The 144,179-nt window shown below is 41.4% G+C and overlaps 1 protein-coding gene across 3 annotated transcripts; it reads left to right on the top strand.

The window, feature by feature from the left end:
* Positions 1–42,503: 42,503 nt before the first annotated feature.
* Positions 42,504–112,642, top strand: TUNAR (transmembrane neural differentiation associated intracellular calcium regulator). Of its 3 annotated transcripts, none has more exons than XM_072986626.2 (3): positions 42,504–48,286; positions 62,268–62,562; positions 111,751–112,642. In XM_072986626.2, the coding sequence occupies exons 2-3, from the start codon at positions 62,446–62,448 to the stop codon at positions 111,934–111,936; spliced, it is 303 nt and encodes a 100-aa protein (XP_072842727.2). In that variant the 5' UTR covers positions 42,504–48,286; positions 62,268–62,445; the 3' UTR covers positions 111,937–112,642. The 3 variants fall into 3 exon arrangements, with proteins under 3 accessions (XP_072842727.2, XP_078239883.1, XP_078239882.1); XM_078383757.1 differs by lacking the exon at positions 42,504–48,286 and adding an exon at positions 59,954–61,720; XM_078383756.1 differs by lacking the exon at positions 42,504–48,286 and adding an exon at positions 61,868–61,955.
* The last annotated feature ends 31,537 nt before the right edge of the window (positions 112,643–144,179 follow it).

Here is a 144,179-nt window from a genome sequence, read left to right on the forward strand (position 1 = left end):
CAAATCCTGTTGTACAGTTACACAAAAGGCGTAACTTTGAGAGCAAGATTGTTTCAAGTTAAGACATCTCCATAAACTGGGTATTTGCAGCTTTTTTTTAAGCTTTTAGATTAATGGGATGACAAAATTTAGAGGGGGTGCCTCTTCTGAAGCAAGGGGGATTAAGAAGACTGAGAGGAGATAGGATAGCACTTTTCAAATACTTGAGAGGCAGTCATACAGAGGAGGGGCAGGATCCCTTCTCAATCATCTCAGAGTACAGGACACCCAACGATGGGCTCAAGCTACAGGAAGCCAGATTTTGGTTGAGTATCAGGAAAAACGTCCTAACTGTTAGCGTATTAGGACAATGAAACCAACTACCTTGGGAAGTGGTAAGCACTCCAATGCTAGAGGCATTCAAAGGAAAATTTATTTATTTATTTTTATTTATTTATTTTATTTATATCCCGCCCATCTGGTCTTACGACCACTCTAGGCGGCTTCTGAAAACCTTCTGTCAAATCTCGTTTGAGTTGGATTCCTGCATTGAGCAGGGGTTTCAATTCCATGACCTTATAGACCCCTTCCGACGACATGATTCTATGATTCTGTAATTTAGCCCCCAGTCCTCTAGAAGTTGCCCATCCCTGCTAGACTTGTTGGGTAGAGATGTAGCCTTTCAATAGACTTAGGCTTCAGTGCCTTGCTACTTGCTTATGATCCAGCCATTCAAGAAACCACAGGACAGAGCATCAACCTGCATTTCTGCTTTCCTCCAGGTGTCGACACCTTTAAAACAAACAAACCTGAAAGTGTAAATGAAGTAGTTGGGGGAATCCATATTATTTTTCCAGCATAATTTTTACAAAAATTGGGTAAAAAATTAATTATACTGTACTGTTGCAATGAAGGCAAGGTGCAAGATTTAATTGTTCAATGGAAATTCAGTCTGGTTCACTAACCATTACGCATTGTGCTACTCGTACAAATTTAAATCTCTGCTGACATGAATCATTTATGTCCTGCAATGTGCGTTGAAATACTTGGATAAGTTATATAGCAAAGGCACATTCTAATTAGACTTGTGAAGGATCAAGAATTCCTGAGCACACACGATGTTTGCAAGTTTATACCTCCATTTGGTATGGCTGAAGCCCCAATCCAAACAAATTATATATGAATACGGGTTTGGACATGATGCAAACTTTGTCATTGAAAAGTGGGACTTGTCTACTTTCAGCCTGCTGTAGAACTGGTGAAGAGGCAGTACACTGAACTAAGTTAAAGATAACAGGCCTAAAACTAGCAAAGTCACCATACAGAACTCACTTGCATTGTATGTTTGTATTTGTTTGTTCATGATTTGCTCAAGATCTGTTAGCTCAAGTGATGCTCAAGATTTTATAGTAAAGGCTTACTATATAGCAGGGATGTTGGTAAGACTTTCGATCTGAGTCCCAGGGCTGAGTTTGAATCTTTGATACTAAATCCCGAATCCCAAGCCCCAAGTCCAAGTTGCTATTAAAAACAAGTTTTTTTCCTTAGAAGAAAGGGAGGGGTGAGTGGGTCCCCGACTCACAAGTTGAATCTGAGTCATTGGAAAAACAACGCTGACTTAAGTCTGACTTGACAGCAAGTCCTGTGACTCAAGTCCCCATCCCTGATATATAGACAGGAAGAAATGCCAGATGTTGAAGACAGATTCAGAAGAGGATATCACTAGAGATCATGCTATTTATTTATTTGTTGATTTATTATTTGAATTTATATCCCGCACCATCTGGCAACCAGGCCACTCTGGGAGGCGAACAACAATATAAGGAGAGAGAAAAATTAAAAACACGATAAATATAATTCAATACATAACAAATCAGGAAATTAAAACAGATGGCAGTAAGGAAAGGGTAATGGAGAGGATAGCAAAAAGAATGGTAAAAACAGAAGGCAAGATCCTAGTGCTCAGGGAAAGCCTGGTGGAAGATCCAGGTCTTCAATGCTCTTTTGAATCCATCCAGCAAGGATGCTAGATAAATATCAGTCGGCAGGTTGTTCCATAGGCGGGAGGCAACCACTGAAAAGGCCCTCAACCACCCTGGCTGTGAGAAATAGGTATTACAGACAGATCTGGCTGGGAGCAGGCATTCTGATAGGTACCTAGGTCCTAAACTGTTTAGGGCTTTAAATGTTATCGTCATAACCTTGAGGTTGATGCAGAAATGAACCAGTAGCCAATGAAAGGCGGCCAGAATGGGGGAGATGTGCTGGAATTTCTTCACCCCAGTTATCAATCTGGCCGCTGAATTCTGGACCAGTTGAAGTCTCCGCATCAGCCTCAAGGGTAGCCCCATGTAGAGAGCACTGCAGTAGTCTGTCCTTGAGATTACAAGGGCATGAATCAGCATCATGAGTGCCCCATGTCTAGATAGGGCAATCCTCCAGAGATGGAAATGGTCTGCCCAGACCACAGATGCCACCTGGGTTTCCACGGTGAGATCCGGGTCCAGGCAGATGCCCAAGCTGCAAACCTCACTCTTCATGGGAAAAGTCACTCCCCCAAAGGAGAGGGAGTTTCCCAACCCACTGATGCTGGGGCCACCCACACACAATATTTCCATCTTGTCCAGATTCAACCTCAGTCCATTTGCCCTCATCCACCCCAGAACATTAGCTAATGGAGCATATCAACGACTTTCAGAGGATGATCCGTTTGTGCTTTATAGATTACAATAAAGCTTATGACTGTGTCTCTCATGACAAGATATGGATTGTTCTAAAAGAAATGGGTGTGGCAGAACAATTGATTGTCCTGATGCATCATCTATATTCTTGGCAAGAGGCTACTGTTAGGAAAACAACATAGAGAAATAGAATGTTTCCCACTGGCAAAAGAGGACAGTCACGAAGTTTGGTTTGTATTTGTTTAATTGATATGCAGAACATTATATGGAAAGCTGCAATAGATTCAGACAGAGGAAATTGGTGGAAGGAACTTCAGCCCTTTCAGATCTTCAGATGACATCATATTACTGGCAGAAAGAAAAATGATTTGAAATGACTGCTGAGGAACATTGAAGAAGCAAGTGCAAAAGGAAGATTACAGCTGAATGTTAAGAAGATAAAAACCATGACTATAGAGGACTTACACAACTTTAATGTCTACAGTGAAGAACTTGAAATTTGGTACAGTGATCAGTCTAAGTGGGGACTACGTAATGCCAAAATATCAGAAGGATACTGAGATGTGGAAGGGAAGCTGCAAAGGAACTGCAGAAGATCCTTTAGTATAAGGATGTGCTGCTGGTGAAAGTAAAGACCATCCATATCACAGGATTCCTGGTTATAAGATGCTGATGTGAAAGGTAGACAATGAAGAAAGATGAGAGAGCGAAAATTGATTCATTTGAAATGTGGTGTTGAACGATTGCGGTGTGTCCCTGCTAGGATTCCAAAGCACCAGGCAGTAGGAGCATGTAACTCTGAGAATCTCAAAGGAAATTGGTTCATTGTCAGCTGGAAATGGCTACATGCTATGCCGTTGGCCTTCCACCTATATAACAAAGCAACAGGATTTTGGCCACTGTTTATCTGCTTGGACTCTTCCAGCCAGGCTGTGTTCTGGACTCTTGCTGTGATTACTCTGCCACCTTTGAACTTGGACTGTATTCTGCGAAGGGTTTCTCTTTGTTTTTTCCCCCCATCATTCTGCTCTTCCACCTTATTGATTCTGGACTGCTTTGACTGTGGTTGTGGAACTCCTTGTTTCAAACTGATGCAGTGTCTGATAGGACATGGCTTTGATTTCTGCAGTATCTTTGACTCTGCTTTTTGGACTGGAGATGGAGTTCTTGATCCAGCCTTTCTGACCATGGAGTGGACTACTATGCTATTGAGGATTCACCTGACCTGGAAAAGGGCAGGCTGAGAATCTGTGCTTGGCTCAAAGTTGTTGTGACTAAATGTAGTCCTAAATTCAGGTCATGGAAGTGAGAGCTGGGCCATAAAGAAGGCTGACCACCAAAGAATTGATGCTTTTGAATTGTGGTGCTGGAGGAGACTCTTGAGAGTCCCCTGGACTGCAAGGAGAACAAACCTATCCGTTCTGAAGGAAATCAACCCTGAGTGTTCACTGGAAGGACAGATCCTGAAGCTGAGGCTTCAATCCTTTGGCCATTTCATGAGAAGAGAAGACTCCCTGGAAAAGACCCTGATGCTGGGAAGGCAAGAGAAGAAGGGGATGACAGAGGATGAGATGGTTGGACAGTGTCATTAAAGCTAGCAACATGAATTTGACCCAACTCCGGGAGGCAGTGGAGGACAGGAGGGCCTGACATGCTCTGGTCCATGGGGTCACGAAGAGTCGGACACGACTTAATGACTAAACAACGACAAAATTCAGCTCTCTCCAATACTAGTCTATCAATGTAATCACTACCCCTCCCAGTACAAATTTACAATCCTCAAGATGTTTAGAACCACAAATCCCATAATCCATTATCATTAGCCATGCCAGTTGTGGCTTATGGGAGTTATAGTGTGGAAAACATCCTACACTTTATTATGGTACTTCCCTGTCAAAGAGAATTGTGAAAACAGCTCTTGATAATAGTTTGAGGAAATGTTACACAGCAGGAAACAGAGAGACAGTGACAACTTTCACATGTCAGTTTCTATCAGTATCTCTGTCATTTATGATATTGCTATCAGGACATAATTTCTCAACTTCTCTGCTGTGACTGTCCATTTGGCACGTCTTTCTTTGCTTGGAACACTGCATTTTTTTTGCCTCTTAACAATTCACAAAGTAGCTCACAGCTCCAAAAATAATGTTATCGGAATGAGATCCTGAAAGGGTTATCAAATACGACATTGCACTATAGAATCAGCTGTCAGGTCAGGGATTCTGAAGCCTGAGCATCCTCCCAAGGGCCCTACAAAAAAATTACAGACCTCCAGAGAAAAACCAGAAACCTGTGTTCATCACAACTGCCATTGATTCCAATTATGGGTTAATTCCAGAATGAAATCAGACAGTCCCTCCTAAGAATTTGTTTATCGATGTAAAATTTCTTCTTTAACTTGTTATATTTATATGTTGTTGTTGTTTTTTTATTTGTTTGGAAGCCGCCTAGAGTGTTCTCAAGACCAGATAGGCAGGATATAAATAAAATAAAATAAATCATATCAAAATGCATCTGAGAATCAAGGTGTAATTCTTTTCATGTTTGCAATAATTCCAGGCAACATCGGCTTGTGTATTTCTATAAGCTTTATTTATCTACATTGCTTCTATGTTTCATATGCACAAAACTCCTTGGATCCTTTAGGAGAAAGGCAGCATTAAATAAATAAATAAATAAATAAATAAATAAATAAATAAATAAATAAATAAATAAATAAATAAATATCCAAAAGTCTTACCACTATGAAAAGCCATTTTGTTGTTTGTTGCTGTTTAGTCATTAAGTCCTGTCTGACTCTTCGTGACCCCATGGACCAAAGCACGCCAGGCCCTCCTGTCTTCCACTGCCTCCCGGAGTTTGGTCAAATTCATGTTGGCAGCTTCAATGACACTGTCCAACCATCTCGTCCTCTGTCGTCCCCTTCTCCTCTTGCCCTCACACTTTCCCAACATCAGGGTCTTTTCCAGGGAGTCTTCTCTTCTCACGAGATGGCCAAAGTATTGGAGCCTCAGCTTCAGGATCTGTCCTTTCAGTGAGCACTCAGGGTTGATTTCCTTCAAGGATTTGTTCTCTTTGCAGTCCAGGGGACTCTCAAGAGTTAAAAAACCGCTATATACGTGCAAATGATTAAAAATATATGAAATCTAAACTTAAGTTACAGTCAGTTTCTTAAGTCATGAAAATTAAATTTCAGTTGTAAGTTTTTTGTTATAAAAGTCACAGACAAAGATTTAAATCATACTCATACTTGAATCCAAAATTTAAGGAGCTTATAGCCTAAAAGAAACATATTCAAAAACAAAAGACAGAGAATACATCTGTTAAACACATCATTAAAAAGTAAAAACATAGTAATTTTAATCTTAAGCATTTAAGCATATTACAGTATCATCTCCATATCCATTGGGGATTGGTTCTAAGCCCCCTGCAGATACTGAAAACCATGGATAATAGAGAGTGCTATATGTGGATCCTCAGATTTCAGGAACAGGAGGTGGGTCCTTATGACATCACAGAGGCAAGACAGGTAAAGTAAGGGAGGTAAGTAAGCAGAGCACATATTTGAATACCTTCATACTGAGGCAAAGAAACACGGCATCAGCTGCAAATGGGTGGTGAAACAGGCGCCCAGGGTTTAAAGATATCTCTCTCACACAATTCAAAATTCCTCCTCCAGTGACAATTCTCCTCTACTTGAGAGATGATGGCAGCCTTAGCAGCTTGCTGTTTCCCTCTGATGCTTCAGAGAAGGGTCTTCCTATTGACATATATTTGTTGTGTTGGAATTCAAGAGAAAAGGCAATCGCCAAGCTGGTCTTAAATATTACAGGATATTAGTAGAAGAATATAACAACTTGGAAGTTGTTGCCTAGCAACAAGTGCCCAACAAATCAACTGAAGGAACTCATCAGCACCACAAAGCAGGGTCTTCTAATTATCGCACCTCTAGCATACCTGACAATATATGCATTGTGCGGCTTAGATGTAAATCCACCCCCCCCAAAAAAAAGTTACATTTAAGGCACGTTTGTATGTTAGCAGAGCATACGAAGTACTGCTTCATTTCATGCAGCTGGGACACTGATCCACTTTAGTAAAATTTGGATAATTGAAGGCTGCTGGGAATAGGGGCAGGTGAATGAGTCTGTTTTCCAGTTCATGTATTTTAGATTTGCATTTAAATGCATCTTTTAAAATTATTTCCACACAAAGTGTGGATTTATAACCATCATCATCATCATCATCATCATCATCATCATCATCATCATCATCATTATTATTATTATTATTATTATTATTATTATTATTATTATTATTATTATTATTATTATTATTAAACATTAGGCACAGTCAAAATTATAAAAAAAATGACTGGTATTATATTACAGATACAAGTTTTAATTAAAAACCTAGGTAAAGGGAGGGATGTGGTGGCGCTGCGGGCTAAACCGCAGAAGCCTGTGCTGCAGGGTCAGAAGACTAGCAGTCGTAAGATCGAATCCACGCGACGGAGTGAGTGCCCGTCGCTTGTCCCTTGTTCTTGTTCTTGTTCTAGTTCTTAAGCTGAGAAGAATTATGTGCATTGAAACATTTAGGAAGCTTGAAAACCGGCAGATAACTAAGGTGCATTCTGCATAGTAATCTGAGAACTGGAAAACTGGATCAGTTCATACTGGAGTTTGTGAAGATAGACATATTTATGAAATAGAAGCAATGGCTCCTAGTCTTGCAGATCCTGGAACCTCAAGGATTATAGGATCTGGAACCCCTAGATGGAGGCAACTCTGCTCCAGAGTAATTCCTTCCCGGACCACGAAAAAGATGGAGACAGAAGGATTTAGCTGTGCTTGAGGTTCCCAAGAGAAAGTGCTGAGCTGCAAAGAAGAGTTCCTCATAATTATAAGCTAATTAGATACGTTCTCTTTCTGGGTGGGAAGTTCCCAGTAGGAACAAACTGCACCACAAATAGATAAGCCAGAGAGATAAAACCCAAAGAACACAATCAAAGTTAAGGACAATAACTCAATCCTAACATAGGTTAATGTAACAAAATGAGAAGCAGCTAAAATCAAAATCAAAGAATATTTCCCATCTAACAAGTCCAACTGTAAACAGAAAGCAATCAGGGATATTCTAAAAGAGGCTAAATACAGTCAGCCCAAGGTCAGACAAGTATGGAACCCACAGCAAAGATCAGGATATTAGAATCCAACCAGGCCTGATCTGACACCCAGTAAAGATTTTTGTTTGGTTGGATTTTTTTTTGTACCTTACCTGGTTGAGTCCTCTTCAGAGGATGAAGACAAGAATGCTCTTCCTGAGCAGAAGGAAATCAGGGCCAGGAAAGATCTTGAGGCTGCAGCTAGTCAGCCTCTCCTAGAAGCACAGGAGATTAAGCAAGAACCTGGTTCTGCCAGAGAGCAGCCTACCTCTTCAAGAGGTAACGAGAACTTGATGGATGAAGTGGTTCCTGACTGTATAGAATGCTGGCAATGAGAAAACAATAAAGTTTGCATGGGCATTCTCAGTGCTGGACATCTGCAGTCGATAACTAAGTAGAAGAAGGCAGGGTACCCATGCCAAGATGTATAAATACCACCATCTAATTCTCTTTGGCGTACATTGTTTTGAAGTGCTGCTTGTTATTTGTCTCCATCTGTTTGCTCCTTCTTGGCCCTGTCAGTTTGGTAAATACATGATTTACACCTTGAATCTTGCCTCTGATTTCCACTTTTGCGTTTCCCCCCAAAATTTAGCATGGACTCAATACTCAGTGTTTGACCTGGACTTGTTGTCAGATTTCTTTCACTCCTATTTAGGGATCTTAGCTACTGCAGGCATTGGGAGAGCTAGTGTCCTTGAAGCAGAAGATTTCCATCAAGGTAGCCTCCTAGTGGGACCTCCACTCACACATCACTAGATCTCTTGGAAGAAGCAGAGGATAAATGAGTGGTTCAATGCAAGAGTCCTTTCTCGGGAGATTTTATTCATTCATTAATACTAGGGCTGTGCATTAGCTTTAGCCAAATCTCAAATTCGGAACTGAATTTCATTGATTTGGCCTGATTTTTATCAGGCCTGGAACCAAGTGGAAACACCAGATTCTGTTCCAGATGAATGTGAAAGGGTCCAGAACACTTTGAACATGATTGAAAAGGGAGCTGACTTTATTTATTGACAGTTTTAACATGACAATCTGAAGCAACAGCCTCATGCCCTGTCCCATTCACAGAGCTTGCAGGCTGGGATTGTGTGTGGTCATTAGAATTATATATTCAACGGTCTCACACAGTGTTTCATCAGTATTTTGGCAGTCTTAGAACTTTTTGTAGTAGCCAGTGCAGAAGGCATCTGAAAACAAGTCTGTGTTCTCCTTGTTAATGTGACTCCAGTAGCCTTTTGCTTAATCCTGTCTTTGCCCCTCTATATTATTTATTTGAGTCTCTTGTGTAATTTACACTGTAGTGAAATTTATTTATTCCACCTCCCCTTCTGACTCATTTGCCTTGATAGCTGTTATATGTCTGGTTTTCTCTCCCTGAAGATTACATTTTAAACTCACCCCCGTTAATTGCATGTGTGCACATATGTATGTGAGCACTCATATACTTATGTATTCATCCGAATTCTGTCAGGAAGCATATTTATTGTATTCATAAAGAAAAATATATGACGATTTCATTGCTTATTTAACTCATATTGGAATGTGAATTACAACAGCAAGGCAATTATTTTTAATTTTTATTGCCCATTTCATTGATATTTATGTGAGCAAAGAACTACATTCAGTTTAACAATCCATTATATTACCAAATCATTTTAACTCACAGGTACAGAGAGGCATGTACATGCACAAGCACATACTTACCCACCAGCTCTTGATTTGCATGACCTCAGCAGAGTCCTAATTAAAGGACCGTAATAAAAAATATGTCTGTCCTTCTGTCTACCTAATGTGTGTGTATAGTTCCATTGTAAGAATCACTATTATATTACTGTTGCATCTTATAATTAGTTTAACGTGATCAAGCATGAGATATCTCCATAGCAGTTACAGAAATATATACCGTATTTTTCTTTGTATAAGTCGCCCCCCACTTTTCTAATACAAAATTAATAAATCTAAGTGGGGCTTAGCAAGTGTAGGGGGAAAGGATTCAAAGTGCTGCAGGATCACTTTGATCCCTGCTTTCCCCTCCATTTGTTTTTGTTCTCTCCTCAGCTTACTTCCAAGTATAAGATGACCCTCAATTTTTAGTCTAAAGATTTTAGAAAAAAGTATAGTCTTATACACAGAAAAATACGGTATATTACTCCTAGGACTGGAGAGAATCAGACCAATTTGCCCTGTGGTATTGTGGTCAGTTTAGAAGTGCAGGTGAGAGTCCAAATCTTGCAGGAATATGACCAGACACTCCAGATACAACTGTAAGGAAAGAAGAGACGCTGGTCCCAAGATGTTAAAATTATAGTGTGTACTTTATTCAAAAGGAAATGCTCAATGCATTTCGGCTTAGCTTTTTCAGCCTTCTTCAGGGGCTATATCATATGAAATGGAATAAATTATCTCAACAGGTGGTGAGGGCTCCAACACTAGAGGCATTCAAGAGAAATTTAGACCACCACCTGGCAGATATCCTTTGCTTTGCACTGAGCAGGGGGTTCAACTCAATGCCCTTATAGTCCCCTTCCAACGTCATGACTCTATGAAATAAAACAAAAAATTGCACAATAATATAATTTAACTGTATAAAATGTTTAAGATAGTGTCCCTTGAAAAATGATGTTATAATTTTTTTCCTGTTTTATTTATTGTAGTGTAGCCTTTGAAGAAAGCTAAAAGGGCTAAGCAGAAACTCATTGGGCTTTTAATTTGGAATAAAGTGGACGCTATAATTTTGATGTCCTGGGACCAAAATCTCTTCTTGCCTTACAGTTTTGGTGGTTGTACGAGTTTCTTTTTGTTATTAATCCAGATACCACTACTTGACTGAGGTGCAGGGCAACATTCCCTTGTGAATTATGCTCATCAGATCCTTTCTGATAAGCTGCTGCTGAATGTTGACGAGTGCTTCTGATCTGCTTCAAAGTATTCCGTGGAATTCATAGAGACATGAGCGCTTTCAGAATTGAGATCAAAACTTTGGTGGATGAAGAGGTGTGCTTTGTCATTGTCGCAATGTATTCTGCTAAACTTGCAAAATGAGGTCACTTGGCCAAAGAAAAATACCCTTTAACCAGCTGAAGTTGGTAAAGTTGTAATTCTCAGGTACACATTTATTTTTTTAAAAAAAAACAACAACACACACCACAGTATTTCCAAATAAATGTTGTCTGTGTCTATATGCATTGCTGAATAAAAGCTAAATGTAGAAGGGCAAAAGAAAGAAAACAACAACCCCAAAGATGAGACAGAGTTTGAATTTACAATGCTTTTGTTCAATATTACTGATATGAAAATAAAGCCTGCAACAAAATGTTGTAGTACGGAGCATCCCTGTTCACTGTTCTAGTAAGCCAACCACGTCTTAGTCTCCACCACTACATTCCATTGTGAGTCCTTAATAAATTGTTTCATTCCCCCAGTCAGATGTTGTTATACTTCACCAAGTTCTTTCCTTACCATTTCTGCATTGATCTTCCATTTTTTACATTCTCATGAAACTTCATGCACATTTTTGTACACCAGTAAAGTACCAGGACACATCATACTGTAGATGACTAGGATATGAGTGGGAAGGTAAAGGGCAAGCGGGGTTCATAACAACCAGTTTTTTTTTCAAGATTTAGTCTTATTTTTTTCAGTACATCAACCACAAACCCTTTTTATATATAATGTTGACTTTCAACTAATTAACATTGACTCCTTCCATCAACTCTTGTGTGATGAAAGCATCCGTTTACTTCTGGTTGATTGACAGCAATGTCTTTTCAGGCTTTGTTTTACTTATTTATGTATTCAAAATATTTTACCCCACTTTTCTCCTTGAAAAAGGACCCAAGGTGGCTTACATCATTGAAATACAATATTTCAAGTTGAAAACAATGAATATACAACAGCTGTTAACAACATTAGAAAACAATATTTAAAACTAAGAACAATGAGTATAAAGAGGTATCTTATATCATTAAAAGGCAATATTAAAGCTAAGAACAATAAGTATACAAATATATATACAGTATTTAAAAAAATAGCAAATGGCACTCTGAGATTTGTGAAATACATTTCCTGTCACAAAAAGAACTATGTTGAAAAGGTAGTACAAAATCCCTAATGGAAACCTCCCACAATCCCCTGATAGGAAAAGTGAAAAGTAGACTGGATTTTCGTTGGAACACAAAATGGCAATAATTTGCATAGGTTGCGCAGGCAAAGAGCTATGGCTCTCGACTTATCTTCATCACATTCTTTCATTCCAAACAGAGCAGAGCAGACTATTTGTTTCTCGGTAATATCGTGAAGGCTTTAGCCACCTAAAATCCCCAGTACTTTTGCCATGCTTTGTTATTATGATGAATCACTGTGTATTTTTCTACTGCACTTGTTAATCTCCCTCTGCAGTCCAGGATCTGTATGTGCACTAAGAGATAAATTGGACAGTGACCCGCACAGAGTGATGTCAACGCCAACTGTCTACATGCGTACTTGAAACATATTGCTTTCAAGTCACGTGGTTCCTTTGCTTTGCGCGACGTTGGATTTGCCAATTCGGGAAGGAAGTGCTTATGGCTACAGCTGAATCAAAAATCCAATAATAACTGGGACATTCATAATAAAACAGCCGTCTCCATTTTGATGGCTGCTTAGAAAAACATGAAGACCAATCTTGGAACAAAACAAAGGCATGTTTCCTGTCTTGACTGAGGACAATAAACAATTTAAGAAGAGATGATTTAAAATAAAACAAAAAAGCACCCTATTTAGCTGAGGGAAATCATGAATAAGCAAGATAACAATAAGGCAGTGCAATCTACTGAGAGGAGAGCCAACCTTTTATTTCAGTCTCTGGTTTCCTTAACATTTAGAAAGCCAAATGCTCCTGCCAAACAAGAAAATGAGTGAACCCAAGCCTTCTGAGGGTCTCTGTCGAAGGTCCAGCCTCTGTGAGGCGTAACACCAGTAGGGACAGATATGGAAAGAAGGAAATGGAGGAGGAAACAAAGGATTGGTGCATGGTCCTCTACCACGGGAGGTAGGAAAAATTGTCGTGCCCTGGTGTACATATGGTGAAAGCTGGTGACATGACAAAAATGTGTCCTATGGTGAGACAATATTTTATGGATGCCTGTAAATGAGATCAAGAGACTTTTGGAATGGTGTGAATCAGAGGAGTGCAAAAAATGACATTCCAGATGCTGGACTGTTAATTCCCAGCATTCCTCACTACAGGATACACTGGCTAAGGCTGAAGCAGTAGCCTGGCAGCATCTGAGGGCCACACTGTGAGGAAAAGAAGGGGAAATTTTGTAAGTAATAGGAACAATTTGAAGAGACACTTGTCCAGCAGGCTGAGGCAAAGAGGCAGTCCTGAAACCAGCAAAATCAGGGAGCTGGACAGGGGACAGATTGTACTTGTCTTCAGTATGGAAGGGATTGTCACTCTCGAATTGGCCTTCTCACCCACACTAAATGCTGTTCCAAGACCTCTATTCAGAGCACATTACCATAGTCTCTCGAGACTGAAGGATGCCTACGGATGTTTCCTCAAGATTTATGAATGGAAAAGAGTAGCTGGGTGGCTACTGTTACATACAGCACTGATGGTACCTGTCTGTCATGGGTTTGGAGGGAAAGTTCCATCCTATGGGGAGTGGAAGGCGGGACATCAGGGAGGAGGAGCTGTACTGTATATATATTTGGAGCTTGTGTGAAGAGTTGAAGAGTGGGAGTCTGTGTGTCAGACTGAGTACAACTGTGTGTCAGTTAGTACATACCTGATAGGTTCAGGTTTCTTTATAGGTAGCCAGAACTGATAGGTTCAGGGTCTGTGCTTTACTTTATAGTGTTCTGTGTGAACCAAACTGTTGTATGTATGATTGAGACTAAGCCACGTTACAGTATCTTATTTACTTGATCTTTTTATTTACCCTGTTTGTTATTTAAATAAACCTTGTTCTTTTGTTTGTTAAAAATCCATTCCTGGTCTGTGTGACTTCTTATAGGGAATGGTTGGTGGCAGCTTAATTAAAGTGTGGCATACTCCGGTAGGTCTAGGGTTGTCACATTGATTGGTGTCCAGCGTGTGGGATACGACTGGTCCAGTTGTCCAGTGGTCCAGCAAAGCCTTGGCAAGTGTGCCCAGAGCAAGGGGGGTCTAGTCAGGGAAAATCTGAGAGCGCGTAGGTAATCTTCTAGGCTTACCTCACGGGGAGGTACGCTAGTGGAAGAACGTGCACACTCAGATTGGGGACTAGATTAGGGAGCTCTGAGGCAACCCGTTTTGGCGGGAAAGAGCTGAGGCAAAGCTGTGTGAAGTAACAGTGATCTAGCCTAGCTGCTGAGAGGCCTAGCAGAGGGGGTGCATTCTGCCTGGCAACAGTTGCAAGTTAGTGCTGAAGGAACAGCAGCAATCTATAGAAGGCTGTTTCTGAGGCAAAAGGAAAAAAGTCGTCGCTTTATTTTGAGGCTTGACTTTTGAAGGCAGCCTGTTCTGGGGGGATTATGCCCTTGACTCGAAGCCAAATGGCAGAAATGGGGGAAGTAAGAGATCCAGAGGTAGACCAAGGTTCTGAGGAAGAATTTGGCTCAGTGCAGGATGAGAGCACGGGAGAACAGAACCCAGAACTCAGAAAAATGCTCCTAGCCCAACAGCATGAACTGAGGGTGAGGGAAATGGAGGCAAGGGAAAGGGAGAGGCAAAGACAATTTGAATTGGAGAGAGAGAAAATGGTGTTTGAGCTGAAGAAGATGGAAATAATGAGTAGAAATAGGAATAACAATAATGGTGAAGGGAAGCCCTCAGACATGAAACCACCTAGACCTCAGATTTTGGAGGGAAAACCAAAACCAGATGAGAAAGACTCCAAGTACAGCAGAAAATGTTATTTCTGTCAGGGAAAGGGCCATCTAATCTCAGAGTGTGAGAAATGGAAGCAGCTAAAGGGAAATTTGCCTCATGATTTGAGTGGAACCAAGCCAAAAGCTGTGTTCTGTGTCCAGAAAGAGCAAAGCTCCTTGCCACTGAGGGAGCCTGTTGCCATGGCTACTCAATCTGGAACAGTTACATCTGCTGATCAGGCTGGGGAAAATGGTCCTCTTGTGGAGGTCAAGCGCTGCTTACTAGTGAGGACAGATTCGCAATTGTTTGAGACCGCAGGGGTGGACGTAGGAATACTTGACCATCAGTATAGGGGGCTAAGGGATACTTGTTCCCAGGTGACCCTGTGCCATCCAGACATTATTTCTAGGGAGTATATAATCCCAAATGAGAGCTTGAAGGTGGCAGGGATTGAGGGGCAGGTGATCTCACTGCCAGTAGCTGAGGTACCTGTGAGCTTTCAAGGCTGGAGGGGAGTTTGGTGGCTAGCGATTTCATTGACTCTGCCAGCAGCCGTGCTCGTGGGAAATGACCTGGCTGAACATGTGAAACGGGTGCTAGTGATTACACGCTCACAAGCTACCACGGGGACAGTTCAGGGGGGTACTGAAGAGCCCGAGACGGAAGCAGATGAGGGTAGTCCCGAAGCTGTGGTAGAAACCTTAACCACAGACAGCAAATTTGGCCAAGAGCAAAAGGCCGACGCCACTCTCCAAAAGTGTTTTGAACAGGTGACAGACACCCAGCTAACACCTGAAACCCCAGTGAGATTTCGTGAGGAAAAGGGAATTTTATATAGAGAGACCCTGAGGAATGTCTCAAAAGGGGGAGATGGGATCAGATGTCAGCTAGTGGTACCTGAAAAGTATCGCCCCATGATCTTACAAAGGGGACACTCTGACATGTTTGCTGCGCACTTAGGGGTGAACAAAACACAGCAGAGAATCACACAGAATTTTTACTGGCCTGAAATAGGGAAGCAGATCAAGGAGTTCTGTAAACAATGTGATGTGTGTCAGAGGCAGGGGAATAACCGTGACAGGACCAAAGCAAAGTTGTGCCCTTTGCCTGTGATTGACACCCTGTTCAAATGTATAGGAGTGGATATTGTGGGACCTTTGCCCAAGGCCACAAAGAGGGGGAACAGGTTCATTCTCACCATTGTGGACCATGCCACGAGGTACCCCGAAGCCATTCCCTTGACTAAGATTGAAACTAACACAGTGGCAGATGCCTTGGTGGGGTATATGTCCAGGATGGGATTTGCCTCAGAAATAATCACAGATTTGGGCACATCATTTACATCAAAGCTCATGAAACGGTTATGGCAAATCTGTGGAATTAGACACAAGGAAACCACTGCCTATCACCCCGAAAGTAATGGGTTAACGGAGAAGTTCAATGGGACTCTGATGCGCATGATTAGGGCTTACTTGGCAGAGAATCCAAACAATTGGGACCAGAAGCTGCAATCCCTTTTGTTTGCTTATCGATCAGTGCCACAAGCCAGTACCTGGTTCAGTCCGTTTGAACTTTTGTTTGGGAGAAGGGTGAAAGGGCCACTTGATTTAATCAAGCAAAATTGGGAGCAGATCACCCAGGATGACCCACAAGACGTTGTGACATATATAGACTCTTTAATGAATGACCTAAAGAGAAACCTAGAGCTAGCAGCAGAGAACCTGCAAGCTCAGAAGGTCAGAAAGAAAACTTGGTATGACCAGCAAGCCAGGGAGAGGCACTTTAACCCAGGGGAGGAAGTGCTTTGGCCTAGGCCCTGCAAAGAGTACAAACTGCAGCTGGGTAGCCCAGAAATAAAATACTTGGGTCACATAGTAGGGGGAGGAGTGATTAAACCCCTAGAGGCCAAGATAGAAGCCGTTCGTGATTGGCCCAGACCCAACACCAAGAAAAAAGTCAAATCATTTCTTGGGTTGGTGGGCTACTACAGGAAGTTCATCCCGAGGTTTAGCGAGATAGCGACTCTGCTGACCGATCTGACGCGGAAGAAGACTGATGACCGCATCCCGTGGACCAGCGACTGTGAGGAGGCGTTCCGGAGGTTGAAGGAGGCGCTCATCCATTATCCAGTGCTGCGTGCTCCAGACTTCGACCGGGAGTTCATCATCTACACCGATGCGTCTAACAGCGGGGTAGGAGCAGTTCTTTGCCAGGAGGATGAAAATGGTGACCAGCATCCAGTGTCCTACCTGAGTAGGAAACTCCAGAAAGGTGAGAGACATTTGGCAACCGTGGAAAAGGAGTGCCTGGCCATAGTCTACGCGATCCAGAAGGCCAAACCTTACATCTGGGGAAGACATTTTGTTCTGTGCACTGACCACTCACCACTGCAGTGGTTAAAGACAATGAAAACCCACAATAGTAAACTTATGAGGTGGGCTTTAAACCTGCAAGATTATGACTTTGAAGTAAAGGTGGTCAGAGGGTCAATGAACTGTGTTGCTGACGCATTGTCAAGAAGACCCGAAGAGTGAAGACGGCGAAGAAACCATGGACTATGTACATATTTTGGTGACCAAAAGTTAATTGTACCTGTTTATTGATCAGTCTTGGTTTGTATTAATAAAGGTAACTTAATGTATTGTAAATATGAATGTTTAAATGCCTAATTGATATGTTTAACCTAGAGTGTAAGTATGGGATTGTGTTATTGTATAACTGTTTTTGTGTGTTTTGATCCTGGTTGTTTGTTGGAGAAAAGCACTTTAGCTTTTCCCCTGCAAAACAACTTATAAAGAGGGGAGGTGTTACATACAGCACTGATGGTACCTGTCTGTCATGGGTTTGGAGGGAAAGTTCCATCCTATGGGGAGTGGAAGGCGGGACATCAGGGAGGAGGAGCTGTACTGTATATATATTTGGAGCTTGTGTGAAGAGTTGAAGAGTGGGAGTCTGTGTGTCAGACTGAGTACAACTGTGTGTCAGTTAGTACATACCTGATAGGTTCAGGTTTCTTTATAGGTAGCCAGAACTGATAGGTTCAGGGTCTGTGCTTTACTTTATAGTGTTCTGTGTGAACCAAACTGTTGTATGTATGATTGAGACTAAGCCACGTTACAGTATCTTATTTACTTGATCTTTTTATTTACCCTGTTTGTTATTTAAATAAACCTTGTTCTTTTGTTTGTTAAAAATCCATTCCTGGTCTGTGTGACTTCTTATAGGGAATGGTTGGTGGCAGCTTAATTAAAGTGTGGCATACTCCGGTAGGTCTAGGGTTGTCACAGCTACTACCACCTTTTCCTGAAATGAGTGTTATTTCCAAGCATTCATGCTCAATTGTTCCCTTATCATTAAGTATCTCCACAGGGCTTGGAGACAGTTCCTTTTTGTCTCCCTCCTCATCTACCCCTGGGCATCTTCACTGTGCCTTCAGACTTCTCACCTCTTCCCGTTTTCTTCCATACCATCTTTTTCTCTTCAGCTGGCTCACTGTGTGAAAGAATACGTCTCCACCATAACCCCCAACATACCTCAATGTCTGACTCCCTTTCTTACTTTTTAGATAGATTCTAGATTTTACATAACTTACTTGAAGACTGAAAATTCTTTAGTTATGAATGTTCAGATACTTTTTTAAAAGTAGTTTTTTAGTTCCTATAATTATCCTGTAGTTGGGCCTTCAATCTACCATGGAAGGCATTACTAAAAGCATTCACAAATACATGATAGATGGAGCAGATTCTCTCTCTCTCTCTCTCTCTCTCTCTCTCTCTCTCATTCTCTGTCATTCCATAGCACTCACAGAAGCTTACTACCACACTGACAGCCTAGAAGACATTCAATTGATTTCAGTTGTACAACAGCATCACAAGGCTTCCCATTTTACTCTGTCCTATATACAGTGGTGCCCCGCATAGCGACGTTAATCCGTTCCAGGATTAACGTCGCTATCTGGATTCGTTGCTATGCGGGGGGGAACCCATGGGAACACATTAAACTCGTTTAATGCGTTCCTATTGGGGAAAAACTCACTGCTATGCGGGGAATCCTCCATCCGGCCGCCATTTTCGCCACCCAGTAAGCAAGGGCTATCTAAAACATTGCAATGCCATCGCTATGCAGATTCGTCGTTAAACGGTGCACTTGTTAAGGAGGCACCACTGTATTGACCATGGCCATATATATAGCTCCATAGCAGTGGTTCCCAACCTTGGGACCTCAGATGGTCTTGGAATAAAGCTCCCAGAAGCCTTTACCACTAACTGTGATTGCCAGGATATCTGAGAGTTGTAGTCCAAGACAAATGAAGAACAACTGCTTATTTTTTCTAAGTTGCACTTTTCATTTAACATACTAAAGTTATGGGCACCATCCTTCATGTGTGTAGTTGCTTAGTTTCATCAAAAGTTTTTGCTCTCTTTTACACTCATTTTAGAAGTGGGAAAACGCTTGAGTTCCTTGAGTAAGCAGGAATGAATTTCCCCTGCAAAGCAATTTTCCTCCCCTTATGAATGATAAGTAATGGTTACCTCTACACATTTTTCTGTTTTGAAATGGAAATAATTTTTTCTCTGTCCAGTATAACCCACTGTTCAGCTTTGGACTATTTACAGCCACAAATGAAGGTGTGTAATGGCTTTCAACAGCTCTTCATCCTAGGTTACTTTCTGCTGCCCAAGGAGTCGAGATGTAATTTTTAAAAAGTAATAAACAGTGTGCTTGGGCATTGCAATCTGGAATTGCTCAGATGTGATCTGTTAGGAGATGGAATAAGAGGAAACATTTGACTGAAAAGAAGCTTTATATATTTATAAGCACCAAAAACAGTAGCTATGAAAGCCAAATGGGCGCAAAATCAGAGGCAACTCCATGCTTTTCTTCGCAAACACCTGGATGATTAACCTGTTAACAATCAAAACTTTATATCAAGAAGGCTTGTATATATGTTTCGCTTTCTGTCTTCTACAAATTTACAACAGTGCCTGGTGTAAAAAAGAATAAAAGATTCTTGAGTTGGAACAACATAGAAAGCTGTCTTATACCAAATCAGATCATCTAGCCTGGTATTGCCGCGTTTAAATCCTCACATGACCTAAATGACCTAATTTCCTAAATGACCTTGACCTAATCACACTCTCTTAGCCTCAGCTACTCTCTATTGCTGCTCCCAGACTCTGGAAGTCCCTCCCACTGGAGGCCAGTCTGGCCCCATGTTTGCTGTCCTTCTGCAAGCAGGCAGACCTTTCTTTTCAGGTAGGCGTTCCTTACTGACTAACTGTCTAGGAGACAATAAATGGGGTGATATATATATTGTTTTTCAGAATGCTTAAACCTAGATAGATAGATAGATAGATAGATAGATAGATAGATAGATAGATAGATAGATAGATAGATAGATAGATAGATAGATAGATAGATAGATAGATAGATAGATAGATAGATAGATAGATAGATAGATAGATAGATAGATAGATAGATAGAGGGAGGGAGGGAGGGAGGGAAGGAGGGAGGGAGGGAAGGAGGGAGGGAAGGAGGGAGTGGGGACGGACAGAAGGATAGAGATAGATAGATAGATAGATAGATAGATAGATAGATAGATAGATAGATAGATAGATAGATAGATAGATAGATAGATAGATAGATAGATAGATAGATAGATAGATAGATAGATGGAGGGAGGGAGGGAGGGAGGGAGGGAGGGAGGGAGGGAGGGAGGGAAGGAGGGAGGGAAGGAGGGAGTGGGGACGGACAGAAGGATAGAGATAGATAGATAGATAGATAGATAGATAGATAGATAGATAGATAGATAGATAGATAGATAGATAGATAGATAGATAGATAGATAGATAGATAGATAGATAGATAGATAGATAGATAGATAGATAGATATGAAATGGAATGAAAACATGAGCCACTCTGTGATTTACTCCCCTTCTCCACCTCACTGTTAAAGCTACCCCATTCTTGTTCTATTGAAATGTATTTTTGAACATATAAGTACAACCCAGCATGTGTGTATGTTAGAGTTGCGTAATTTACATATTGGAACTTATGTAACCAACCAATCAGATTCTGTCTGGTGTTAGCCAATGGATGTTAAGAGGGTTAGCTGCCAGATAGATAGAAAAAGAAGAGCCAGTTATTCAGTTAGGTTTCTAGTAGTCTGATTGTCTGTTAGGAGTATGGTAATTTGTTACTATGTCTGGTAAGAATATGACATGAAACTATTACAAGTCTGTCAAGCACAGGTCTATATCAAATACTGTACAAATGTTTCAAGCACTGTTAGTTTATTCTGCATCTATATTACAATGTAAATGTTCTTACATGAAAAACACGTGGTTGACAGGAGTAGTACTGTAATTCCTACTGGGATATGCCAAGACAAGCAAGAAACTTGTTTTTGCAAACCATTCAGGGTTGAAGAGCTGGTGTTCAGTTCACAGACCTTTGTCTGCTTCCAAATGTCTTGTTCCAACCCTCGCCTCGAAATTCATATAACATTCAGTCTTGGTTTTGAACACATCCTTGTCATAGTCTGCTGACCTCTCTCAGAAAGATCACTGTTCATTTCAGACAAATCTTCCTGCTGCTATTTTCTTTTGAAATATCTCTGTCCGAGAGTGAAAGAAAATCTGAATTATGTGGCTCTTGTTTCTCTTCAAGTATTTTGAAAGGCCAGGTATGGGGAAGTGGTTCCCACCCAAAATGACAAGTCAGTTTCAATTTTTGTTTAAAACAGATGAGAGAGAGTTATATCATTTGGTTGCCTTATGCAGCTTTATAGCTTTATGAGAATATGTCATAAAGTATTAACACAAAAGCCCTACTATGAGCAAATTTTAAAAAAAAGGAGACTGGAGTGAGTGAGGAAAGAACCAGTAAACAGATCTTACGATTGCTACATTATGCAAATACAATTCAGATTCCCAACCTCACCTCTTTGGATTATTAACTCATTTTTCTACAACAGCAACAGCAACAACAAAACTCAGTTGTCATATTGGAGTACTTAAGAGGGCCATTTTGGTCACTATTACAGAACTGCAGGTAAGCATTCTTTTTAAAAAAAATGAATAAAAATCAAATCAACACATCCTCTCTCTGCTTCTATGAATATTTGAAACACTGAACTCCTGTGTTTTTTTTAAAAAAATGCCAAATGAGCTATGAATGGAAGAGAAGATGCTTGGAACAACATTCTGAACACTATATTATGCATGAGAGAGGCTCCCTTTAGTTTCTGTGTAACCATAATAACTGGGAAAGCTCTACAGATTTTGAGAGTTAGAATGTGCTGATCAATGAACCACATTCTCACAGAGCAAACGTACACTTTCAGAGGACAACAACCAGAATCCCTTAGCCAGCATTGCCATGTACTTTTGTAGTCCAAAAAAGTTCATTTTTACAACTTGAACTTTATCAGTCCAAAGCCAGCCCAGGGAAACCATCTGAGCATATTTACACCACAAATATATATGCATTTTGCATTCAGTTTGTTCTTCATCATCGTTTAGTCGTTTAGTTGTGTCTGACTCTTCCTGACCCCATGAACCAGAGCACGCCAGGCCTTCCTATCTTACACTGCCTCCCGTAGTTCTGTCAATTTTATGTTGGTTGCTTCGCAGACACTGTCCAGCCATCTCATCCTCTGTTGTCCCCTTCTCCTCTTGCCATCACACTTTCCTAACATCAAGGTCTTTTCCAAGGAGTCTTCTCTTCTCATGAGATGGCCAAAGTACTGGAGCCTCAGCTTCAGGATCTGTCCTTCCAGTGAGCACTCAGGGTTGATTTCCTTTAGAATTGATAGGTTTGTTCTCCTTGCAGTCCAGGGGACTCTCAAGAGCCTCCTCCAGCACCACAATTCAAAAGCATCAATTCTTTGGCGGTCACCCTTCTTTATGGTCCAGCTCTCACTTCCATACGTCACGACAGGAAAAACCGTAGCTTTGACTATGCGGACGTTTGTTGGCAAGGTGATGTCTCTGCTTTTCAAGATGCTGTCAAGGTTTGTCATCGCTTTCCTCCCAAGAAGCAGGCGTCTTTTAATTTTGTGGCTGCTGTCTCCATCTGCAGTGATCATGGAGCCCAAGAAAGTAAAATCTGTCACTACCTCCATATCTTCCCCTTCAATTTCCCAGGAGGTGATGGGACCAGTGGCCATGATCTTAGTTTTTTTGATGTTGAGTTTCAGGCCATTTTTTGCACTCTCCTCTTTCACCCTCATTAAGAGGTTCTTTAATTCCTCCTCACTTTCTGCCATCAGAGTGGTATCATCTGCATATCGGAGGTTGTTCTTATGTGCCATCAAATCACCTTCAACTTATGATGACCATATGAATGAGTGACCTCCAAAATGTCCTGTCCTCTATAGCAGATTTAGATGTGAATACAAAACATACGAGTGTTGAAATACAGGAATTAATACAGTCAAAAATACAGGAGCATATGTACAGTAGAGCATCTTTATTAAGAGTGCAAACTCTTTCAAGAGTAACACTCTTGAAAGTTTGCACTCTTCTAGCCTAATAAGGCAAATAATACATCTTTATAGTATTTCATTTAAAAGTAAAAAAAAGCGATATAACTCCAAAGGCTTTAAAAGCTTTCTCGAAAATTCATTAAAGAACATCTTATAATAAGAAAATACAAAATAAAAAAAAGCATTCCTTAAGCATGTTATTAACACAGAGAAAAATATTTTCCCTAAAAGGAAAGCTCACCATGGCCTTTATCTATGTTATTCCCATGTTATCTCCTGACTGCTCTCAATCTGTATGGATCTTCCCACTTGTTTGCTTTAAAAAAAACAGGTGGCTGCGGTTCTTGGTGCTTTGAGATGTTACATAAACATGATAAAGGTCTCTATTTAAACCCTTTTGATGTTTTGGTGTAAGTCAAAACATTGTGATGCAGAACTTTAGCTCTCTTGGGATCATGAACCTTCAAAAAGTCGGGTTCCCTTGTGTAAGCAATGTCAGCTTATCCAGACAGCTTTGTGTCGACACAGCTGCCTGTCGAGATACCCCTTAACCTGGAAAAAGGCCCTGACTTGGTGTCATTTCCTTAACTATATTTGTGTAGTGCCTCCCGAATTACTGTTATGTGCTTTTACATTTAATATGTTTCATCCATAAACGCTACAGAATATTATATGAGTTCATACTCCTCATTGTTATCTCACTAAATCAAGGAATTATTCATTACTTATCATGAGGCTAAAGCCTTATAAAATGAATGGTACTTTGATTTTTCTTTTCTACTTGCTTATCAAGAAGCAACCTTAAAATAGCAATCATCATTTTTTTCCCCTCTTATACTGTTCTGCAAGAACTTCTGTTTTAGATTGTTATTCTAAATACAGGTCTCCACATCTATTTTGTGGCATTTCTTTATTAATTACATTTTACAGGCAAACGTAACTTAAGTGGCAAAATAAACAGCACTCTGGAGGATGAGGAAGTCTTTATTTTGGTGTATGAGGTAGTTTAAAATGCAAGGCTGACTGGCTTAGCATGAAGACATTTATCTGTCCAAGTGGCGTGATGGGACCCAAGTGCATGCACCCCACTTCTGTGCTTCCTCCCCTTGCTCTTGGCTTTTAGCACACAACTGCTGAGCCTTTATGGCCGTTTAACAAAAGTCAGGGAATGGAGCATCAGTAATGCAACTCATGAGCCTTCTTGTTACACAAACACTGGCAGCAATAACCAAACTCTGGAAAACCTCCTCCTTTTCAACCTTTGCCTGCTCCACTTCTTGGGCTTTATAAGCACCCCTCCCTACCCAACATCAACAAAAGTCCATCCTCAGTCTCAGGTTTTGGTCCTGAAATTTCAGGAAACAGGATGTCGCTTGCCTGCCAATTCCAATCTGCCCTACTTATACAAGGGGTGTGTGTGTGTGTGTGTGTGTGTGTGTGTGTGTGTGTGTGTGTGTGTGTGTGTGTGTGTGTGTGTGTGTGTGTGTGTGTGTGTGTGTGTGTGTGTGTGTGTGTGTGTGTGTGTGTGTGTGTGTGTGTGTGTGTGTGTGTGTGTGTGTGTGTGTGTGTGTGTGTTTTCTGGGTAACCCCTCAACATTCTTACTCATCCTGGAAACTTCAGTAAAACATAAAGATTCTGAATGCCTTGGGAAAAAGCAGTCTGAATAATAAGAAAAGCCCCTCCTATCAATTAGTGGTTCTAACTCTTTTCAAGATAGGCCAGTTAGGTAACAAAGAGAATTTTGCTTACTGCCTAATTCTTCATAACACCTTTTTGAGGTTGGAACATCACACAGCTTTCAAGTTTTTGATGAGCGCAGGAGCCAGATTTATGCGTCAGGCTGGGCTATTCATAATATCTGCTGCAGGATTTGTCAGATAGACGGGAGAGGGAGTCCTTTTATCTTTTCAAAGAGGCCTTTTCAAAATTTTTGCCTTGATAAAGCATGCTCAAATTATCATTAAAGCCATGCCAGCAGTTTCATTCCCTCCCTGCCCACATACCCTTCTCGACTTCTTTCTGATAGGTATTCTCTTGTGATATAGATCCAGGTCAGACTATTCATTTCAGTTACAGAGGACCAATTCTTTCTATTTCCTAAGGCTTCAAGAAATGGGTAGCCCAATGTTTCTGTCATAATGAATACGAACAGGGTATTAAATAAAATATTAAGAGGACATCAGGGCCGCTTCTTCTAGGAACCACTTTAATTGCCTGTTGTAGCTACTGGGACCATATTCACTATTACACATTTTCCAGCTTCGCATGCTGCCTCTTGTAGATGTGGCTGGGAGGAACCTTTCCGAGCTGGGGTGACTGTCAATTACTAAAGCACTAACCAATAGTTTCTTCCCTGGGGTGACTGTCAATTACTAAAGCACTAACCAATAGTTTCTTCCCTGCCTCTGATTAAAAAAATCCATGCCTTTCTGCTCTTCATTTTTACTTTCTCCTTTGTCTGTTGGAAGCAGGCAAAGAGTCTATTGAGGCCTGTTGTTTAAAGCAGTCATGTTTTTAGCTTGTTGTTATCTGTTCACTGTAAGTCAATGAGATCTTTTATTCTTTCCTACTTATGAGACTGCAAGTGCTAGTTGATGAGAAAAAGGGGTGGATCACTCTGGGGAAGCTTGAAGCTAATTCTGTGTAGAGAGAATTCCTTGCACTTCTGCTGTGCAGCTAGAGGAATTTAACCAGAAATTCAAAACTCTCCAACGAAGCAAATATCAAGGGGTGGCGATCTGGCAGGCTAAGAATGGAAGTTTCACTACTATATAAGGATGGAGATGAGTTTAGATGAGACTATGCAGGCAGGGCTGATCTCCAGATTTAGGAGGGAGTTGCTTTTGGAGTGGAAGGGAAAGTGATATCGCCATTCTGAAATGAGCCGACTTTTAGTGAGCAGCTTAACAGGCATCAGCAGAGGCTGAATTGCCTGAAGGCTTTTTCAGAATGGGTGATATGAAATACTTCGTTTTGTGAACCCTATACTATTTCTTTATGATTTATAACAGCGTTGTTTGCATTGTGTATTCATATATCCAAGGTCCAGGAGACGGTGATGTCCCATCCGTACACAGGATGAAACAGCAACAATTGCTCTTCATGCCCTTCCCCCTTCCCTGTCTTCTTCCTCCACCAGTTTCTGTACTTCGCTTTCTGCCCTTTCCACGCTTCCTCTCATCATGTTGATGACCTTTTCCTTCCCCAACCCCTTCCAACCCTGGTCCCAAAATCTCTCCAGTCTTGAGAACAATCAGTCAGTACTTCTCTTCGTTGTATAACTTGGCTTGTGCCAAGTAATTTTTTACAAAAATAGAGTAAGTCTATAATTAAAATGTTTCATTCTTTGCTGTCTAGCAGGTGAGTGCTAAACCTATTAACAGTGGAGAGCAGCTTTCCCAGTTTGCACCACAAACCAAACCTCATTGCTTTCACTGCATCTGATTGTTACACAAATCTGTTTCCTGATTTGTGGAGGAGATGTCTACCAGTGGCTAGCCGCTGCAGTGCGGTGACCGATCACAATAAACGTTGTCTCTGGCATCACAGGCAATTTGATTCTGTGTATCACTTACCTCCGAAATGAATAGGAGGGTTTTCTTGTATTAACATCCAGCTGTGAGTTTTGTAAAGAGATCTGATTGGCCACTGGGGAAACAGGAGAACAGATGATACAGGTCTTTTGTCCAACCCAGCATAGCTCCTTTTTAAAAATCCTTTACTCTGTAGTTGTCTTTCTCAGCTTAAAAACCCATGTACAATACAAAATGCAATAGTTATACCGCTTGTTAACCACGTGCCATCAAACCAATTCTGACTGATGACCCTTTTCAGGGTTTTCCAGGTAGAGAATACTCGGAAGCAATTTACCATTCCCTTATTCTGGGAGTGCTTGAGTTCTGTGCAGCTTGCTCAAGGCTACACGGGTTGGCTGTACTCACAGAAAGCACAGTGGGGAATCAAACTCCCAACCAGAGATGGGCACAAATAATAATAAAAAAAATGAATCACCAAATTCATTCAGAAATCATTGATTTGGCAATTTGTATTCGTACAAATTAATGTCCCAACAAATACAAAGTAATTAATTTTTAGTGATTTTTAGTTCATAAATTTGATTGGCTATAAAATGTCCCCTCCCCCTGGGCACCTAGAGAGGCCAAAATTGCAGGGAAGCTACCTCTGACTCTACAATCTACCCAAGGCTGGTGAAGACTAGGTTTCAGATGTATGAGCGATATACCCACAAAGAGGGCTTCCCAAGGAAAGTTCCCCCCAAGCGCATTTCATATAGCAGCGTCTATGATCATAGAGAAGTGTCTACTGACTCTCCTCCAAGTTTGGTGAAGATTGGGTTTCCCCAAGCCAGGAGCTAAAGGGGACTTGCCTTGTGGGGGATGCACGTTGTGAGTGTATAACTTGGATGTATGAAACCCAAATTTCACCAGACTGGAGGTATTGTAGAGGTGAGTTGGGAGAAGCCTCTCTGTCATTTTTCTGTCTCTAGGTGTCTGGGTGGAACTTTCTGGGGTGGGGCCCTACTTTTGTGTGTATAACTCAGATGTCCAAAACCCAAACTTTACCAAACTTTCAGGGCTTGTAGGTGAGCATCATGGAAAGCTTTCCTGCAAATTTGGTGTGTCTATGTGCTTGTGGGGCATTTTAGAGGATTTAGAGGATTTTAAAGTTTTAAAAAGTGTTTAACATTGTAAATTTGTAATTAATGATTTGTCGACCTTGACAAAACAAATCACCATTTTTTAAAAATTCATCCCCATCTGTACTCCCAATTTCTGGCTCTGCAGCCAGATACCTAAACCACTGAGCTATTAAGCCAATCATCTGTTAGCACAGCCCAAAACATTGTGCTATAGTATGCTCTTATCACTTCAAAATATAACTCAGGAACTGCAGCATGTGAAATCATAGGCTCTGTACCAACAGTGCAATAAAGCCAGCTAATGGCAAAGTGTTGGGACTTTTTGATTCATATGGCTAATGATGCCACTCAGACCCCCCCCTTCAAGCTTCCCTCTTCCCTCTGAGCTTAGCACTAATTATCACCATAGTTGAAGGGAAGGCAAAGTGTTATATGTAGTTTGACCCTGAGTTTTAACTTCTAGATCTCTGGGGGAGAGTTCTGAACTCTCAAGAATAACAATTTTTAGTACCTCACAGTAACCGTATTTTAGAACACATCTCCATAAAGAAAACAGTGGTTGGAATCCTGTTTGTATAATTTACATCATGCAGGACTGAAATTGATATAGTTGGAGATTTTGTATATTTTGGGTCAATCATCAACCCAAAAGGAGACTGCAGCTAAGAAACCAGAAAAAGATTGAGGCTGGGAAGGGCAGCAATGAAAGAATTAGAAAAGATCATAAAGTCTAAGGAGGTGCCACTGGGGATCAAGACCAAGTTCATCCACAATCTTGCATCTCCAGTTACCATGTACGGGTGTGAAAGCTGGACAGTAAAGAAAGTTGACAGGAAGAACATTGATTAATTTGAAATGTGGTGCTGGAAGAGAGCTTTGTGAATACCTGGGACTGCCAAAAGGACGAACAAGTGGGTCCTAGATCAAATCAAGATGAAACCATCTCTGGAGGCAAAAATGATGAAACTGAGGCTTTCCTACTTTGGGCACATCATCAGAAGGCAGGATTCTCTGGAAAAGACAAAAATTGCTGGGAAAGGTGGAAGGCAGCAGGAAAACGGGAAGACCAGGTTTGAGATAGACCGACTTCCTAGAGCAGTGATGGTGAACCATTTTGAGCCCGAGTGTCCAAACTGCAACACAAAACCAACTTATTTGTTTAAAAGTGCCAAAATACCAATTAAAATCGAATACTGAGGTTTTTGTTTAGAAAAAAACAACTGTCCTTGCACTGCAAGGGTTAAATGCTTGTGTTTTTCCTATGGGCAGTATCAACAAAGAAATACTTACCGGTCCTCTGATCCCCCATTGGGCTAGACCAATAATGGTTGCCATTGCACCCCTCCACTGGACGACTGCACCAGCAGAAGGGAGTGCCAAAATCCAGGATTGGAGGGCAGGTAAGTATTTTTTGATGGCAACTTATGACTCATGTACCCACAGAGAGGGCTCTGCGTGCCAACTGTGGCACGCGCGCCATAGGTTTGCCATCACTGTCCTAAAGGAACCACATATTTGAGTTTATTTATTTAACTTTAACTTATATGCTGCCCACGCTACCCAAAGGCTTCTGGGCGCCTTGCAGGAGCTGAGCAGACCTGTTGAAAACAAGAGCTTGTACAGATCAGGCAAGTAAAAATTCTGGTTTGTTTCCTCATGCATATTCATCCTTTTGGGGTACCTGTGAGAAGGATTAGAAATATCACCAGCACACAAGATTGTCTTTATAAAAATATAGGGTTTGGTTTGCTACAACATGGTCTGCAGATGGGACACTAAAAGGGGCGGCAGCCCACGTCAATTCATCTCAATAGGATGAAAGTATGAGCATACCTTTATAGAAATCTTATCTCATAACAAGCTGAAAGCATAAGACTGAAAGATTGAACTACTTGAACAGTTTGTTCCACAAGCTGTTCTAGGACAACCTTGATAGTATGTTTTCAGTCTTGTGGTGAGCTGTGACACATGTGTACGAACATCAGAAACATACTGGTTACATGCTTACATGGATACAATACAAGATGTTTAGTATTTTTGGAACAAATAATGAAGTTACTATAAAATGCTTCCTCCTATAATCTCACATGCAAAAATGTCAGTTTGCCCACCACAATTAGTCTTTCCGGCTGTTGGGGCTCTGTCCTTACCTCTTCTTTCGAGTCTCCTTGGCTCTCTAGCTGGGGGAGGGAGATGATGTCTTTGTGATGTTTTCAGGCAGGTTTATGAGAAACTGCTGAGGTGCTTATCTGGTAAGAAAGAGATGTTTTGGAGGAGAATTTCTATTGAATGGGCTCCTTTATACTGGACCATATGCAGAGATCTCCTGTATGGAGAATTAGTGCAGGGAAAGTGCCCCAGAGGGAGACCACAGCTGTGATACAAGGATATCTGCAAGCGGGATCTGAAGGCCTTAGGAATGGACCTCAACAGATGGGAAACCTTGACATCTGAGCGTTCAGCCTGGATGCAGGCAGTGCAACATAGCCTCTCCCAATTTGAAGAGACCTTTGTCCAGCAGGCCAAGGCAAAGAGGCAGTCCCGAAACCAGCAAAATCAGGGAGCTGGACAGGGGACAGATTGTATTTGTCTTTAGTGTGGGAGGGATTGTCACTCTTGAATTGGCCTTCTCAGCCACACTAATCGCTGTTCCAAGACCTCCATGCAGATCATGTTACCATAGTCTTTCAAGACTGAAGGATGCCTACAGATGCAGAGATAGTAACATAAATTATTAAAAAGAAAAATCATGGAAAATAATTTTATATTACCATGAGTTAGAGGTGATTTGATGGCACATAACAATAACAATAGCTGATGATGATAAGGTAGGTGACATCATTAACTGGGACAATTAAAAAAGTTTTAAGAAAAAAAACCTTTACAAATTCCTCCAAAATGTCAGTATGCGCCAGTCCCATAGCCTACATGTTATGCAGGCAGGGTGGCTATGGGGACTGTCATGACAGGCAGCTGTACTTCCAAATTTCCTCCTGCTCCAGAGTTATAATTTGTTGGAGAATTCAGACATACAACAAATACCTTTTGGAACATAGTGACCTAAAGAATTGTAAACAGTGTCCTTGAGTTTCAGACACTTTGTGTTCGTTTGAATGACAGACAAAAGATGGCAAGTACATTTTTTCCTAGCCAGTGTAATACGTCTGAGAAAAAAAATGTGCCAGTTTTTGGCAAGCCACTAAACTGTGACTCAGAAGTGACATATTCTACTTGTCCGTAAATGGGCCCCATTTGAGATGGAGAGCACTAGATTCTCGGTAGATTTAAGAAATGCAGTGCCTGTAGTTTTAATCCTAACCTGTACTCTGCTGCTAACTGTCAGTATGCTAGAATTCCCATGACATCTAAAAATGCTTTAGAACTCATTTAGAATTTTTTAAAAATCCTATTGTACATCTCCACCTGTGTAATGGGAATGATGTTATCATTAGTGACAGATTGCCACTAATTAAAGAATTCCTTTTTAAAAAAATTCTAGGGTGTGCTCAACTTTGCCTCATTACACGTGGGTCAAACACACACACACACACACACACACACACACACACACACACACACACACACACAAAACCTCTGTAATTACTAGCAATATACTACTGATGATGATGCCATTCTTGTTGTGCAGGTGGAGATCTACAACCAAATACTGGCTAGTGATTTAATTTTGCTGGATTCTATCCCACAGCTATGAGTTTTTACTATTTATAATTTCTACTATTTACTAGTGAGTGAGTGAGTGAGTGAGTGAGTGAGTGAGTGAGTGAGTGAGTGAGTGAGTGAGTTAGTTAGTTAGTTAGTTAGTAAGTAAGCATACTGCCCCATAGTGCACAAACTACTGTATCTAGGTGGTTTACAATTCATTGAAAACACATTTAAATACAACAGTTACTGAATAATTAATACTTAAAAAATTAAACAGATTAAAACAGATTTGTGCATCTCAGGTACTTAAAAGGCAGCTTTGAACAACATAGTTTTTACTAATTTCTTAAAAACAGAGAGGGAAGGTGACTGATGAGTTTACAGTATATAATTAATTCACAATTAACTAACACATAAGTAATTTATGTATTAGTTTCTTTCATAACCTTTTTTTTCTTCTAGTGAGTTTAAGACAGCATATATGAATCTCCTCTCCCCCGTCGTTTCCTCACAACCATCTTGCTAGGTAGGTCATAATTGGGGGGTGGGGAAAGGGAGCCTTCCTCAAGACAAGTACAGAAAAGATTCACAAACCGGTTCTGGAAATCGGGGTGGCCTGTGTTGAAGCAAATAAAAATCAGTGAGCACAGGCTTACTTTTCGGGAAGGTAATGAAGTGAAATGATTTGTCCCCTGAACTTGCTTTTAACTTTGGAAAGTGCACCTTTCTACTGGATGTAACCATGCAACATTTATTAAACCTGCTTGCAAATCCTTTGGAAGAGAAGTGAGGCTGGGTGGTGTTTATGTTTTGTTTTGTTTTTTTATGAATCTCCGGGATTTCCAAGATGCTTAGCAACGTGTCAGAAGGACAAGGCCATTCAAAGTGATTGGGTGCGACATTTCAAGCTCACCACAGAAGACAGAATAAAGAAGCCATTTCATTAAGAATCATCCTCATGCTGCTTAAGCTCCTGGAACAGCCCTGCATGGGACTAGGTGCCTCGTCAGGCATGGTCACCTTCTTTACTGTGTTGATGCAGAGAGGCAAAGAAGACAAAATATTATTAGGAAACTGGCTGGGAATGTCAAGTCTACATTTTGCTTCTCCTGACCTCCGCCTCCCCCAGTGACGCTGGCTCAACATCACTTGTGGTCAATGTTGGTGGTGCAGCGTTAATCTGTTTATCGTAAACAACTATTTCCTCAGTGACAGTAGTTTAATACAGCATTTCAACCAAAGATTAGCAGTGTGGCTTGCAAAAATTAAAGCAACATATATCAGCTAGAAACAAACCCAAACACAAAACAGCAAAAGCCGCTCCTGAAGGATGTCATTATGGATGTTGTTTTAAAGGAAATTATTCCTAGAGTGTTGGTTGAAACGGTTTTAACTGTATTAATTGTTCGTAGCTTTAATAATTATCACCTATTTACTGGCATTTTAAGACTCATTTTGACAGGAAATAAATGCTGTGCTGCTCACTTATCAATCCTGAACCACACGAGAAATATTCTTTGGTTTGTTCTTCTGAGTACTGTTTCCAAGGCACAATATTAAGAACAAGAAGGCATTTCCCATTGGTAGTGACAAGGTAATAGGTTAATAATGCACAAAGTAACAGGAACAACAATCTGACTACTAGAGAAACAATGAAACTGTGTGCCTGCAGTTGAATGTATTTTTTTTCTTTCTTTCATAAAATGCATTGCAAGTCTGGAAATGTACAGACAACAACATGTGTCTGGATTTGTGTTTAGTCCAAAGACAGGAAACATTGTTTTATGGAACTGCAACTACCAGATTATGTGTCCAGCATAGCCAGCAGCCATGCAAACTGGAGTATTCTAGGAGCTGCAGTCCAAAAAGAGAGAGAAAATAATATTTCCCATCACTGATTCAGTCTGGGAGGTGTTGTATCAGGACAATCAACCAATAACATGCTGGAGTTTTTAGAACCTTGCATGCTGCCTGGAGAACATGTGGCTGCAAGGGACCTTTTTCTGGGCTGAGGTGACTGTCAATCTATCCAACACTAACCAATTATTCCATCCTGCCTCTCTGCTCAGTGCTTTTTCTCTGTTGGATGCAGTAAGTGAGTCTGTTGAAGTCTGCTGCTGAAAGCAGTCGTGTTTGTCAGTTTGCTGTGTGATCTGCTCAACTGTAATTAAAGAAAATGGTTTTTATTCTTTCTCTTACTGATGTCTCAGAGTCAGTTATTAAGATTGTAAGTGCCAATTAACAAGAAAAGAGGTGGACTAATCTGGAGAACTAGAAGTCACTCTGCTCTGTGAATCCCTGCACTTCTGTGGTGCAGCTACACGAATTTAACCAGAAATGCAAAACTTTGCAACAGAGCATTCGGAAAAACAAAATTTCCACATTTATTTCAACTGAATCACTGCACATAGAGCAGCTGTCCTTCGCTGGACCACACTCTGTCTACTCTCTTTCTACTTTAGAAAGCCACATTCTATGGTTGACTCCCTCCCTCCGCCCTTCCCTCAATATACTGTTGTTGATTTAGATGCTACTGGTAAATAGCTAATACTCTTGTTTTCCTCCCTCAGAATGTGCTTTTTTTAAAAAATTGAAAGACCAAGTACTCAGCGGCATTTCACAATGAGTCCCTTTACGTAGCCTGAAAATACTGTATGTTATTTTTGGCTACCATTTATACACAGGCACTTGAGGTTTGTGGTTAATCTGCTAGAAACACATTGACTACCACAATCCTCTCTCTTAAAATAAACCAGGAAAAGGCATATGTAAACTCAAATTGATGCAATTGCTGCCAAGGGGTATTTTGTTATATCCAGAGCCTGCCAGCAGACGTCAAGATTAGCAAAAGGCTGGTCTCACATCAATTGGAGGGGAAAAATATACAGTATTCCTACAGTTACATCTTACCAATGCAACAGTGAGACTTTCCACCAACTTTGCCTATAATGATATAGGTTTTTATTCTCTGGACAACTCAAAGAAAGCACAAGATTCATATTTATTTTATTTATTTAAAATATTTATTTAAAATATTTTCCCCCTTAAAAGGACCTAACGTGGCTTACATCATTAAAAGACAATGTTATAGCGAACATACAGTGAATATACAAATACTTAAAAGGGTCAAATACCATGAATAAACATAAGCAGCACTCAAACACTTTCAAAGCAGTAAGGTGTAATAATCCATTAAAAGAAAAACCCACTCAGGCAGCCTGTCACTGAGGGAAAGCTTGCCTGAAGACAAAGGTCTTCTCCCGCTTGCAGAAGGACAGCAAAGATGGGGTCAGCTTAGCCTCCTGTGGCAGGGAGTTCCAAAGTCTGTGAGGAGCAACCGAGAAGGCCCTCTCATGTGTCCCCACCAAACGCACCTGTGAAGATTGTGGGACTGAGAGAAAGGCCTCTCCTGATTGTCTTAATACTTGAGCAGGTTGATCAAGAAAGATGTGGCCTAAAGAATGGAATAATATTTAGACCACATCTCTCTTGATGAACTTGCTCAAGTGTTAAGATGATCAGGAGAGGCCTTTCTCTAAATATTTTTTCCATTCTTTAGATGAAAAAAGAGAGAGAGAGATGTGGTCCTTGAGATCGCTTGGACCCAAGCCCATTTTGGGCTTTATGACATAGGTGGCATTGCATAGCATTGTGCAACAGCAAATGCAATGTGAGGTAAATAATGTACAGCCCAATCAAGCCTTCATAAAATACAAGTGTAGTTAAAGCAAACTCTGATGCTGAAAACAAATTCCTGGCATCTCAAGTAGAGATGGGGACAAACTGCCAGTTTGGCAGCTGTCCAAACAAGTTTTCCATGGTTCAGTGCCCCACTCCCTTTGGTGGGCGCTCACTCAGAAGCAGCACCCAGAGGAGGTGGGGCAGGAAAAAACAGGATGCTGTTTCTGAAGGAGTGAGTACCGATGGGGATGGTGTGCTGAACTGTGGAGGACCCGTTTCACTGTCTGCTGAACCAGCATGAATTGCCAGTTCAACGGTTCGTGCCCATCTCTAATCTGAATTTTTTAATAGTGCTGGTAGTGGTCACGTCTGAGGGATAGGAGGAGGAGAATTAATTAATTAATTAATTCACCTCAGAAATGATCCAAGGCAGCTCACATCATTAAAACACAATATAAAAGCTGAAAACAGTGAATTTTTCAAATATTAAATGAATTAATAACATTACAGTAGGAATCTAATCTCTGCGGGATCAGTATCCGTGGTTTCGCTTATCCACAGCCTGCAAATATTGTATGAAAAAGAGCCAGAAATATGTATTTCCAAGATGTATTACCTGAACTGTTCACTAAAAGAGACTATGTTTTATATAGAGTTCACTATTATGCATTGTTTCTAGACAATAGACAAATAATTATAATTACCATACTTATAACCCTATTTAGTCATTCAAAAAAGGATTAATTTGAAAAAGGAGTGAATTTTAGCCCTATCATCTGCCTGGCACTGTCTCCTCCTGAAGAAAGATGATCTGAAGAGAAACAGTGTGGCTTACATGATGAAGCCTCACCTCACAATTGCGAACCTAGGATTTTCAGAATCTCCAACAGCATAGAGAGACTTCATGTTTGGCATGAGGTACCAAGATTTGTTGTCCTTTTCTAATACTGTAATAAGATTGGGATTTTCATAGAATAATTGAGTTGGAAGTGGTCTGTAAGGCCATCGAGTCCAATCCTCTACTCAATTATCCTAATTCCAAGATTCCCAGCCCCAGAGGTCACCTGGTCACCCGCTGGACAGACTTGTAGGACTGAGAAAAGAGAAAGAAGAAGGCAAAAGAGAGTTTCACTGCACATGCTTTGGGTGGGAAGCAGAAGGGTGACCCCAGGGTCACACTGCTTGCTATGAGTCACCTCACTGCTTCATGGTAACAGTAGTCTTGCTATCCATTAGACTATATGGGAGAACTCTTAATAAGTCATCCTCCCCTGGAGCAGTGAGGTGACTCCCAGTGCACAATGCAACTGAGGGGGCATTCCTTTTGGCTTCCCAGTCAAAGCTCAAGTAGTGGAGCAGATAATCATAGTAGGAAGACCTTCCTTTTGCCTTCTTCCTTTTCCTCTCCCAGTCCCAGAAGTCCACCTGGATGACTTTGGGCTGGGAGTTCCGGGATTACAAAAATCCCATCCCTCTCAGATAATCCCATTCCCCTTGAAGAAGGCAGCAACAGGCTAAGAGTCAGCCTAGACTTTCCCTACTAACTCTTCAAATGAACCCTCTCTTGAAAGTTCAAAGAGGGCTTATATGAAATAGTGCATACTTTAAAATAGCCACACTCCAGTACTCTGAAGGACGCAAGACTGGTGCTGAACCAGACCATATCTATCTATCATTTTATTCACTGAATGGCCAACCAGATGTCTCTAGAGAGCCCATCAGCAGGACACATATGCAACTGTTCCTTCCATAGCCATCTAACTAGCAGTGATGGATAGCCTTAAGGTCCATGAATTTATCTAATGTCTTCTTAAGAGTTGTCCAAGTAGGAAGCCCTTTCTGCTATTGTTGTGGCACTGAATTCCACCACTTTAACTATACACTCTATGGAAACACTGATCACCTAGTGAAGTGATGGCGAACCTATGGCACGCGTGCCGCAGCTGGCACACGGAGCCCTTTCTGCTGGCACGCAAGCCATAAGTCGCTGGATCGCTACTCCCCCACACACCCAGCCAAACCTGAGCAGGTGACTGCAACCGCGGTGTTGGTGCCCAGACAGACGGTGGGTCAGGATCCGGAGCAGCTGGTGCTGGTGGCAGATCCAGAGTGGGGTCTCAAGGCACTTCCCCCTTCAGCCAACACTTCCAGTTCAGCTGCTTCCACTTCTGGTTCCGCCACCGCCACGGCACACCGCCCCCTGTTTGTTTGTGTTTTTCTCAGTTTGGGCATGCGAGCCCAAAAAGGTTTGCCACCACGACCTAGTGTTTACTGTTATGCAGATGACAGGACATATAGCTTCTCCTAATTAGCTCAGTGGTTTAGGTATCTAGCTGCAGAGCCAGAGGTTGGGAGTTAGATTCCCCACTATGCCTCCTTGACTCAATGATCCCTAGGGTCCCTTCCAGCTCTGCAGTTCTAAGATTAGTCTAATTTGGGGTTTCAAATCTACCATGAGGCCAAAGAGAGAAGAGACAAGCACACGAGCTTCATCTTTTTAAATCAATGCCTTGTTGTCCTTCATCAGCAGTGGGGACATTCTTCTTATGTGAGTTCTCCTCACGATTTAGTATCCTAAAAATCCAGGAGTTTAAATTGGACAGATGCTCTCAAATGTACACAATACTACCTGCTGCAGACTTTAATCCTCAGATAAACCTGGGGATGAGAACACAACAGAGTTGGGGGAGCTAATTTGAGTTTGTGGAAAGTCACATTTTTGGACTGCAACTCCCAGAATTCCTCAGCCAGCACAGCCATTGACATTGGGAGTTGTTGTCCAAAAAAAAAAAAAAAGTCCAGGCTCCAGAGCTAATTAATCCTTGAATCTAGCACAGTTAGTTCTGCTCTGAACTGATATGGCTCAAATCTCATGGGACTTCACAAAGAATGGTCTAGCTTGATGGCACATGCATTTATTCATTTATTTACAATTATATTCCACTTTTCCTCAATTTGGGGCTGCGTATTTGGCTTTTCCTCATTTTGGTTCTCGCAACACCCCACAAGGCGGAGAGTCCAACTGGCCATAAATTTCATGGCTAAGGAGTGAATTGAATCTGGATCTAGAGGTGGGCAGATTTGTGCATTTGGACTAGATTTTGTAGTCCCCCCAAAGAACAAATCTGTCCACCTCTACTTGGATTTCACCAGTCTTAGTCCAATAGTCTAAAAACTTCTCCATGGTTATTTCTAGTCTAATTCTCAGCCACAAGTGATGCTTTATATGCAGACCTAGAAATCTTCAGAAATTTACAGTCTGTCGCACACACCTCAGCAAGGAGAAAGAAAAAAGTATCTTTGCTTTTCTAGTCTCAGAGATTTAACATCTGGTTCGGGCAATTCTTCATTTGCTTATTATGCATTCACACAATACTCTGGCTTTTCTCTCTTTTCTTCCAGGCATAAAATTAGACAAAAATTCAAAAGAGAAACGGAAAGCTAATAAAAATCACATCTGTTCAAATTATTGGAATAGTATTTGGGCAAAATAGGATGGAAGCAAAAATCAAATCCTGAAGGGTTATATTAAAAGAAATTATCAGAGACTTCACATGAGTACTGTATACAGAAATATAAATTAAAAGCAATCAGATTGTTTCTGTAGTTTGAAGCACAGGGACTTCAAATCCTTGGGTCATGTTTCTTTTCTCATCTGACTGGAATAACAGAACAGCATGGAAACTAATATAGTTTATTTGACAAAAGTATTAGATATGAACATAGCACACTTGCATTTAAATTCTTCCTCTATCCAATGGCCCTGGGTGTTCTCTGAGCCAGTGTGGTGTGCTGTAGATAAAATGAGAGATTAGGACTCAAGAGATCTGAGTTCAAATTCCCACTTAGCCATGGAAACTCACTGGGTATGGCACAAGTAAAACCAGCCCTTAAATACTTCACATAGCAATTTATAGGGTTGCTATACATTGGATGTGATTTGATAGCATGTAACATCATACACAAACTTCTCTCTAAGCCAAAATATATGTTAGAGATAACTTATCATTAGACGAGAGGATTTCTTAACTGCTGAAAAACTATGATTGTTACAGCTAGAGCTGTTCTCACCTCCTGCAATTTGCAAATTGGCTCACTTTTTTCTTGGGATTTAGTCCTTGGGAGCTAAATGCAGGCTTTGTCTGCAAGCCTGATTTCTCAGAGACAAAAGTCTGCCTAAATCATATCTATGGAAGATTATCTTTGGGTAGGAGAGGGGTACCACTGCTTCTCACAGTGCTGCATGTGTATAGCAGTCCCTTCCAGAGCAAAAGTCCACGTACACCTCAAGCCTTGTGACAATGTTCGAGACGCTGTCTCGGAATACAGAAATTTGTCCAGTTTAGCAAAAACAGCAACTGGATGGCTTGCATTCTTTAATATGTCCTTGACACCTTTTTTATTTAAGAATTTTGCTGATATCTCTGAAGCAATTTCCATCTGGGAGTCACAGGAGAAAAACTGATAACTAAGCATGTCTATCTCTGCCACTGGTGAAAAGGAAGAGAGGAGAACTTGAGCCCTTTGGGAGGCGAAAAGCCAGTTTTTCTATCTGAAAACACCATAAAGCTGGTGGGCATGAAATTCAATAAGATCCTTAGCAATGTGTTCTTTAGACACAAGGGATTAAAATATCCAAATTACCTTGTGGTCTAAAGGACGTCCTGCACCACAACTTTTGTTGAATGTTAAAAATAAAAAGAAGGAAATCATAAGTTCAATGGGTTGTTTTGTTTCTCCTCATTCGATTTCTTGTTCCCTCCTTCTGAGAGATATATTACTGTGTTTTAGCACTTTGTCAGTTTGATTCCCTCCTGTGCCTACTTGGAGAAAAGCCAGCCTGTGTAGCCATGGGCAAGCTGCACAGTCCCACGGCACCCCCAGAAGAAGGGAATTGTAAGCCACTTCTTTGTATTCTCTCCCTAGAAAACCCTGGAAGGTGTCGCCATAAGTCGGAATCAACTTGATGCCATGTTATTATTAAGTTCTTTACTTGTTTACCTTTTCAAGTGTTTAACAACTATATAGAATAAGTTTTTTTGGGAGGGTGAGGGCTGCTCCACTCAATATGTTGTCTGATTCTTAGAAAATTGACTGAGAAAACATGGAAAAATAGCTGTCAGTATTCTCTCACATTGAAAGAGGAACAGGAATCAGTACTGATAGATATGTATACGTTTATTTGGAAGCTCTGGTGCTCAATGAAAGAGTTATGATTTGCTCCAAACTGAATTTGAACCTACCCTGTTAGGGCCATATTTTTTTTTCTGCACAGTGAACAGCATGGGAGAAAACATAAAATACAAATGTAAGGCGAATCACCCTGAAATGACTCCCACTTCCGTTTTTTGCAATGGGGTACACATCCATGGAAGCTGGGTTACTGTGATTTCATTGGGGTGATGAACCAGGTTGAGGTTTGAGTCAGACTTTACAGGAGGGATCTGAGAAGCTGAATGCTATTTCTAAAAGGGGATCAAAGGAGAATGAATAAATATCAAGAAACTGTAAAACATGTAAGCTGCAGAAAACATATTGAGTGATACAATTGGTGTGCTACTAGGAATTCAATTGGGGACTCATTAAATAAGTAGGTATTTGCCACCTTGCATTAGGCCACTGTGCTTAATGCAAGCATAACTATTCATTTGGATTCTGGCCAATGTCTATTTTCATCCTTCTTTTTGTTGATGTGTAAGTATGAGAGATGTGGAGGGACGTGATGGTGCTGCGGGTTAAACCGCAGTAGCCTCTGTGCTGCAAGGTCAGAAGACCAGCAGTCCTGAGATTGAATCCATGCAATGGAGTGATCTCCCATCGCTTGTCCCAGCTCCTGCCAACCTAGCAGTTCGAAAGCATGCAAATGCAAGTAGATAAATAGGGACCACTTCGGTGGGAAGGTAACAGCGTTCCGTGTCTAAGTCGCACTGGCCATGTGACCACGGAAGATTGTCTTCGGACAAAACCCTGGCTCTATGGCTTGGAAAAGGGGATGAGCACCGCCCCCTAGAGTCGAACACGACTGGACAAAAATTGTCAAGGGGAACCTTTACCTTTAACCTTTACCTTTAAGTATGAGAGAGTCAAACATAATCCTGGTCCTTCAGAGTTCTTTTTAAAGGGAAGAAGTTGCTCAATTCTATTGGTTTAGAATCCATACTGATCTTCTGCTCAAAGAAAACCCTAGACTAGCCATACAAAGTTGAAAGGGTGGAGGGAAAATGACAACATGGTCTTCTATGAGGAGAAAGGTGGCATATAAATAATTTAAATAAATTTAAATAAAATAGACATGTGTCAGCCCTCCTCCCCCTCTCCCACATCCCTATATGGACAGGGATGGCCTGAAGAGACTGTGTAAACATAGTTACTTGCATTCTTTAGATCAGGAGCAGCAACTGTGTTTTAATTGTCTGGAGAACTTTAAACTGTGTCCACTACAATAGAATTACAGTTCCTGTTTAGACCTTTCCACTCAACATGGGGTGATCAAAGTTGGACATGGAGCAGCGAGGCGTATCTCTGTAATCCCACAACTCTTTCAATTTTACAAAATGTTTGTATGTGTCCAGTACAAAAATTCAGAGCCTTATATTTGCTTGGATTCCGGAGGATTCTGACTAAACATTAGGAACACCTTCATTCCAATAAAAAACTTCTTTGGAAGCTTTTAAACAGAGGTTGGACAGTTCTCTCTTTGAGATGCTTTAGCTGTAGATTCCATGCACTGAGAATGGGCTAGAGTAAATGAGCATTGCATCTTCTTCCAGTTCTACAGTTCTATGACTCTGTAGAGACAGAGTGAAAGCAGCTTGCTCCCCATCATCACCTACCCTGGACTTACCCTGTTCTCAAACTAATAGATGAAGTTGGCCCCTTTATTCCCTCCTCTCTTTACCCATATAGGAAAGGAGTGGAAGAGAAACCAGTTCCCTGACTGAAGAACTATCTAGAGAAAGTCTTGTTGGTACAGTGGGGTCTTGACTTGAGAACTTAATCTGTATTGGAAGGCGGTTCTCAAGTCAAAAAGTCTGTAGGTCAAGTCTCCATTGACCTACAGTGCATTGAAAACCGATTAATCCCGTAACAGGCCGTTTTTGTTCCATTTTGGTTTTTTTCTGGTCTGTAAGTCAATTCTCAGGCTGCAAGTCAAACCTAAATTTTGCAGCCAGAGAAGTCTGTAACTCAAAAAGTCTGTAAGTCAAGGGTCCACTGTACTTCAGCAGGGGAACTGGAGATGTAAGAGGGCACAGCAGTGCCCAGATTATAATGACTAGATTATAAAGTTTGAAGGGGTGTAGGAGGTGATCTGGTCCAATCATAAGGCAAAATCTACCATGCAAGATGCAAATACAGTGGGGTCTTGACTTGAGAACTTAATCTGTATTGGAAGGCGGTTCTCAAGTCAAAAAGTTCTCAGGTCAAATCTGCATTTCCCATAGGAATGCATTGAAAACCATTTGATCCGTATCTGCTCTTTTCCGTCCATAGAAACTAATGGGAAGCTGCTATTCTGCCTTCGACCACTAGAGGGGGATATTTTGTTTCTTTTTTTCCTTAGGTCAAGAAAGGTTCAGGGAAGGCAGGGAAAATACAGTCCAGGCAGTCCAGGACCAGGCAGTCCGAAGACTGTCTCCCAATCCACTCTCTAAACGCTGGGAGGAGTGAGGAAGCAGACAGGCACCCTTTTCACTGGCCAACAGTTAACTGAAAGTTCAAATTTTGCACTTTCCCTGCCTCCCACGTGAGTTTTTTCAGTTTGTAACTCAAATCTAAGTATGTAAGTCAAGTCAATATTTTCCTATGAGAGTGGTTCTTAAGTTAAAATGTTCTTAACTCGAGCCGTTCTTAAGTCAAGACCCCACTGTACAGCAGTCCTAAAAGGTGACCATCCAACCTCTGGTTACCTATCTCTAGTGACAGAAAACTACTACCACACCTTCTACTGTTGACAGCACTTACCATTAGGAAGTTTCCCTTTTCATTCCTGAAATCTGTTTCCCTGCCATCTGCTCCCATTTGGTTCTAGTTCAAGATCTACCTTTCATAGCAACGGAGAATAAATCTCCATTGTCCGAGTGACAGCCCTTCAGATATACGATATGCTATCTCATCTCTCTTCTTCTTCTTCTTCAGGCCTATAACAATTAGCTTTTTCACTACTTGTCACCACTCAGAATGGCTCATGTGTTCAGATACAATGCTTCTTTAAAAAAAAACAGGTGCTGGAGGGAATGAAACAGATAAATATGGCTATCCTTCCTACATAGCTTACCTGTCAGTTAACAAAGCTATTTGGTTGGGCAGAATATTAGACAAGATGGACCTTGGCTAGATCCAAGAAAGCAATGGCTTCCTACTTACAGAATGTTGTTACTCTTTCTCTATCTATTCCTCCCCCCAGCCTGAATCAAGTATAATTATATCTTTAAACAAACTAGACAAATTAACACCTCTGAGTCAAGGACTTGAGTTGGAAAACAGTGTTACACTGGATGTTAAGAGCAATGTGTGTGTTTTATGATTGACCTGTTTTTCTTCCCACAGAGAGGTTTCCTCACAGATACAAACCTCATCCAACAGATTTGTAGATTAACCTTCTGTTTACTTTCAGTGACCCAACAAAGCATAGCATGCTAAAGGCAAGATGTGTAGCTGAGGAAAATCAGGTTCTATAAGAGACATTGTTTGATGGACAACCTCTGAATATTCCTATTGTTATTTAGTTTGATCCAGGTTATCCTTTAGATGACATAGTTTTCATAATTCAATAATGGCACTCTCATGAGTACCTCAAAAATTGTATACAAGACTATATTAGGGAAAACTGTATATAAGAAACATTCATATTTGGGAAGGATTTGTCCAGGAAAGATGTACATGAAGCGTGAACACGATTTATTTTGCTTGTTTGATTCTTTTTAGAAAATTGCAGTCGATACAGGAATCAATACTTTGAAGACCGATACTTAGAAAACTGCACATTAATACAGGAATAGACTTAATAAATGAGCATAATATACATGAATAGATTTATAAAGACAAATACACTTATAAACAAATACAAAACCAACATAATACATAGAAAACTGCAGTCAAATAGACTAATTAATCCTCTCCCATCTCTCAGTCACATTGGTAATAATTTCTCACAGCAGAGAATACATTATACTTGTCTCATCTACTTACATGTTCCTATGTATCTAATCTCTGAAGTGCAGTTATTTCCAACCACATAGGTTTATTGCACAGAACAAAAAAATGAGTTTTTTTATGAAAAGTGAATCCAGTTTTTATTTAACCTGAAGTTCATCTCAGGAACTGATTTTTTTAAAAGGAACACAATTCTACTTTCATGTTCAAGGTGAGAAATTACCTTGGAAATGGTTTGACATCTTGACTGAGATCAAGTACTGTTGGGCTGGTTTAGCTAAGCTGAATTGGCTCCTCAAATCAGAACTGTTGTGATTCCTGGTTCTGATCTTCACACTCTAAACACATGTCTCACTTTTAATTATCTTTCTTTCCTCTAATCCCTATGACAAGTTCAGCCTTTTTGGTCAGTGTGTCTCTTGGCTTGTGCACACCATGGAGATGTTCTTCTGGATTTTCCTGCACCGAAGGACAGTCATTACAGATCTGAATTAAGCAAGGAGTTGTCATCTAACCTCATCCCCAGGCAGTTTTAACACCTTGGGTTACTCTTTTAAAGTTCAGAATAAAACCTGGCATGGATTCACTGCCCCAGTGAAAGCAGAGTTTCTACTGCATGACACCCACTCAAAGAATCTTGGAAGTTATCACTCTACAAAAGGGATGGGGCTCTTATCAAAGAATGCCCAACACTATTACCTCTGTCAGAATCATCTTGGGGATTAAAGTGTAACTGTGTAAACTATGATGTCCAGTTGTTGCTAATTAATGAGGTACCAGTTCCATTCCTAATCATGTGCCACTCATGCAACTTGGTACACAACAAAAAATGCAGGCTGCCTCTTGTCAACTAGTGGCAACTCACGGCTGCAATTTATGCAATTACACACAGCATAAATCCCCAAGAGGATCATGACGTTTAATTATTCCTTAACAAAAACTGAATGTGCTGAAATTTGTAGTAGAGAGGAGACCCTTAAATTGCTCTGGATGGATGCTTCTGAAAATGAATTCTGTGTAAGACTTGTATGATGGGCATCCGACACTGGCTGCACATTTTCTACCAGTCCTCAGATGCAAATGGTGGAAACGTAAATCCTTGTTTATTTTGTTCTCACAAGTAAGGATATGGAACCACCACATTCTTCTCCTTACCTACAAGGACTGGCTGACAGTTTTGGTTTATCTCTATTCTCCTTGCAATTATGAGGATCCTTTTTTATTATTATTATTTTGCACAAAACTCAGTGATTTGCCCCAACTGCACGAAACCTGGAGCATGGCTCCTTACGTTTAGAGACATTTGACACTTCATAGCCTTGAACTGTGCTGTCTGCCTCTTCGTTTCAATTAGACAGTCCTCTGCTTACTGTGTGGCCTACTTTTCCCTCAAGGAGAAATGGATTTGACTTAAAATACAAAGACCTTAAACAAAAAAACAAAACAAAACAAAAAAAGCCCCAGCTATCCATTGTCTCTGCCTTCCCAGATGGTGGGGAAACTCACCAGGCTCTTAAATACCTTGTAGAAAAGTCTCATTGAGTTGAAAAAACTAATCTCCATAAGGATGAGAGGAATTTTACAAGCTTTCTTCACATCTCTACGCACTGGTCTTTTTCATACACCTGTTCAGTGACCAGTAGAGGTCAAACCAATCACATTGTCAGGGACTCTCCATAGCCACATGCTTCTTGCCCCGTTCCCCTTCTAAGGTGTAGTTTGTCTCCTCCCACCTGCTGTGATGATCTGCCCTTAACAGGGAAATAGAGACTCAGGGCCAGACTGCTCACTTGTCAGGCTGACGAGACCACCTCAGGTAACACAGTACTGGAGGATGCGATCCTGGTGCCTCTGCTACACACTTGCTGCCAACTGAGCCGGCTGCCTCCACAGACACTTCCACTAATAACCCTTGTCACCAAGGTCCTCAGAGTCGAAATGTTGCTCACAAAGCCTGAGGAGAGGCTGCCACACAAGGGAGGCAAGCAGGTGGTGGCAAGAAGAAAGAAAATGGTGCCGTTGTCACTCGTGCCCTCTTTGATTCTCTTCTCTTATGAACGTTGCCATGGAAGGTGAAGGGACATAGCAGAAGACGGTCGAGCTGTGGGACAACGTGTGCCAGCACTGCAGTTACAGCCTTATGACTAAGTAGATTGGGGCAGCTGTCTCAGGGAGAGATACTCAAGGAAGTGATAGAGCACCCCACCGTTTTTCTTCCTGAACTTGGTCCTTTGCCACTTCCTTTTACTAGAGAATAGAACCAAGCCTTCTACACAGCTTGCCCGGTGTTTCCCTCCTAAACTCCCCTCCTGTCTTGCAAGGTGATGAGGATGGTGTCTGACTGCCACTATCAAAGCATCATTCAATTGCTGATACAACTGAATTCTCCCATGGCAGGAAGGGTTTCCCATCTGTTCTTTAGCTTGGGCAGCAAAATGTCTTGGATTAGCCCAGAAGTGCCATGGTTTTGCCAGTTAAAAACTAAGACAAAGAGGAACAACATCATGTTCTTTGGAGGAGCAGAAAAACTCCAGCAACATCTCACTATTCCATCAGTACTTATGGTTTTATAAACACCACTTCTGGTTTTATAGGGAAAAACCCTTTATTTTTTTAAGGGGTTGTGCAGCTTGTTTTAAGGCAATATTGTTATGGCTGTGGGCCCCTATGACCAGTAATTGCAGTGGGAGGGGTACTACAGCAAGGGTCTAAATTTCATAAAAAGCCTTGGGAAGTATTGTAGGCCCTACACAATTTCTGGTAGAATTATGAGGTTCAGATATTAGGGTGCAACCCAGAATTCAGTTTTGTTCAACAGCTTCTTGGGCTTTGAACCCAATCTCAATTCCATCCAACAGCTTCCTGGGCTTTAAACAGATTCTTATTCACTATTTTGGATCCCCCAATGCAAATATTAGTAGAAGAAGCTTGTGGGCTGAACAGAGTCCCACTGTAGACAGAGTGTGGCCTGGGGACCAGAGGTTTCTCCATCCTTGACATTGGGCACTCTTCTGCTCTTTCACGAGAGTCTCTTTCCAGAAAGTGACACTAGTTTCTTTACTCACTAGCTTTATGATTTCTGCAGATCAGAACAAGAACAATATCTTGTTCATACAGAGAAAAAGATACATCGGCCAATTTAATGGTCTTGTCATTGCACCATAGCTGCAGTGCTTAAAAAATCAGCAGAAATAAATACAGATGTGGGATAACTTTGCCAGAAGAGCTTGGCTGATCTCGCAGATTTTGACTCCATGAGACAGATTTTGCTGGATCTGTAGAGTCGGAAACAACAGCAACACTCCCCTGAGGAGTATTAATTCAAAGCAATCACAAGCCGCCCATCCGATCCTGCTGTTCACTACTCTGCTATATGCTTCCCCCTCATCATTCCGTATTGCTTCTCCGACCAACCAACCAACCAACCGTTTGTATCTTTGCTTGCTTGCCTTGGTTTGTTTGAAGCCAGGGGCTCCCTTCTACTTGGAAAAATGAAAAGCGCTTGACTCGAGAAATGCCTGGGCATGTGAGAGCAATTTTTTAAAAAAAAAATCTTGAAAGAGTTCAGTTTCATTTGCTCTCTTTCTTCTGTTCCAAGTAGGCAGAGCAGAGCACAGTATAAATAGCCAGGGCTTGAATAAATACTGATTGAGAGATCTAGGCATCAAGGAAGGAATACACACACACACACACACACTTAGCAAGGAAAGCATCCGAGCAGTTTGCAAAGACTATTAATGATGTATATTTCTGACTACATCTCTTGAGGACTCTTGGGAAGGTTGGATGGATTACAATAATACTTCATCGGGGCTGCCGACTTCCATAAAGATCTGTCACTTACCGAGCAGGATAAGCGCCGGAGAGAATGTCTTTATTTCCTTGTAAGATAAATGTGAAAGGCTGATACACTGGAAAAGGATGACTCCTGGATATGCTGATGACTTAAACTTTTAAAATCTTCTCCAGCAACAATAGGTGAGTCTTAAGACTTCTTCTTCTTTTTTTTTACCCAATTGTGGTGGTGTTTTTGTTTTTTCCAAGCAGTGGTGGGGATGGAGGAGGGAGGTGTATGATGCCGTTTTTCCATTGTATGCTGTTCAAGTAGCTTGATGATACTTTCAAGGGAGATTTTTTTTTTTCATCACCAGAATATCACATGGATCATCTTAGCTATGCCTGTTTCAAGAACCTGGAAGCAGCAACGCAAACAAACACACTGCAAACCGGGATTGCACTTAGATGCTAATATGAGTAGTAGTCTTAAAATACCCTAGCCCATTTAAACCTGAAATCTTACTGATTTGGCCTAATCCCCATTGCATTTAGTGATGCTTACTTTTGAGTAAATGCCCATAAGATTGTATTGTATGAGTCTTTAAATGTGCCCCTCCATTTACTTCTTCAAAGTATATACTACATGTTGCAATTAACATTTTGCTTCACTGGGTTCACTCCTTAGAATTTTACTTCCTCGTATTCTGGCATTGTTGATAAGCTGAGCCGAGTATCTAAAGATGAAGTTTTCCTAACAGGTGTTACAGCTAATTTGTGTCATTTAAACTTGTGTTGTCATCTGAAGTCTGCAAATTCCAATGCATAAGCAGTGTACTAATGCTTTCACATGAGTTGTTATTTGAATTTAACAATGCTAATTAGCGCTTGCCTTTTAAAATAAAAAGTTCCTTGTGGTAAATAAAGAAAAGAAGTGGATTCATGCAATTCACAATATGAGTTGTACATGACTTTGGTTGTAAGGGGTAAATTTGATTTTTATTTTTTCAAAAGAGTATTTCAGTTATTTAGATGGCTGCAGGGAGCTTTTTTTATCATGAGAAGATTTTAAATGACTCTTAAAGGCTTAAGATGGATCTTTAGGGTCGACTTTAGCAAAATGGCTATTATGCCAGGGGCAGTGCAGAATGAAAGTTATTAATTTTGAATTCATAAAACAAGAAGGAAAACATACTTCTTGTGGAAAGCAAATCGACAAAATGCTGGGTTCTATTTTAGTTATGCAATTAGCACACAAGCATGCTGACAGGGAAAAATAATCTCTAAAATGTATGAATGGCTGCATGCTTAATTAACAGCAGACAGAGCTATTATCCATCCTCCACTGCATAATAATTTAGCATCCTGGCTCATGGAACATTCACATTGCAAAGCAGAACCATAATCAACAGTGGAAAGAAGGTGAGATGTTAAAAGGGTAAGAATTTAATATACCTCTAGAGAGAGTCACAGACAGAAGTCCAGGAGTAAATCTCTCTAGGTACATGTGTGTGTGTGTGCGTGCGCGCACGCACAAAGAAACAGAACAGCAGCATGGATTTGTAATATGTTGCACTCTCTCCATTAAGAAATCAGCCATCAAGAAGTTTCATCGTTTCATTCGTTTAGTCGTTTAGTCGTGTCCGACTCTTCGTGACCCCATGGACCAGAGCACGCCAGGCCCTCCTGTCCTCCACTGCCCCCCGGAGTTGTGTCAAATTCATGTTGGTAGCTTCGCAGACACTGTCCAGCCATCTCATCCTCAGTCGTCCCCTTCTCCTCTTGCCGTCGCACTTTCCTAACATCAAGATTTTTTCCAGGGAGTCCTCTCTTCTCATGAGATGGCCAAAGGATTGAAGCCTCAGCTTCAGGATCTGTCCTTCCAGTGAGCACTCAGGGTTGATTTCCTTCAGAATGGATAGGTTTGTTTTCCTTGCAGTCCAAGTTTCATTCAGCTGGAATTTGCCTGAGCTAGGTTTATTTCTCAATAAATATGAGTTTGGATTTTGAATAAATTCTATGCACTAATTGAATCAGTATATTTACATTGAAGTGTATGATTTTGATGAGAGACATTTTGCTCTAACCACATTTAAATTGACTATAGCTTATGTATTTGCTTACTTTCAAGATTGTGGGCTTGGAAGTCTACACATATATTCACTTAGGTATACTTGTGCAACTCTTTCTAGGCTTAGATTGCCACCTTTACATTACTATACTGGCAAATATCCTTCAATGAGCTGTCCTATATTTGTAACAATTAAAAACGAGACAGAAAAATTTGGTGAAGATGAAAATAGTGGCATACAACTGTTTATCAGAAAGGATGGATCCTTCAACAGGTTGATGAAGAGAGATCCCTTTACACTGTCTTCTAAAAACAATTTCCTAAACTCTGTCTTATAACGTTACCCTGAGAGTAAATATATATTGGAGTGTTTTTTTTCAAGAAACTTTAGGAACCTCAATAATATTATTTGGCACCAGAAGAGAAAGGGCACAGCAATCATTGGTGGTATTTACATAAGTGTCCCAGCTTTTAAAACACACTTTTATTTTGGGGGGGGGGGTGTTGCATGGTTTATGACATACAATAATCTTTTATTTCCTGGAAGCTAACCCAAAAGTGGGGGGAGGCCCCATTTCCTTTTTTTAAAGAAAGTCTACAATATGGAAAATATTGATACAAAGTCACTTTCCTGATCACATTTTAAAGTCAATAATGTCTATTGTTAGATATCGGGCAGCTTAATTTAATAATAACAAATTGAGATTATGTCATTTTTGTCCTTCAGTAAACTGTTGTAATTTCTTTTCTTTTTTTTTTTTACTTTGTCCTTTGGGTGTATATAACCAGTTCAAAACTAATGTAGGTGTATTTATGCAGTAGTTATAACTATTAATTTGCTTAGCTTACTTGAGAGCTTTTCTTATTTCCAGCTCTAAATCTGTTTACTATTAAAGGGATTTCATCCAAATGATCACTCTTGAGATTCAGGGAATTTGCAGGCTGCGTGTTCTGTGTTATTACACAGTTGTATAGGAAGATTATCTTTTCCCAACAAGATTTAACACCAAACAGAGAATTTGTGAATACATCACGATCTTCCATTCTGCAAATTCATTTGCATTATACATGCATATCTATTTGTTCGTTTGGTAACCCCCCCCTTCCCCTATATCTACCTGGAAAAGAAACAAAGGGAGCAATAATTATAAAGTTTAATTTAGCCCTGAAGGCTCATTTTAGCCCATTTATTATCTTATAGCTCCCTCCCACCCTAAGATTATTTTTCTTTTAGCATGGAGTGGGGCTTCCACCAGCAGAAGTCCCGCACATGGAGTGAGATGCACATTAGAAGAAACAGGATGTGACTGAGGATAAAGATGACTAGAACACTATTTCCCAAAATTAGCATTTTTGGACTGATGGAGGTGGAGAGACATCTCTGGAAAAAATCTGAAAAGCTAACCCATCCCCACACTTAACAATTTTGGCCCTGTTTGGGGAGCATCTTGGGATACACCTCTTGGTTTTGTGCATTACTTCAAGGAAGGTGATGGTGCATGAGAGCTGAAAAGCTGGGGCACCCCCTCAACTCCTTGACCCTTTTTGTTAATGTCAGTGAATGTGTGAGGTCTGTGCCAGAGCATTCTCCGGTGTTGCAAGGCAAGGGAATGGAAAGTCGTTCTGTCCAAGTGCCAAGTTTCAAAGAAGTTCACAAGGCCTGCATTCTATTGGAGAGGGGGCAGAGACCAAAGGGTAAAACCAAATGGGCATTTCAACATTCTCCGAATGGAAGAAACAGAGCATCACCCAAAGATGATGGCATGAGGAAAGAGGGCCAGAATAGGATACTGGGAGGGATTTGTTCCCAGGGCCAGAGGTTCCCAATCTCTGGTATAACAAGCCTTGAGCTCATGTTGCTGATGGGGCAGTGCCCTCATAGCAAATTTGTAGCAGATAAACTACTTTTGTGTCGTCAATATAAGGAACCAGATAATATGCTACGTAGCAGGTACACAATATCCACCAAATATAATTCACCAAAAGTATTTCTCAACCCAAAGGCACTATGACTTGTGAAACAAAGAGTCTCGGTTTTATTTCCCCCCCCCATGCCAAAGCAGTTATGTAATAAAGGAAGAAAGGGGGGAGAACCAACTCTTCCCTCTCCTTTAAAATGGATGAATGGCCAAGCCTTGCTTTTTCTGTTAATGGCCATGTGGTCAAGGGAGGGCTCAATACATGTTTAGTTCAAGAGGTATGGAAGCATACATCATCTCCTCCTGAACAACAGCATAGAGCTACATGAATGATATTCAGGAAAACTATAATAAATACCACCCTAGGTTTTTTTAAAGCGCTAAAACCTATGTATGGTATATTTGAACAAGATTAAGAGGCATGGTGCTAGAAGAAGGGTTTTTAAAGTCTTTCTCCTTTTAAATTTGCTTACAGTATTGTTTAATATATTGGCATGCTTTTAAGTATTTGTGTTGAATGGGGTTTTTTTTACAAATGGGTTTAGTTTTATTAGATTATAATGATTCTGTGGTTGAACTTTTTTACTCGTTTTTTTATCATTTTTATGCCCTTTGGGTACTACTTAATATTAAAAAGAAAAAGCAGGGTAAAAATATAACTACTCATGATAATGATCTTCCTGTTATTTTTCTAGTGTAAATCCTACTCTCAGAAAGTATGTGAGACAAAACAGGGAAATGCCATACAGAAATTTTCATTCTGCCTTGTACCCCAGGCAAATAGTGTAACTTTTACAATGAGAGTTTGATAAGGAAAACAGATTATGGGAAGGTTCGGCTGCCCTCCTCCCCATTAGTAATAGCTAGTTTTTGCTTACTTTACACAAATTTTAACTTGATGAGGTTGTGTGTATGGATTGCCTGTATCCTATCTAGTATATCAGCTCACAAAACATTGCAAAAGATGTCCACAACCAGTTCTAGCATCAAAGCAAAAAAGCTAAGTGTGGTGTTTATAAACTGTCCCATAGTGCTTAAAGTTATGTCTGGGTGGTTTATAATTAAATTAAGTAGGCTATACATTGCCATCCTACGCCCAGCAAGTTGAGTGCCAGAATCAAACCAGGTCATGAGCAGAGTTATCCCTGCAGTACTGTAGTTTAACCACTGCACCCTGAGGCTCTTCACCTCCACATCATCTCCTTGTGCAAACATCATGGCGATCCAGTACTCCAGATCATCGTGGAAGTAGCACAGACTGAGTGGACACTTGCTGGGCATGAGCAACTATGAACAGGGCATCAGAACATCACAGAACTAGAAGACTGAGTGTGTAAATTAGGTTGACTGAATCTGGTTTGGCTGGTTGAATGAAACGCATAGCACAATAGATAAATAACTTTATAATATGTACATATACAAGTAACCTTGTTGTACTTTTGCAAATTTTGATCTGCAAAATTACAATGTAAATCAATATTACAGAGTAAATGGAACTTAAAAACAAACCTTTGCTGTACTTAACAGCATGAAAAATAAATCCAATGAATTTCTCATGTTCAGGAAATATTTGTTTTTCTGTGTTTCATGATAGAGTGTTTGATTCTGTCAGTTTCTATAAGATGTCCACAATGATTTGCTTCTTTTCCAGTCTGGCAAGATCCAGTAATAATACAAGATAACAGAATGCAATGGCAGCTAGTGCTTCCAAACACTGGTGCTACTGCATCCTCAAAATCTACCTTCTTTTCCTCTCAGCTTTTTGTCAGCCGAGCCAAACATCTTGGAACCAATTTTCTTCTTTCTTTCCTTTGAACTGACCCCAACTGTTGTATGGCATTCCAAGAACTTACTTAACTTACTGAAAACAGAGACACACGACTCTTTAGAAGCAGCCATGTTCCAAGTAGGAAACTTTTGACTCCTTTGGAAGTTGGTAGAGATTATTCTCAATAAGGTGAATAAGGGCAGGGGAATTTTCTTTAGAATAATAATCTTATAACTGCGGTGCTGGATCAGTGAGTCAACCCCCTGTCAGGGAGGCTCAACGGAGAATCGAATTCCCAGCCTCTGGCCCTGCAGCCCAAGATCTGGCCAATCAGGGCACCAACTGAAGACCAGTTCTTGAACATCATGGACTCTTGACACCAAACAAGCAGTACTGCATGCTAAAGGAAGCATCCACTTGGTAAAACTATTTATTGGGCTTTAATTTGGCTAAGACCACTCCCTTCCCCCTTCCATAGGCTTTTTCAGACTGTACCCATTTCCAGCTAAGAAGCTACCATGGTCTCAACATCAGCCATGTCACTTTGGGACGTTGATAATAGCATTTATATGTGGAACTATCCACATGATTTATCATCGAAAGCTCACTGTTTGTTTTATCGTTTTTGTTTCTTTTATACAATTATATGAATGATCTCCACATCTTTCACTTCAGCTGAGAGGCCAGTGCAGACTCCGACCACATACACACATGTACCCAGCAGTGTCTTCTACATGGTGGAATAGGCACTACAGTTTCATCCAGTTCCCTATTCCTTCTGCAGCCACCTCTAGGCAACCTACATCTTCTCTAGGGTTGAGATGAGATGGGTATTCACAAAATTTCATGGTCTCCCTCACCCAACACCAGTGAGTTTTGTCAGCCTTTCATGTACAGTAGACTCTCTTTGACTTTAGTTGGTTTGTTGCCTGTTATTCCACACATGGAACTGCCACCTTCTGTGCAGCTTAATACCCTTTCTGGTGAATCTCGCACAGGAAAGATGCCACTCTGTGCAAGAATTACTACGGTCCTGTGCATGTTGCCATTTCTCTTCCCCTTTCCATGGAAATCCTGAAGAGGAAAAGGGCCTCTCTGCACAGCCATATTAACAATCCTATGCAGTTCAGCATTTCTTCAGTCACTTTCGGTACAACCCTGAACAGGAAAAATGCCATTCTCTGCAGGAATTGTAATAATCATGCACAGCGTGACTCCCCCACCCCCAGTCAAAACCCCAGAGGACTGCAGAGAAATCTTGCCAGTTTTCCTGTAAGAGTTCCTAGGGAGAAAGGGAAAATGCATGCAGAAAAATCTCATATTAAGAGAAAACCATGGTTAGGAGAAATTCTAGTTGTTCTTCTAGCATGAGATCCCCATACTTACTATAGGAAAGATTTTGAGAAAATATAGTGAGCTGTGGGGTGGGGTGGGGACAGATATCAAAAGGGATATAGACATTATTTTAATCATTTCCTGTGCAAGTATATCTGGCTGCAGATGACTTCCTGAGATTTCTCTTTTTGAACTCTTAAGTCTGGTTCACCTGAACTTGGGCTTTTTTCTTAAATGTTGTTTATTCTGACCTTTCAAAGATCTGTGAGAAATTTTGCACAAAAAGTACAAAAATGTGCATTTTTGCTAATTTCTTCCAATGCATGTTTTGTACACAATTTTACCTTATAGGCACAACTTCTGCAACAAACATGATTTTCTGTGTTCTCCCTTTATTCAAACCTTACGCCCAGCTCATCTGAATCTGAGCATTTCCGAGTCTTACATTTATATTTCACCTCTCAAAGATTTGTGAGAAAATTTGCACAAAAAGCGCAAAATGAGCATTTTTGCTCATTTCTTCCAACGTGTGCATTTTTACATAATTTTGCCTAATATACACAATTTCTGCAACATACATGATTTTAATTGTACAGTGCATAGAAGTGCAATGTATGCATTTTTAAAGAGACAAATGTAAGTACTCAATTTCAAAATTCAGAGGAGTGCAAATTTTACCCATCTAATCTTTCTCCTAGCTAGAGCTGATCAATTAAAAGTAAATGAGACTATACTATCAAGTTGCTGCTAACCTTTGGTAACCCTAATAAGTCTTCCATAATATCTGACATATTTAAGGAATTGCTTTGCCTATGCCAACCCCCTGGAGGGTTTCCATGGCCAACCAGGGTTAAAACCCATATCTCCTGAGTTTTACTCCATCCACTACACCATGCCGCAGCTCAGCAATAATAATAATATTCATAAAATTTATTTAGACCATGATACATTTGTCGCCGTATTATCAATTTTTCTGCTAATTCAGCAGTTGCAACGAGGATACAGTACATCTATAGTCAGTGGAGAACTATAAAAAAGCATCCTGAAAAAACATTCTAGGAATGCAGTAAAATTAATATGGATATTCAATTCAGTGCTTGCATTGTGCTTAATCTACCTACTGTGCTCTGTGGTTTGTTTAAAGGGTTATTTCACTGGGTTTTCAATTGCTTTTTTAAAAAAATTCTCTGGCACTTTAGCGGAAAAGTAGGTAATGATCACTTTAATCAGTCTTTCAATAAACATACAAGCAAATAATGCCACAGAACTATGACAGTAAGAAAAGATGCAGCTGTCACCTCTGTTTTTATCTGTGAAATGTGGAACTGCTCCATGGGCTCATTTTAGGCAGACGTGTGCTGAGGTTTTTTTTCCCTCCAAAATGTTTCCACCACTTGTGGGTCAGGCAACATTCCCCTTGCACTGCCACGGGTCTCAAATGTGGAGTATTTTCTTAAATACTGAAGCAGAGTTATTCATGTGAAGTAATAACATGATTCTTTGTTTAGGCAGAGCGCCTTTTGCTTTGCCAGTGAAAAATGCGAAGTCTTTCCTTCAGGTAATGCATAGAGATGGGCACGAATGAGCGTGCAGCAGTTCCCAGCCTTGCTTCCTCCAGCAAACATCCACTCAGGGGCAATGCCTGGAGGAGGTAGGGCAGGGAAACACTGAACACCTGTTTGGCCAAGAAAGAACCAGCATGAACCACCAGTTTGGCAGTGCATCTCTGGTACTCAGCAATAAGGAACAGGGTAGTACCTCTAAATGGCTTCACTCTCAGGTAGGCCTGGAGTATAATAGCTCTCTTTTTAGAAACACAGAGACCATCCACAATGAGCATTTGTTTAGCTTTTGCTGCGCCCACAATACTGGTATTGTATAACCCGTGGTGGCGCTTTGGGCTAAACCACAGAAGCCTGTGCTGCAGGGTCAGAAGACCAAGCAGTCGTAAGATCGAATCCACGCGACGGAGTGAACGCCCGTTGCTTGTCCCAGCTCCCGCCAACCTAGCGGTTCGAAAGTATGCAAATGCAAGTAGATTAATAAGGACCACCTCGGTGGGAAGGTAACAGCGTTCCATGTCTAAGTCGCACTGCCCACGTGACCACGGAAGATTGTCTTCGGACAAAAATGCTGGCTCTATGGCTTGGAAATGGGGATGAGCACCGCCCCCTAGAGTTGAACACGACTGGACAAAAACTGTCAAGGGGAACCTTTACCTTTACCTATCCTGCTATCCACGCAACATGGAGCTGAAATTAGTGTCAATAGAATCAAAGCAGGACAAAAAACCTACCGTTTTCTGGGGTCCTTTACACCACCACAGGTGTTGGGGTATTTTTGTTTTGCTTTGCTTGGATTTCCTCTTGTGAAGAATCTAATCAGATGGACCATAGTACTGCATAGTTCTATACTGATCTGTGCACTTTGCCAGTAGGGGTCATTTGAGGATGTTTCCTTATAGCCTTTGTTTTCCCCTGAAGATCAGTCTCCACTCCTCTGTGCCGTGTGGATGGGAAAAGCAAGTAGAGAAGGGAGGGGAGAGTGAAGTAGGTGGAGAGAGGGCAGATAAGACAGATCAAAAGTCAAGGCGGTCTGTGTTGGGAATGATAGTAAGGAAGCAATCCCAGGATCGTGTGGACAACATACCAAGACGACTCAGTACATCACAGTACCTCCAGCAACAAATACCCTCCAATTGTGTGGACACCAATACTAGGATGATCTATTCATATGCTGGAATATGAAACAAAACACACAGAACATCCAGAGACAACACTAATGAAAGACAGGTGTTAAGATTTAGCAACTACATGGACTGCAGCTGACTCTGCCATGAGACAAAATGAGAGAGCTGCCAGAGACAGATTATTTAGAGCAGTAGTTCCCGATCTTAGGTAACTCCGGTATTTCTTGACTGCAACTCCCAGAAGCCTTCACCACTTGTGGTGTCAATCAGGATTTCCGGGTGCTACAGTCCAAGAACACCTGGGTTCCCCAAGGTTGAGAATCACTGGTTCAGAATGTAATTGAAGAGTAGCAATTTTGTACATATTTATTTGATTATTGTTGCATTAACTGCTGGTAAGCTCAGTAGTTTAGATATTTAGGCTGCAGAGTCAGAGGTTTGAGAGTTTGATTCTCCAATGTGCCTCCTTGACAGAGTCTGGACTCGAGGATCCATAAGGTTCCTCCCACCTCTGCAGTTCTAAGATTATTATTTAAGATTATGCCAAAAGAGGGAAAGGTACTGAAATAACTGAAATAACTAGATCTACCAGAATATAACACCATCTTGATGTGGAGGAAGAAGGGAGGTCACCATTAGTTCGGGTACATGAGCCATGATGGCTGAGCTACTCTGGCTGCCATGCTTACATTGACGCACCACTGAGCTTCACGTAGTTTGCGCAAATAACGTTTTCCTTTCCTTGTGCTGACAGTAAGTAAGGAAGCATATCTAGATGAGTTCAGCAGGACTTTGTCTTTAACTTGGAATGTTTAGCAATTTGTAATTTTTCCCCCTTGTTTGTATTGTGATTTGATATGCACAGCCGACTGGGGTAGCTCAGTGGTTTAGGTCTCTGGCTGCAGAGTCAGATGTTGGGAGTTCAATTCCCCACTCTGCTTCCTGTCAGAAGAGCCAGCCGGTGTAGCCTCGGGCAAGCTGCACAGCCCCAGGGCACCCCCAGAAGAAGGGAATGATTAACCACCTCTGAGTATTTGGTACTTGGAAAACCCTGAAAAGTGTTGCCGTAAGTCAGAATTGACTTGACAGCACATTATTGATATTTAATGTACAGCCTGTCAAGAGCAAGGTTGAGCATCCTGGGAAATCTAGGAGCCAACTTGGAGGGCAGCTCCACCTTCAAACACCCTCCCACCCAATTTCTTAGAAAAATGGCCTTTTTCTTCTGAAAAAAACAACAATAACAATTCCTTGGCACCCTCTAGTGGCCAGTTTAAAAATATTATTGGGGAAAAGTTTGGGATCATAATATGTACCACCAAGTCAATTCTGACTTATGGTGTCCCTTTCCAGGTTTTTTAAGGTTGAGGATACTCAAGGGTGGTCTACCATTCCCTTCTTCTGGGATTCTGCAACTTGCTCAAGGCTACAGAAGCTCTTCTCCCTCCAGGGTACACAGTGGGGATTCACTTCCAACCTCTGGCTCCATACTCAGTCACATAGGTGAAACACTGAGCTATCCAGCCTAAAAAGTTCTAGGTCCCTCTGAAAACCTGCCAGACTTGTCCTCCATGATTCCAGACATCACAGGGCACTTCTGAACCCTATTTTTTGTTCAGTTTGGGGGCAATATGAGTGTATGTATTTGGAGACATGGGGGGGTGTTTCCTGGATAGCCGAATATGGAACTAATGGCAGCAGGTTTTTCTCTGCTCCTCTAGAGCAGGGGTCCCCAACCCCCGGTCTGCGACCTGGCAGCAGTCCACAGCCTGGGCAGGACTGGGCCATGGACACAGATCTTCTGCCCCCCCCACGAGCGCTCCCCCACAAGCGTGACCTGCACATGCACGTGAGCACATTCTGCTCTCTGAGTGTTACACACACCCCTGCAAGTGCGGCACACCCCCTGCGCATGCACGTGAGCACGACATGCTACTGTGAGCATGACATACACCCCAAGCATGACACGCCCCCATGAGCATGACACACACCCCTGCGTGAGTGTGCCATGCCACCCGGTCCGTGGTTGGTAAAAGTCATGGACTGGTTGGGGGTTAGGGTTCATTCATGGCAGGGGCGGGGTGAACCAGCACCAGGCCACGGACCAGGGGGTTGATGATCCCTGCTCTAGAGGACAGAAAAGTTATGCAGTTCCCACAATCCTCTGGCTGTAATGGAAGGCTGATTCTGGGAGCTATATTAGCAAAAAATAACTTTTTCAAGTTCTGAGTCTCTCTCCTCCCACCCACCTCTGTGCCTGATCATTTTTAAGAACTGGAATAATTCAGAATTGGGCTCCACAGAGAGGAGTATACTTTGTTTTCATGAATGGAGTCAATGGGGGTAGGAAACTTCTAGTCTGGAGCTGACACATTAATACTTTCTCCCATATGATTGGATACCCATTCAACCTTGCACAGTTGCTTTGATGGGCTAGGGAGGTGAGCAACTGCTTGTTTGTGTGTTTGTTTATAGGATTTGTATGTCACCCCACTTAAAAGGAGCCATAATTTGGGTGGTCATTACAATATGATATAAACCCTAACCCTTCAACCACCATTGCCCCAAAAAACATAATAAACAAAGATAACCCTCAAACCGATAAAAGCAAACCAAATGAACACACAGGATAACACACAATGACAGTGACAGCTTTCAGGAGGAACAGGGTCGAAAACTAAATTAACTGAGGGGCAAGATATCCTTAAAGGCTTCCTTTAAAAGTGTGGTCTACAACTGTTTTAAAAAAAAGCTCTGGAGAGAGGAGGCCTGCATGATCTCTAAGGGGAAGCCATGCAGAAGTGTCGGGGCCACAACTGAGAAGGCCTGAGTTCTAGCTGAGGCCTTCTTCACCTTTCTTGGCCCACAACAGTGAGGCCTGAGAAGACTGGGTAAAATGGGCAACATTTCTGTGGGAAGGAGGTGTCCCATAGGTATTTGCACAGAGATGCAATGTAACCTGCCTCTGAGTCCTTGCAGTAGATATAATGTACACACTAAAGTGTACCACCATGAATTTGACCCAACTCCGGGAGGCAGTGGAAGACAGGAGGGCTTGGCGTGCTCTGGTCCATGGGGTCACAAAGAGTCAGACACAACTAAATGACTAAACAACAACAACAAGACATGCACCACATGTCCATCATTATGATAGGCCTCTGGCTCTAATGTCAGATACAAAAATTGTTGAATGCAGAGTGAGAAGAATCATAGAATCAAAGAATAATGAGATTGGAAGGGGCCTAGAAGACCACTGAGTCCAATCTCCTGGCTCAGTGCAAGAATCCAAATCAAAGGATATCTGCCAGGTGGTTGTCTAAATTTCTCTTGACTGCCTCCAGTGTGGGAGCACTCCAACAATCCCGTCGGTATCAGTGCGAGCTCTGCATCACTGTTAGCAGGATCATAAGGGATGCTTCGTGAAGTCCTACCGTGAGAGTAAGAAAGACAGGGCCAGCCGTGGGGGTGGGGAGGGGAGAAGTGTGAACCTTTCCTTGTTCTGTCATCCAAGTGTATGACTTCCTCATTCTGTCATCCAAATGTATGACTTTTTCCATTCACAAGACAGAAAAGGAATAGAAGGCTGGGTTAGCACACAAACAGACAGACGAGACAGATCCAGGGCAGCCAAAAGTGGATTGTGTGAGAAGTGAAGCAAGCTTGCAGAAGAAGATCAGTGGGGAGAAAGAAGCAGCTTCCGTTCGTTCTGCAATCCTCCACTTCTTCGTAGTGCTGTTCTGCCTGTGGTGGAGAACGCATCCATGTGGCTCCCCAGAGTTAGTTGCTCAGCAACCAGAATCAATTAGTATGCTCTGCAGAAAGAGAAGGGAAAGCCCAAGCTCCTGTCCATGAGAAGGTAGGGCAACCCAACCGTCCTCTGCATCTCTGTCCTCTTACTCCTTATCTTTCTGGACCCAAGTACTTTGCACTGTTTCCCTTTTTGAATTCAGAGTGAAAAACCCTCTCCCTCTGCCCCCCCCCCCCAATAACAGCTCCGGGACTGAGTGAAACAGCCTGTGGCCTTTTCTCTTTAGATGGATTTGACGTTCTGCTGAATTTATCACCTCTCTCCAAATGCTTTCCCGCCAAAGGTAGACTTTCTTGACCAATTAAGGGAAAGAGAGCAGAGAATAATTTAAAATGTTCTGAAATGTGTGTGTGTGTGTGCATGCATTCTTTTAAATGCTAGTTGAAGAAGATGCAAATTTTAAGCGTTTAATGACAAAAGATGCAGAAATTGTAAAAAGTTTATTTGTTAGAAAATAATTGCTTCACTGCAGGTTGAGAGAGAGAAAAAAGGATTGCACCAGAGAATGGAAGAATGTTTTCTGTCTTCTTTAGAATAACCATGTCAGAGGTTTACTAATATTTTCTCTCTCTCTCTCTCTCCTTTCCCTTTGGAGCCTCTCTGATGACAGCACAGATCTGGGGATGAAGAACTTCTCCGAGCTGATCGGAAATGGCATTCCTGAGCTGAAACTTCACTGGAGGAAATCTCCCTGCCCACGACGAAAGGAGGATGCACTTTAAGGCGCTGACTTCTGGTGAAAAATTCAAGCCTAGAGAAAACTTGTCTACTTGATGGGGAAGGATGGGCTGGACAATCCTCTTCACGCATTCCAAAGGGAATCCGGATGCCATGCTGGGCTTAATCTCTGCAGCATGTGTTGTGATTTTCTCCTCCTGATGCACTGCGTGGTAAGGCCATTGCTCTCTTTGCACAGAATACAGTTGATAGGAAGGCTGCTTTTCCCTTTTCAAATGAAAGAGCATGCAAAGCAATGATCTTCTTTCACTCCTCTGTCTCACTCAATATTCGGGTCCTTACCAAGGGTCCTAAAAACGTTTCTTCTGCTAATCACTTCCTTTTTCTTTTCTTTTTAAACAAAACATTAATAATTGTTCTTTTTTTAAAAAACTGTATTTTGAAAACAGAGTTTAGATTCTGGAGTCAGTCAGTCATGTGTTGGTATGTTTCAATTGTTTCCACAGAACATAGTGTATAGGTTGTTGTGGGTTTTTCAGGCTCTTTGGCCGTTTTCTGAAGGTTCAGAACATGGCCAAAGAGCCTGAAAAACCCACAACAAACATTAGCTCCCAGCCGTGAAAGCCTTCGCAAATACATAATGTATAGAATTGCACCCTACAAATGGGTGGTTACTATATAGTGTCGGGTTAACGTGACTGTTTTAAAGCAGTTGTCAGCAATATTTTTTTTCTCAGTAATTTTGTATTTCTGCACTGACCAACATTTGTAAAAGTTACTTTTTGAGATTACAACTCCCAGAATGCTCTATGCTATGTGGTCCCTAGATAGGCTGGTTAAATTTTTGGGTCCAAGTTCTGGAACAGACTAAGACAATAGGTTTTGTACTTCTTTGGCTTTCTACTATCAAACTTTGCTTCTATGGACAATGATAGAAAGCTGGCGTTGAAAACACAGCCTACTTTTTTTATACCAATGAGCCAGTCCTTGACCCTTCCATTATTTACTTTGCCCCATTATTCTAGGGTCCACGTACGCCTATGATTTCATGGCTAAAGCACTGTGTGGGAATCTGTTGTAAGGATACACATTTGCTGCCATTTCTGTGACTGCGGCAGTAATTTGTGATGCGTTCCCTATAATGGAAATCACTGGGAAGTGCATTGTGAACTTCTGATAAATGCAGTACTCTTTCTCCAATGATCATTTGATTATAGATTGTACATATGGGGAAAGTGGAAAGAAAGCAACACTGTGAACCATCCCTCCCTTTTAGCTAGTTTATGAGAGCAACTAGTCATAGAAGCTATTGAAATAACAGCTTTCTGAAAAAACAAACTTCTAGAGAAAATGGGGTTTTCCTACCTTAAGGCTAGAAGGCTGAGCAAACAAATCAAGAAGTAAGCCTCCTTAACACAAGTACTGTATGTGTATTTTGAATGACTCTGTAGGGTTTCCTTTCAGTAAAGAAATATATTGTTCCCAGTGGTATGTACCTGCTTTAGAATATTTCCTAAATATTTCTGAATTAAAAACACTTTTTAAATTGACTGGACTAGTAAGACAAGAGTAGACGTTTAATATCCCATGCTAGGTGTTTCATCCTGTACAGAATGATTTTTTTAGACATAGAGGAAGACCAAATCTATATAGTTTCACATGAGCTTTAGGGATATACCTTGAGAAATTTTAAAATCTTGTACTGACAATGTTTCAGAAAAATTCAGAATGGCCAGTCATCAGGTTGTAATATTATATGTTTCTTCGTATCAGTGAGGAACTGTAGTGTAAGCACAAAAGACATGGAAGAAAACTTGATTGTTCTGAAAACCAGGGCATGAATAATAAAGTCAGAACAAAGAGGGAGTAAGTGGAATCTCTAGTTGAAAGGATCAGGATCTGGAAATGTTGAGAGGTACAAATCAAACAGCAGCCCTGATGTCATGGTGTAGTCAGGGAGTAGGACAGTGATTCAGAATTTCTCATTTTACACTGAGATAAGGGAGGGAGGAAGGAAGAAAAAAATAAAGACAAGCACAGATGAAGTCCACTTTATAAGAACCAATAGTGTGAGTGGACTTGGAGAGTGACAGTAGCTCAGAGGCAGAGTGAGTGCTTCAGATGCGGAAGGTCACTGGTTCAATTCCCAGTATTATCAGTTTCAAGGAGCAAGAAATAGCTGCTGGGAAATAAATCTGCCACAGACCATGAAGAGCTGTTGGCATCTTGGGTAAACAAAAGTGGGATAAATGGAAAAATGGAAGAGAGGCAAAAAGCTGGCATTGCTGAGTGCGGAGAGTTGGCAGCATAAAGGTCCATAGATAAGGAACTGGGCAGGGTTGTGTATCATAGGATGTTTGGGTATGCGTGAAATTCGCACATAGGCCTATACCCTTTGATAACTCATTGTGCTGACATGACACTGATGAACAGGCTCTGTTGGGGGGGGGGGAAATTGCTCTTGGGCAAATGTCACAAGTCCAGTAGGTACAGTGAAGAAGAGCAAAGTGTGGCCTTCCAGAGGTGGTGCTTCCAGATGGAATGAAATCTCCCATGTAAAGGTGCTGCTGCCATTATCAAATGGCAGTATGTTTGCGTGAACATTTCTTTAGACATAAAATGATGTAGGATGACGAATATAGGTGTTAACCAATGAAGAGAATGGCCACAGGCACTAACAGATGTGGCTCCCACGTCTGTAGCCGCAGTATGGACAAAATAATGTTGGCCAGACCTTTGGTCTAGATGGGTGGGGTAGAAGTCCAATAAAATAAATAAATAACAATAAATGATCTGTACCGTATGAAGATTGCCATCTTGCAGTATTGCAAAGATTAGAACTGATCCATCTAGTAAAGCTTATCTTTCTACACCCCGTTATTAAAAGTCATTAAGAATCATGGTTAGAAGTTGAGAATTTAAAAAAAAAAAAAAAAAAAACACCAATTTCCAGAATCCTCCAGATAGAATGTGCAGTGACCATACTTACTGGGGGATTCTGGATATTGTAGTCCAAAATGTCATCTACTTGAATAATTCTATCATTCTAAAAATCCATGCAGCCAATGGATCAGCTGACCAACCTGGGATCCGCTCAGAGTTAGGCAGATGGAAAATTTGGTAGGGTTACACCATAACAGGTTGGGCTCCAGATGGCCAATTAATATGTGGAGGGAAAAGAGGAATTGCACATTCTGTCCCTCTCAAAGTGAATGGATATGGGTTGTCCATAGGGACCCTGTGTGCAAGCTGTAGAGAGACTGTGCAGCTTGCCCAAGGCCACCCAGGCTGGCTCTTCTCCCAGGAGGCACAGTGGGGGGGGGGAATCAAACTCTCTCAACCTCTGGCTGTGAAGCAGCACACCTAAACCACTGAGCTATCATATACCTCGTATCTAGCAAACAAGCAAACATAAAATTGGCATCAGTTTCCATCCCTTGCCACCATGTTGAAAAATATGTGAGGGAAGCTGCAGGGTGCGAGGAGCAACCCTACTGCACAACAGTTGTGCTTCTCCACTGTCCATCTATCTGGCTAGTAGGTGCAAGGCCTTTATATGTGTACATGAGATGTGCGCAGTATTTTTCAGTACGAAAGGGAACCCTGTTGTAATCCAGATACTTTGTTCTGCAGAGGAACTTTGCATGCATATACATTAAGCTTCTTAATTTGCAGAACCGGTGCTTTGCTGTGGCACGGATGGGCCTGTGAAGGTGGTGGGACTGAGAAAAGGCCCTCTCCTTAAGATTGTAAAATTGTAGGAGTGTTGTGATGCTTCAAATAACCTGGACCCCTCATGGGGTTTGGGGCTATGGTGGCTATGGAGCATGACAACAGGGGGTCTTGCTGAACCACTTGCTGCCTAGTGGTTACTCCAAAGTGGCCAGATAATAGGATAATAGGATACCAACACAAATTCTATCAAATGGGGAATGCACATTTGATAGAATTTCAGAGGACAGAGTTCTGACTCCAGTCCTCTGAAGATGCCGGCTACAGAGACTGGTGAAATGTCAGGAAGAACAACCTCCAGAACATGGCCAAAGAGCACGAAAAACCCACAACAACCAGTGGAATGCACTGTTTGTGGAATTTACCGTATTTTTCGCACCATAAGACACACTTTTCCCCCACAAAACAGGGGGGTGGAAAGTCTGTGCATCTTATGGAGCGAAGAAAACAGATTATATTTTCCTATTTTCTTCTCCTAAAAAATTGGTGCGTCTTATGGAGCGAAAAATGTACTTTTTTTGAACCACCCTGTGACTGTTCTGGTAGGGTAGGGGTATTCTGGGTGGTGAAGTCCAGAAAAGTAACTTTCCCACCTCTGATTCTGCAGTTCGACAATCCTGATCCTGGTGACTGGATATAGCCATAACAGTTAGCGCCCCTTACCTGCTTTATCCTCTATGAGTTTGTCTACTCCTCTTGAGAGCCCCTCTTGTCTGACCTACCATGAAAGACAGAATTACAGGTAACTGCCTTCCATCTGACTGGACAATTTGCAATAAGCCCTGAAGGCATTATATTTTTTTCTATAAAGCGACAGCCGTAGTATTGGGATAAAGGTGAGTGCAAATTTCAATGCAGTTAATTTTTTAGCAAGAAATTTCCAAAATATGCAAATATCTGCAAAATAGGAATCGAAAGAACTTGAGAGGGAAAAGAAAAAAAATGAGATGAGAATTTTTTTTTCATCTAGGGCTTTAACTCTTTAAAGGGCTTGGAACTCTGCACATTCAGTCATGTTAAACCTCAATTAGAATGCCACTTTTTTTCCCCTTAAAGGCTTCTCATCTCTAAGCAGGCAGATACGACATAATCCTCCCCATGCTGGGAATAGTTGTTCAGATGGAATTTGAACTGTACAGATGGCTTAATTTTTCTTTTCTTCTTCTTTTTTTTCCTGGAAGGAATTTATGAAAAAATTCACAAATCATGCTATCATGACAAGAAAAAAAATAGAAGCTTAAAAATTTGAATGCAAAAGAAGTTGAAACTGACTTATCTATCCCTGTGTTGCAAATGGCTGAGATAGTGCTATTGAAGTAGCCCACCACTGGTCAAAAAATAGTCTATCTTAATATTTTAATTTGTTTTAATTTTACCTATATTTCATATACATCCATGATTCTAAATTGTGCAACACTCTGTGTGTTGGAAGGAAGTGAAGTACGTCCTCTTTCCATAACTGGTCTACAGGAGGACCCCTGTATCTGTGGGGGATCGGTTCTAAGCCCCCCCAATGCTGAAAAATGTGGATTATAGCAAATGCTATTTTAATAGTAAACTGAATATATAGAATGGTCTCTGGCTCTCTCTACTGGCCAGTTTTCATAATGACACTGTGGAAATATGTTTCTCTGGTGAACACTATATAGGTATATAGCATGGTCTCTTTCTCCCTCTTGTGGCCAGTTCTGGTAACGTCAACTTTAGAAATATATATCTCTAGGGTTTTTCTTTTAATATTTTCAGACCATGGATAAGTGATCTTATGGATAAGGGGGTCCTACTGTACATACAAATATAGTCTGAGTACAAAATCAGCATAAAAATAAAAAAAATCACAGCAAAGCATAATCTTTTCTGCTACAGAGGTCTTGAATGAGTGGACCAAGGTGTTCCTTCTATAGTAGAGATGGGAAACCTTGGCCTGTGAACCACACGAAGCCTGTTGGGTGTCCCCTTTTGGCCCGCAAAGTTCATTTGCTGTTATTTCTGGTTAGTGACTTAACAGCCTGCAAGGGTATTTCATGGAACAGAGAGCTGTGCTTTGCAGCATGGGAAGCTACTTTGTGAGACATGACTGCTGACATATAGAGCGGAGTTGCATTTGATGTGCCTGAACCTGAATGTATTGGGGTTTACTTCTGACCAGGCATAAACAGCAATGGATTCATGGGAAATTGTTCAAACTGATGAGAATTATAGATGACCCCCAGCTATTTTGCTCTGGCCCTGCCCCGTGACTTTATCAGCCCCTTCTCTGCTCCCCAAACTGGATTATAGTCTCTAAGCAAACAAATTTTTCCTGATCCTTGCTCTACAGAAAATCAAAATCCTCTTTTGTACTTCTCCCGATCTTAACATTAGCTAGTGAGGCTCTGTTCCGCCTCCCATCCGACTAGCCAATTTAGGCTGCAAAAGCCCAGGTTTTCTTCCTATCCAAACCTAATTCTCCATTTTTATTTATTTGTTTTGGAAATGAACTTTTTTTTTTTTGAAAAGTCTTCATTTCTAAACCATATGGTGAAGTGCTTTGTTATGTATCTGATGACTCTGTCATAATGATTGCTTGGTGTCAATGTTCCCTCTAACTTTCCACAAGCACTACGCAGAAAGCCTGCGCATGCAAAGTTCCGGCTACATCTAGAACCAAATGAGCTGCAACACTAGCTGCGGGTGCGCAGCATTACTACAGGGCTGTAATATCTTTTTCCTTCAGCCGTGATATTTATTTATTTCATGAAACTGCACATTCTCTTCTTGAGTTTAAAACCTCGAGGCAATTTAATGTGTTAATGCCTTTCAGAACTGTTCATCAGGTTGGGTGTTACAAAACTTTGGACACGAGCACAAATAGAATAGTCCAAATCATCCTGGTTAGAAAAGTGAAGCCATAGAATCTGAAGATACTGAAATCTCAGGATGAGAATTTACATTATAGAGAGCACGCCATTAGAAGAGGAGAGTCCTTAAATACTGAGAGCATTTGATTGTAGCAGTAGGAGATTTTCACACTTCCCATGCTTTGCAAATTAGCTTGCTTTGCTTTATGTTTTGTCTTCAGGCCATTAACATGGGCTCTACATGCAAATCTGAGTTCTCGGTTATGAAACTCTAAATTTTGGTGACACGGGGTAGGCAGAAAAATAAAGGAATATATCCAGCAACTGTTCTACTTAGAGTAGAGAGATTTGGGGGGTGGGAATGGGATAGAAGAATCCTATAAGTTTAAGTGGGTCTCCTCTAGTTTGGATGGCTGTTGGATTGAATAGAAAGATTTTTAAATGCCATAAAATATCTAGGCAGCTTTTGCCTAGAAACTTTGAGACAGCAGTGATGGCACCAGACAAACATGTCTAGAGAGGGCTCCTAAGGCCTGGGTAGGTGTTTCACCTCCAAAGGTCATAGAAGGGCAGGTGGTCTTGTGAAGGTTCACCTTTAGAAATGTTCACCTCAAAACCTCTCTCTTTTTTAAGCATTTCTGTAGACTGACCTTAACACTGAGGAAAACTCAGGCTTTATGCTGCCCATTTGAGTGAAAAGTGAGGGGAGGCTGACATGTGAATAAAAACAATTCATGTGAGTAAAGGTTTTGTCAAATTGGGATCTTTGATTGTCATGGCAGCGGAGTCATTAAGCTTGAGGCATAATTCCTATTTCTCTCTTCCAAACAAAATCACTTTAATAACATTATTTTTGCTCATGTAAATCTTCTTTACTGTGTAATTACAACAAGCAAACTAGGTCAATAATGGATATATCAGTATTATAAGCCAAATAAATGCATTATTTAGCAAGGAACTGTGTTCATAACTACAAAACGTATCATTAACACGGGTCCAGAGGCAGAAGTAAATACATTTAAATAAAAGCTCATATATTAAGCATTTGTGCCCTTTTTATATACCAATGCTAAGAAAGAATCGGGAATTGAAAATCCTGCTTTGGACTACAGCTCCCAGAAACCTTCACCCAGGTGTGTTGGTTGGGGATCCTGGAACATGTAGTCGAAAGCACTAATGTTTGCAACTTCTAGGAAGACCAACATTAGAAGCACCATTTGTTCTTATTGTTATGTGCCGTCAAGTCAATTTGGACCTATGGCAACTCTATAAGTGAGTGACATCCAAAAGATTTTGTCCTTAACAGCCCTGCTCAGGCCTTCCAACACAAAGTTGTGGCTTCCTTCATTGAATTCATCCATGCCCTATTGGATCTTCTTCTCCTGCTGCCCTCAACTTTGCCCAGCATTATTGTCTTTTCCACTGAGTCTTGTTTTTCAAATGAAAATTTACACAAACATCGATTTCTTTTTTAAAAAATGAGCCGGAAAATGTATCATCCTTCGTAATCTTAGCTCTAACAGTTTGTCTTTGAATCCCTGCATATTCATCCATGACTCTAGTCTTGAATTAGAGTCACTAGTTGGGCCTATTGAATTTGGTTAATGGAGATTAGTGAGGATTTATGTTGGTTCGTTTTTGATGAGTTACCAAAAACCAGAAAATGTTCAGACCAATGGCAAAGAACTTCAGACTTTCAAAATATGAATATGAGAGAAAGCAAAATTGCCAGATTCACTGATTCTTAGTTGGGGTGTTATTTTGTACTGAAGGATGCTTTGACAAAGGTGAATATGAAGTTGCATCCAATTATCCTGCCTATGAAATAGCTTATATTAGTGGAACACTCAAGGAGTGAATCTGTTTCTCCTCTGTAATTTGCACAAACCCTCAAAGACCAGCCATGACATACTCTAGCTGGTTGGGAGCGAAATTTCAAGGAAAGGGAATGTTTAAGGAGAAGGAGACGTGGGAGCATCCTGTTGCCTTCTCACAACTTTACTTGTGTGGGATTAGATTAGATCCTTTGAAATTGCAACTATCTTCAAGTGTTCTGTAGATGATATATGCACTGGGCACATAGAGCTTCCTTCCTGCCCTCTCTTGCTATTTTTGGAATAAAAGTAAAAATAAAACTCAAAGTCCACCTAAGGAACTTGACTTCCATACCTTGCTTGGATTTCAGTAATTTGTTTATGGAAGTAGACTTTTCCTTTTATGACCAAAGAAATGTCTGCATTCTACCTGGAGGCAAGGTCTTCCTACCCTTAAATTCAACTTAAGTGGGCAAGCAGTAATGTAAATACGATGAATATTTTATCCCCCCCCCAAGGTGATATGGAGGATGTGGTCTCTGCTATCACCACACCCTCCATATCACCTTAAGGGTTTGTCTACACACCCATTTTGGAATGGGTCAGACTGGGCTAAATAGGGTCCCTAGGAGGTCTGACATGCCATTTGGTGTGATCCCCAGATCCAAATGTTATATGGACCTCAAGCAACTTTAGTTTGTCCACACCAGCCCACTGTCAAGTAGCCAATATTGTGAAGTTATTTAAGAAGAGAGCCACTTCACAAAATTGGCAAATTAAACTCTTCCTTGGCTCCATGGAGGGGTTGCAGAAGGGGGAGGTATTAAGTGTATTAGGGCAGCACATATGCACTGAATCACTTAAAAAAAAATTAAAGCTAGATGGAAAACATCCTTCCAGAAGTGGGAAGAGAAAGGAGGGAAGCACCAAGGGTAATTTTCTTTGCTTTTCTTGACTGACTTTCAACTGGATCTTTAGGGGAAAAAATCCTGCTTCTTAAGCCACGTCATAATATCAGCAATTCAAACAGAAATGGCTCACTTTTGGTTCATTTCCAGTGATCAAATGTGCTGGAAACAAACCAAAACAGAGCAATACTACCTGTGACAAAAATGTAGAAGCCCCTGGCAGAAGCCAGAAAGATATGAGTAGGACCAATGTGGAGAAGGGCTGGTTAACTACAAATACATTGTTTGATCACTGTCTTTAAGAGTGAACGAGCCCATCCCTGCAACAGCCATAATGGTGGCTAAATGCTTGTACAGTTGCCCCCCCTAGCTCTAATAAGCAGATTTCTGTGAATATTGCCAGAAGGAACACAGCGCCACTTACTGAGCACTGTACCACATCCAGACAAGCACTGTGCCACATCAAGCCAGATGAGCACCGTGCTACATCTTTTGCCACAGTGCTCAAGTGGCCCACTGACTTCAATGGACACCTTTTGTATCAGTGGGTGAGAATGAATGGATTGATACTGAGTTGCTGAATTAATGGAGGCCTGCATTAGTGTTTAGGGCCATCAGCCACTACATAAAAAGAGCCCAGCTGAAGCAGATGAAAAAGCAACCTAATCAAGAATCTTGGTTCTACCAGAGGACAGCTAGATGATTCCAGAAATGCCATGGCAGGGTATGAAGACAAGAGAACAACACCACATCCCAGAAATCAGGGTAAACCTGGTAAATTGCAGCTCTCATAAACTCTGGAAAGCCTGGTAAATGGCAAGGAATACTAGGGATTGATAGTCGAAAAAATCTGGATTTGCTTATCCTTGCAACTGAGTCATTGGTCTTCAAAGAAATGCCTAGATTTGAAGGTCCCTTTAGCTATACAGTAGAGGTATATAATTATCAATAGACTTCCCCTCCATAGTCCTACTCTGTTGTTCTCTGTGTATCAAGCTCATACAAAGAGGGAAATGTTTTAGCCCCACCCATTGGATTGTAACTTCTTTCTACACATAGAAGGTGACAGATCTGAAGAGGAAGAACCCCACTATCCATGGATTCTCCCTGTGTGAGTCTGGACCTTGGAAAATCAATCTACCAATATTGTCATGAATAGGAACGGATCTGTAATTTATCTTCTATAAAGCTTCTTGACTCATTAGAGGCTGGAACCAGACATTCTTCAGCCCCAACCTTATACTTAAGTGCTGCATTTATTGGCTCTCATATTATTGCCACTTTGACCAAGCGTTCATTTACCCAGTCATCTGGGCATTTGTGTTCTTGGGAAACAGGAAGTGTGCCCAACTTACATTTCCTCTTCTCCGTGCTTCTTAGTATGCCTAGAAAAGAACTGGTGTATTTCCCCACCTCCTGCCAAAGAGAAGTGCTGTATACCTCGCTGCAGCTTGTGCACTTTTCCATCATATACTCCTCTTGTAGTTAAAATACATCAGAAGTCAGTGCTTTGAAAAAGGTGGACCTCTTGCTTTCATGGCCAATTGAGAGAAGCATGGTTTCCTGCATGTAGCACCTCATTCATGATAGTTTTGTGGGAAGAAATTATCATGTGCGTTTTTTCTGCTATATCAATATGTGGTTTGGTACCTCTCATCTGACAACAAACATGTTGAAATTCATGGCATGTCAACATTCTTTAGAATTCAGGATTGTTGGCTGTGAGACATCATGATGGCCTATGCTGACCAACCACTTCCTCTGGATTTTGGAGAAGTTCAGCAAATCAGGAAGCAGAAGGTCCATGTTTTTTCATCATGATTTTGAATCTGGTAGCTGGGCTTGTTTCTCTGCCAATGAACTGGAAAAATACCATAGGTTGTGTGCATATGTAGTAAATATTGCTGCCTGTTGTGCTGGGGACATTTTGATCTACACGGTTAAGATTTTTGAAAGGAATCACAGTGTTGATAAGAGAAATCCCCCACACACACAAATAAAAAAAAAACACAAGAGTGCTGTGGCACTATAGAGGACAAAATGTTTTATTTCACGCTAGTTTACTCAGACCACAGACCACCTGTTTGCACTTTATGGGCTGTTGTTGAAGAAAGCTAATGCCCAATAGAATATGTTAACCTTTAAGGTGCTACACTTCTGTCATTTTCGCCTAAGATTTTAAGTGAGTGCCTAAAACTATTACTGGCACACTTTTAAATTTTATTTTTACATTGCTTAAGTGCTTTGAGCGTACTGTAGGATATGCAAAGGTGACCAAAATATTCTAGGAACAAATAAAATAAATAAAAAATAGGGGGAAAGAAGAAGAGTAGGAAGACAATGAGACTGCGAGAGAGTGATTTGGAATTTCTCTAATGCTTCAAAAAGCCAAACCAGTATTCACTTAAAATGCAAATTTTAAGGTTGTAAAAAGACAGGCTTGGCTTCGCACCCCAACATGTCTTTTTTGCCATCGTATTAATAGTTTAATATTTTGAGAAGATTTATGTTTATGTTTTAAAGTTTGGAAATTCCAAGAAAAACACCTAGATTATGTGTGTGTGTGTACATAAGAGAAAAAGACAGGAAGTGTGCTTACAATTTATGCAGCTGGAAATTCATTGTGTGTTTATGCAGATATCTGAGAACATCCATAAATAAATCCAATGCGGTAATGGAAAACTATCCTGCTGAGAAATATCAGAGAAAACCCATTTATTATGTGAAGTTGGTACAGCATATTAATAGTGTTATTTGTGCAGAAATGAGAAAGATATGACATGGATAGGTAATTGATGCCTTTAATAAGGAGATTGTAACTCTTCTATTGGAAGTAATCCCTTAAATTTATATAACGAAGGGGAAAGGTTTGAGGTGGTAGTGGGAAAGGTTTGAGGTTTCTCAAATAAATCAGAGCATCCAGAAAAATTGAGTTTTATCATTGTTTGTGCTTTCAGTAAAACATTTTATTCACCAAACAAGGACAGCTTTTATGAAGGCACCACCTCCCCCTTTTTTTTGTCTTAAAATAATTCTACAGAAACACATGAAGATGCATAGTACAGTGGTGCCTTGACTTACGAATGTCCCGACATACAGCCATTTCGAGTTACAACCAGCTCTGGCCGCAAAATTCCTTGGCTCAAAGCTGTTGGTGTCTAATAGTATGTGATGGTATCCCTTGGTAAACCTAGATTTTCTTATATTGTAAGGAAAGCTTTACCATGCTTTTGCATCTCATACAAATGTGGAAGAACTGGGAAGTTGTAAATTTCTACCTCCGTAGTGATGGGAGTGAATTTCATTTCTCTGTTCTTTTTTTTTTAAATAAGAATTTCCTAAGATTTCCAGATATATTTAAATTTAGAGTGGAAAGGACTTGAGAGTCCATGAAAAATTTTAGCAAAACCAAAAGAGACAAGTTTGTCCATCCAGGCTCTGGGTTTAATGTCTATTTCTTTTTCATCCCCGTGATTCCCAGTATGTTGGGCACATCATGACAAGAAAGGATTCTCTGTTCTCTGAAGGGAAAAAACAATAATGCTGGGAAAGGTTGGAGGCAGTAGGAAAAAAGGAAGACCAAATACAAGATGGGTTGACTCCCTAAAGGAAGCCACAGGTTTGAGTTTGCCAGAGCTGAGCAGGGCTGTTGAGGACAGGACATTTTGGAGATCTTCTGGTTCCTCCGCTTGACGAGGCACCCCTTCCCGGTGCTATGCTGTCCGGCTGCTATACATAGAAAGGCTTGGGTTGCACGTACAATTCCCCCATCTGTCTTTGGCTTTATCTCATTACTAGTGAATGCAGAACAATTCCTCCTTATCGCACATAACAAGACAAGTCGCCAGTTACAAGTTTGTTATATAATTTTGTGATAGCGCAAAAGGATGAATGTGGATTTAAATTATATCTTTGCATTGATCTTTGCTGCAGGGAGAGATCGAGGGGTATGTGTGAAATCTATAGCGTGTGCATTCTTTGAGAAAAAGAACAAGCTGAACGTGTACTTTGGAAAACTCTCAGTCATCCTTTGTTACATAACTCACTACTAGCAGAGTAGAACATTTTTGACGGTGCCTGCTCTCAAAGCACGAGCAGCACTGAAAAAGGAAAGGATGTATTATTTCCATTGGGTACTGGTAATACCCCACACACATATACATACATGCAGCAGGGTTGTCCCTTTTAAAGCAGTGCTTTAGAGCATGCTAAGTATATTTACTCAGAGGACCCACTGAGTGTAATGCAAAATCGTTCTTAGACTGTAACTATATTTAAAATTAGAATCGTGTTAGTGCAATCCTGCACATTTTTACTTGAAATTAAGGCTTGCTTAATTCAGTCATGTCTGCCCCAGATAAAAGTATGTCAGGACTTCAGGCATAATTATTTAGTGCATAGAGGTGAAACCTTAATCAGTGGGGGATCAATATAAAGGCACATTTTAATTGGATTGACTGAAAAAACAACGGAACGTTGATATATTATTTTAGATTGCTTTGGTTCTGATGTGTTCATAGTATTAAGTGGAGAAGAAAGCACTAAAGATGCCCTTTGTCCTAATGTCTGTAACAGTCTTTCTTGCTAAATTAGAAGCTGTTGTACTTTTCATCTGATCCGAAACACAAGTGCTTTGTATTCAGGTGCTGGTTACACATTGTTGAATTTAAACATTATTGGTAGATCAATTAATCAGTTAGAAACCAGGACCTAAAGTCAACTGAGAGAAACTGTACTCATAAAGGCAATTGCGTAGTGATTTTTTCTTCCCCAGTAGGCTCTTCTTTGCACAACTAGTTGTGCAACTGGTTATCGCATTTCTCTAGTGATCTGTGACCAGTGGCCCTTAGAATGCCATGAACCAATACTAAAATGTCAGGAATTCTGTATTTTATACCAGGAACCTTTGGGCTTAGGTTTCAGACCAGTACACAAAGCTCTCTAGGGTTTCAGAAATGTAGAACAAGCCATGTTCTGTCCGTATAACTACTAGGCAGTACAAAGCTTCTGGATCATCTAGGCTAGTTACAAATGCTCAGAGCTTGGAAAACTCCTTGTATAAAATATCACAATTACTGTTCCAAAACCACATCCTAGTAAATTAATTATTGTTTTCAAAAAGTGTCCCTTTACCTTCATTCTGCTCAAAAGTTATTAGCATTATTACTTTTAATTGCATTTTGAAAAACATCAACATTTTACAAGCTGCTGCACTCTGGTACAGACAAAACACGTCTAAATAATGAACTTCTCCTGTAACTTTAGCAGTAATTAAAGCAGTCATACTGTCAAAAACGTGACACTATCCCTCATGACGTTACATGTGTAATGTAACAAGTTAGGCCTTTATTATTGTTAATACAAATCCTTCATAATTGACCCATTATTTATAAATAAATATTTCCCACCTCTATGAATTGTGTAGAGCTGGTTGGATAGCTCGGTGGTTTAGGTATCTGGTTGCAGGAATCACGGTTGGGAGTTCAGTTCCCTACTTTGCCTCCTAGAGCAGTGGTCCCCAACCTTGGGCCTCCAGATGTTCTTGGACTTCAACTCCCAGAAATCCTGGCCAGCATAGGTGGTGGTGAAGGCTTCTGGGAGTTGTAGTCCAAGAACATCTGGAGGCCCAAGGTTGGGGACCACTGTCCTAGAGAAGAGCTGGCTTGTGTGTGGTTTTGAGGTGGATTTCCGTTTCTGGACCTCTGCCACCAAGATGTATCAAGATGTATCAGGCCACTAAGGCTGCTGGCTACTACTGATGTGGTTCAAACTTGATTGCCCCTCCAGAAAATGTCTGCTAGAGGTTTTTATGTTGCTTTACACAACAGTTCAGAAAAATGGTCCATCTCTGTCATCATGAGCAAAGCCGTTTGAGGAAGTAATGTATTCTACAAAGGAAGGAAATGCCTCTCTCTAATACATACGGGGGGCTGTCTTTAAAAAAAAGAAAGAAACAAATTAGTATTGCTTTAAGATATCATTGCTGGCTGGATAGCTCAGTGAGTTAGGTATGGTTGGGAGTTTGATTTCCCGCTGTGCCTTCAGGGACAAAAGCCAGCCTATGCAGGCTTTGGCAAGCTACACAGTCCCATAGCACCCACAGAAGAAGGGAATGGTAAACACCTCTGAGTGTTCTCTACCTAGAAAACCCTGGTAAGGGTTGCCAAAAGTCAGAATTGACTTGAAGGCATGCAATTCTCATTAATTATAAATGTATAATTATAAATTTAAAATTATAAATCTCTTTGCCTTCTAGGCAGAACTTATGGCCCCAAGATTATACCACTCATCTCTCAGCTAGGAAGATCCAGAATATAGCCATCCATGGTTATGGCCCACAGCTGAGAATGGAAGGAAGTTGTCTTACTCTTTTCTTCTCAATATATAGGTTGCTGTCATCTATCATAACTGGGCTGAAAGCTACAGAATGAAATTCAACAGGGATAAGTGCAAAGTACGGCACCTCGGAAAAAGAAACCAATTACACAGTTACAAGATGGGGGATACCCAGCTCAGCAAAACTACAAGCGATAAGGATCTTGGAATTATTGTAGATCACAAGCTAAATATGAGCCAACAGTGTGATGTGGCTACAAAAAAGGCTAATGCTATTTTAGGCTGCATTAATAGAAGTATAGTTTCCAAATCCCACAAGATGCTAGTCCCCCTCTATTCAACACTGGTTAGGTCTCACTGTATTGTATTCAGTTCTGGACACCACACTTCAAGAAAGATGCTAATAAATTGGAACAAGTTCAGAGGAGGGTGACAAGGATGATCAGGGGGCTGTCATACAGAGGAGGGGCAAGATCTGTTCTCAATCATCCCAGAGTGCAGGACACACAACTAATTGATAAAAAATTGTATAAAAGTGGAAAAATTGCTTTGTGTAATTGGCTCTAAAATGGCTTTAAATGCTCCTAAAAGTAATTTTTCAAAGTTACTTGTTACATATCAAGAGTAACTTTGAAATTACTAGTTACACTGCTTGTTATGAAGGAATGTAACTGATTACAGTAAGCTAAATTATTTGAAATTCATCTCTTCCAAGTTCCATGACAGTCAGAGTTTTGAAAAGTTGTTTTTTTCTTTTGTGTGTGCGGTTATTAATTCCCCAAATCCATGAGCTGTTTCTGGTTTGGCCTGGCAGTGATGTTATGTTTCATTCATTTCTTAGATGCAATTCTGCTTTGTATTCAGCTACCTGTATATGAAAGTACTCTTGACTGTCTATCGAAAGGGTGGCTCTTGCCACCTATGTGTCTTTCTTGTCACAACTAGCTACAGCTATGTAAGGCAATACATATGGACAGTGTACATGGTAACTGCTGCTTTGGAACCATTATAAAGTTTGTAGCTTCAATATTTAATATGAAGTGGTTAACAAAATCACAACTTGGTTCTTAGAGAAGCTCTATGTACCTGTTACAGAGAATACACAGTTAAAGAGAGCAATCTGGAGGCCTTCTGGATTCCATTTTCAAAATTCATCTATAGTACAAATCTACAGTTTCATATTTTATTTGGCAGAGTTGACATTTGTTGTTGTAAATTATTATTAATAATAATTATTGTAGTTGTGATCAATGTATTTCTTGTTTCTCAGTATTGCTGCTGCAGGGCGTAGTTCCAAGCAGCAAGCCTAACAATTGGATGTTGAGTCCTAAAAATGTATGGATGAATTGGCATATTTGCAAAAACATTGATTTTTTTGAATTTCAAGGAAGCAAATTAGCAGCTATTGGCAATTATTTTGATTTAGTTGCCAAAGATTTTGAAATTACTTTTGTTGCTGAAATTAGTATGGGGAGGAAGATAATTGGATCTTGTTTCCATGTTCTTTTATTATTTATTCATTCTTCCGCTAATGTTTGGTACTTTGCGATGTTGTTGCTGCTGCTGTTAGCAGCTCATCAAATGTTGGCTGGACTTAGTTTCTTGAATACTGGTCATTCCTAAGAGAGTCACAAGTCTCTCCTTGAAATATGTGCGGTTCTCAGTAAAACGACCTTCTGCCGTTGGATTTTACTTTCTTGGGCTCCATGATCACTGCAGATGGAGACAACAGCCCCAAATTTAAAAGATGACTGCTTCTTGGGAGGAAAAGTTATGACATTGACAGCATCTTAAAAAGTAGAGACATCACCTTGTCAACAAAAGTCCCCATAGTCAAAGCTATGGTTTTTCCTGTAGTGACGTATGGAAGTGAGAGCTGGACCATAAAGAAAGTTGACCGCCGAAGAATTGATGCTTTTGAACTGTGGTGCTGGAGGAGGATCTTAAGAGTCCCCTGGATTGCAAGGAGAACAAACCTATCAGTTCTAAAGGATATCAACCCTGAGTGCTCAATGGAAGGACAGATCTTGAAGCTGAGGCTCCAATACTTTGGCCATCTCATGAGAAGAGAAGACTCCTTGGAAAAGACCCTGATGTTAGGAAAGTGTGACGGCAAGAGGAGAAGGGGACGACAGAGGATGAGATGGTTGGACACTGTCATCGAAGCAACCAATATGAATTTGACACAACTCCGGGAGGCAGTGGAAGATAGGAGGGCCTGGCGTGCTCTGGTCCATGGGATCATGAAGAGTCAGACACGACTGAACAACTAAACGAATGAACGAATATTATATTTCATAAGGATATTCCGGTGTACCACTGCTGCATCTTTATTATGACTTTGTAACTCAATAGTTTAGGCATCTGGCTTCCAAGCCAGAGGCTGAGATTTTGATTCCCAAGTTGTGCCTCCTTGACAGGAATTGGACTTTACCATGGTCAATAGGACCCTAGGTCTTCAGTTTTGACACAATGATCTGAAGACCTTTCTCTTCAGGCAGGCTTTTCCTTAATGAGTGGTGGCCTAAGAGGGACATTAAATGGATTGTTGCATTCTGTTGTTTTAAATGTGTTTTATTTACCATTTCAATCTAATACTTGTTTAATTCTTTTTTAATATCTGTATACTTGCTGTTTTTAGCTTTTAAATACTGTTTTTAATGATGCAAGCCACCTTGCGTCCTTTTAAGGAGAAAGACAGGATAAAAACAAATATTGATAACTTTCCAAATAATCTGTGCAATCTTGTTGAGGCCATATATAAGATGGCCCACTGTTCCTTCTGCTTCTTTACATAACTGAAATTTACTGTCATTCCAGTAGGACCTCCGTATCCACAAGGGTTGGATCCAAGCCCCCCGCCCGGGGCTACTGAAAAGTGTGACTAGCAAACTCTATATACTGTACCTGTAAGCACATGAACATAGGCTGGCTGGTGATGATGACACTCTGCAAGGTAGAGGGAGTGGCCTTAAGATGCTGAGAGACTAAGAGAAATGGTGGCAAGTTACCAATATAGCATAGTCTCTGGTTCCTTCCATTGACCAGCTCTGATGAGTGGATCATATAAACACGTATTTCTGGGTTTTCTTAATTTAACATTTTTAATCATTTCAGATCATAGATAACTGAAATCGCTGATGTTGATTCCATGCATATATCAGTCCTACTGTATATGATTTCTCAATTCAGGCCTTAAATGCATTTATACAGAGGACTTCCTCCTCTGCTGCAAGAATAAGCACTTCAGATTCTTTACTCAGTTTCTTTCTTCTTTTCTTCAGACGTTGCTACATCTTTACATTGTAGTCTTTTCTACAGATGTTTCTGAGGTATTGGCCATGGAATGCTTTATTGTGCCATCATTCTTATTACATAGTTAACTCCTCTTTTTGATGATGATGATGATGATGATGATGATGATGATGATGATTTTGAGCTACAGACCCTGAAATCCTTTAGCCAACATCACATTTGCTATGCTGACTGAGAGAGGCCTTCCTGCATGTGTTATCTGAGCCTAGCATCCCTGAGGGTCCTGATGGAAATTCTGGTGCCCAGGCCCCAGGAGGGTGTGGAAAGAGAGATGGAGGCTCCAAGTGGGGGAGATAAGCTATACTTGAGGGAGGAAGCAGAGGCTTAGCTAGTGACAGCTGGGTATAAGGGAAGAGGATGAGAGGGAGGACTCATCTCCCTCCACGGAATCTGTGGGAGAAGAATGGGGTGAGGCTGTATTTATTTATTTATTTATTTGATTTTTACCCCGCCCCTCTAGACCATGTCTACTCGGGGCGGCTTACAAAATAAAACAAAACAGTATAAAAATATATAAAATCATAAAATTACAAATTTCAATTTAAAACAATTAATTTAAAGAGAGGATTACCAAGATGGAATAGCCAAAAAAGAGAGAGAGAGAGAGAGACTTAATTGACCGGAGGGAAGGCCTTCTTGAATAACCAAATTTTTAACTGGCTTTTAAAAACACCCAGCGAGGGTGCCAGCCGAATTTCTGTTGGGAGGGCATTCCATAGCCGAGGGGCCACCGCCGAGAAGGCCCGGTTTCTTGTTTTTTCCTTCCGGGCCTCTCTCAGCTGAGGAAGAACCCCCATGTTCTGCCCCCTGGGCAAGGAAGACATGATGGATGTCCAAATCTCTAGACAGAAGTCTGGGTCCACCTTCAAGTAGCCAAAGGGACAGAATGATGTGGGGCTGATCTAGTGGAGGCATTGGTGATGGAAGCGCCAAAACAGGCAACAGAGATGACAGCAAGAGGGATTTGGGAGACCTGAGTGTCACTGAGCAGCCATCATTACAAACTTTCCCTGAAGGATATGAGTTGGAGACTCAACACTACCAACAGACGGAAGTCAAACCCAGTGAACGGAACTTTTATTTGTTTGTTTGTCCGGCTTTTACCCCAGCCATCTAGATTCGATGAATCTACTCTGGGCGGAACTAATATCCAGGCAAGGATTTGACTCGATGTGGGGCTAGTAAAGCCATCTCAGCCCCTTAGCAACTTGCTGCCACCAACCTGGGAGAGGGTGATGGCACTCAGAAAATGGTAAAGAGGGTTTTAGATTGGATAAAAGAATGGATAACTTTGGAAAATGATAGATTACTCAACTTGGAAGGACATGATTTACAACTAGGCTGGCACACTTATCTATGGTATAAAAAGGATAAAGAGCAAAAGCATTTTAATTTACATATGATAAGAAGAGCTTTATTGGGGATGTGGAGAAAGATTATACAACAAATTTATCACAAAACACCTGTATGGGTATCACCCATAGAGGCCTTTACACAACCTAATCTTATGACAAAAGCAAAACTTTTAAGATATCAAGATTTATTTTTAAAAGGATGGTGAATTAAGGTCTAAAGAAGAGCTAGAGACACAGAATATTTATATAGACTGGTGGTCCAGAGCACAGCTGGAATCTAGATATATAAAAGACAAAATAGAAGGTTTCTACTCAGAACAAACGATGTTTGATAAGCTTTTATTAGGTTCAAAAGATAAAATTGTTATGAAAATGTATAACTATCTGTTAGAAATTAAAATGCAAGATGAAATGGTTAAAGAATGTATGATTAAGTGGGCACAAAACATAGGACATAATATTGATATTGATCAATGGTTGAAAATATGGCAAAACAATATAAAGCTTACAAGATTGATTAATTTTAAGGAGAATATATACAAGATGTTTTATAGGTGGCATATGACTCCAGAAAAATTGTTGAAGATGTATACAGATGTATCAAACGTGTGTTGGAAATGTGAAGCACAAGTGGGAAGCTATTATCATATGTGGTGGTCATGTAGAGTAGCAAAACAGTATTGGAAAAAGTACATGCTGTGTTGCAACAAATATTGCTTTGTAAGGTGCCATTAACCCCAGAACTGTTTTTATTGAGTATGATACCTGATAACATAGATAAGACAAAGGAATATATAGTTATATACATAGTCACTGCAGCCAGAATTCTTTATGCCAAAAATTGGAAAAGTCCGATGGTACTGAAACAAGAAGATCTTATAGAGAAGATACGGGAAACAGCGGAAATTGACATTTTATCAGAAGTGATGAAGGACTGTCCTTTACAAAAGGCAACTGAAAGATGGAACTTATTCTAAAAATAGATTGAGTAACAGGCAGCGTATGAAGAGCATACATTGAAATGAGAACTTAAATCTGGAAGGCAGAAAATAGTAAAAAGAATAATTTGGAATTTTGATATGGCAATATGTATAGAATGGATGTTAGTATGTTATTGTTTCTCCTCTTCCCCTTTAAGCTCAATTCCCTTTTTCCTTTTTGTCACCCCTTGTTAAAAAAATAAATTAAAAAAAAGAAAATTGTAAAGAGGGGTGGGCAGTTTAAGGACAACAAAGTAAATTTGACACAAATTCTCTACTCATTTAAGGGTAGATTCAGTGGTTGAGTCCAAGGGCATCTTCACTTGAATGGACATCTCTATGCATATGCAATGGCAGATGTTACAGCTAAACCAATGGCAGCTGTAACTTAGTTATAAAAGCAGAGGAACATTCTGACTATTGAGGCGGCTTTGGATGCAGGTAGGAGAGATAGGGCATATGGAGGCCAGCATTGTGCAACTATGTTCGCTGAATAGACGGTTGTGCCGATGCGCTCATTGGCTGCTGATAGCAGGAGGATCAACCATTCCATCATCAAACATCTGTATGCATTTTATGCTGGCACCAACATTTTCCATCAAAAGATAAGGGCAGGAATGCCCCTTCTTTGTTTATCTTGCCATGTTACGCCTATGACACACCACCAATGACTTTCCACCAGCCCTCACTACCTATCTAGGACTATGTCTGCGCAATAAACCCTGGAGAGCTATACCATAAAACATAAACATTCAAAACTAATTAATAAGAATATCTTGTTATTAAATTCGTGAAGCATGATTGCAATCCTCTGTAAAATTGCTGGGAATTTTTAACCCCTTCAAACTCAGGTTTTTCAAGGGAATATTTAAGGCATAATTTTACCAGTGCAGCCCCTTCCCCAGTGAGTTTCTGTGGCCGTGGGGGGCTGGAATCTAGGTCTTCTGAGTCCAAGGCTGTCACCGTAGAATGACGAAATCGTATAGCGATTAGGTTTTAGCGATCGCAAATGCGATTGCATACCGATGGCCCCTATGGGCAAAAATTGCTTTGCGAAGATCGGTAAGCGTTTTGCTTACCGATCTTCGCAAAGCGATGCCGCGGATGAGCTGTTCGGCAGCTCCAAAATGGCCGCCAGAAGCCCCGAAATGGCCGCGCGCAGCGTTTTCGTGCCCTCCCCTCGCTTGCCGCAATGGAGCAACCTCGCTGAATGGTGAGTTTTCAGCCTATTGGAACGCATTAAACTAAGTTTAATGCGTTCCAATGGTCTTTTACGTTCCACACAGCGATGTTTCGCCATAGCGAAGGTTAATCCGGAATGGATTAACCTCGCTATGCGAGGCACCACTGTATTATAATCATGTGCCATGAAGTCAGTTCTGACTTATGACAACACATTTCAAGATTTTCCAGATAGAGAGGTGGTTTCCAAACATTTTGGCCTTGCTCAAAGCCACACAGGCTGGCTCTGCTCTCAGGAGATACAGTGGGAAACTGAACTCCCAACCTCTGACTTCGCAGCCACTTAAACCACTTCATGTTAACCTATCATAATTAGGTATTGTACACACACAGGATAGAATTTTGGAAATCGTCTATTCATTATGTAAAATGCCTGCTGTTCATGATAAGGAAATTAATGCCGTATACACTCAGAATAAAGTTGTCAATGACAATTGTCGCAAGCAACGCTTACGCTGGTGGCTGGATTTCCCAAATTTGTAAATCAAATGAGAAGCCTTTATCATTCATTAGATTGTATTGTGAGTTTTGAGAACAAATACCCCAAAAGCAGTTATTTCTTTTTGCTTTTTCTGTATGATTGGCAGAATCCTCAAATTAATAAAGAGTTGTTCTTAGCATCATTTGTGAAGAGCACCCTGACATCACACTTCTGCCAAGTCCTTCTGAATTCCTGTCCTCTCATATGTCCTTGACCATGCTCAACCTGAACAACACATTATGCTCTTTGAAGAGCACTTTCAAAGGGAGGAAGCAACATTTAGCACATGTTGCAGCCTTAAGCTGTTTCTGACTTTTTAAATACTCTTCCTCCTCCAGGGACTAAGGCCAAATATAACTGTGATGGACCTGGTTCTGCCCCACTCTTCAAGAATCTGCTTACTAGAGGTTATATAATCTACCAATCTATTTGTCCTTTAAGATTGGAGGGGAGATTGTCTTGATTGCTCAGAGGCTGAAACAAGACAGATAAGATGAAAATGCTTACTGTGGGCATGCTCTGAACAGCATCATTCTGAATGGCAGGGCTCAAATCCTTACCATGAGTATACCCCATTGCATTCAAATATGTGAACTAAAGAAGTTATGAGCTTCAATGGTAGTCCGGTACCAAGTTTTGAATGCGATGTGAGGAAAAAATGTATGTGTTTGAAGAATATAGGGAGATATCCCCTGATTCCTCCTGCTGATTGATTCTGACATTGCACCTTGGAAATGTTTGTGATAAAAGACAAAACAAAATAATTCATCCATTGCCAGTTAAGACACTTGGAACATTCCTAGCCAAATGCCTCTAAAATGCCTTTTTTAGCTGGTTGGGAATTCTGAGAATTCTAGTTTAAAACAATAACTTTTCCAATCTTTGAAAAAGAATATGTGACCATAATTCTTGTGTGCCACAGATGTTTTCCTTTTTCCTTTTCATATTCTTGTCTTCCTTCCTTCTCTCCCACAAGAAAACCTTATTTCTGTACCTGCTAGCATCTTCGACTAAAATCTAACTCATACTTGAAATTCTGAAAGCAGGAACGTAACTTGTTGTTCCTTTCAATATAGAGAGAACATGTGGTGAAGTTTCTGTGAAAGAGCTTTTCCACTCCCATCATTCCAAATGTGAGTGACAGCAGAGGAATTACCAGTTTGGAAGGAAATGGTCAATCATCTCCTCAACCGGTTTTTATAATATTAGGAAGGCACAGTTGTTGGCATCTCTATCAAATGGGATGTTGAGTCAGAAAGTTGGGAAAGATCATTATCCAAAAAATTGGGGAACTATATCAATCAGAGTGGAAAGTAAGAGATCGCAGAGAACGGGTGTAGATAATCTGTGGCCCCATAGATGTTCTTGGACTCCAACTCCCATCAGCCTGACCTAGAATGATCAAATAGTTAAGGATGTCAGGGAATGTTAATCTAACAATGTAAGGAGAATCTCAGGTTCCCTGTCACTGACATAGATCAAAGATCTAGACCAGTTTCATTTTGGTGACCGTGGAGAAAACATCCATAACTGTTTGCCAGTGGCTGCTGCCATCCCACCCAGAGCAGCAGAACTGTTAGAATGATTCCATGTCATGACATATCACACCGAGGGGGTTAGAGGAAACAACATGGTAGCTACCAGCTGGCAGCTACCAGAAGCTGTGCTGCTACAGGTGCTACTTGTTCAAATAAGGTTCATACCTTCTTCTAACCCTTTCTTTTAAAAAACCATACCCTAAGGAATCCTAACATATACAGCATGTCATTTTAACTGCTTGCCAATAGTATAGTCAAAATGTCAGCTGCCATTCATCTCAGTTTCTTTTAGGCGGGAATGGTTGATAAAGCAACCAGGGCCCAAAAGTGAGGAAGGAGACCAGGATCTGAATAATAAAAGTGGGGAGCCTGGCCTGCAGTCCCATCTCCATAAGAGAGGAAAACTGTTATGTAGCAGTTCAGTGTTTCCCAACCTAGGGGTTCTTCAACTTTAATTCCCAGAGGTCTTCACCACCTGTTGTGCTGACCGGGGTTTCTGGGAGTTGTAGTCCAAGAACACCTGGGTTACCCAAGTTGGGAACCACTGTTGTGAATCATACTTGAAGGTATTTATGAACATGTATTTCCCTACATCTGTGTACCTACCCTATATAGCCGAGGTGTTGTGAGCTTTGCTGAAGCCAATGTCAGAATAGAACAATTACCATTCTGAGTCGCGGGGCCTGGATCTTTCTCGTGGATTGAGAGTATAGCTGCAAAATCATCCCAGAACTTGTGAAAACCAACTTTTTAAAATTACAGCTCCCAGAATCCCCGTGCAACCACAATCTTTTACAAAAAAGAGAAAACAGTGCTACCCTCTCTATGACATGCTCTAATAAGTACTGCTCATCGCATCTGGCAGAGATGCCTGAAAAGTTTTTCCTATGAAACATTGTATTTTCGGGGGGGAAACAACTCTTCAAATCTGTTTTTGTAGAAGACTGAACTCTACTTTTATTACAAAATAAGGTTTACAAAAATGTACCTCTGCAGTTAATTTACTGTGACGTGTGCGTAGCGGTATGAATGCTTTTTGCTGATGACTATAGCAAAAGCTGAAAGCCGTTTCAGCAAGCGAGCACTCATCAAAAACTGCAGGTGTTCTGCTGGGAGCCAAGGATTGGATAAACCACCTAGTTGTTTTGTCTACTAAGTGTAAACCTGCAGGAGAAAATGACTTTCATGAGTGTGCTATGAAATGGAAAAGCCAGAAAAATAAAGCATGAGAGTGAATAGGTCTCTTTCGCGAAATGTTTCTGGCTTCATTGCTACATTAGAGGGAAAGAATCAAATTATTAGGACCAACCAAAGGGTTACACAATACTAATCTCTGGGGAACTTTTCTGTGGGGGTAGGTTTATCAGAGAAAGGAGGAATAGGGACATAAAGCAATTTCAGAAATGTAGAAGTGTCTTCAGGTTTACAAACAACAATTTCACTGCATTACTCATGAGATTTTTATGAATGGAATGGGATTGTGATACTGTCTTATTCTCACCACCACCACCATCAATGAGTGTTTCACTTTAGTGAAAACTCCCTAATGCTGAATGGAAGATTTCTCTCTATACTGCATGGAACTTTTCCTTATGGTGACCATCCTAGCATTCAATCATACATTCATACATTCCCTCACATTTTTTTCAGCCTCAAAATTCTTTCAGCCCTAAATATGGAAAAAAACATACACATTTTGAAACATTCTCCAAAACTTAGAGAAATTCTTCCAAAACTAAGTTCTCCCTTCTCTCCATTGGCCAAATTCAATAGACACCACTATTGAGAATCAAGCGTAATGGAGGTGGAAAGGACCTATAAGGCCCTTGAGTCCAACTCCCTGTTCAATGCAGGAATCCAAATCAAACTAGATCTGACAGATGTTTCATTTTCTCTTGAATGTCTCCTGTGATAATTGGTTCCAATCTAATGGTTAGGAGGTTTTTCCCAATATTCAGCCAAAATCTGGCTTTTTGTAACTTGAGTTGATTATTATGTGTCCTGCACTCTGGAATGATTGAGAACAGATCCTGCCCCCTGATCTGTATGATGCCTTTTAAATATTTCAAGAATGCTGTCATATGTTCTCTGAAGCTGCAACTGCCGTCAAATATTGCAGGATTTCCTGTGGGTGTAAAACAGTTAAATTCACCTATTTGTTGTTGATTACATGGTGTAAGGGCCAATTCAAGTCAGTCTGGCCCTTTTTTCTCCACTACTGGTGGCTCCTACATTTGTCAAGATCTGAATGGATTTTTTATTGTATGATCAGTTGTTTCATTCTCCAGAACAACAGGAGTGGAAGGACATAAGCACAGGCGATATTCTGGTGATATACTAAGCTGGGTGTGATGTTTTGGACAGCAGGAACTCTTACTCCTGTGATCATTCCCTCTAGTTCCCCAGAAGCATTAAAATAAATAAATAAACGACTTGGTTTAGCGCCAGATCACCTTATTACATATACATAAATATACTAGTTCAGCACTACATCACCTCTGCATGGGCCAAAACAAAGGAAGGTAAAAATCAATATGAAATAGAAAAAATTCTGATAAGCTAGAGGAGGCTACTATGTTTCTGCAGTAGGTGTGTATGCGAATCAAGCCAAAGCAAAGCTGAATTTGATTTGGCTTGCCAGTGTAGTTGCAGTCTCAATCTTGTTTTTCAGAGTTACATAAGCCCAAATCCATCCACACAGAGCACATTACCATAGTCTCTCGAGACTGAAGGATGCCTAGTCTAAAAGCCCAAATCTCTCATTCTGTCCTGGTAAGGCTTGGCTTCCATTGCCTTGATCATCCTTGTTGTACTCCTCTGAACCTGTTCCAGTTGTCTGCATTCTTCTTAAAGCATGATGTCCAAAACTAGCCACAGTATTCAAGATGAAGCCTAATGCAGCCTAACATAGCATTTGCCATGCCAAGCATGAAGGGCCTTACGTTGCACCCATCTGCTGTATAGGTGTGAAATGATGAGGGAGGTGACAGCCCTAATTTATTACAGGTCTGGCTGAATATACAAGGATACAGATTTAGAATTTTGATAATAAAGTACATTATTCAAATCTTTTGTCCTCGATGGATTAATCTGCTTGTTTTGGTTTCTCACATACTTGAATCTTTTTCATCTCATGTTCTTTCCAGTCTGAATGTGAAGAATGTTTTAAATACTGGAGAATAGACCGGAATGAAATTCTCCCCATCCCTAACCAACATGGCCAGTAATTCACATGCTGGCTTGTTCCCAGCTCTGCTGAAACACACTTACATGTTTCTCCATCCAGCTCTGCGCATGGAAGACAGAAGGAGGAAACAGGTGTAATTACAGCCCAGGGTCCATTTATGTGTCCCAAGAGAGACTTTCCCAAAGAAAAAGAATATAAATCTTGGACATGTGGAAATACACCTTCTGTTGTTAAAGTCTGCAGAGAAAGATGTCATTTAAAAAGAGTACTCCACTTCAGCCCTGTTGCCATTTTAAAATAGTTTGCTGGCCTTTGATCTAAATTTTTAGAGCAAAAAAGCAAAGTCCAGGGTACCACCAGTTCTCCCTATTTTTTTATTTTCTTGTTTTATCTTTTGACTATAATCTGTAATCTGCAACCAGTATCCTATTGCTAGTCTCCGTTTGAAAATGGGCTCACTGAATCAAACTTCCTCTCTCTTCCTCTCTCCACTTCTCTACCCACACCCCATGGTGCTTTTTTAAGGAAAAAAAATCTTGCCAAATACCATGCAATTACTTTGTAGCCTGGAGTTACAAGGGAATGAGAAACGCTCGGGCACAAAATTATATAGAACTTATTTGCCAGCAGAGATCCAGAAATACTAATATGAAGTAACAACACAACAGTAATAATAGTCAAATAAAAGATCTGATAGCTGTGGAGGTCTTTCTAAATTAACTGTGAATCTGGACCGGTTCCAACTCTAATATCTGTTCTTATACTCTGTTCATACCCTAGTCCTTCTGAGACCGAACCTCTGATAACCCATGATCCTAAGGATGAATCATGGGTGTCCCTAAGGTGATTCTTTCTTCATCTTGAGAAGGGACTCTGTGAAACACATTTCACAAAACCTCTCTCCTGGGAGCAAACGTTCTCCAATAGTTTCTCAAGATGGCTCTTTTTCGTTGTTTTGTGGTATGGAGTTGCTTCCAACATATGACAATCCTAAGAATTCATAATCTTCAAAAGGTCTTGTCTGAAACAGTCGTACTTGGATCTTGCAAAATAAAGGCAGTGGCTTTCTTCATTGAGTCAGTCTAACTCAACTTCATTCTTTCTTTTATCCTGGAGCCTTCATATTTTTCTACCATTGTTGTCTTTTCCAGTGATTCTTGTTTTTTCGTATATACCTTTGTTTTGTTTATTTTACCACCTTTTTAAAAATTGCCCAATACCCAAAGTTCTCTGGGTGATATAAAAATTACAGATATAAGTTAAAAGGTTACAACAGCACAGTAATAATAGTAAAAAGGGAAGATATAATTGTCATGAGCAATAATCAAAGACCAAGCAAAAAACATCAGGAATGAAAGCAGAGCACCTAAGACTTTATTTACTCCTTCGCAGTTATGGATGACTTCAGTGCATCACAATATTCATATGAGCCTCATGGCACAGTGGTTAAAACGCTGTACTGCAGCTAAAACTGTGCTCACGACCTGGGGTTCAAATCCCAGGTAGCCGGCTCAAGGTTGACTCAGCCTTCCATCCTTCCGAGGTCGGTAAAATGAGTACCCAGCTTGCTGGGGGGGGGCAATGTGTAGCCTGTATAATGAAATTGTAAACCGCCCGGAGAGTGCTTGTAGCACTATGGGGCGGTATATAAGTCCAAAAATAAATAAAAATAAAAATAAAAATTTGTCTTCAAATGCATAAAACAGTGCAAAACTATCTGCATAAAAAGTGTAAAGATTAAAACATACTAAAAATAATTTCTAAATTATTGCCAACAATAACATGGCTTTTTGCTGGTTTTATTCTTTTGTGTGTGTATGTTTTAATTTTTTCCACTTCAGCTGATGAGTACCAGTGCCAATTGTCTTGACAGCCTGGCCACCATTCTGAAATTCTATCACAGTGTCCAAGCCATTCTGTGAGGATTAGGGTTGGTCACCACAGAAACATTGTGGAGAACAACATAGGTGGCTCATGACTGGAATGAAGGGAGCCTTCTGTATGCTCCATATGGAGAAAAGTCAAAGAAAATTCTCCAAAAATTCTCTACCAAGGGTAGAGAAGGATAGAGAAGTGAGGAGATAAGTGGGAGAAAATAAATCTCAGAAATTTTCTGAGGAAAAGGTGCTCTAAGAAATCCTGGCTCAACTCTAATGGAGTTTGTATGTCACCAGAGGTAAAGGTTCCCCTTGACAATTTTTGTCCAGTCGTGTTCGACTCTAGGGGGCGGTGCTCATCCCCGTTTCCAAGCCACAGAGCCAGCGTTTGTCCGAAGACAATCTTCCGTGGTCACATGGCCAGTGCGACTTAGACACGGAACGCTGTTACCTTCCCACCGAAGCGGTCCCTATTTATCTACTTGCATTTGCATGCTTTCGAACCGCTAGGTTGGCGGGAGCTGGGACAAGCGACGGGAGCTCACTCCGTCGCGTGGATTTGATCTTACAACTGCTTGGTCTTCTGACCCTGCAACACAGGCTTCTGCGGTTTAGCCCACAGCGCCACCACATTCATGTTTATGTAGACAATTATAGGTGCAGATAAGTCTTGATTTCCATGAGCCATTATTCCTATATTCAGAACTGATAGGTGCTACTCTGGCAAGATAGAGGCTAGATGTAGCTTTCTCAGAGTGAAAATTCTTGCTTTTATGCTCATTTTGCAGAAGCATTATTTTCAAATCACTAGCAGTACATTAAAGCATGTCAGGATGCATCAAGTACAGTATTATGGCCTGCCGTGACCTTGAGGCATCACAATTTATATGTTGCATTACATTAGACATCAAAATATGTTATTTATATAGTATGCCCACCACCATGGAGAGGAAAATATTTTCTACAACTTCAGATAATGAGCTGTCTCTCAGCAATGAGATGTACGTGAAGTACATGATATCTCTGAAATACACTCAGTTTTTTTAATCTAGAAGATCTTTGTAGGGAAAATATTTCATATCAATGCTAATAAGGTGTTTCAAATGAATTCAGAATTTGGGAATGTTACATTTTGGGCTACTAATCCCAGAACATATCAGCCAGTATGGCCAACAGCTGTGTTGGCTGAGGCATTCTGGGAGTTGTAGTCCCTAGAAGAACTCTTTCAAGCTCTGCTTTTCACGTTGGGTGCAAACTCCCCACATTTGTTTTACAAGCTCTCTGCCCACTTCATAAAAGTAAGTGTGGGTTTCAGCAGTTGTCTCTCCAGTTATTACAGTATATGCTGTGTTAGCCTGGTGTCCTCCAAGCATTGTTGTGCTGGTTCTAACCTACAAAGCTCTAAACAGCTTGGGGCTGAGCTATCAAAATCTGTATCTATGAGCCTGCCTGGATGTTAGGATCAACAGTGGAGTCTTTTCCTTCAGTCCCACCACCTTCACAGGTGTGTTTGTTGGGCACACAGGAGAGGGTCTTCTCTGTTGCTGCTTCCAGACTTTGGAACTCCCTCCCACTGGAAACCAGCTTGGATCCATCTTTGCTGTCCTTCTGTAAGAAGACAAAGATATTTCTCTTCAGTCCGGGTTTTCCTTAGTGACTGACTATCTAGGAAACAATAAACACAATGGTTTATATTTTGTTTAGAGATGGGCACAAAACCGCCAGTTTGGTGCTTTGTGCCAGTTCGTTTATCGACCAAGCAGGTGTTCAACATGACAAAGCCCCACCTCCTGTAGAAATCACCCACTCAGAGGCAGGGCAGGGAAGCCAGGCCTCTGACTCTGAATGGTCACCTGAGTGAAGGAGGTGGGACTTTGAAGCACTGAACACCTGTCTGGCAAATAAACAAACTGGCACAAACTGCTGAACCAGTGGGGGCCATGCCCATCTCTAATTTTCTTGTTTCTAAATCTCTTTTTTTAATGCTTTTGCCTTACATTCTAGATATAATATTATTAATTCTTCTTTAATATTTTTCTATTTTTAGCTTTTCATACTGTATTTTTAATAATGTAGGCTGCCTTGGGTCCTTTTTTAGGAGAAAGGTGAGGTAAAAAATATTTTAAAATAAAAGATTTTAAATAAATAATTGTAATAATAATTGTTTCTTAGCACAATTATTAAATAACATTTTAAATAAATAATTATAATAATAATTGTGTCTTAGCACATATCAAATAACCAGAAAGGGAATTTAGGAAGTACGTAGTGTTAAGAAAGCTTGTTTAACCCTTTGACTTTCTGATTTTTATTTTTCATCTGCAGATATTAGACTGATAGTCTCGGGATCTGTCTGTCAGTCTCACTCAGCCTCCTCATTTGGTTCATGAACCACCCTGGCCATACCTTTTTTTGACTACCTTGGTACTTAGAGAAGATGGTTCTCATCTCCTACTTATAAATACCACTGTATGTGAGGAGCTGAGATCTGAACAATGCCAGCCTCCTTTTTAGTATGTTTCTCGGAAGCATTCTCTTCTCATCCCAGTTCTGTTTAGGGTGTGGGCATCTGGTTCTCTCTGCAGAGAAATCGGTTTATATACTTGTATGTATGTCTTCCCAAAGTACGTAGATCCATTTTTGTTTGCATTTTTTCTAACATGTCCATCTTCTCATTGACTAACAGTGCTTGTGTGTGTGTTTTCATCTAAATGCACTGCTAGTCACATTTTTCAAATGTATATCCTTTCAAATGAGTTTGTGCAAATTTTTTTCTCTGCCCCCAAACGCATCCCTGTCCTTGGAAACCCATGAGTTTTGAGGGCATGTTTTGTCCAGTTCCCATCCACAGCAGGTGCAAATGGATGCTACCATTGGAATATGTGAACCCAATCCATTTCTTTCTCACCTCTAATGAGAAGGAAGCTGTACATCAGGAGGTGCTCTGTGATATGTTCTGAGAACCTCTGACCCAAGAGGATAGTCTTCCATTTCCTGTGAATTCTCTTGCACTCCCTTTCATAGCCTTTAATCTCACTGTATTTCCTATGAGATTTCTGCTTTCATATCCAACTGTGTGCTGAAGAATATGACACTGGGTTTATGACCTTTATGCCAAGACAAAATGTGTCTCTCTTACCTCGTTTTGTTCCCTCAGATTACTCTACTGTGATATTCTGCAACCAGCCTTTAATTGACCCCATTGCGTTTTTACTTAATTACATCCTTCCTGCCCAATTTTGGCTTTGCCTGGATAGAGGCTAGCAGGTACCAGCTCACCAAATTATCACTGGTGGTCATTTTTAAGGCAGTTGAATAGAAAGAACCAACTCGTGAACAGCACTGCTCTGCAAGAGTTCATAGAGTAAAGCTAGGAAAGAAATTCATTTGCTTCACATATTAATCTGAAGTGTTCCAGTTTAGCACTTTCAAATGAATGCAGGAGTAAGAAATCAGTTAGCCTCCTGAATTATTTTGAAGTGTTATGCAAGGTTTGTTCAAACAAAAGTATATTTTTTAAAGAAATAACTGTTATGTTTCACAACACTGCCTATACAAAAATGCATTCTTATTAAAAGCATGCTGCTTTTTGTCTTTGGACTACAACACCCATAATTCCACAATCAGCAGGGTCGATGGGAACTGTAATCCAAAATCTGTAAACACTTTCAGTTTCTATACTTGATTCGATCAACCAGCTTCACAATCAGCACGTTTCTCAACAATTTGCTCATTTGCTTCCATTAGCTCCTAATGTATGCAGTTTTCCAGTATCACACTCCATTTTAGTGCGCATTGGGAACTCTTTTAAGAGAGTTTCCCACATTTATATCCCAAGCATTTATCCACAAGAAACTCAGGTGCAACCGAGAAACATTTAAGTATCCCAACTGAATAGGCAGAAGCCTAGGTACAAAGTTCTATGCCAGGGCAGGGGGATCCAAATGCACAGTTAAGAGATGGGGGGGGGGTTAATTGACTCAGTAATATTACAAGTGAGAAAGATCTTGGAATTGTTGTAGGTCACAAGCTGAATATGAGCCAATGTGCAATGTGGCTGCAAAAAAAGGCAATTTATATTTTAGGGTGCATTAACAGAAGTATAGCCTCCAAATCCTATGAGGTATCAGTCACCCTCTAGTCTGCACTTGTTAGACCCCGTCTAGAGTACAGTATCCAGTTCTGGACACCACAGTTCAAGAACAATGCTGACAAATTGAAACAAGTTGAGAGGGGGGCAACCAGGATGATCAGGGGCCTAGAGATCAAGTCCTATGAGGAAAGACTGAAAGAACTGGGCATGTTTAGCCTTGAGAAAAGAAGATTGAGGGGAGATATGGTAGCACTTTTCAAATATGTGAAAAGTAGTTATATAGAGGAGTGGCAGGATCTGTTCTTGATCATCCCAGAGTGCAGGACATGTAAAAATGGGCTCAAGCTACAGGAAGCCAGACTTAGGCTGAATATGAGGAAAAATATATTAACTGTTAGAGCAGTACAACAATTGAACCAATTATCTCAGGAGGTGGTAAGCGCTCCGGTGCTAGAAGCATTTAAGTCAAAATTGGACAACCATGTGTCATCTGTCAAGGCTTCTTTAATAGACCAGAAAGCTTTTGGTATGATGTGAAAGCATCTAACAAGAATAAAAGCAATATAGCATAATTTGAAAATAGTAATAATGAAAAAAAAGTTTCAAACAAGTTTTTGTTTTATAAAGGAGAATGTGAAACAGCATTTGAAAAACAGAGAATTAGAAGTCAAACACATCAATCAATCAGTAAACCACACTGTAAAACCGAAATCATGATAGTAATAATATACTTTTTGGCAAGGATCTAAATATTTTAAAAGAAGAGACCCAATGGATCTCTGAGGGAATTCCATATTTTCAGAAGTGTCACTGGAAACAGCTTGTTTCCTGCTCATCTCAAGTAAGGCAGAAGTGTTTGGGGGAAAAGTGACTTTTTTGGACTACAGTTTGTTTGTTTGTTTGGCAGGGGGATTCTGGGAGTTGTCCAGAAAAGCAAGACTGCTAATTCCATCAAAAATTATTGTGAGGACAGGACCAGGAGTGAGTTATCCCCTCATGAATATAGCGCAGATCAAGTCTCTGAAACAGGAAAGGAAGGAGAAAGTAAGAGCATGAAAGAGAGAGCAACCGAGATGCGCGAGGAGAAAGTGGAGGAGGACAGCCACGAGGAAAGACAGGGCTTGACTCGAGGGAAAAAGAGGCGCGAGAGGGAAGAACCTTTAAGTCAGTTAGGGAGGAGAGAGGTAGAGAGAAGGGAGAAGTTATCAGAGGAGAGGGAAAGGGTCGATGTATTTTTGACAACCAAAGTAGGTACAGAATCTAAAGAGACTGAAAAGATTACCGTCTTCAAAGAGAGTAAAGAAGAAAGTTTAGATAAGGGTGTGCAGATCTTTTCAGTACCACGAAAAAGAGTGGCTGAGAATGTTGAAGAAGAAAGAGGGGAAACATCGATGAGAGGTGTAGGAAAGCCAATAATACCAAGTTTAAGTCCGGAAGAACGGACAATGCTGGTTTATCCAAGGAGTCGAGGGCTGGAGCGACCTGTTTACCCAATAGATCTGAAAGTGATGAAAGAGAACGCGGTAGAAGGCGAATGGGCATGCCACCCGTGCTGCGGGACCCTCTGCGCTGTACGCAATTGTTGCCTAAGAGACCCGACAGAACAAGAGAAAAAAGCCCGAACCTATTATTGAAAGATGTTACTAATGAAAACTCATTGTTATGGTTATGGGAGATTCTCCTCCCCAGTTATCTGTCTGCTGTTCAAACGAGTTAAATAAGGAAGACTGTTGGTTTTGTTAATAAAAATTCATTTATTCATAACCCAAACTCATCTTTTGCATCACAAGAAGAGGAACAGCTTATATCAAAACCCGAACCTTCTTACAATTATGTCAACAGAGTTTCCTTAGCAGGCAAGCATATATGGGAACCAACTCATATCGGACTGTTGTGAGATTTCCCCCAAAACCTGGTTCGATCTCCTTGCCCTAAGACTATTTAAAAACAGTCACAGTTTGCATCCATATGGATCAGATCTAAAAATCTTCATCTCTAAATCTTCCCTGGGCTCTGCTCCCCAAAGGGACTTGCCATATAGCACAATGTTTCATTTCCAGCGTCTGACACATTTCAGCACCATGGACATGGACAGGACTGACCATATTTCATATCTATTAATATAAAAGAAAACAGATTCCCAAAGGATTTTATTCCCCCTTTCCTGCTGCCCAAAAAGGAAACAAGAGTGCCTTTCTTATAAATAATGCAGAATGAATGGAGAGATGACATTGTTCTGCTGTTGCCTTTTCTTTCTACTCCTTAACCGAAAATGAATTATTTGTATCCCAAACAATGAGAAGGGGATGGTGCGGAGCTGTCTGTTGAGCCCCGTATTCTTCTGAATGCTGTAAATGCTGGGCTTTGCCAGACCATTGGCATTACTGGGGGTGTGAAAAGTAATGAGATTCTGTTTGACTATGTCCCAGTACTTGGAAAAGTTACCCCCTTTTTAAGACAACACATGGCTCAATAGCTCAGTGGTTTAGGTATTGGGCTTTGAGCCAGAGGTTGGGAGTTCGATTCCTCACTGTGCCTCCTAGAAGTAGAGACAGCCTGTGTGGCCTTGGGCAAGTTGCACCGTCATAGGTGCCCCCAGAAGGGAATGGTAAACCAGTTCTGAGTACAGTGGTGCCTCGCTAGACGATGATAATCCATTCCACTGAAATCGCTGTTTAGCGAAATCATCGTCTAGCAAAAAGCATTTTCCCCATTGGAATGCATTGAAACCTGTTTAATGCATTCCAATGGGGAAGAATCATCTTTGTCGAGCGAAGATCGGCCATAGGAATGCCGCTCTGCGAACCGCCGATCAGCTGTTTAAATCGCTGTCTTGCGAAGCTTAGGTCTCGAAAACACCCATTTTGCGAGCGCGGAGGGAGCTGTCAAAATCATCGTCTAGCGAAAATCGGTTTGCAAAGCAGGGACCAAACATCATCCAGCCACATTCCCCCATAGGAATCACTGTTTTGCGAATCGCTATAGCGATCGCAAAAAGTCAATGTCTAGCGAAAAAACTGTCATGCGGGGTAACTGTTTAGCGAGGCACCGCTGTAATTCTTTACCTAGAAAACCCTAGAAAGGGTCACCATATGCCAGAATTGGCTTGATGGAACATGATCATGGTGATCTAGGGCTCATGCTGCCTGATGAATGTTGAGAGTTGTAGCCCCCAAAAAAGTAACTTTCCATGCTCAGCACTATTCACCAGGTTCCATACTGAACATGACTCTGTCCCAGCCCAGCAGATTTCATCATGGCTCTGTCCCATACAGATCTTTGATGCAGCTTCTTTCCCGTGAGACTAACCGTTCAAGAATAAAAGATGGCAAGACTGTTGTGCTTATAGTTCTCAATCTAAGGTAGCATTTTATTACCATACAGCCATGGAGCTGGAAGGAACCAGGAAGGTAATCTGATCTTTCCTTCTTGCAGGATCAACAACGCAGGTTATAAACCTGACAATGCAGGTTATATACCTGTACAGCAACTACAGCATCCCAGATAGCTTTATTAATCAGTATGTTACATTTATAACTTCCTTGCCTCCAGTGATCTCAAGGCACCACACATGACTTTCTTCTTCCTGACTTTATTCTGTGGCTTACATGCAACCCCCATCTACTCTGAGTTTTCTGTTTTTTATACTCCAAATTTCCTGTAGCCACTCCAACCCTTTCCCAGTATTTAATGGGATTTCCCACATTTGGAGACCTCCAGAAACAGAGGCTTTGTGTTGTTTTGTTTTGTGTGTAATGTAAGTTGGGAAGGTAGCCCCTATATGTTATTTCATCTTATTGTGACTCTTTTTTTGCCATTTATAAACCTGGTGCAGCCTGTGGCATGCCCTGGGGGTGAAAATCTGGTCGTTCCTCCTCCAATGTCTTACTAAAGTTGCTCACTGACAAGTGACTGTCTTTTTTTCTATTGAATTACAGTGGGGTCTCTACTTAAGAACGTCCCTACTTAAGAACAATCCAACTTAAGAACAGCTCCATTTGCTAAATTTTGCTTCTACTTGAGAACAGAAATCCAAGATAAGAACAGGAAAAAAAACCTTTCCTGCTCTTTTTTTAACCTTAGGTCATCTTAGGTTAAAAAAAATTCTCCCCCTAGTGGTAGAGTACGTATTAACCAGCTTTGCATTAGTTCCTATGGGAACTAATGCTTCAATGTACGAACGCACCTCTACATAACAAAAAAACAGCCAGAACGGATTAATTGGTTTTCAGTCCACTCCTATGAGAAATTTTGCTTCAACTTAAGAATGTTGCAACTTAAGAACACCATTCCAAAACGGATTAAGTTCTTAAGTAGAGGTTCCACTGTAGTTTCTATGGACGGAAAAGAGCAGATACGGATTAAATGGTTTTCAATGCATTCCTATGGGAAATGCAGATTCAACATAAGAACTTTTCAACTTGAGAACCACCTTCCAATACGGATTAAGTTCTTAAGTAGAGACCCCACTGTATTACATATTTCAATTAAGAAGTTTCTCTGAATGTATAGTTGCCATCTACTTCCCGGACATTTTCAACCCATTGCTACCATTCCCTCCATTCTCTGGAATAACAGGGAGCAACTCCGCTTCCTCTTTTGCCTCACAGTCAGTCAAGTCCTTGAAGGCCACTTGGGTTGCCAGGTCTGAGGATGCTATCTGAAATCTCAGGGAACTGCTGTGCTTCCAAGCTTAGGATACACAGAGCTGGAGGTAGTAGTGGTTTGGTTCTTATTGAAATGGTCTCCCACTTTTACCCTTTCCTAGTAGTCTCCAGGACTCACTGGCTCAATGTGAAGAGCAGGCATGTTGCTACAAAGGACATGCTGGACCCATATGCAGGTATCTACAAGCATTTTTCCCATCCCCTGTGCTTGCTCCTGGTGTTCTAGCACAATGATGTTGGGATCAAGATGCCATTTGGAGCAGGACAGGGGGTGGAGCACCAGCTTTGCAACTCAGGATGAATTTTCACTTGTTTGCAGTGAAAAGTTTAGTAAATACTCCTCACCACAAATTGAGACCTTCCTATCCTCTGTGACAACAGGAGTGGCTTCACACCTATATAACATTAGCTCTCGGAATCTCAAATGGCTGGCTGTGGTATTCTCAGGTGCTCAATTTAAAAATATAGCATTTGTAAACTGTGGACACTACCATTTTAAAGAAAATAGTTTGCATTGAGAAGTGGTGAGCAAGCGTGCTTGAACAGCAAAATAAATAGGTCTGGTTTTGTATTCTCAGCTGACCGCTCCATTTTCTGTTGTTCTAAGGCATGAATCATGCATATACAGGCTGGTGCGAAAGGGAAAAGCTACTCAGAAAATGCCAAGCCCCACGTAACACGATGACTTAGAGCAAGCTTTTATGGTCAAAAATTACAAGATGACAGGAAACAAAACCAAGATGGTCAAAATTAAAGGGCACAGAGGAATTAACAGGAACAGAGGTGGTAAAACAAGGATTTGACACAAAAGCTGAAATCCTGTTGTGCTGTTATGGAAAGGGCATATTTTTGGAAGCAAATGGCCATTAAGTTGAGAAGTCTCCATAGCCAGTATCTGTTGCATACTGCGTCACACGAATTGGCATGCAGCCAATAACTCCTCAAGAGATAACTTATGACAATTCACCTCCTTGCACATAACAACACTCCAGAATTTCAGCCAAAATGTAGGAAAGCATCCTTTGCTGGGTGCCTCTGTGGCAATCTTTGCCTCTTCATGCCCTTCTCTGATGAAAATATCTTCATGCTATTGTTCGTTTTGTTTGTTTGTTTGAACTTGTATACTGCCCCATGAGTGAGAACATTCCCTGGGGGGTTCACAACACACCAAATCACAATAAAATCAACAATACAAAATTACAATATGCAATAAATAAGATCAAATAAAATAAAACCCTGTCACCAATTTTAAAAAGCCCTGCATTTAAATAGGTACCTTTCAGCTCTGTAATATCAGGGACTTTCAGTTCTAAGTTCTAAACAAATGTGAGCATCTCAGCTAAAAGCACTAATAAAAAGCAGCTTTAAATAATTCCAGTTTTACTAATTTCCTAAAAACTGAAAGGGACGGCGCCTGACAAAACTCTGTAGGAAGCTTGTTCTAGAGGGAAGGGGCCACAACCAAGAAAGCACAATTCCCCATGTTAGCTCTTATGGCCTCCATAGCTGTGGCTATTTGTAACACCAAGGACTGTGAGTACTGGGTGGGACAGTTTGCAGTGGGAAACATTCCGAGAAGTATTGAGATCCTAAACTATTAGAGCCTCTACTATTCTTTCAGTGTTGTGGCAGAACAGATAATGCAACAGATGAGTAGGCTGGCCACTTGCATATCCATTAAAAAGAAGACACGTCTTGTTAAATAAGAGGGCACGAAATAACACTAGTCAGCATAACATTATTTATTTGTCTGTCTGTCTGTCTGTCTGTCTGTCTGTCTGTCTGTCTGTCTGTCTGTCTGTCTGTCTGTTTGTTTATTTATTTATTTATTTATTTATTTATTTATTTATTTATTTATTTATTTATTTATTTATTTATCTACCCCACCCACAGAGTGGCAAGCCACTATTCTGGACGGCTTACAACAGCAAAGTAAACATGAAATGAAAAGAGAACAAAAGAAAAACCTACTCCCATCCCTACACTCCGCCTAAACAAGTGTGCATACAAAAGCCCAAAATGGCAATGAACCAAATGAAAACTGAACAGTTAAACAATACATTAGATCAAATTAAAGTAAACTGGGAGAACATTCTCAAAGGTTCACAACGGCCTGTCTTAACATCAATGCTTTTATATCTTCTAAACATTACCAAAATGGGGGCCTGATACACCTCTGCCTGTAGCGGCTGCCACTGAGAAGGCCCAGTTCCTTGATGAGGACCTCTGGTCCTCCCTTGTGGTCAGCAAGGACATCAGAGATGACAGTGAGTGGGAAGGATGGTAGATCTGAGGAAGAGGCGTCCCAATAGCTAACAAGGTCCCAAACTACTCAGGGCTCTGTATGTCACCTTTAACACCCTGAATTTGGCCCGGAAATACACCAGCAGCTTGTGCAAATGAGCCAAAACTAGGGAGCCATGATCATACCCTGATGTTCCTGAGACCAGCCTCACTGCTGTGTTTTGCATGTGCTGCAGCTTCCAAACCGCCTTCAAGGGTAGCCCCATGAAGAGAGCATGCTAATATAGCTGCAAGACCATCTCCCCTCTCCCTGTATAAAAATGTGCCTGATTTGCAGGCATTTTTGTGCATTTCTTCCTTTGCCTAAAGCATGGGCGTGATTCCAAATCAATTTCAGTTATGCAAAAAAATATATGCAATTTAATGCATCTTTTTATTCATTGAGAACCAAACCCTGCTTTGCAGATAACTTGCCATTAAGAGCTGAAATCATGTCTAATTTCCACAGACATGTTTTAGGCAGGCCTGAGAAATCAGAGTTAAAAACAAAACCTGGTTTAGCTCCCGAACTGAAAAAAAAGAGAAGCTAAATTACATGAGATGGCAATAACACATCTTTTAGCACCTGAGGGATCCTTTTTTCTAATAATGGGTTGCCTGTAACATATAGCTTGGTCCTGAAATGCATCAAGAGTCTTGGAAAAGTCCAGATCCGAGGCACAATTTACTTTGTCTCAGATCTGTACTTTTCTAAGACTCTTGATGCATTTCAATGCTTCATGCTTTGATTGTATTCCTGCATTGAGCATGGGGTTGGACTTGATGGCTTTGTAGGCCCCTTCCAACTTCTCTTTTCTATGATTGCTAGTCTTGGAAGGTGTAAAATGGGTGTCCCTCCATCAGGAAATGCAAAAACAGTCCTTTTCCGTTCCTACTTAAAACTGAGCTTGGACAGAACAGCCGCTGAAGTAGGGGATGCCTCCTGATAGGCAACTGTCGTCCCCAAAGTAGGACAATCAGCCATCCACAGAATGGGCCCCAAAGGAGACGTCTTTCGATGCATTGTTGATGTTGAAGAAGCGAATGGCCAGCTTAGCTTGTTCTTAGGAATTAGTGTTCACAGAGTGGTCTTAACCGACCAGATAGGCGGGATATAAATAAAATAAATAAATAAAATAAACCTAGAGGACTGCAGTGTTTGAACATGTTGGCTAATTGCAAAGAGCATATTTAAAAGAAAACAGGAATCATCAATTCTTTTGTCTAAGTCATGTGACCCAAGTCTTTGAAATCCCCAGAATCTTTTCTTCCCTGTTTTGTAATTTGATCCCTGCTGGTGCTTTGCTTCTTTAGGAGATAAAGGAGATGCTTTAGCCTCCTATACGTTAGAACTCATGCTACCCTTTGTACATTTTTTTTCCTGGGGTCTTTTCTGCTTACTAATCAGAACAAGTTTCGGTTATGTATCTCTCCTCTGCAGAGGGATGAAACTATCCGCTGAAAATTAAAGCTCTCTTTATCTGTTAATGTGTCATTATTACAATTAATAGCCCGGGGAATGGAAAACATGCTGAAATTTCAGAACAATTTGCCTGCGATTGTGGATTCAAGTAGAGAGAACTGGTAGCTGATAGTCAAGCTAGATTGAACAGAGGAAGGAGCTGATTCCCCCTTTGTTCAAAGCAAGAGGAATTTATCCTTGGTTTACACCAGCAGCAAAGGTGGCCTTTAAGAAACGATTATAATGAAAGATCACCTTGTTTTGCAAAACATCAGATAGCGTTTCTCAGCATAATGTTCAGCTTGGTTCAACACAGTGTTAAGCAAGCTTATGCAACGCTCTAATTAATTACTCCTAGTACCACAAAGCAGTGAGACTCGACCGTGCTTGGTTCTCCATGGGATAAACGTGCCTCACAGATCTCTCCTGGGCAGCTTAATAAATGATTACTTGTAATCCCAGATCGTATTACTCCTCCACACACAATATTTTCAAGTGCACACCAAGGTGCATTCAAAGCCCATCTACCACCATCCACCAAAAAATTAAAGCCTTAGTTCCTCCTTGTTTCAATTAAAGCTCAGAAATACTCATTTTCAGCCTATGCCTTCCAGAATCCACTAGCTGTATTGGGTGGGGGATTCTGGGAATTGTAGTTTCCCATAATAACTTTCCCAAGCTGCCCCAAGCATGTTTTTGTCTGAGTATGCAAGAGGCCCTGAAATGTAAATGAATGCTGTTGGATTTACCTGTAATTTATTGTTCTGCTTTCAGCTACCAATTTGCAGATTAGGCTGATTTCAATTGTGTTTATAGTTTTTTCCCCCTTATTTTTAATGGTTTTGTGCATTTTACTTCCTACTGTTAATCTATGTTACGATGGTTATAGACTGTCTTATGGTGGCTAAATCTTGTCATAAATTGGAATTGATTTGACAGCATATAGTTATTGTTATTTATGAATCTATTTCTTATCTGATTCTGTTTCTTGAATCTGTTTCTTATCTGATTTTTAATGGTTTTATGTTTTTTACTGGCTACTGTTCGTCTTTTTTTATGGTGTTTATAAGCCATATTGAGTGCTGTTCTATAGAAGAAGGGGAAGGTTAGAAAAGAAGTGAAATTGATAAATAAACAAACAAGTGAACAAATAAATAAATGTAATTGGTCTCATTTGTCAGCCACTCTGTTTACTCAAAATCATACTACAAGTTGTAGATAGCCTGTAATAAGAAACTGAAATTAATTTAGCATTTCAGATATGTAAGTTGAGTAAACCTTTGTGTCTCAGCAATCAGATTTGCAAACTAAGCATTGTTCAATAACAATAATTGTATGCCATCAAAAGCCAAGCGAAGCGAAGCAAATTGTATTACTTATATATCTCCCCATAGCACTTAAAGCACTCTCTGGGCAGTTTGCAACTTAATTATGCAGGCTACACATTGCTCTTCCTCTAGCAAGCTGGGTATCATTTTACCAACCTCGGAAGGATAAAAGGCTGAGTCAGTCTTGAGCCAGCTACCTGAGCTCATCAGGATCAAACTCAGGTCATGAGCAGGGTCTTGACTGTAGTGCTGGAGTATAACCACTGCACCATGAGGCTCAATCAAGTCAGATCTGACTGACAGTGATCCTTCTCAGGTTTTCTAGGCTGATAGTACAGTGTTGCCTTGCTTAACGATTACATTAAACGATGAATCTGCTTGACGATGAGGTTTTTGTGATCGCTACAGTGATCGCAAAATGATGTTTTAATGGGAGAAAATCACTTTACGATGATTGGTTCCCTGCTTCAGGAACCGATTTTTCGCTTAACAATGGTTTAAAAACAGCTGATCGGTGGCTCTCAAAATGGCCGGCTCTGTGCAAAATGGCTCCCCGCTGTTTTGAGGATGGATTTTTCGCAAGACAGGCACTGGAAAATGGCCGCGCTATGGAGGATCTTCACTGGACGATTAGGTATTTAGCCCATTGGAACGCATTGAGCGGTTCTTCTGTAGACCAACCCCTTCTGTTGCTCTTTCTGCCCAGAATTCCTTGTGGCTGTCGCATATGATTTTGTTCCATTAAGTCTGAACTACTGAAACATCCTCTGCTTGGTGTCTGGGGCTGAACATGATTTAAAAGAAAAAAAAGGGGGGATTAAATAAAGCAGATAAAAGCTTTGACCAGCACACTCTCCCCTCCACTTTTGAAGGGAGGCTAATGTGACTCCTTCTCTTTCTATGACTTTCAGCTTCTTTCTTCTTGTGTCTTGGCTCCCTTCAAAGAGCTGATCAGTATCTTTAAAAGTGGGGTCCTTGGAGTAATTTCAAAAGCCCCCATGAAAGAAATCAGGCCAGACCTTTTGACAAGACAATTAGCTGCATATTCAGCAATCCGATGAGCAGGAAGGAGGAGGGAGAGCTCCATCAGCCCTACTATTGCCAACCCTACTATTAGGCAGAGAAGAATGAGACCTTTGATTGACCATAAAGGGGGTGAGGGGGTGATTTCTGGGATTTTTTGCCTCAGGTGCCAACATAAGTGGCGCGCGCGCACGCGCGCGCGCGCGCACACACACACACACACACACACACACACACACACACACACACACACACACACACACACACACATTCCTAGTAGGGAACATGAAAAGTTTGTTGGGTTGTATGCTGTCAAGCTGCATTTGATTTATAGTGACCCTAATAGAGTTTTCAAGATATGTGAGATATTTAAGGAGTAGGCTGATCTGACTGCAGCTGCACACAAACCTTTGTAACTTTCCATCTAGATTTCATATAACAATTACAAGAATTCCAGCGGCTGCTGGTCTGTTTCTGGGCCCCATTCAGAATGTTGTTTATGACTGAAAAAGCCCTGGGTGGCATGTGTCCAGGCTACCTGAAGGACCTTATCACCTCATATGAACCTCCTCGGCTTTTAAGGTCTTCTGGCACAGATGTTCCCAGCACCCTCACAGGTTCATTTGGAGAGAACATGAGAGAGGGCCTTTTTGGTGGCTGCCTCCAAGTTGTGTAATTTACTCCTTCAAGAGGCCAGGTTGGCCCCCCTCTCTCTTGTCTTCTCACAGGTGGGCAAAGACCCTCCTTTTTAGACAGACTTTTCTATGATTTGGAAAAGGGAGGATGATTAGGAACACTGCCTTTACTCAGTTCAAGTGGGTGTTTTAAAAATGTTTTTAAAAGTGTTTTTAATGCTGATTTAAAATATGATTTTGTGCTTCTTTTTTAAATATTATATCCTAGAGTGTTTTTAACTGTGACTAGTGTGTTGTTTTAACTTGAGTCCTCTGTGACAGGATATAAAATTAATTAAATAAAGTACCATTTCCACACATATCCCTCTATGTGTTTTTTTTCACCAGACACAAGCTTTAATTTCATTTTTTTATAACGTGGGTTAGGGTGTGGGGTACAGAAGGTAAGAGGGTGAAAAAAAGGATTGGGGCTGGGGGGGAGGAAAAACAAAAATATACTCACATCCATTCTATTCATATTGCAATATCAAGATTTAAACTCCGCTATTCTACTATTTTCTGCCTTCCAGATTTTAGTTCATATTTTGATCTATGTTACTCAAGCACTATCTGGTGACTCTAACCATTTGTAGAATACATCCCATCTTTCAGTTGCTTTTTGTAATGGACAGTCCTTCATCACTTCTGATAAAATGTCCATTTCTGCCGTTTCCTTTATCATCTCCGTAAGATCTTCTAACCCCTATGTGTTTTCACGGCCGAGCAGTGATTTGAACCCATTTCTCCTGAGTCTGTGCCCAACACGCTATCCACTGCACCACACTGGCTGTGCACGAATAGCTTTTTGAAATTTGTTGCCATATTTGTGCTAAGAGAAATTGAGAAGACAACTTTACTACATTCCTCAAGGGATGGAGAAAGTCTCCAACAATTTTTCAGCTGGGGGGGGGGTGTTCACCATTAGCCGTGGCAGTAGCTCAACTTTGTTCTCTTCTTCCCAAAGGATTTGGTTTTTTTGTTGTTGTTGCAATGCCATCGCAAGTGGCATTAACAGCAGCTGTATCCCCTTTTTGCAGCCTGATCCCCTTTTTGCAATAACCTCTGCCTTGTGTCGTCACGAGAGAGAAAAGAGAGCGATCCATTAAAAAGTAAAGAAATATTACTCTTAGAGGAGTAAGAAAAAGAACATCTCAGAATATTTCCCAAAGGGGAAAAATATGTCTTACGGGAAATTGTTACTTGGCAGTTGTCCTTCTTCTGGGTTTAGCTCTTTTCCAAGTGCTTCATTTTACAGAGGTCATTTGTCTTTATTACAGATGAGTATATTGCCTTTCATTCCTTGAGCATCCTGTAGTTAGCATGAGGCTAATGTTGTGTCCAGCCCAAGTAAGAAGGTAGTTCTGTGCCTTAGCTTGTGTTCCAATATTCCTGAAATTTTATTTCTCCATGAGAGAAGTTTTGTCTTGTCATTCTTGGGGTCCTTTTAGATTTTCTGTGGCTTAACATAAAAACATATGGTGCCGCCTTGGTTTTTCTGATTCTGTTAACGCCTCCCATTGTCCCTGCGCAGTTCCCTTAGCTGCTCACATTTTCCGGATCTGAAAAGCTCTGTGGAAGGAGTTACATTATGACATGTCTCCAAAGCTGTAACTGAAGGGTATGGGCTGCCACGAAATGATCGTCCAGTAAAAAATAAGATAGGCAGCCACACCTCTCAGAATCTGTTGTTGTTATGTGCTATCAGGTCAACTCTGATTTGTAACAATCCCGGTAGGACTTTCAAGGCATGAAAGATCAAGAATGTTTCGCACCACGAGTTTCTGTGGCTGAGTGTGGATTTGAACCCACATCTCCTGGCTGCTAGTCTAATGTTTTATCCCCCTACCCCTACCCCCAGTTGCTATCATTTATTCATTCCTTCTCTTTCATTCCTCTGCTTTTAATCTTAGATTATCTCATCTGTTAAATCCATAAAGGTATGTATATAGAAGATGAGGCTAATTAAAGGAGTGGATCCCCCTGCATGTGCGTTCACTCATATATGGTTGCCAGGTCCCAGGGGATTGTTATGCTTTTCTTGTTCTCTAAGTGCAGAAAACGAAATCTCAGGCCAATCGCCGCTGGAGCAGCAAAATCTGATTATTTGTGCTTGTGTTGAGAGAGATGGCTTTAAAGCCTGGGCACCCTTCTTCATCCATTCCCACCGGGTATCTGGACTCCCTGGCATAGTGCTAACTTGTTTACATGTGTGTCGTGTTTGCTTTTATGCTCCCCAACCCATTCCTGCTCATCTCTATGCCACCACAAGGATTTGCCTCAGTACCATCTCAAGGACCCATGCCCTGATTTAAAGGTTTTGTTCTTGAAATCTCAGGGACTCGAGTGCTTCGCACCTGGCAAACCCTGTTCACTGAAAACAGCTCTGAAGGCCCTTGTGTGCAGTCCACGAGCCCTTCTGGCTGGGATGGTCTGCTAGAATAAGGCCCACAGGAATGGTTTTAGAGAGACCACTCCCAGAGGCGTCTCGCAAATATGGTTTTCTCTCATACAAGGGCTGCCTTCCTTGAAAGGCTTGTTTTAGTATTAAATGGGGTTGTTTCTTTGCAACCAACAATGGGAGAAGGTCCCAGTCAGGATGGTAAGCCATGTTGATAACAGATGCATGTGTGCTGAGAGAGAGCAGAACAGCAAGACCATAACTGTACATATTGTGTGTGTGTGTGTGTGTGTGTGTGTGTGTGTGTGTGTGTGTGTATGTACGTATGTACACACACACACAGAGAGAGAGAGAGAGAGAGAGAGAGAGAGAGAGAGAGAGAGAAACAAATATGTAGTTATATATAATAAAGGGGAAAATAATACAGTGGTACCCCGACTTATGAACATTCTACTTACGACCATTTTGAGTTACGACCAGCTCTGGCCGCAAAATTTTGCTCCTACTTGTGACTGGAGCTCCCACTTACAAACAGAAAAAGCCAGGGGAAAAAGGCAGCAAATTCAAATTTCTAACTGTAGGTGGCAATGAGGCTGCTTCCTTGTAGCTCTTTCACCCCAGCAGTTAGAGAGTGTACGTGGGAGGGGGCTTGGGACTGCCTCACTTCTGCTTCTGAGTGAGCGCTTGTGTGTGTTTGCAGGGAGGCTTTGGGTTGCCTGGTAAGGTAAGGTGCTGTTTTCTGCCTTTTAAAAACTTTTCTGGGTGTTTTTGCAGCGTGGTTTTGAGCTGGGGAGTTATGTTTCTGTGCTGTGATGGGTCTTGGGAGGGTTGTTTGGTTTTTGGGGTTTTTTCCCCCATTTCCGATGGGTCTTGGGGGTTTTTGTTGCCTTTTGGAGTGTTTTTCCCATTTCCGATGGGTCTTGGGAGTTTTGTTGCTTTTTGGCTTTTCCCCCCTTTTCTGATGGGTCTGGGGGGGTTGGTTGCTTTTTGGGGGTTTGAACAATGCATAGGTGATAGCCAGCATAATAGTCAGTGTAGTTAGTGTGAAATATCCAGTGTCATATAGTGGAAAGATTGAAAGACTAGGACTCAAGAGACCTTGAATCCCTGTTTGGTCCTGGAAGCTTACTTGGAGACTTTGGCACTGGTAAAACCACTCCTTAAATGTCTCACCTTGAAAATCCTACTGGGGTTGTAGTAGAAACATTTTACGGTAATCAAGATGAGAAGTGACTATGGGCCATTGTAGATAACCCAGCATTGGAAGAAGGAGTTTCTGAAGTGCTGATTCTGTGTGTTTTTTACAACAGGAACTCTTCTCAGTTTCCAAACGGGGCAATTTAGCTTGGCTTTGTAACTAGTGTACAAGAAGTAAGCGCATTCATTATTTGCATGTCTGATTTTTCAGAAAAGAAAGGCTGCCTGAATCACTTTTCAAGAATACTGCCACAATTTCAACTTTAAAGACAACTGGTTGGTAATGTACAATTGGATCCTAAATTAGAAACCCTTGAGGTCTAGATTTGCTTAACTCTGCCCACGCCGCCTGCTCAGAAGGAAACCTCCCATCTAGCGCTTGGGCAGGAATAGGAAGCCTGGGTGGAACTAGGGCTATGTAGGTAAGCCTCAGAGTCGTCCAATGTTGATCCTTCTCCCAGATGCATCTGATGTAGGTGTTTGTAAGGTGTTTCTAACATAAAATCCAGGAATTGAGAATTACGGCATTTGTAGAAAATCCAAAATTCCCATAGGAAGTCCTAAGACGTTGGTCACCAAAGCAAGATCAGGTCAGCATCTAAATATCTGAGTGGAAGCTTACATTTTTTTTGATCCTCTCTTTGTCTCTCACCCTCTCTTTCAACTGTAGGTTAGCCTGAGGAGAAGGTTAAAGTCATTGGCTACCAAGATGGTAATCATGAGCGGAAATGAAGAGGAAAAAGGGAACCAAGAAAAAGAAAGCAAGGAGGAATCTATCTTGGCAATGCTGGGGATTATTGGGACAATCCTAAACCTCATCGTGATCATTTTTGTGTACATCTACACGACATTGTGAACCACGGAGGCAAACCAGAGAAGACAGCTGACAAGAGGTGATGGCAAACAATGCTCGCTGTTGACAGGCGGCTTAATGAGAATTGACTCTGTAGTATATTAAGACGTCACAATAGCATCGCCCCGTGCCTGCCGGCAGTGGAGGTTGAAGCACAATTAATTGAACCAGACTTTTTTTTTCTCACACAGTTACGAACAAAACTCCTCTCTCTTCCCACTCCCCACCTCTCTGCTCTGCCTTTTCTCTTTATCTCAAGAAAGGACTGGAAATTCGTAACTCTTGGTTTGGGAGGGAGGAACCAACCATAACTGGTTACGGACAAAGCGTTTCAATACCACCCAAGACCAGACACTATTGGAAACAGTGAGAAATGCCTAGCATTTCCACATCAGTAGATGTTCCTCAGATACTGACGTATCCCATTCAGTTGCATTGTCTTCTTTTTTTGGGGGGGGCTTCTTTTCATCAAAGCTGGCAAGCTTTTGAGTTTAAAAGGAACATATGGTGCAATCACAAGGTTGGAGAGGGGGGAAAAACATCTATTCTACTCAGCTGCCTGAGCAAACAAAAGATAAAACCTTCAGCAAAGTAAAGTTAGATGACATCTCTTTTCTCTCTCTCATCAGCTTGACATCTGTGTCTCTTCATACCAATGTTTATAATATATATTTTTAATAAACGTGTTATATTTTTAGCATGAGCCAAACCTCTAGTGACGCTTGTGTTGTTTCTTCTGCCTAGGTTTGTTCTTTTTTTCCTTCCATTGTCTCCTTCTCCCCCTTAACCACCTTTCCTTCTACCCTTTCGCTCACATGCCTTCCCCTTAATAGCATATCTTATGTTTTTCCAACAATTAAGTAACCATCCTGTTTTTAAAGCCACTGCGCCGCATTCCGCAGTAAACATGCAATGTGCTTACATGCCTGATTTGAAGTTGGAATGTCAGATGGAAAACATTGCCTTTAATATGAAGGTATGACAATGTTGCAGGCTGACCTTTGCTGACTCACTTCATGGGCACAGCTAGAAACAAATGACGAAAATGAAAGAAATTGTGTTGCTATACAGAATCAGGGAAGAATCATCTCGCCTTCATTCTACTGCTACAGAAGAGGTGTAGTGGAGCCAGGGTGCAACAGGGTTGAAGCCCTAGGACTTTATAGAGCAGCAAGAACTATGGTATCCCTCCCCCACAATTCATTTAGGTTTCCCCATTCAAATTAAGCTTAGCTACAGCTGTCTCAGTGGCTGGGAGAGAACTAGATTTTCTCAGGAATAGTATATTATTGCAAACTGTTGTTATGAAAAATGACAGTTTTCTCTTGATTTGGCCATTAAGACGCCTTAACTGTACAAAGCACCTGTTCCTATTTTCTTGATAGAGATTACAGTTTGGGGCTTGCTTACTTACTTACTTACTTACTTACTTACTTACTTACTTACTTACTTACTTACTTACTTACTTACTTACTTACTTACTTACTTACTTACTTACTTACTTACTTACTTACTTACTTACTTGACTTTAATATTTCCCATCTGGCTGCCAAGGCCAGTCTGGACAATTCACAACATTACAACATAAACAGCAATTTAAAAACAGCAAACATAATGGCTATGAAAATCACAATTAAACACATATACAAAACAACATAAAATTAACAGGAAATAATTAAAGGTAGTTTAAAGGCAAGGCGGTAGAACTGATAATATAAACATTGAAAGAACCACTGTGTTACGATGTTATAAGGTCCAGGAAGGCCTGTCTAAAAAGCCATATTTTCAGGTATTGTTTAAAAATTCCCAGTGAAGGGGCTTTGTGAATTTCGGGTGGGAGATTATTCCAAAGATGGGGAGCGACTGCCAAGAAGACTTGGTCTTTGGTTTTCTCTTTCCGGGCCTTTCGAAGAGGGTCCATATTCTCAACCGCCCAGCCTGGGAGGATCGTGTAGGACCGATCTCATTGGAAGGAGGCGTTCTCTCAGGTATTGACGTCCCAACCCATTTAGAGCTTTGTAGGTCAGCATTGTCACGTTGAAGCTGGCACAGAAATAAACAGGTAACCAGTGCAGGGTGGCCAGAATAGAGGAGATATTATGGTGTTTCTTCACACCACACAATAGTCTGGCTGCCAGTTTCTGTACATGTGGAAGTTTCCGTAGCAGTTTCTTAGGCAGCCCCATGTGGAGAGCATTACAGTAGTCTAATCTCGACTATCAGTGCAAGGACCTGCATCATGAAGAACCCGATGTCAAGGTAGGGATGCAGCTGGGCAATCCACCTCAGGTGGAGCAGATCACAGATGCTATCTGGAACTCCATTGATAGTGCTGGGTTCCTGTAGATTTGGGGGCTATGGGGAATCTCCCAATGGGAAAGTAAGAGAGAGGGAAGTTGGCAGGTAGAGGATGGAGAGCATAAACCAAGGGTGACAGCAGTCTCTGTTGGAAGTAAGACCTGTGGGAACAATTCCAGATTTGTATAGACAGGTGGCACAAAGACAACCCAGTGTATCCCAGCACATCAATTGAGAAATACATTCCATATGTGTAGACACTAATACTGGGATAATGTATTCAATCTACAGCCAAAGTTTGCTTTGGCAGTCAGCTTCCTGAGGACCTTCTGACATTTTTCTACATCACTGGGATCCTCCTTCACCTTGTACCCTGAAAAGCAGTATCAAAATAGCTTGGCCCAATAGCTCGACATAGGCTGGGTTTTCCATAATCCACCAATTAATCCAGATGATAACTTTATTTGGCTGTTCAGTACCATCCTCTACTGCCTTGTGGCTATATCCACTCATGGAAAAGGCTTCAGGAGTTAACCTTGAGGCAAAATCCAGAGCTGGAGTCCCGAAGGCAGTTCGTGTCGTTCTGCCAACTTCTGCGACGTTGCTGGAACCAGTTGTATTGGCTCTTGCCTTTCCATTGTACCATTTCAGCAATGTGGAGAAGGGGGATTTGCTGCTTGGGTAACAACCTATCCTCCATATTAATTTACCCAGGCTTCATGCTCTGGAAAGGACACTTCTTGATACAGAACATGTTACCATAGTCTCTCGAGACTGAAGGATGCCTATGATGACCATGACAGCCAAAAATACCATAACAACCCAGAACTAACTCAGAATGACTGGAGACAACAACACAATTTGGACTCATCCTAAGAATGAAAGATGTTCATATTCCTACCATAAAGCAGGGTCTTAAGATTTTTCTGCACACAGAACAAATATAAAATGGATCTTATTGGAAAAGGGCATCCTAATTGGAGATAATTAGCTCTTTTGAAACTTGGTCGCACAACAGGTAGAATCTCTTGGTTATCGTTTGGGGCTAAGAAACCAGAGAAAGGAAGGGTTGTAATTTGGTTTGTGTCTTCCTTTTGCTTCCTCTGTGCCCACAGAAATGCAATTGACCTCTCTTTGCTTTGGGTAATAATGTAGATCTTTCTCAATGGGGTGCTAAGAGGCTTAATGTTGAGAAAGCACTTTCCAAACCAAGCATGGGGGAGTCATCAAAGCACACCGTCTTTGCTCTTGTTTTGCTAATTCAACCACGCAATGATGAAGAAAAAAGAACTCAATAAGGAGGTCTAACCCTGCCAGACCTGGACTCCCAGTTCCTGCAAACACAGGATGGAAAAAGCTGGACTAACCAAGAGGGTTACAGAACCTCAGGGCACTGGTAGAAAGCCCAAGGAATTTCTATGTTTTGTCAATGTTTTTCCCTTGGTTTTGGACTGCTATTTTACCTGGTAAGCCAGATTTCACTTGAATTCTGGATCCTTTTCCCTAGGGAAAAAAAACTGTGCCCATTTCCACAGGGAGCTGGTCCAGAAGCAGAGTTTCTGCCTCTCCCAATCCTTTGCTTTCCAGCCACTGTAATTCCATGTTCAGATTTTGTCCATGAAATCTGCCGAACCAGGCAACCTGATGACTAGAGATGGGAAAAGCTACTTCTTTTTTTGGCCATAGTGGCTAGACAATCATGGGAACTGTAGTTCAAAACAGTAACTCTTCTTACCACTAGAAAAACCATGATCACGCAGATTTATCACTGGATGGCTACACGATCAAATCATGAATTGAGTATATGAGAAGGCTATTACAGATATGATATTGCAGATAGATATTAAGATTTTTCTTTCACATTGAGCATTATTTACAAGGGACAATTTCCAGAGACCAACAGTGACACAGGAACATGGAAGCCATTTTTCTGCAAGCGGTCATACTGTCCATTATGTTAGATATCCTTTGATTCGTATTCCTGCATCAAACAGTGGGTTGGACTTGACGGTCTCAGAGGCCCCTTCCAACTTCATGATTCTATGAATATTCTCTCTCTCTCTCAACAGACAACAACCTTTGCTCTTTTTAAACTATTTCTCCACATTTCAGTTATTTCAGGAGCAAGTGGGAAATTAGTACAGCAGCAAAAAAGACAAAACTAGAATATTTCTCCCTGATTGACTATGTTATTATTTTATTTTACTATTACTTTATTATTACCAGGTACCTGCCTGTCCACTAAGTCTCCTACCCAGGTTCCTAGTATTGATGGACAACTTCATGGTCAATGATTTCCCTCTAAAATTGTTTAGCTTTCATTCCAACGTGGACTGGGGAGCTCTTAGGACACCTTCAAAAAGAATACAGTGGTGCCTCGCTAGACGATGATAATCAGTTCCACTGAAATAGCTGTTTGGCGAAATCGTTGTATAGCAAAAAGCATTTCCCCACTGGAATCCATTGAAACCTGTTTAATGCGTTCCAATGGGGAAGAATCGTCGTTGTCAAACGGAGATCGGCCATAGGAAAGCCGCTTTGCGAACCGCTGATCAGCTGTTTAAATCACTGTCTTATGAAGCTTAGGTCCCCAAAACACCTGTTTTGCGAGCGCAGAGGAAGCTGTCAAAATTGTCGTCTAGCGAAAATCGATTTGCAGAGCAGGGACCAAACATTGTCCAGCGAAATTCCCCCATAGGAATCACTGTTTTGTGAATCGATATAGCGATTGCAAAAAGTCAATGTCTAGCGAAAAAACTGTCATGTGGGGCAACTGTCTAGTGAGGCACCACTGTATTGTCCTCTGGCAGATCTTCAAATGGAGGGCCATCCTCCCTAAAGGAGAATGTGTGACTATCCCTGCCTGGTTTCAATCTAGATGGTAGATTGCTAGGGAGTGCCAAGGATCTGTTTGAAATGCTACATGAGCCATTGGTGCTAATCAGCAGGGATGTCGGCAGGTCTTTGGGCCTGAACACCAAGCCCTAAGATTCAAATCCCAAGTCCCTACTGAAAACAAGTATTTTCCCCTAGGAAAAAAGGGAGGTGTGGGTTGGTTCCAAGTCACAACTCACATCTGAATCTTTGGGGGGTGGGGATGGAAACAAGTCAAGTCCAAGTCACCACTGCAACTTCGGTCCAACTTGACAGCGAGTAACGCAACTCAAGTTCTCATCTAATCAGAGCTGGCAAACCTGATCCAGATGCACCAAGACTGGTCCAGATGCACCAACAGACACAGTAAAAGGTAGCATGATTTGCTATGAATTTGCAGCCTTGCAAATGTGGGGCAAGCAACTGGGAGAGTGCAAAGCAAGATGAGAGACAGACTGAGATTGATATATTGTTTGTGTGTGTGTGTGAGAGAGAGAGAGAAATATATAGAGAGAGAGACTGGGGAGGGGGGCTTGAGTCCCTTTTGTTTCTAGTCTCACCTCCTACCACTTCTGGCTCTTTCCACCTCTTCTTGTGGCTCTTGCGTGATTTTTTTCTTACAGTTGACACTGGCAGGCAGAAGCTCTCCAGGATTTCAGGTGGAAATGCCAATCCACTTGTGCCCAAATTTAGAACCTCTTCCACTCTGTGCACATGCTCCACTACTGTGGGGTATGTTAGGCTTTAACCATTTATTTGTTTGTTTCTTTTATTAATCATGCTACTCTTCCCTGCTCCTCCTCAGTCATTCGCCTTCAGCGGGAACTTAATCATGTTCACCTTGTGTAGGATGGTGAGGTGGGAGACACTGGTGAACGGTTGGCTTTTGGAGCAGAAAAAAACGCTGTTATGGAGTGTAAACGTCTCAGGATCTCGAGTTCCAGATTCTGGAACTTCTTGTCCAGAAAAGAAAGGTGGTTTTTGTTTGTTTTATTTGCAGGAGGAAAAAATCTCCAGCACAACACAGTTTCTTTGCTCTCCAGACTCCCATCCCAAGCCTTTAAAAAAAAAAAGCAAGCAAGCTGGGATTCAGTTACATTTACATGTTCTAATTATATATTACGTGCAAACATCTTCTGATTGCTATTACTAATTACTACAAGGTGATCGAAGATGAGTTTAGAATTGCCTGGACACACTGGTCTGAGTAGGTCCTTTCCTTTACCTTTCTGATATTTCTCTCTCTTTCTCTCAGTGTTTCATACTGATTAATTGAAAAGTCCGTTCTCCCTGTAGAACAGGGGGGGCATTTTCCTGGGTCACATCACAGGCCAAACGTCTATGTTTGTTGCGAGTGCTCCATGCCCCTGTCATTCTCCGTTGTTGATGGCGGTAGTATGTGTTGGGGGAGAGAGAGAGCAAAGTTGAAAACACACAATGGAAGAACAAGCCTGAGGGCGTGAAATCAAATCAAGGCTTCCCATGAAACAGTGTGGAACATTGGGCAGATGATCAGCAAATGCACTGTAAGAAATACTCCGGCACAGGTGGGACAATGAACTATAGGCTCGGCACTGGGATGTAGCTTTTTTCAGATATTGCTTCCCAGACCTAGTTTCCGAAATCCACATTTAAGCATTCAGGTTGTGGTGCCTTTATATGTTTGGGAGACTCGGGCTGAAACTACACTATCCAGAAAAAAAAACAGACCAGATCTGCAAGTGACTCCTGCCCCTGTGTGTGGGGTCAAGCCATATAATGGTTCCAAATGTTGTGGAATCCGGTTCTTTTCTGCTTTAGTTTTAAGAAATACGCCTTAGTTGTGGGTGGGTACAGGACCACTCCTTTTTCTTAGCAATTGTCTGCCTAATTCTTTCCCACCTGCTCCATTCATTGCTCACCCTTGCTCTCTTTTGACTCTTGTTGTGTCTTCAGTTTTTTTCCCCTTTGTGCCTCGGTGCATGCACATGGAGGGCCAATTCCTTTTTATTTAACCTGTATTTCAAATCAAAGATCTGCAGAGGCTCATAAAAAATTTTTTTTAAAGGATAGGTGCACTTATTTATTTATTTATTTATTTATTTATTTATTTATTTATTTATTTATTTATTTATTTATTTATTTATTTATTTATTTATTTATTTATTTATTTAATGTATTGTATGACTTAGTGAGTGGTGGTTTACATAGCAATAAACTGACATCGTATAGGATCACACAAGAACAAAGTAACGATCCCCTCAGTCTCCCACCAAAGCGATCAGGTGTTACATAATCTAAAGAGTGAGCACTCAATGGCACCTGCCATAAAATAAAATCCTAATAAAGCAAAAAAAAAAAAAAAAAACCAGAACTAAACATAACATATAGCAAATACAATAAAAACAGAACAAAATTAAATTGAGGGACATGAGTTAGTATAAGCAAGAACATCACTGAAGGCCTGCCTAAACAATACAGTTTTAAGAAGTCTTCTAAAGCTTTGGAGGAAGGGAGGCCTGTCTCATTTCCAAAGGAAGTCTATTCCGTAAAGAGGGTCCCACCACCAAAATCACCCTATTCCTGATTGAATTTTTACTTAGAGTGGGCACCCTCAGTAATAAGATCTGGGAGGACTGAGTTGACTAGGTAGATGTTCTTGGGGAGAGACGCTCTCAAGATGATCTCATCTTGAGATGTCATGCCCAGCCCTGACAAGCCTAACATGTTAGTGTACATGTTCACCCAAGCTGCAGTAAGCCCAATTAGAACTTAGAAAAAAGTTTTGTAACTAGGCTATGTTTTACAAGTTGCAAACACAGACAAAGATGAAGAGATATAGCGTATCTCTGCACAGCGCCACAAGAGGACTCTTCTCTTTGCCTTCCATCAGAATCCATCTTGCCCTACCATTGTAGTACATCATCTTGTGAGACAGATGTGTCTCTGATGGAGAGGAACTGTCATAGAACCATAGAATCATCATTGGGTTGGAAGGGACCTTGGCGGTCTTCTAGTCCAACCCCCTGCCCAAGGCAGGAGACCTCATACCATCATGCACTTCCTACCATCCTGGACAGATGGCTGTCTAATATTTTCTTGAAAACCTCCAGTGATGGGGCACCCATCAGTTACAAGCCACCTATGCATTGCATGCGGATCCATCCTCCAAGTAGGGCTGAAAAAAACTCCTGCTCAAAAATACTGGACTGGATAAACCAAGAGTCCAATACAATATAAGACACCATCCCATATTTCTATGATTAGCCCAGAGAAATATGAAGTCCTGGAAAAAAATCAGTCCAGTCCAGACATTACATTTAATGATTGTTCTTGGCATTTTTCAGTCACAGTTGGCTTCGGACATTGCTGGCTTTTTTGGAAGGGGGATACAATGTTGCTGTGGTTGCTTGTATACCACATGTTCTACATGTAATTGTACATTTATGCAAACAGATTTCTCAAATAATTTTCAAGGCAACATTTTTATGAGCAACATAATGGAAAGTTTATTGTTTTCTAGTTGGTCCTCATCATCCACTTCATGCAAACATCCACTTCATGGCCAGCCCCATCCACTTCATGGCCAGCCTCATAGCTGGCTTGTGATTGGAGCAGGAAGGATTCACCCTGAAAATTTTGGGATGATGTGCCCATCTTCCTTTGATCACAAAGCAACCCCCTCCTTCAGCCAGCCCTGCCATTAGGCAAAGTAAGACAGCTTTGTCATACATCAAAGGGTGTCTGAACTGGCTTGGTATGTAGGAAGGTTGAAATCAGAACCTGGTACATACATGACATTAAAGCAGGGTGGGAATACCTGTTGAGATGCTGTTGGACTACAACTTCTATTAGCCCTAGGTAGCAGAGCCAACGGCGATGGCTGATAGGAAATGCACTCTAATAATATCTGGAGAATCACACACTTCTCAACTGCTCCCAGAGACAGAGGAAATCAGAGGACAACAAAACTTTTTTCCCACAGGAGGAAAAGAAAAATGCACCGGATACATCTCTGAGCATCCATACCTGTGGCTCATGTGGTAGGTACATCTATATTGTAAAGGAAGTACATCTCTGTGCAGCAGAGTTCAGGAAGTTCCTTTTGAAGTGTGCTTTGTTCCCATCAGTTACCTCAGTGTTTGAACAATTAGTCTCTTGTCAGCACTTGTTATAGGGCTGAAAAAAGTATCTCCTGTTATTTGATGCATTGCTCATTGGCTTTTGTCACTTTCTATTACATTTTTGAACACAGCTTGAGATTAATAAGAAGATGGCATGAAAATTGAAAATCCAGTGAAAGTATCTCTAGATGTGGTATTAAATGTTCCCTTAAAGAGTGATGTCTTTGGAAGTAACCTGAAAGCATTACTCATTATGCCAATGAGAAAACGTTGTTGTTACTGGCTATGTTAGGTAAAGGTAAAGGTTCCCCTTGACAATTTTTGTCCAGTCATGTTCAACTCTAGGGGGGCGGTGCTCATCCCCGTTTCCAAGACATAGAGCCAGCATTTGTCCGAAGACAATCTTCCGTGGTCACAGAACTGAGGTGGTCCTTATTTATCTACTCGCATTTGCATGCTTTCGAACAGCTAGGTTGACAGGAACTAGGACAAGGGACGGGGGTTCACTCCGTCATGTGGATTTGATCTTACAGCTGAAGATCTACAGACCTTACAGCACAGAGGCTTCTGTGCTGTAACCTGCAGCTCTACCACGTCCCTCTACTGCCACCACGTCCCTCTGGCTATGTTACATTATGTTACTGGCTATGTTACTTTATGACATACACAGTATTTTCTTCCTGCCTTCATTGCCCCACCCCAATTAGCAGCTGCTAGTAATTGTGATATTTGTAAGTAGCTACTTCCAGGCTGTGGCCTGCATCCATAGCATGGCTCAGAACACCTTGCCTTCCTCATATCCTAACACAAATCCACATCTATTTAGTCCCCCCAACGTCCCTCTCTCTCCCAACCAACTTATCTGCCTCCAGAAATTCATATATGTTTTTGTTCATTCTGACAGTTGTATAAGTCATTGTGGTGATGGGAAAAGAAACCCTCGTGCCAGGATTCCACCGCTCGGGAAACTAAATAAAGAAGCAATCGATAAACATGCCGACTGCTCTTCCATCACGCAGCTCTGGAGTTACTCTGAGATTTACTGAGATGTGAGTAACCATAAAACCGAGCCCAGCCGCTATTTTTCCAGGCTCCATTTCATATCAGCTCTTTATTTATAGCCTTGATTCCCTAGACAGAAAGCTTCATTCTCTTCCTTCTTTCAACTCCCCCTCCCCCGATGTACAGTTCTTTCTCTAGCACTGCTTTATGCCGATTAAGTCCTTCACATTATACTCTTGGGTACCATGCCCTGATGTTGCAGTTCTGCACAAGCAGGAACTACAGAATCGTAACCAATGAAGGGCAAACATTAACCAATAAAGGGCAAACACTTTTTCATAGTTACTCCCCAACCCAACCCAAAAGAGGCCAATTTCTCATAAGGCAAAGCTCCCATTCATGGAAGCGCTGTACGTTTGTTCAGCTAAAAGTGCTTACCCCAGCCCTACTGGAGAACCTCATCATCTACAAAGTTCCATTTGATGTCTGGGTAGGATGGAAATGTGGGAGTTGGGATTGAGCACGCACACCCCTCCCAATCATGCTTCAATCCTTACCTGGTTTCAACCTGCAACACCGGAAGGGGGTTTAATGCATGTGGTGATGATTTTGGAAGTTCAGTGGGGCACCATAAGCAAAGAGCCTGTCTCTCACACAATCATTCTATGGTGCACCTTCCCTCTGGCCCAACCAGCTGGCTGGACATTTGTTTGTATGAGCCCGCCTGTATTTGGATGGCTAATGAAAAGTTTTGCATTTGATGCCATTATTGAAGGTTATTTTGCCTCTTCTGCAGTGGTTCTCATGCATGGGTCCCCAATTTGCGGCCTTCTTTAAACAAAAACCGGAGGCCATCCACCGGGACCTAGAGATCTCCTCTTTATCAGTGGATCGAGCTGAGACGTCCAGCGCATTGTCTTGCCTGGAAATTTTAACACAATTTCAGCCATCAGTGGAGGTTGACAGAGTCCTTGATCACTGCAGGGTCACCACCTCCTCACTAGATCTTTGCCCGGCCTGGCTCTTGAAATCAGCCAGGCCGATAACAACTGAGTCGGCAGAGGCTATTATTAATAGGTCTCTCCTCGAGGGCAGGGTCCCCCTTGCCCTCAAGGAGACATTCATTAAGCCTATCCGGGAAAAAAACAATCTGGTGGCTGATGATATTAACAACTATTGTCCAGTTGCCAATATCTCCTTTATGGTGGAGGGAGTGGTGGTCGATCAGTTTCAGGCTCTCCTGGAGGAGACCAATGCCCTTGATCCGTCCCAGTCTGGGTTCAGGCTGTGTCATGGGGTCCTTTTTAAGGATCCACAGGGGGAGCGCGGAGCTTGCGCGTGCACATGTGCATGTCATGCTCATGGGGGCACTCACGTGCATGTACACAGAGCACTCGCAGGGGACAGAATGCGCTTGTGCACATGCAAGTGACGGCGCTCACAGCGAGGTAGAAGATCTGTGTCTGAGGCCATGGACTGCTGCCGGGTCGTCAACCAGGGGTTGGGGACCTCTGAGTTCAGGTAAGAGCTGGGTGGGTGTCCTTTTGTCACCCTGAGTGGGGACATGTTGAACAAGAACTTCAGCCTATGTCCAAAGATCCATCTGACTCACATGTTCTGGGTGCTGATCTGGTTGAGCAAGAGAGACCTGTCATTCTGATATAATTTTTTCTGCAATTCTGCAGAGCCCAGGATTGCTCTGGAGCTGTGACCAATTCTTCATTGGTGCACACACTGATGTAGGCCTGCTCTGGCTCACAGACGGCTTGTGGGTGCAGGCTGCTTGCTGTATCTCTTTTCTTTCTGTTCATCTGTTAAGCCCATGGCTCTGTTAGGGGGGCTCTGCCCTTCTGTTTCTGCAGTCTGTTGTTTTAGACTCTTGTTCATAACTTTCTTTTTTCTAAGCATACATTTTTTCGTGCTTTCCTTGAATATGTATATTTGTTGTTGATCTTAATCAGAACTTGGAAAAGTAACTTTTTCAGAATACAGGTGAGCTCCAAAAGGTTACTTTTCCAAATTCTGTTATTAATTGCTCAGGTTTCAAAATACCAGCATTAAAACTCTTCCCTTTTAAGTAACAAAGGGCAATTTCACACATTACATAGAAGACAGGGAGATATGGTCTCCCATTTGCATTACATTGATCACATTGAGGGGACAGAGAACCCAACTGAATTGTTCAAAGATATGTGGTGAATAAACTGTGCATATTTTATTTGTACACCTGTGTTTTTCTGCAAAAGTCATGGCAGTTCTGTGAATCTATTCCAGATTTTATTTTGCACTTGGCAGGAGCTATCTGAGATTCTGAACCTCACCACAAAACAGGTTTGGCACATTTTAACTCCTGTACAGTGCAGAGCAAAACTTTTCTAATGATTCTTTGGTGCATATGATTGCTGCTTTCCTTACCTAACCCTATGATGTGGCTGTGGACTTTCTATTTTCTTGCCAATGAAATCGCTTTGCGATGATGGCTCCCCCCCCCATCATCACAAACACCCCATTTTTGCACAGCTGATCGGCAGGGCCGCGCGATCTTCGCAAAGGGCCGTCGATCAGCTGTGCGAAAACGGGGCGTTTGCGATGATAGGGGGGAAGCCATCATCGCAAATGCCCCGTTTTCGCACAGCTGATCGGCGGGGCCCACAATCTTCTTGCGAGGAATCCATCCCAGAAAAGAGCCCCTGCCACACCCACACACCCACACACCCCGGCAAAGCGCAGGTTTCAGAGGCTTCCCCAGTGCATTTCCACTGCCTGTTTACCTGCTGGGCAAGCCTGGGGAAGCTTCTAAGACCAGCGCCGATCAGCTGTGAGGCGGGGAGGGGGAGGGGCTGGAGCAGAGAAGATGGCAAAATGGCTGCCCGCTGTGTTTTCGCCCTGATTTCTCTTTTACAGGGCAACGAAAATGGTGGCCGTATGGAGGATTTTCGCATAAATGTGAGTTTTTTGCCCATAGGAACGCATTAAACAGGTTTTAATGCATTCCTATGGGCTTTTTTATTTCGCATAGCGACGAATCCATATAGCAACGATTTTGGCTGCACGGATTATCGTCGCTATGCGGGGCACCACTGTATTCTTAATCTATATAGCTCACCATGTGCCAGAATGAAGGAAATATTTCAGAGTTTTAAATTTTTGAATAAAAATCTACCAGCTCTGCAGCAGAACTGCAGGGACTTCAGAGTGGAATTCACTTCAAGTATCCACAGAGTAGACCAGCCCCTTTGTTTCTCATCAACAGTCTCAATAACTCACCCTGAGACATTAGTAAGAGAAAGAATAAAAAAAGGTTTCATTTACTCACAATTGAAAAGATCAAAAGAACATACTGTACTAAAACGACTGCTTACAGTGTCAGGCCTCAGCAGGTTCCTGCAGACTTCATTCTAACTGCATGACTTACTTTCATCAAAAGGTGCTTAAGGAAAGAGTTGTGGCTCTCTTCAAAATCAGAGGCAAAGAAGGAACAATTGGTTACTGCTGGATTGATTGACAGTCACCCCAGAGCAGAAAGGTCCCTCCCAGCCAAATTGACCAGAGGCAGCATACAAAGCTGAAATAGTTCCAGCAGGACCCAGTCTGAGGAGGGACTATAGCCCATCCTCAAGGGACGATAACAAGTCAAAAGGAAATACAAGACTGACTAACAGCAGTAGCTCATTTCTTTGGGACAATGAGAAAGTAGAGAAACAGCCAATTAAAAGGCATTCATGACAGATAGGTGTTAAGAGGTGATGCTTCCAGGAAAATCTTCCAACATGAAGAAAGTGCAAGGTTTTCTCCTTCCTACTGGCCAGAAAATGATCATGCTCCCCATGCATTTGTCATGGGGATGGTGCTTCACACCTATCCAACCTAAAAATTATCTTATGGACATTTATTTTATTTTATTTCTTTGTTTTATTTATAGACCACCTTTCTCAGGATAAGGGGAACATGGTGGCTCTCCATATTAAAAGGAATAGAATTAAGAACATGAACAGAATGAAGATAAAAATAATAAAATAAAATAAAATAAAATACAGACATATGAAGTTGTAGAACAGTTAATAACCATGTTAGTCTGTGCAAGCATTATAGGTGAAAACAAAATAAAAATAAAAAATAAAAAAGAGGCAAAAATGTGATAACACCTTAAAGACTAATTTTTATATTTTCTGATGTCAGCTTTCGTAGACAAGTCCATTTCATCAGACATATGAAGAGTTATGCTGGATCACTGCAACGGTCTGTCTAGTACCAAAATTTGCAATTTCTGCTACACTGGAAGCACTGATTCCAAATTCACAGCCTTTTGTGGGATGGGTGTCATCATGGCCTGAATAAACAGCCACCGAAGCCAGAAGGAGTCAACTATAGGGGAAGTCAAGTTGCCCACGGCGTAGCTGCCACAAACTGTTTCACACATTACTCAGTACCATGAAACCACCTGCGGATATACTATTATTAAGTGGCCACCCTGTTATTCAGGTTGCCACTTATATGTACCAAATAAGAGAGAAGAAGAAAACATGGATTTGCTAATATGCTAAGTTACATGGACAGTTGGAAACCTAGCAATGATCTTTATAATTTAAAGAGAGTGACAGGCCTCTGCACATCCGTAGTTGAAATGAAATTAAAACTGGCTAGGGTGTGCTAACGTAAGGAGGTTTTCGCCTCTGTACTTCTCACCCTGAAGTCTGTATCACAGTTCTAGGAACTCAGCAGAAGACAATGAGATCGCTTTGAACACATGCGTCTGTTTTCCTATGGGCATTCTCTCCACATCTCCTTTTAACGTTGCCCTGCAGTGTGCCTTATCCTTCATAACCAATAAATCTTTTGCTGTACCTGTTTGCCACAGAGTGGAAATGTGTTGAAAACCTTTCTTTCTTTCCTTCCCCCCCCCCCTCTGCTCCTGCTAGAGACAGCAGGGTAAACAATGGCCTCTGCAATTCCTCCAGGTGGCTGTCATCTTGAGCAAGTCAAGGGTTCTTTCCCAGAAGGAGGTTTCTGATGAAATAATAAACAATTTTGCATGCTTTCCAACACTGGGTATCAGTGGGAGCTTTTGGGACCTGGAGCAGTGGTTCCCAAACTTGGGTCCCCAGATGTTTTGGGACAAAAATCCCCAGAAGCCTTCAGTACTAGCTGTGTTAACCAGGATTTCTGGGAGTTGTACTCCAAGAATATCTGGAGACCCAAGGTTGAGAACCACTGACCCAAAGGGATCACCCTTCCCCACTAATCTACCGGAAAGTTCTTTTTTCCCCACCCCTGGCTTGCTCCTCCCCTCTTTCTGTTTGTTTGCTTTGCTTCCTTTGTTAATCTCTCTCCCCCCTCCCAAACTCCCTGACTTCTAAGCATAAAGGAATCATGAAAGGGTCTCTCCCACATGTGGACACTCAATTTTCCTATTTCCTACAGTCATTGGCTATAACTATAAACAGCAACTGTAAGTAAAGATAAAATGTTCTCTTTTATTTTCCTACTTAAAGTGCTTCCAGAGTGATTTTTAGCACACAGTGGCGCCTCGCAAGATGAATTTAATTTGTTCCACAGTTAATGTTGTCTTGCGAAAAATTCATCTTGCGAAACATATTTTTTCCCATAGGAATGCATTAAAATCTAATTAATGCGTTCCTATGGGCAAAAAAAGTCAGAACAAAGTCAAATTTGGTTTACAAAGGGTTTATTAAGTGCTCTTTAAAGCCATACGTATTGTGCAGATGATTTTTAAAAATTCAATCAAAAGACTTTAACTTTTTAAACATCATAGAAAAACATTTTATAATCAGCAAACATGAGGCAGGAACAAAAAAATGGAAAACAATCTTCTTACGAAGCATGGCCATAGGAACATTTGTCTTGTGAGTCATCAACCCCCTCCCCATTGCCAAAAACATTTGTCTTGCAAGTTCTTTTGTCCTGCGAGGCATTTGTCTTGCAAGGCACCACTGTATAAGGCACTAGACACTGTGAAAAGGGGTGGGCTACTGAGACTTAAGCTATTCTCTCACTTTCTCTGTGCGGTACCTAATTGTACTAATACTCGGCTAACCATAAAAGGAAATACAGTGATGCCCCGCATAGCGAGGTTAAGCCATTCCGGATTAACCATCGCTATTCGGAAACATCGCTAAACGGAATAGAAAAACCCATTGGACCGCTTTAAACTTCATTTAATGCGTTCCAATGGGCCCCAAACTCACCGTTCACCGATGTTCCTCCATAGCGCAGGCATTTTCGCGCCCTCGGTAAGTGAGGGCAGGGCGCGAAAACGCTGCGCGCGGCCATTTTGGGTCTTCCGGCGGCCATTTTGGAACTGCCGAACAGCTGTTCCCCCGATATCGCAATGCGAATCGTCGCAAAGTGATTTTTGCCCATTGGAACCATCGGTATGCGATCGCATTAGCGATCCCAAAAAAGGATCGCTATGCGAATTCATCGAATTCACTGTAACCAAATTCTCCAATACTTTCCTCTAGCTGGCTTCTGGGAATGCCTCACACTATTCTCAAGGTGATTTAAGATATGTCTGCCTGCACCTGCCTGTGGGGCTTATTCACCTGTGACAACTGCATCCATTTATCATCAGACGATCTGTGTTGTATAGCATGTTCCAGGTCGCTGCCTCAACATCTCAAGAACATGCCCAAACAAAACTGCTCCATTGCTGCCAAGGACACTTTTCTTATCATAGGGTTTGATAAATCCACTCACTCAAGGTTTTAAGACTCCCGTCAGCACAGGCCATCATAGTGGAGAGGGATTATGGGAACTTTAGTACAAAGACATGGGGAGAATGATAGCTGTCCACTCCTGCCCTGCTTGTATAGTTTTAGTGATGGGATTTTCAGATTTCATGGACTATGTATCCCATCATTCCTGTCTCTGGGAGTCCTACCTGACATACACACACCTTGCAGACACCTAAATGTGGCTTACTTGGGAGAAAAAGCCTCAACTGATCTAGCTCTACCCAAGCTTCCCGTTCCTGCCCTAGTGCTAGTTGGGAGTTTTCATTCTCAACAGAAAGCTAGTCAGAGGTAGGTATAGGTAGGCCTCAAAGCCATCCAGTTTTAAGACTTTTCTGCCAGGCGAACCATATTTGGGGGGCTTGGGTGTGATTTGGGGCCATTTTGAAAAGAGCATTACTGTAAAAATAATAAAGCAAAGCAAAATGCTATTCTTGAAGCACTCTCTGGGTGGTTTACACTTTATTTATGCAATCTACAAATTGCATCTCCAGTGCTCCAGTATTTCATTTACCAATCTCGGAAGGATGGAAGGCTACCATTGAACCCAGGTTGTGAACAGAATCTTGCCTGCAATACTGCAGGCGAAGCACTTCACCAGTAAACAGCAAAAGTCACACATTCACAATATGAGCATTTATGAACAAACGAGTAAAAAAAAATTAAGTGACTTGTTCAAGAACTAAAAAAACGTGGGTTTTTTAAAATTTTATTTTATTGATTGATTGATTGATTGATTGATTGATTGATTGATTGATTGATTGATTGATTGATTGATTGATTTGATTTGATTTGATTTGATTTGATTTGATTTGATTTGTATCCCACCCATCTGGTCTATCTGACCACTCTGAGCGGCTTCCAATATAGTGATAAAAACACATAGTTCCATAAATTTTCAAATGAAAATGTGAAAACCAAGAAAACAAAATAAAGATAAATAAAGGAGAAATGAGAAAAGAGAATCAAGTATTGATTGATTGGAGGGAAGGTAAGTAACCACTAAAAAACTTGTTGTGCTTTTTTAAAAGTTAAGTAACCACTAATGCCAGGGACGTGGTGGCACTGCGGGCTAAACCGCAGAAGCCTCTGTGTGCTGCAGGGTCAGAAGACCAGCAGTCATAAGATCGAATCCACACGACAGAGTGAGTTCCCGTCGCTTGTCCCAGCTCCTGCCAACCTAGCAGTTCGAAAGCATGTAAATGCGAGTAGATAAATAGGTACCACCTTGGTGGGAAGGTAAACAGCGTTCCGTGTATAGCCGCGCTGGCCACGTGACAATGGAAACTGTCTTCGGACAAATGCTGGCTCTGCGGCTTGGAAACGGGGATGAGCACCGCCCCCTAGAGTCGGACACAACTGACTAAATGTCAAGGGGAACCTTTACCTTTACCTTTTAACTACTAATGCCAGTGTGTTTCTTTTTACAGTTCAATTATTCCAAGCTTCTGGTTCAGGGGCTTCTTAGGAAGTGATGTTTTAAAACAACTGTTCAAATTTTAGACTCAAAAGAGGACGATAACACTCAGGTGGTCCCTTTCTAGACATGTGTCCCCAATGGTTTAGATGAGGAATCTTCTGAGTACAGAAACAATTAGCATGTTACGATGGGGCAAAGTGTAATTCAAGGCCTTCCTCCCAAAGATAATTAATCCAGTTAGAGAGAAAATCTTCCTGCTCAATTTCAAAGAGGTCATTATCCAACAATTGTTATCTACTGAGTTCTGTTTCATTCCCCTTCCGCCCTTTCCAAACACTCCACTGAGGCATAGTAGAATATTTGTTCAGAGTCTGCTGCTTTCCATCTGCCTGAGGGACGGACCGCAATTACAGCGCAGTAAATATTTCATTAGAAGAAAGCAAAGCAGCAGCAGCTGCTGCACCAATGGGAGACAACCTTCTCTTTATTTAAAACTTTTATTAGAATACCAGGGGAAGATCTAACTGAGGAAATATTCTGTGCCAAACCTTCTGGCTGGGTCTAACTTGCTACCTGCGTATTGCTGGCCAAAACCTGCTGTGTTCTGTCTGATTCGTTTATATTGAATTCTAAACATAAGATAAATCTTTAAAACAATCCAACTTCTTACCTGTGTCCAAAGAAAGATAGGGTGTTCTGGTTCTTGCTGCTGCCTCTACCCCTGGGTGCTGGGCAATGGGGCTATATCTTCCATGATGGGTTCCATTGATTCACCAAGCCGGCTCAGAAGTGCAACAGGCTTTATTGGGGTGGCGAATGAGTCACAAAGTATATCAGCTCCTGCCCTGTCCCTCTCCCCCGGGGCAGTCCTAGTAGTAGTAGGCATCCTTCAGTCTTGAAAGACTATGGTAACGTGCTCTGTATGGAGGACTTGGAACAGCGTCTAGTGTGGCTGAGGAGGCCAATTTGAGAGTGACCGTCCCTTCCACACTGAAGACAAATCCAATCTGTCCCCTATCCAGCTCCCCGGTTTTGCTGCTTTGGTGACTTCCTCTTTGCCTCGGCCTGCTGGACAAGAGTCTCTTCAAATTGGGAGAGGCCGTGATGCAACGCCTGCCTCCAAGCTGAACGCTCAGATGTCAGAGTTTCCCATCTGTTGAGGTCTATTCCTAAGGCCTTCAGATCCCGCTTGCAGATATCCTTGTATCGCAGCTGTGGTCTCCCTCTGGGGCGATTTTCCTGCACTAATTCTCCATACAGGAGATCTTTTGGAATTGGTTATAGTCGCTGACCTCAAACTCTTTGTTGTCCACAGCTTGGTTAAGTTAAAGTTGCCATCCCTGTGGTCAGGCTGTCTCCAGCAATGGTCAGTATGCCCTCCTGTGATAGCGGTTCCTTATATTTACAGGCTGACTCCGCCAGCCACTGATGCTGGAGTGACTGCTTCTTTGTCAGGGTGGGACACAACCTAATGCCTGTACAAAACCTGACAATATGTGTGTGTGGGAAATGCCATTTTGTGGAGGCAAGAAGAGTACACGGACACAGTGACACACACACTCCCCTACGAGCATTGAGGCATCATTGTTAGGCTAGATGCCACAATGTAGAAAGGTTATATTTTGGACTAGAGTTCCCAGGATTTCAGTTAGCATAGTCAACTGTGGAGTGGAGGGACATCCTCACAGCTGTCCATCAAGTCCCAATGGGGCAAGGCACAACAATTGGCTCTGGGTGATCCAGACCCTGGCCCTGGTTGATGGTCATCCATCCCTCCCCCCAACCAGGCATCCTGGAGGAAAAAGGGAATCACCCTCCTTCTCCTCCTCTCCTAGGGCACAGAGGACTAGCTTTTGTTCCAGAGAAGTGGTTCCTAACCTCGAGTCTGTGTGAGTGTGCTATGGGGTGTGTGAATTTGAAATTATAAAATATAGCCTGTACGGGTCTGGTGGTGATTTTACTTCCTCATGTGTTTTTTGCTTGCTTATGGAGCAGGCTGGCTTTCTGTTGCTATACCTTTGCTTTTTTGCAGCAATTTTTACAGGTTTTTAAGGGTGTTGTGGCTATGCCAAGGAACACATGTGTGGGAAAGTAAAGAGTCCCTTTCATATAAAATGAAAGAACCAGTCCCCGAAAAACATAAAAATGAAAGAGCCCTCCCCTGCAAAACGACTCCAAATATAACAAATACAACAATCTTTTCTAGTCATACCCCTACGAGCATTGAGGCATCATTGTTAGGGTAGATACCACAATGTAGAAAGGACTACAGTTCCCAGGATCCCACAGTTAGCATAGTCAACAACCATTGTTGTGGTGCCCTCAGCATCCCTGACCCAGAAACTCCAGATTTTGCTCCTCAGTCAGAAACCATGATTGTTCAATTTGCAAAATTGTGATTCTACTCCAGAACTGCAAGCAGGCAAGCCCTTTCCTGTTTGTTTTAAAAAATATATAAGTGTGTGTGTGGGGGGGACATTTAAGGTTTCAGGCAACCAACCAATGGGAGCTTATTTAGAGGGCATATCACACCTCCCATCCCTGATTTCTTTAGGACACACATTTTGCAGTTCGGAAGGAAAAAATTTGTTATTTAACCAGGTACCAGGCACAGTGCTGGCGGGGAGGGGGGCATTGTACTCCAAAGGAAAACAGAGGAGGAACAATGCCCCCTGGATTCGTGGAAATTTTTCAACCCTGTATGATGTCATTCCCGATTGGCTGGGACAAATAACGAAGAAGTCCTTTCTGACAGAACAACAAAATTGTGTCAGGGAAGCAGTAAATGGGGGAAGCAACCGCTCTGACTAGCTTTACAAACACTGAGGAGGTAAAGGAGTGTGTGTGTGACTGTGTCCATGAACCCTTTTTGCCTCCATAAAATGGCATTTCCCCCACACACGTATTGTCAGGTCTTGTACAGGCATTTGGTTGTTTTGTTGTTATTTATTTATTTATTTATTTATTTATTCATTCATTCATTCATTCATTCATTCATTCATGTAAGTTTTATACTGCCCATCTGTTGTTATGTGCCATCAAGTTGCCTCCAGCTTATGGGGACTGCCCTGCTCAGCTCTTGTAAACTCAAGCCTTCGACTTCCTTTAGGGAGTCAGTCTGTGTCATAAATGGTCTTCCCTTTTCCTGCTGCCTTCCACCTTTCCCAGCATTTTTGTCTTTTTCAGAAAATCTTACCTTCTCATGATATGCCCCAAGTTGGACAGTCTCAGTGTCAGCATTTTTGCTGTCAGAGATAGTTCAGGCTTGATTTGATCTTTTTGTTGTTGTTGTTTACTCGTTAAGTCGTGTCCGGCTCTTCCTGACCCCATGGACCAGAGCACTCCAGGCCCTCCTCTCTTCCACTGCCTCCCGGAGTTGGGTCAAATTCATGTTGGTAGCTTTGGTGACACTGTCCAACCTCCCAGTGACCCTGATTTGATCTAGGATCCACTTGTTTGTCTTTCTGGCAGTCCAGGGTATCCGTTAAGTTCTCCTCCAGCACCATACTTCAAACAAATCAAATTATTTTCTGTCAGCTTTCTTAACTATCCAGCTATCACACTCAAACATGCAGATCAGGAACACAAGAGTGTGGATGGTCTTGGTGTCCATCCTTACACTTGATAATCTTTCCTAATATCTTAATCACTGCCCTTCCTAGTCTCATTGATACTTTGAATGTTTTTTTCCCTCCTCGATATCTGGACTGCACCTCATAGCAGTGGTTCTCAAATGTGGGTCCCCAGATGGACTGCGACTCTCAGAAATCCTGGCCAGCACATACAGTAGTGAAGGCTGCTGGGAATTGTAGTTGAATAACATCTTGGGACCTCAGTTTGAGAATCTCTGCTCTAGAGCAAACTTGGTTGGGTATGTCTGCTTTGTTTTTGTTTTTGTTTGCTTTATATTTATCATTGTTAAGAGCTTTGAGGTTTCAACAGTAAAGGAGGATGGGCATTTTGAGAGAAATAAGCAAACGTCTGCTGTTTTTTATGCTTGATTTCTTTGTTGTTGGTTGGTTATGTTTTATGTTTACATGTCATTGTAAACCACCTTCGGAGTAGAAAGTTGGACGGAATTATCATCATCATCATCATCATTAATATTAAAAGAAGGAACCAAATCTTCTATAACAAATATCATATGTTGTGAAAAAAATCCCATGTGGTACCACTCACAATGATTCAACCAGTATCTACAAGCATTTGCACAAAAGTCAATTATAATCCAATTACTGGAGGTTATTCAAAGGTTATTTTTAAAGTGCTCCACTGAGACAGGAAGATAGCAATTCATTCATTGACAACAGTGGCTAGAGTGGGAAGAACAGGCCCTGTAGGCGGCATCAAAGTAAGTTTGAACTCCAGTACTGTGGGGAAATCGTCCTGAAATCAAAGGGTGACCTTCACAAAGGAAGGATTCAGTTGTGTTCCCTCATCCCAAAGAAAGGAAGCGCGTGTGCATAATTAAAAGACGGCACTTCTTATGTGACTGACGTGCTAGCATTTATTAATTGTCTTAATATTTGCTCAGAGTTCTCTAGCTGCACGGCGTGATGAAAGATACTGTTGGAAATGAGGGGCTTTGTTTACTTTCCATCCTTTAAGCTGTTTGCTAAATTATTTATGATAATTAGGTATTAAACTATTGAGCATTTCAAGCAGGAGATATGCGGTGTGGCAATATATATAAGGCAGGGTGTTGCTGGATGGCAAAACCTATCAATAGAGATGTGCAGCTATGTGTTTTTGGACAAGAGTGCACATAGCTGTCGAGGGAATTTCTAGGAATTGAAATAAAAAAAACACATATAAAACTCCACACCTCTACTCATCAACTCTAGTTAGCATAGGTAGTGGTGATGCATCATAGTTTTGGGTCAACAATATTTGGAGGGCCGTATCTTCATCAGCGTGCATATATGGGATGCAGCTTATTTTTCTCCACTGGGAAAATTCATTCAGCCATGGTTTAGCCAGAAGAGGGGTGAAGGAAGTAGTGAGAAAATATGAGTCATTGATGATTCATCCAGTGAAACAGAATCGTCCAGCAGGTAGAAGAAATCTTCATGCAAATCCTAGCTCCAGCCCCAGCTTAGATAAGTTTTTTTCCTTGAAACAACTTTGAACCCCCCCCCAAAAAAGGAATTTCTCAAGCCTTCAGGTCCAACATGTATATTTTTTAAAAAGTTCAAGATTATGGAATTAACCAGATCTGTATACATCTATAAACACACTCACAGAGGCCATAAAGATAGCACTGAAAGGAAATTAAACCCATGGAAAAATTCAGTGACAGATCATGTCTCTCCTTGGCCTAAAAAAGAAGGCTGCAATCTATATCTTATTATGAAACTGTGCAGAGACAATTTTGAGGTGCTCACCAGGCTTAGAAACACTTTGTTCCATTACAGGATGGCTCAGTGTTCTACTTTACAGAGAACACTCTTCATTCTGAACAGCTGCCAGATGATGTTTCTGTGTTTGAAGGTGCTGGAAGGATTATCTTGTAAGTTTTATTTTAAAAAATAGAATGATGGGAAAGGAGATCAGGAATTTTGGAGACTGCCCTCTGCAATTAGCTCGCAGACAGCAGGTCCTATAGGCACATAAATCACATGGTTACAGTGTTATTTGGGTGAGATGTATTGTGTTTCCCCCTTCACAGATTGCTACCTTGTAGTAGCGAAGGGGCTTGAGTAAATCAGAGAAGCTATGGGCTATGCTGTGCAGGGACACCCAGGATGGATAGGTCATAGAGGAGAGTTCCGACTAAATGCAATCCACCTGGAGCAGGAACTGGCATGCCACTCCAGCATCTTTGCCAAGAAAACCCCATAGACAGAAACAAAAGACTAAAAGATATGACGCTGGAAGATGAGCCCCTCAGGTCGGAAGGCATCCAACATGCTACTGAGGAAGAGCGGAGGACAAGGACAAGTAGCTCCACAGCTAATGACGTGTTTGGGCCAAAGCCAAAAGGATGCTGGTAAGAAAAATACTGCATGTGTGCTTAGTCGTTTAGTCGTGTCCGACTCTTCGTGACCCCATGGACCAGAGCACGCCAGGCCCTCCTGTCTTCTACTGCCTCCCGGAGTTGTGTCAGGTTCATGTTGGTTGCTTCGCAGACACTGTCCAGCCATCTCATCCTCGGTCGTCCCCTTCTCCTCTTGCCGTCACACTTTCCCAACATCAGGGTCTTTTCCAGGGAGTCTTTTCTTCTCATTAGATGGCCAAAGTACTGGAGCCTCAGCTTCAGGATCTGTCCTTCCAGTGAGCACTCAGGGTTGATTTCCTTTAGAACTGATAGGTTTGTTCTCCTTGCAGTCCAGGGGATTCTCAAGAGCCTCTTCCAGCACCACAATTCAAAGGCATCAATTCTTCGGCGGTCTGCTTTCTTTATGGTCCAGCTCTCACTTCCATACATCACGACAGGAAAAACCATAGCTTTGACTATTCGGACTTTTGTTGGCAAGGTGATGTCTCTGCTTTTCAAGATGCTGTCCAGATTTGTCATCGCTTTCCTCCCAAGAAGAAGGCGCCTTTTAATTTCAGGGCTGCTGTCTCCATCTGCAGTGATCATGGAGCCCAGGAAGATAAAATTTGACACTGCCTCCATATCTTCCCCTTCTATTTCCCAGGAGGTGATGGGACCAGTGGCCATGATCTTAGTTTTTTTGATGTTGAGTTTCAGACCGTTTTTTGCACTCTCCTCTTTCACTCTCATTACAAGGTTCTTTAATTCCTCCTCACTTTCTGCCATCAGAGTGGTATCATCTGCATATCGGAGGTTGTTGATATTTCTTCCGGCAATCTTAATTCCGGCTTGGGTTTCTTCCAGTCCAGCCTTCCGCATGATGTATTCTGCATATAAGTTAAATAAGCTGGGGGACAATATACAGCCTTGCCGTACTCCTTTCCCAATTTTGAACCACTCAGTTGTTCCATGACCAGTTCTAACTGTTGCTTCCTGTCCCACATATAGGTTTCTCAGGAGACAGATAAAGTGGTCAGGCACTCCCATTTCTTTAAGAACTTGCCATAGTTTGCTGTGGTCCACACAGTCAAAGGCTTTCGCATAGTCAATGAAGCAGAAGTAGATATTTTTCTGGAACTCTCTGGCTTTCTCCATAATCCAGCGCAAGTTAGCAATTTGGTCTCGAGTTCCTCTGCCTCTTCGGAATCCAGCTTGTACTTCTGGGAGTTCTCGGTCCACATACTGCTGAAGCCTACCTTGGAGGATTTTGAGCATAACCTTGCTAGCGTGTGAAATGAGTGCAATTGTACGGTAGTTGGAGCATTCTTTGGCACTGCCTTTCTTTGGGATTGGGATGTAGACTGATCTTTTCCAATCCTCTGGCCACTGCTGAGTTTTCCAAACTTGCTGGCATATTGAATGTAGCACCTTAACAGCATCATCTTTCAAGATTTTAAATAGTTCAACTGGAATGCCATCACCTCCACTGGCCTTGTTGTTAGCCAGGCTTTCTAAGGCCCACTTGACTTCGCTCTCCAGGATGTCTGGCTCAAGGTCAGCAACTACATTGTCTGGGTTGTCCGGGATATCCACATCTTTCTGATATAATTCCTCCGTGTATTCTTGCCACCTCTTCTTGACGTCTTCTGCTTCTGTTAGGTCCCTCCCATTTTTGTCTTTTATCATGTTCATCTTTGCGCAAAATGTTCCTCTAATATGTCCAATTTTCCTGAACAGATCTCTGGTCTTTCCTTTTCTGTTATCTTCCTCTATTTCTTTGCATTGTTCATTTAAGAAGGCCCTCTTGTCTCTCCTTGCTATTCTTTGGAAGTCTGAATTCAAGTTTCTGTAACTTTCCCTATCTCCCTTGCATTTTGCTTCCCTTCTCCTCTCTGCTATTTCTAAGGCCTCGTTGGACAGCCACTTTGCTTTCTTGCATTTCCTTTTCTTTGGGATGGTTTTCGTTGCTGCCTCCTGGACAATGTTACGAGCCTCTATCCAAAGTTCTTCAGGCACTCTGTCCACCAAATCTAGTTCCTTAAATCTGTTCTTTACTTCCACTGTGTATTCATAAGGGATTTGGTTTAGATTATACCTGAGTGGCCCAGTGGTTTTTCCTAATCTCTTCAGTCTAAGCTTGAATTTTGCTATGAGAAGCTGATGATCAGAACCGCAGTCAGCTCCAGGTCTTGTTTTTGCTGACTGTATAGAGCTTCTCCATCTTTGGCTGCAGAGAATATAATCAATCTGATTTCGATATTGCCCATCTGGTGATTTCCATGTATAGAGTCGCCTCTTGTGTTGTTGGAAAAAAATACTGCATAGGAACCTGGAATGTAAGGTCTATGAACCTTGGTAAGCTGAATGTGGTCAAACAGGAGATGGCAAGAATAAACTTTGACATCCTGGATATCAGTGAACTAAAGTGGATGGGAATGGGCAAATTTAATTCAGACTGCATAGGAACCTGGAATGTAAGGTCTATGAACCTTGGTAAGCTGAATGTGGTCAAACAGGAGATGGCAAGAATAAACTTTGACATCCTGGATATCAGTGAACTAAAGTGGATGGGAATGGGCAAATTTAATTCAGACGATTATCATATCTACTATTGTGGGCAAGAATCCCATAGAAGAAATGGAGTAGCCCTCATAGTCAACAAAAGAGTGGGAAAAGCTGTACAGGGATACAATCTCAAAAATGATAGAATGATTTCAATACAAATCTAAGGCACACCATTCAACATCACAGTAATCCAAGTTTATGCATCAAACAACTGATGCTGAAGAGGCTGAAATTGACCAATTCTATGAAGACTTACAACACCTTCTAGAACTGACACCAAAGAAAGATGTTCTTCTCATTCTAGGGGACTAGAATGCTAAAGTAGGGAGTCAAGAAATAAAAGGAACAACATATAAGTTTGGCCTTGAAGTTCAAAACAAAGCAGGGCAAAGGCTAATAGAGTTTTGTCAAGAGAACAAGCTGGTCATCACAAACACAAACAGTCTTTTCCAACAATACAATAGGCGACTCTACACATAGACATCACCAGATGGGCAATACCGAAATCAGATTTCTCTGCAGCCAAAGATGGAGAAGCTCTATACAGTCAGGAAAAACAAGACCTGGAGCTGATTGTGGCTCTGATCATCAGCTTCTCATAGCAAAACTCAAGCTTTAACTGAATAAAGTAGGAAAAACTGCTGGGCTAGTCAGATATAATCTAAACCAAATCCCTTATGAATAAACAGTGGAAGTGAAGAACAAATTTAAGGAACTCGATTTGGTGGACAGAGTGCCTGAAGAACTATGGATGGAGGCTTGTAACATTATACAGGAGGCAGCAACAAAAACCATCCCAAAGAAAAGGAAAGGCAAGAAAGCAAAGTGGCTGTCCAATGAGGCCTTACAAATAGTAGAGAAGAGAAGGGAAATAAAATGCAAGGGAGATAGGGAAAGTTACAGAAAATTGAATGCAGATTTCCAAAGAATAGCAAGGAGAGGCAAGAGGCCTTCTTAAATGAACAGTGCAAAGAAATAGAGGAAAATAATAGAAAAGGAAAAACCAGAGATCTGTTCAAGAAATTGGAGATATTAAAGGACCATTTTGTGCAAAGATGGACATGATAAAGGACAAAAATCGTAGGGACCTAACAGAAGCAGAAGACATCAAGAAGAGGTGGCAAAAATACACAGAGAAATTATAGCAGAAAGACCTGGATGTCCCAGACAACCCAGATAGTGTGGTTGCTGACCTTGATCCAGACATCCTGGAGAGTGAAGTCAAGTGGGCCTTAGAAAGCATGGCTAACAACAAGGTCAGTGGAGGTGATGGCATTCCAGTAGAACTGTTTAAAATCTTAAAAGATGACGCTGTTAAGGTGCTAAACTCAATATGCCAGCAAATTTGGAAAACTCAGCAGTGGCCAGAGGATTGCAAAAGATCAGTCTACATCCCAATCCCAAAGAAGGGCAGTGCCAAAGAATGCTCCAACTACCGTACAATTGCACTCATTTCCCACGCTAGCAAGGTTATGCTCAAAATCCTACAAGGCAGGCTTCAGCAGTATGTGGACCAAGAACTCCCAGAAGTACAATCTCAAAGAGGCAGAGGAACTAGAGACCAAATTGCTAACATGCACTGGATTATGGAGAAAGCCAGGGAGTTCCAGAAAAACTGCTTCATTGACTACACAAAAGCCTTTGACTGTATGGACCACAGCAAACTATGGCAAGTTTTTAAATAAATGGGAATGCCTGGTCACCTTATCTATTTCCTGAGAAATCTATATGTGGGACAGAAAGCAACATTTAGAACTGGATATGGAACAACTGATTGGTTCAAAACTGGGAAAGGAGTGCGACAAAATTGTATATCGTCTCCCTGCTTATTTAACTTATATGCAGAATACATCATGTGAAAGGGAGAGACTGGAGGAATCTCAAGCCGGAATTAAGATTGCCGGAAGAAATATAAATAATCTCAGATGTGCAGATGATACCACTCTGATGGCAGAAAGTGAGGAGAAATTTAATAACCTCTTAATGAGGATGAAAGAGGAGAGTGCTGAAGCTCAACATTAAAAAAAAACACCAAGATTATGGCCACTAGTCCCATCACCTCCTGGCAAATAGAAGGGGATATGGAGGTATTGACAGATTTTACTTTATTGCACTCCATGATCACTGCAGATAGTGACAGCAGCCACGAAATCAAAAGACGTCCATTTCTAGGGAGAAAAGTGATGACAAACCTAGACAGCATCTTAAAAAGCAGAGACATCACATTGCCGACCAAGGTCCACATAGTCAAAGCTATGGTTTTTCCAGTAGCAATGTATGGAAGTGAGAGCTCAACCATAAAGAAGGCTAACTGCTGAAGAATTGATGCTTTTGAACTTGGTGCTGGAGGAAACTCTTTAGAGTCCCCTGGACTGCAAGGAGATCAAACCTATCCATTCTGAAGGAACTCAACCATGAGTGCTCATTGGAAGGAGAGATCCTGAAGCTGAGGCTGCAATACTTTGGCCATCTCATGAGAAGAGAAGACTCCTTGGAAAAGACCCTGATGTTGGGAAAATGTGAAGGCAAGAGTTGAATTGGACGATAGAGGATGAGATGGTTGGACAGTGTCATCGAAGCTACCTACATGAATTTGACCCAACTCCGGGAGGCAGTGGAAGACAGGAGGGCCTGGCGTGCTCTGGTCTATGGGGTCACAAAGAGTCGGACGCGACTTAATGACTAAACAACAACATTGTGTTTCCAACTAGAGTACAGCAATTATTTAGAAATTTGCAGCTTGCCATTTTTTTGCAAATCTCTCCTTTTGTTCTTTTTTCCCATGTTCTCTCCCACCCCACTCCACATAGCATATCAGCAAATGGCAGTCCATGCCCAGCCAAGAATATTCAAGTTCTTTTGACACCTGAGGCAGAAAAATGATACAGACTCCTTTCCCCTGTTTTTATTGTAAAAACAGAACAATAAGAAATGAAGCGATTAAGAATTTGCTGCTATTTTGTATCAGCCGGATCAGCTTGCCTGATACGGCCCCCTCACTCTGTCTAATGGTAGTGCCAGCTCAGCATGGGGAATCCTTCTCTTCCTCGGGCCTGTTTGACAGTCAACATTGGGTCTTCTAATCCATCGTATGATTATGTGAGCAAAAACAAACATATTAATCCTGCTGCTTCTCTTAAAATCTTCCTCTCCAAGAACTGATAGGGGAGAATCTGCAGGATGAAGAATGCACTGCCTTTATCAGTTCTACACACAGTTGGAAACCCTTCGTTTCAAAGGCAGCTAAGCCTCATTTGGTTGTTACTAAGGCTGGCACTGGAAGATATTGTGACAAACCCAGACCTACTGGGATATGCCACAGTTTCACTAAGCTGCCACCAACCATTCCCTGTAAGGAGTCACACAGACCAGGAATGGATTTTTAACTAACAAAGGAATAAGGTTTATTTAAATAACACACAGGGAAAATAAAATGATCAAGTGAATAGGATACAGTAACGTGGCTTAGTCTCAGTCATACATACACCAGTTTGGTTCACACAGAACACCTTTAAATAAAGCACAGACCCTGAACCTATCAGTTCTGGCTAACCATACGGACACCTGAACCTATCAGGTTGGTACTGACTGACACACAGTAGTACCCTGTCTGACACACAGACTCCCACTCCAGCTTCTTCTCTCAGGTCTCCTTCAGCTCTCCTCACAAACTCCACATATATATACAGTACAGCCCCTCCTCCTGATGTCCCGCCTTCCACTCCCCATAGGATGGAACTTTCCCTCCAACCCATGACAGACAGGTAACATCAGTGCTGTATGTAACACCTCCCCTCTTTATAAGTTGTTTTGTAGGGGGAAAGCTAAGGTGCTTTTCTCCAAAAAACAACCTGGATCCAAAACATACAAAAACATTTATACAATAACATACAATACCATACTTACTCTAGGATAAACATCTCAATTAGGCATTTAAACATTTACCATTTACAATACATCCAGATACCTTTATTCATACAAACCAGGCATGTTTAATAAACAGATACATTTAACCTTTGGTCACCAAAATATATACATAGTCCATGTTCCTTTCGCCGTCTTCATTCTTCGGGTCTTCTTGACAAGGCGTCAGCAACACAGTTCACTGACCCTCTGACCACCTTCACTTCAAAGTCATAGTCTTGCAGGTTTAAAGCCCACCTCATAAGTTTACTATTGTGGGTTTTCATTGTCTTTAACCATTGCAGTGGTGAATGGTCAGTGCACAGAACAAAATGTCTTCCCCAGATGTAAGGCTTGGCCTTCTGGATCGCGTAGACTATGGCCAGGCACTCCTTTTCCACGGTTGCCAGATGTCTCTCACCTTTCTGGAGCTTCCTACTCAGGTAGGACACTGGATGCTGGTCACCATTCTCATCCTCCTGGCAAAGAACTGCTCCTACCCCGCTGTTAGACGCATCGGTGTAGATGATGAACTCCCGGTCGAAGTCTGGAGCACGCAGCACTGGATAATTGATGAGGGCCTCCTTCAACCTCTGGAACGCCTCCTCACAGTCGCTGGTCCACGGGATGCGGTCATCAGTCTTCTTCCTCGTCAGATCGGTCAGCGGAGCCGCAATCTCGCTAAACCTCGGGATGAACTTTCTGTAGTAGCCCACCAACCCAAGAAATGATTTGACCTTTTTCTTGGTGTTGGGTCTAGGCCAATCACGAACTGCTTCTATTTTGGCCTCTAGGGGTTTTATCACTCCTCCCCCTACTATGTGACCCAAGTCTTTTATTTCTGGGCTACCCAGCTGCAGTTTGTTCTCTTTGTAGGGCCTAGGCCAAAGCACTTCCTCCCCTGGGTTAAAGCGCCTCTCCCTGCCTTCCTGGTCATCCCAAGCTTTCTTTCTGACCTTTTGAGCTTGCAGGGTCTCTGCTGCTAGCTCTAGGTTTCTCTTTAGGTCATTCCTTAAAGAGTCTATATATGTTACAACGTCTTGTGGGTCATCCTGGGTGATCTGCTCCCAATTTTGTTTGATCAAATCAAGGGGCCCTTTCACCCTTCTCCCAAACAAGAGTTCAAACGGACTGAACCCGGTGCTGGCTTGTGGCACTGATCGATAAGCAAACAAAAGGGATTGCAGCTTCTGGTCCCAATTGTTTGGATTCTCTGCCAAGTAAGCCCTAATCATGCGCATTAGAGTCCCATTGAACTTCTCCGTTAACCCATTACTTTCAGGGTGATAGGCAGTGGTTTCCTTGTGTTTAATTCCACAGATTTGCCATAAGCGTTTCATGAGCTTCGATGT

This window comes from Pogona vitticeps, chromosome 1 (genome assembly GCF_051106095.1).
Source record: "Pogona vitticeps strain Pit_001003342236 chromosome 1, PviZW2.1, whole genome shotgun sequence".
In the NCBI taxonomy this organism is placed as follows: domain Eukaryota; kingdom Metazoa; phylum Chordata; class Lepidosauria; order Squamata; family Agamidae; genus Pogona; species Pogona vitticeps.

Bases quoted from the DNA above. Each gene is read 5' to 3' on its own strand.
- TUNAR (XM_072986626.2), top strand. From the start codon at position 62,446: ATGGGGAAGGATGGGCTGGACAATCCTCTTCACGCATTCCAAAGGGAA. The intron at 62,563-111,750 runs GTAAGGCCATTG...TTTCAACTGTAG, and splicing joins TCCTCCTGATGCACTGCGTG to GTTAGCCTGAGGAGAAGGTT.